Raw genomic sequence first — 144,179 nt, forward strand, 5'->3', positions numbered from 1 at the left:
GTGAGTGTTTAAAGATGGTGTATATATTGATAAAAGAGGATAAACAAATCTAATTATTAGGCACGCCAGCTGATATATTGTGCTATATATATATGTGTAGTGTTACCTTATGTTGAAGATATTGAGTCAATATGTCCAATATTCATAGAGGAATCTCATATGGAGATATGTACCTCCGATATATAGCCTTCAAATTCTACATAACTAAAATATTAACGATTATCGTTTATCTGCGATCTTCCCATTAGTATGAGCTGTTAACATGCATATTGTTCCTATCCTCTGTCAAAAACCCTTTATGTATTTTTGAAATTTCTACCGCTCACCTAGTTCCTATTCAGTGATGGGGTTATATATTAACACCATATTAATTCTCGTTATAAGAGCTACGTGGGTCATATATGTATATTCCACTGCTATCTTGTGGCTAACAATGCCCTCATATGCTCCCTATTTAAACACTCCAAAGCGTTTAGGCACAAACGTACAAAAGATGACTAAACTTAAACTTAAAAAATAAACTTAAAAAATAATAAATAAAAGCAATTGATGTGACGGTCTTTCCATTAATTTAAACACTATCCCATTCGGGATGGATTTAGCTCTAATAGTCCTTGATTTTCGTATATGCAGAATAAAGGACGTTGAGTCATTCACTTCTGTATTTATGTATAATGTGATCCACTCTGTGTTTATTTCTGTGCGTTCTTCGTTGTCTTCTATTGCCCCCTGGACCTCTAGGTTAATATTGCCTTTAGGATTGAGTGCTTAGTATGCATCATATTCTCCTGGTTATTGTGCCATCAAATTATTTTCCATGTTGTTGTTTTCTTCTTCCTGGGATGCTTAAGGATCTAGTGTCCAGTTTTGGCTATGTGTACTGCTATGTGTGAAAAAACTGGTAACTCCAAGGCACCACTATCCGACTTCCACGCAGGTATTAGAAATACCAAAGACTCCTACCCCTGGTGCTGTGTGCCAATATGGTTTAGGAGCACCCCTAGAACGAGGCACGCCGACCATACGGCGCACAGAGTCATAATAGTCTAGGTGCCGTACCCTGCGCTTGTATCACATTATATAGCTGTATTACACCAAAGCCTTGAAGTCAGGGGTGGTGTTGAGCCCCCCTGGATAAATGGTACCCAGTCGGTACATCCATTGTGCCTCCCGTTGCAGAAGTATTTTACCTCTGTCTCCCCCTCTATCTAATGGGGGTACATGATCAATGAGTGTGTATCTTATTGATGCCACCGAGTGTCTGTACTCTGCACAGTGTCTCGCTACCGGTTGTTCTGATTCCCCGGATTTGTGAGCCGACCTTATGGCATGCCGATGATTGGCCATCCTTTCTCTCAGGGTACCTGTCGTTTTACCGACATAGTGCCAAGAGCATGGGCATACCAATAAGTAGATGACAAACGTGGTCGTACAGGTAATCGAATGTCGTATGTGGAACTGCTTGTTGGTATGGGGATGGTTAAATATTCTGGTACTTATAAGTCCATTACAGGTAGTGCATCCTAAGCATCGATAAGATCCTCTGATGTTGGTATGTGTCCTGGGATTATAGCTTGCCTTTGAGTCAGTTTTGACTAATAAGTCTCGCAGATTTGTGCCCCTCCTATAACCGACCATAGGCGTAAGATGTTTGCTAAATTGTAATTTTGGATCAGTGGAAATGATAGGCCAATGTGTCCTTAAAGAGAGTCCAGCATTCCTGGTACTAGGAGAAAATGTAGTTGCCAGTATAATTCTGTCGTCCCTGGTTTGTCTAGGTTCTTGGGCCAATAGTTGTGCTTGTGTTATTTGTGACACTTCTTTCATCATCTGGCTGATTTGTTGGGTCTTATATCCCCTCTCTTCAAATTTTGCACCCATTTCAGACAACTGGGTGGCTCCTAATATAGGATCCGAATTGTTTCTAACTGTTCTGATAAGCTGCGATTTCAATATACCCTTTAGTAATGCTGGGGGGTGACAGCTATCTGACCTCAATAGGGAGTTCCTATCCGTAGGTTTACTGAATAGTGTGCATCCTAGTCCCTGTGTGGTTTTATATACTTTGAGGTCAAGAAAGTTAATAGACTCTGTGTCACTCAACATTTTGAATCTAACAGTGGTCTGTGTATTGTTGATCGTTTCAAACCACTCATGGAGGTCATCCATGCCCCCTCTCCAAATCAAAAAGATATCGTCAATATACCTACGGTAGAAAATGATGGATGAATCACATTTTCCCCATAGGTATATGTTCTCAAAATGTGACATGAAGATGTTAGCATAGGAGGGGGCCATGGATGACCCCATGGCCGTACCCGCTATCTGAAGAAAGAATTTGTTTTCGAATCTGAAATAATTCTTGTGTAAACAAAATTCAATGAGAGATAGTAAGTATTCAATGGGGGGTCCCTCATAGAGGGGATTGTTTGTGAGGTGTGCCCTAACTGCTTCTAATCCCTCCCCGTGGGGAATGATAGTGTACAGGCTGTTCACGTCCATGGTGACCAAAATGTCACCAGTCTGGACGTGAACAGCCCCCAACAGTCTAATAAATTCGCTGGTATCCAGCAAAAAGGATCGTGTTCCTCTGACAACCGGCTGTAGCAGCAGGTCAATGTACTGTGACACCGGTTGGCATAAGGAATCTACTGCCGACACGATAGGACGACCCGGAGGTGCCTTTGCATCCTTATGCACCTTTGGTATTGTGTATAATATGGGTATCCTTGGATGTGGTGTGATGCAATATTTTTTGATGTGTTCAGAGATGAAACCCTGTTCGCAACCCATCTGAATTAAATCATCCAATTGTTTTTTGTATGTATCTGTTGGATCACCCTTCAGAGCCATGTATGTAGATGTATCTGAGAGTTGATGTACGATATCACTTTTGTAGTAATCATAGTTCAAAAGGACTATGGCCCCTCCCTTATCCGCTGGTCTAATGGTAAGGGAGGTGTCATCCTGGAGTGTTTTAATAGCTTCTCTTTCTATTTGTGTTAAATTATGTTTCCATATAGAATGCTCTCTGTCCTTATCTAGGTCTTGAGAGACCATACGAATAAAGGTCTTGGTGCTGGCGCTATAATTGGTAGGCTCAAATGAGCTTGGTATATGACATTGGCGTTCAATTGCGGTTTTGGTGTTATCTGATATAGTGTTCTGGAAAAACTCCTTAAGCTTTAAGGTTCTGCAAAATTTGTGAATATCAACTTTCTGTTCATACTCATTGATTGTTGTGCTGGGAACAAATGATAGTCCCTTATTCAGAAGTTGTATTTCACCATTTGTCAGAACATGAGAGCTTAAATTAATTATTGCATCCCTCGCCTCCCCCTTCTTGGTGGTCTGTGTCTTGGTGCCCGCCCGCCTAATGTGGGGTCTCGTATGTCTGCTCTCTGTGAGCATGTTGTAACCCCTAAAAAATGTCTTGGTGTTGACAGTCAACACCAAGACATTTTTTAGGGGTTACAACACGCTCACAGAGAGCAGACATACGAGACCCCACATTAGGCGGGCGGGCACCAAGACACAGACCACCAAGAAGGGGGAGGCGAGGGATGCAATAATTAATTTAAGCTCTCATGTTCTGACAAATGGTGAAATACAACTTCTGAATAAGGGACTATCATTTGTTCCCAGCACAACAATCAATGAGTATGAACAGAAAGTTGATATTCACAAATTTTGCAGAACCTTAAAGCTTAAGGAGTTTTTCCAGAACACTATATCAGATAACACCAAAACCGCAATTGAACGCCAATGTCATATACCAAGCTCATTTGAGCCTACCAATTATAGCGCCAGCACCAAGACCTTTATTCGTATGGTCTCTCAAGACCTAGATAAGGACAGAGAGCATTCTATATGGAAACATAATTTAACACAAATAGAAAGAGAAGCTATTAAAACACTCCAGGATGACACCTCCCTTACCATTAGACCAGCGGATAAGGGAGGGGCCATAGTCCTTTTGAACTATGATTACTACAAAAGTGATATCGTACATCAACTCTCAGATACATCTACATACATGGCTCTGAAGGGTGATCCAACAGATACATACAAAAAACAATTGGATGATTTAATTCAGATGGGTTGCGAACAGGGTTTCATCTCTGAACACATCAAAAAATATTGCATCACACCACATCCAAGGATACCCATATTATACACAATACCAAAGGTGCATAAGGATGCAAAGGCACCTCCGGGTCGTCCTATCGTGTCGGCAGTAGATTCCTTATGCCAACCGGTGTCACAGTACATTGACCTGCTGCTACAGCCGGTTGTCAGAGGAACACAATCCTTTTTGCTGGATACCAGCGAATTTATTAGACTGTTGGGGGCTGTTCACGTCCAGACTGGTGACATTTTGGTCACCATGGACGTGAACAGCCTGTACACTATCATTCCCCACGGGGAGGGATTAGAAGCAGTTAGGGCACACCTCACGAACAATCCCCTCTATGAGGGACCCCCCATTGAATACTTACTATCTCTCATTGAATTTTGTTTACACAAGAATTATTTCAGATTCGAAAACAAATTCTTTCTTCAGATAGCGGGTACGGCCATGGGGTCATCCATGGCCCCCTCCTATGCTAACATCTTCATGTCACATTTTGAGAACATATACCTATGGGGAAAATGTGATTCATCCATCATTTTCTACCGTAGGTATATTGACGATATCTTTTTGATTTGGAGAGGGGGCATGGATGACCTCCATGAGTGGTTTGAAACGATCAACAATACACAGACCACTGTTAGATTCAAAATGTTGAGTGACACAGAGTCTATTAACTTTCTTGACCTCAAAGTATATAAAACCACACAGGGACTAGGATGCACACTATTCAGTAAACCTACGGATAGGAACTCCCTATTGAGGTCAGATAGCTGTCACCCCCCAGCATTACTAAAGGGTATATTGAAATCGCAGCTTATCAGAACAGTTAGAAACAATTCGGATCCTATATTAGGAGCCACCCAGTTGTCTGAAATGGGTGCAAAATTTGAAGAGAGGGGATATAAGACCCAACAAATCAGCCAGGTGATGAAGGAAGTGTCACAAATAACACAAGCACAACTATTGGCCCAAGAACCTAGACAAACCAGGGATGACAGAATTATACTGGCAACTACATTTTCTCCTAGTACCAGGAATGCTGGACTCTCTTTAAGGACACATTGGCCTATCATTTCCACTGATCCAAAATTACAATTTAGCAAACATCTTACGCCTATGGTCGGTTATAGGAGGGGCACAAATCTGCGAGACTTATTAGTCAAAACTGACTCAAAGGCAAGCTATAATCCCAGGACACATACCAACATCAGAGGATCTTATCGATGCTTAGGATGCACTACCTGTAATGGACTTATAAGTACCAGAATATTTAACCATCCCCATACCAACAAGCAGTTCCACATACGACATTCGATTACCTGTACGACCACGTTTGTCATCTACTTATTGGTATGCCCATGCTCTTGGCACTATGTCGGTAAAACGACAGGTACCCTGAGAGAAAGGATGGCCAATCATCGGCATGCCATAAGGTCAGCTCACAAATCCGGGGAATCAGAACAACCGGTAGCGAGACACTGTGCAGAGTACAGACACTCGGTGGCATCAATAAGATACACACTCATTGATCATGTACCCCCATTAGATAGAGGGGGAGACAGAGGTAAAATACTTCTGCAACGGGAGGCACAATGGATGTACCGACTGGGTACCATTTATCCAGGGGGGCTCAACACCACCCCTGACTTCAAGGCTTTGGTGTAATACAGCTATATAATGTGATACAAGCGCAGGGTACGGCACCTAGACTATTATGACTCTGTGCGCCGTATGGTCGGCGTGCCTCGTTCTAGGGGTGCTCCTAAACCATATTGGCACACAGCACCAGGGGTAGGAGTCTTTGGTATTTCTAATACCTGCGTGGAAGTCGGATAGTGGTGCCTTGGAGTTACCAGTTTTTTCACACATAGCAGTACACATAGCCAAAACTGGACACTAGATCCTTAAGCATCCCAGGAAGAAGAAAACAACAACATGGAAAATAATTTGATGGCACAATAACCAGGAGAATATGATGCATACTAAGCACTCAATCCTAAAGGCAATATTAACCTAGAGGTCCAGGGGGCAATAGAAGACAACGAAGAACGCACAGAAATAAACACAGAGTGGATCACATTATACATAAATACAGAAGTGAATGACTCAACGTCCTTTATTCTGCATATACGAAAATCAAGGACTATTAGAGCTAAATCCATCCCGAATGGGATAGTGTTTAAATTAATGGAAAGACCGTCACATCAATTGCTTTTATTTATTATTTTTTAAGTTTATTTTTTAAGTTTAAGTTTATTCATCTTTTGTACGTTTGTGCCTAAACGCTTTGGAGTGTTTAAATAGGGAGCATATGAGGGCATTGTTAGCCACAAGATAGCAGTGGAATATACATATATGACCCACGTAGCTCTTATAACGAGAATTAATATGGTGTTAATATATAACCCCATCACTGAATAGGAACTAGGTGAGCGGTAGAAATTTCAAAAATACATAAAGGGTTTTTGACAGAGGATAGGAACAATATGCATGTTAACAGCTCATACTAATGGGAAGATCGCAGATAAACGATAATCGTTAATATTTTAGTTATGTAGAATTTGAAGGCTATATATCGGAGGTACATATCTCCATATGAGATTCCTCTATGAATATTGGACATATTGACTCAATATCTTCAACATAAGGTAACACTACACATATATATATAGCACAATATATCAGCTGGCGTGCCTAATAATTAGATTTGTTTATCCTCTTTTATCAATATATACACCATCTTTAAACACTCACATTGTAGCCAAACATCATGCCTGTTTTAACACACTTTGGTGTATTCAGAAACATAGTTACTGTTAGTCTGTCCCTGTACAGGATTACACTCCAGCATTGTTTAAGTTGTCATGGCAACAAGCGGCTGTCACATTTACTATCACTAGTCAAAGTATCAGCACAATCGTTTGCACGCTAAGAGTTTGCTTTATGCGTTTAGATAATATGCCACAATGGTTTTATAATTATGGCATTCACATAGAGAAAGCCGATTATTTACGGCTATAGAATTTTGACAACCGGAAGTAGTTTGGCGCACTACTTCCGCCACTTAGCACATTTGGAACGCATTATGCGTTCCAACACCGGTAATTTTGGCGCCAGCACAGGTAGTGGTTTGAAATGATTTTGAGTGAGTATGTCACTATTTAAGAGTTTGTTTGTTTTCACTTTATTTATGCTGATGAAGGAGGCAAGACCTCCGAAAACGTTACAGAAATAAAAGTAACCTGTTTATGAAAGTCCTGAGAGTGCATTTTCTTTTGGCTGCATATATATATATATATATATATATATATATATATATATATATATATATACTATATAAATATACTAGCTAAGCGGCTAAGCTCACCTGGATTTTTTGCTTTGTAAAAAATAGCGAAAAACCCGACCACTCGCAACGACATGTGCCCTCACGTGTGTGCCCATTCAGGTTGCACACTCGCTGACACGAACTTCTTGAGTTTTTGTTAATTCTCATAATCTAAATACCAATTTTCACGTCTGTAATATCTTTGGTTTTTGAGATATAGGTATCCTCATAAATCACCCTCCCCTTTTGACTCCCCGTAAGCGGATGTTTGGGAAATGTTAAAACACGTATTTCTTTATTTTAAAAAGAAGAATCTAAATACCAATTTTCACGTCTGTAACATTGTCGGTTTTTAAGATATAGGTATCCTCATATAAAGTTCACCCCCCCTTTTTCACCCCCTTAGAGATGAAATTTCCAAAAACTCTTTCTTAGTGGGTGCCTATGTCATAAAAACAAAGAAACTTCAAAATATCACTATCCTAGGTTAAACGGTTTGAGCTGGGCGTTGATGAGTCAGTCAGAACTTCTTTTTTAATATATATAGATAGAAAGATATATACAGTATATATACAATGAAAATTGGTTATCTAATCCAATCACCTTTAAAACTGTATTTAACATTGAGCAATTAAGAAAATACAAACTATAGTGGAATTTTTTAATCTACATTAATTGTGTTAGCAATTGTGTTACCTGCTAATGCTTGTTATGATGTTTCTATTTAAATACCTGGGGCCAAATTCTATAAATCTCTCTGGTCTATAAAATAATGCATTAGTATTTATTGTGAGGCCCCTCAGGAATTGTTTTAACCCTTTAAGGACACAGCTTTCAGTTTGCTCAATTGTTTTATGACGGAAAATTTCCGTCATATGTCCTTAAGAGGTTAAAAGCAATTTTTAACTTGGGACTGTGTATCTCATAAAGTGGAGTTTGCTATTATACTAATAAGCAATTCTTATGTTACAGTATAGGGATCAATTACGATCCTTTATTAAAACGTATCTCATGATTTAGCTATAAAAATCCTCATAGACAATAATAGTGATTTTCTGTTGAAAACCATAAGATACATTTGCCTTAAAGGGACACTGAACCCAATTTTTTTCTTTTGTGATTCAGATAGAGCATGTAATTTTAAGCAACATTCTAATTTACTCCTATTATCGATTTTTCTTCGTTCTCTTGCTATCTTTAATTGAAAAATAAGCCATCTAAGCTTTTTTTAGGTTTAGAACTATGGACAGCACTTTTTTATTGGTGGATGAATGTATCCACCAATCAGCAAGGACAACCCAGGTTGTTCACCAAAAATTACCCGGCATCTAAACTTACATTGTTGCATTTCAAATAAAGATACCAAAGAGAATGAAAAAAAAATGATAATAGGAGTAAATTAGAAAGATGCTAAAATGTCATGCTCTATCTGAATCCCGAAAGAAAAAAATTGGGTTCAGTGTCCCTTTAATGATTGTGATAGATCCCATAATGATCAGTAGAATAACCTGATGATTTTTCTCCATGCTGGAAAGTTTTTGAGAATAAGGTCCAAATGATTCTTTATTAATGTATTTATTTTGTGTGTGTTTTTCTTAGCTCCAACTACAACATTTACAACAATCTCTTTACCAACCACTGCAAGTAAGTTTCTCTAAACCTTCGGCAGAGAAATTTACAAGAAAACAAGATTACGTTGACTGATGAGCAATTAAAAAAACAAAAAACATTGCCAACAATAAAAGACTAAACTAAAAAGGAACAAACTTAAATGATTTTGCAGAAATAACATTTTTATTACATGTATAGGAAAGTTTAATTAGGTTAGGTGTATGTTTGTATAAATAAACCCATTGTTATCAATCACTGATATAGAAGCCAACTTGCATTTAATGTCCCACCATGGCATTGCTGTTTAAATACTTGGTAACGTAACTAATGGTTTCCTCACTCTTTACCCTAGCTCAGACTGCAACCTTAGCAGCAACTACTTTACCAACTACTACAAGTAAGTATCAAAGAGAAAACAAAGCTTTGTTAGAAAGAAAAGTACAAGAAATTCTAAGGTCTTTCTCTCTCTCTCTCTCTCTCTCTCTCTCTCTTTCTCTCTCTCTCTCTCTCTCTCTCTCTTTCTTTCTCTCTCTCTATCTCTCTCTCTTTCTTTATCTCTTTCTTTTTTTTCTTTCTTTCTCTCTTTCTTTCTTTTTCTTTCTCTCTTTCTCTCTCTCTCTATTTTTTTATTCTTTATTTTTCTTTCTCTCTTTTTCTGCCTCTCTCTCTCTCTCTCTCTCTCTCTCTCTCTCGCTCTCTCTCTTTCTCTCTATTTCTCTCTCTCTCTCGTTCTCTCTCTTTCTCTCTTTTCTCTTTCTCTCTCATTCTTTCTTTCTTTCTTTTTGTCTTTCTTTATTTTGTCTTTCTTTCTTTCTTTCTCTCTTTCTCTCTCTCTTACTAGAGAATGTATAGTCTTTTTTTTTTTTTTAAGTTTCATATCAGCTTTATTCATAAAATAAAGGTTGAACAGCATAGAATAGAAAATACATCGCATAACAGGTATTACATTCTATGTGTTGTACTTTTCGGGGTAAAACGCTGATACAATGATTGATAAAAACAAAAAATGCATAACAACAATAATCTACAATAATTAGGTGTGGCAATCAACTAAGGTAATCATAAAGTCATGGCAATCAACTAAGGTAATCATAAAGTCATGGCAATCAACTAAGGTAATCATAAAGTCATGGCAATCAACTAAGGTAATCATAAAGTCATGGATATATTAAGCTCAAGACACAGCTCTCCGTGTGGGGTGAGAATGAGTACAATTACTGATCAGCGATACTCCTCGTGTATGAATGTGTCCCATGTCGTTGTCAACTGAATGTAAAGGGCCTCCTGTCCATGTAGAATGTAGGAGTATTCCTCTAATTTTAGGATTTGGTGAAATTTATCATACCATTGGGCCTGGGTCGGGATTTATTTGCTTCTCCAGTTTTGGGCAATAAGTGTTTTCAGGCTATTACTAGCTATGTATATAATTTTTTTCTTATAGGTCGGGATTTTTCGAGGGGTGTTATTGAGTAACCAGAGGAGTGGGTCAAGGGGTAATACTGTATTTAACATTTTAGATATGGTTTGAGCTACCCTGTCCCATCGGTCATATATGAGAGGGCATGTCCACCATATGTGTCCCATATTCCCTATAGAGGCATCTCATCTCCAGCATTTGTTGCTAGTTGATGGGAATAGTTTGTGTATCCTGCTAGGAGTGAGGTACCAGCGTTGTATGATTTTTAGGTTGGTTTCGATGAGCCTACTAGAAGAAGATATTTTATTTATGTTGTTGAATATGTGGGTCATGACAGGATGTGGGATGTCAATATTTAATTCCTCTGCCCATCTGTCTATGTAATAAGGTGTATGCCCGAGAGTGTAAAGTCTTCGATTGATCGACTCGATAATGCTCAGTATAATAAGCTAAATATTTCTCTCCATGCTGGAGAGTTTTTGAAAATTAAGCCCTTAGCACCTAATGATTGTTCATTCTTTTTTTTTGTTTATTGTTTTTTTCCTAGCTCCAACTACAATATTAACAGCAACCACTTTACCACTGACTACGAGTAAGTTTCTAAAAAATAACAAAGCTTTGGTAGAAAAATGTACAAAAAAAAACAACAATAGGATTTTCTCTATACAGCTTGTCATTCAGATTATTTTATATATTTATTATCAATGAATTAATCCTCTTCTTAAAATGGTCACCAGTCTTTCCTTCTTTCTCTCTTTCTTTCTTTCTTTCTTTCTTTCGTTCTTTCTTTCTTTCTTTCTCTCTCTTTCTCTCTCTCTCTCTCTCTCTCTCTCTTTCTTTCTCTCTCTTTCTTTCTTTCCTTCTTTCATGCTTTCTTTCTTTCTCTTTCTTTCTTTTTTCTTTCTTTCTTTCTCTCTCTCTCTTTTCTTTCTTTCTTTCTCTCTCTCTTTCTTTCTTTCTTTCTTTCTTTCTTTCTTTCTTTCTTTCACATTTTAGTGATCACCGAGTGATCGATAACCATTGAGTGATCATTGATCTCTGAATAACCACTGAATGACCCATAGTCAATGATTGACTGCTGCGTGACCAATAGCCACTGAGTGACCACATACCACTTGGGTTTTTTACTTTCAAAATATGTTTTTTTATTATCATATTTGAAAACTCAGGCAGTAATGTTATACCAAATTGGCCTTTGAACTATAGTCACAACTACTTATGTAAAAATATTAATATATTTATAATCTAAATAATATATATATACAGGGAGTGCAGAATTATTAGGCAAATGAGTATTTTGACCACATCATCCTCTTTATGCATGTTGTCTTACTCCAAGCTGTATAGGCTCGAAAGCCTACTACCAATTAAGCATATGAGGTGATGTGCATCTCTGTAATGAGAAGGGGTGTGGTCTAATGACATCAACACCCTATATCAGGTGTGCATAATTATTAGGCAACTTCCTTTCCTTTGGCAAAATGGGTCAAAAGAAGGACTTGACAGGCTCAGAAAAGTAAAAAATAGTGAGATATCTTGCAGAGGGATGCAGCACTCTTAAAATTGCAAAGCTTCTGAAGCGTGATCATCGAACAATCAAGCGTTTCATTCAAAATAGTCAACAGGGTCGCAAGAAGCATGTGGAAAAACCAAGGCGCAAAATAACTGCCCATGAACTGAGAAAAGTCAAGCGTGCAGCTGCCAAGATGCCACTTGCCACCAGTTTGGCCATATTTCGGAGCTGCAACATCACTGGAGTGCCCAAAAGCACAAGGTGTGCAATACTCAGAGACATGGCCAAGGTAAGAAAGGCTGAAAGACGACCACTACTGAACAAGACACACAAGCTGAAACGTCAAGACTGGGCCAAGAAATATCTCAAGACTGATTTTTCTAAGGTTTTATGGACTGATGAAATGAGAGTGAGTCTTGATGGGCCAGACGGATGGGCCCGTGGCTGGATTGGTAAAGGGCAGAGAGCTCCAGTCCGACTCAGACGCCAGCAAGGTGGAGGTGGAGTACTGGTTTGGGCTGGTATCATCAAAGATGAGCTTGTGGGGCCTTTTCCGGTTGAGGATGGAGTCAAGCTCAACTCCCAGTCCTACTGCCAGTTTCTGGAAGACACCTTCTTCAAGCAGTGGTACAGGAAGAAGTCTGCATCCTTCAAGAAAAACATGATTTTCATGCAGGACAATGCTCCATCACACGCGTCCAAGTACTCCACAGCGTGGCTGGCAAGAAAGGGTATAAAAGAAGAAAATCTAATGACATGGCCTCCTTGTTCACCTGATCTGAACCCCATTGAGAACCTGTGGTCCATCATCAAATGTGAGATTTACAAGGAGGGAAAACAGTACACCTCTCTGAACAGTGTCTGGGAGGCTGTGGTTGCTGCTGCACGCAATGTTGATGGTGAACAGATCAAAACACTGACAGAATCCATGGATGGCAGGCTTTTGAGTGTCCTTGCAAAGAAAGGTGGCTATATTGGTCACTGATTTGTTTTTGTTTTGTTTTTGAATGTCAGAAATGTATATTTGTGAATGTTGAGATGTTATATTGGTTTCACTGGTAAAAATAAATAATTGAAATGGGTATATATTTGTTTTTTGTTAAGTTGCCTAATAATTATGCACAGTAATAGTCACCTGCACACACAGATATCCCCCTAAAATAGCTATAACTAAAAACAAACTAAAAACTACTTCCAAAACTATTCAGCTTTGATATTAATGAGTTTTTTGGGTTCATTGAGAACATGGTTGTTGTTCAATAATAAAATTAATCCTCAAAAATACAACTTGCCTAATAATTCTGCACTCCCTGTATATATATATATATATATATATATATATATATATATATATATATATATGGGGTTAATAGTGATGATATGATCTTAATAATTTGCTTTTGAAGAGGACCTCTTTCTTTCTCTCTCTTTCTTTCTTTCAGCAGTCCACTATATTAGATCTTTAGAAGGCCTTGCTATGTATATAAATTGATTTAATTATGGTTAAATAACTTTAGAAATTATATTAAACATATTGCCTGCTACCCATTATTCATTTAACTATTTTGGATGTAGCTATTATTACTATTATACTTTTTTTACATGTGATGTTTAACCCTAGCACTTTTCAATTTCCTTATCGTTTGGGACCAGGGCTATTTTTACATATCTTTGGTGATTGTGTTTAGCTGTAATTTCCCTCTTACTCATTTACTGTACCCACACATATTGTATACCGTTTTTCTCGCCATTAAATAGACTTTCTAAAGATACCATTATTTTCATCATATCTTATAATTTACTATAAAACAATTATAAAATATAATGAAAATATAGAAAAAACCACACTTTTTCTAACGTTGACCCCAAAATCTGTTACACATCTACAACCACCAATAAACACCCATGCTAAATAGTTTCTAAATTGTGTCTTGAGTTTAGAAATACTAAATATTTACTTCTTTGCTTCTTTTTGATAGGTTTAGGGCAATAAGTACAAGTATTGATCTAGGCCTATTTTGGTATATTTCATGCCACCATTTCACCACCAAATGCGATTAAATAAAAAAAATAGTTAACTTTTTCACAAACTTTAGGTTTCTTACTGAAAATATTTACAAACAGCTTGTGCAATTATGATACAAATGGTTGTAAATGCTTCTCTGGGATCCGTTTGTTCAGAAATGGCAGACATTTATGGCTTTGGCATTACTTTTTGGTAATTAAAAGGCCGCTAAATGCTACTGCTCACCACACTCATATTATGCCCAGCAGTTAAGGGGTTAAATAGGTAGCTTGTAGGGTTAATTTTAGCTTTAGGTTAGAGATCAGCCCCCCACCTGACATATCCCACCCCGTGATCCCTCCTTGACCCTCCTCAAACAGCTCTCTTCCCTCCCCCACCTCACAATTGTCACCGTCATCTTAAGTACTGGCAGAAAGTCTGCCAGTACTAAAATAATAGTTTTTTTTTTATAAGGGGTTAATTAGGTAGCTTGTAGGGTTAATTTTAGCTTTAGTGTATTGTAGTAGACAACCAAAAGTATTGATCTAGGCCAATTTTGGTATATTTCATGCCACCATTTCACCGCCAAATGCATCAAATCAAAAAAATGGTAAATTTTTTCACTAACTTTAGGTTTCTCACTGAAATTATTTACAAACACCTTGTGGAATTATGGCACAGATGGTTGTAAATGCTTCTTTGGGGTCCCCTTTGTTGATAAATTGCAGACATATATGGCTTTGGGATTGGTTTTTGGTAATTAGAAGGCTGCTAAATGCCGCTGCGCACCAAACTTGTATAATGCCCAGCAGTTAAGGGGTTAATTAGGTAGCTTGTAGGGTTAATTTTAGCTTTAGTGTAGAGATCAGCCTCCCACCTGACATATCCCACCCCCTGATCCTTCCTTGACCCCCCTCAAACAGCTCTCTTCCCACCCCCACCTCACCCCCACCTCACAATTGTCACCTCCATCTTAAGTACTGGCAGAAACTACTAAAATACTAAAAATACTAAAATAAAAGCCATTTAAAAAAAAAAAAAAAAAAAAAAAATATATATATATATATATATATATTATTTTTTTACATTTATTCTGCAGTGTTGGATCCCCCCTTAGCCCCCAACCTCTCTGATCCCCCCCAAACAGCTCTCTAACCCTTCCCCCTCTACCTATTTGCCACCATCTTGGGTACCCAGTTTGCTAACAAAAAAGTGTTTATTTTTTATTTTTTTTTGCCATAAAAGTCAATTTTCTGTAGTGTAGCTGCTCCCCCCTCAATAGTCTACCCCCTCCCATATCCCTTTATTTATATTTAATTACCCCCCTCTCCCTCATCCCATCACTTTCAATGCATTAGTACCAGCACACGCACACTTCTGCCACCCCTGCGCACTCCCAACCACTTGCACGCACTATGGCTCCCACCCACCAACGATCTGCACCATCGCTGGTCGATGCAGAGAGAGCCACAGCGTGGCTCTTTCGGCATCAATAGGTAAAAAAAGGTATTGCAGTGATGCCTCAATATCGAGGCATCACTGCAATACCTTGAAAGTCGCTGGAAGTGATCACAATCGCTTCCACCGATTGAAACCCCTGAGGATTAATCTGTGTTATATCAGTAAATTATATAAGTTTCTAGATCCTTTGTGTAAAAGACTATCCACAAGGTATACTTACATGTAAGGGTTTGAGAATTTATCTAGATGAGTTCACTATAAATAAACCACCTATAAAAGCTTATATACATTTAGTGGAGCATGTTATGGATCTGAATTTCTTGAACTACATGTGTATAGACTTTAATGGGTATTTTCTGTTGAAAACTATTAGATACATTTTTCTAAAAGATTGTGATCGACTCGATAATGCTCAGTATAATAAGCTAAATATTTCTCTCCATGCTGGAGGGTTTTAGAAAATTAAGCCCTTTGCACCTAATGATTGTTCATTCTTTTTGTTTGTTTGTTGTTTTTTTCCTAGCTCCAACTACAATATTAACAGCAACCACTTTACCACTGACTACGAGTAAGTTTCTATAAAAAAAAAAAGCTTTGGTAAAATAAAAAGTAGGATTTTCTCTATACAACTTGTCATTCGGATTGTTTTATTTATTTATTATCAATGAATTAATCCTCTTCTTTAAATGGTCACCAGTCTTTCTTTCTTTCTTTCTTTCTTTATTTCTCTCTTTCTCATTTTAGTGATCACTCAGTGACCGATATCCATTGAGTGATCATTGACCTATGACCACTGAATGACCCATAGTCAATGATTGACTGCTGCGTGAGCAATAACCACTGAGTAACCTCATACCACTTGGGGTTTTTTTACTTTCAAAATATTTTTTATCAAATTTGACAATTCAGGCAGTCATGTTATACCAAATGGGCCTTTGAACCATAGCCACAACTTATGTAAAAATATTAATATATTTATAATCTTAATAATGATATATATATATATATATATATATATATGTTGTATATGTATGTATATATATATATATATATATATATATATATATATATATATATATATATATATATATATATATATATATATATATATATATATATATATATATAAAGTAGAAAGCTGAGATTCAGCACTCACTTCCTAAGCACAACTGCCAGGCTGCACTTCAAAAGCAATACACATATTAATTCCAGTTCATAAAGTGACAATTTAAGAAAATGGAGAGTGCCTTCCTGACTGGAATTATATTAGTGCGTATGTGACCAGACTTGTTTTCCTAACTAACTGCTAGATTACGAGTCTTGCTGCTTTTTAATGCCCGCTGGTATTACGAGACTGGCAGGTACAGGTGTACCGCTCACTTTTCTTCCGCGACTGGAGCATACCGCAAATCCCCTTATGTCAATTGCAAATCCTATCTTTTCAATGGGATTTTCCTAACGCCGGTATTATGAGTCTTGGAAGAAGTGAGCGGTACAGCCAGCCTGTCCTGTGAAGACTGATACCGCATTTAAAAGTCAGTAGTTAAGAGTTTTATGGACTAACGGCGTAACATAAAACTCTTAACTAAAGTGATAAAAAGTACACTAACACCCATAAACTACCTATTAACCCCTAAACCGAGCCCCCCCCCCCCCACATCGCAAACATTTAAATACATTTTTTAACCCCTAATCTGCCGACCGGACATCACCGCCACTATAATAAACATATTAACCTCTAAACCATCGCACTCCCGCCTCGCAAACGCTAGTTAAATTTTATTAACCCCTAATCTGCAGTCCCTAACATCGCCGACACCTACCTACATTTATTAACCCCTAATCTGCCGCCCCCAACGTCGCCGCCACTATATTAAATGTATTAACCCCTAAACCTAAGTCTAACCCTAACACCCCCCTAACTTAAATATAATTTAAATAAAACGAAATAAAATTTCTACAATTAAATAAATAATTCCTATTTAAAACTAAATACTTACCTATAAAATAAACCCTAAGATAGCTACAATATAACTAATAGTTACATTGTATCTATCGTAGGATTTATTTTTATTTTACAGGCAACTTTGTATTTATTTTAACTACGTACCATAGTTATTAAATAGTTATTAACTATTGAATAACTTCCTAGTTAAAATAAATACAAATATACCTGTAAAATAAACCCTAACCTAAGTTACAATTACACCTAACACTACACTATAATTAAATAAATTACCTAAACTTTTTTTTTTTTTTACAGGTAATAGAGCTGATTACTTTGGGGCAATGCCCGGCAAAAAGCCCTTTTAAGGGCTATTTGAAATTTAGTATAGGGTAGGGATTTTTTTTATTTTGGGGGGCTTTTTTATTTTATTAGGGGGATTAGATTAGGTGTAATTAGTTTAAAAATCTTGTAATTATTTTATTATTTTCTGTAATTTAGTGGGGTTTTTTTTTCATACTTTATTTAATTTAATTTAAATTAATTGTAGTTATTTTAGATAATTTATTTAATTATAGTGCAGTGTTAGGTGTAATTGTAACTTAGGTTAGGGTTTATTTTACAGGTATATTTGTATTTATTTTAACTAGGAAGTTATTAAATAGTTAATAACTATTTAAAAACTATTGTACGTAGTTAAAAAAAAAATACAAACTTGCCTGTAAAATAAAAGTAAATCCTAAGAAAGCTACAATGTAACTATTAGTAGTATTGTAGCTATCTTAGGGTATATTTTATAGGTAAGTATTTAGTTTTAAATAGGAATTATTTATTTAATTGTAGCAATTTTATTTAGATGTATTTAAATTATATTTAAGTTAGGGGGGTTAGGGTTAGGTTTAGACTTAGATTTAGTGGTTAATAACTTTAATATAGTGGTGGCGACGTTGGCAGCGGCAGATTTGGGGTTAATAAATGTAGTTAGGTGGCGGCGACATTGGGGGCGGCAGAATAGGGGTTAATAAATAAAAAGTAGGTGTTGGCGATGTTGGGGGCAGCAGATTAGGGGTTCATAGGGATAATATAGGTGGCGGCGGTGTCTGGAGCAGCAGATTAGGGGTTAATAATATAATGCAGGTGTCAGCGATGTCAGGGCGGCAGATTAGGGTTTAATAAGTGTAAGATTAGGGGTGTTTAGACTCGGGGTTCATGTTAGGGTGTTAGGTATAGACATAAAATGTATTTCCCCATAGGAATCAATGGGGCTGCTTGAGAAGCTGAACGCTGCTTTTTTGCAGGTGTTTGGTTTTCTTTCAGCCAAAACTGCCCCATTGATTCCTATGGGGAAATTGTGCATGAGCATGTTCAGCCAGCTCACCGCTGACTGAAGCAGCGCTGGTATTGAGGTGAGATGTGGAGCTAAATTTTGCTCTCCGCTCATTTTTTAGAGGCTAATGCCGGGTTGAAAAAAACCCGTAATACCAGTGTTGTCTGTAGGTGAGCGGTGAGCTGCAACTGAGCGTTAGCACCTCACCCCTGTTACCTCAAAACTCCTAATCTCGCTGTAAGAATGTCTTCACCAGGCAAATAAGTGTTTGATTCAGCAACACCTACAGCTAGTGCACAAGCAAATCACTAACTATTGACCTCACACAGGTCAAGGGAGTGATCATTAGGTGTAACAACAGAAAAGGAAGTAAAATAATATCAATGGACACTGCAGCACCGCTCATGTAATAGATAACTACAAACACAATCAAATTGCTACAGCTGGCACAAGTATGCACTTTGAATCAGATTACAGTTGGAGAGCTATTTAACACTCTCGCTTGAAGTAATCTTTTTGCGTGCAAAAATCTGAACCTAAATCTGAACTTACAATATTGTACGTGCGATAAACTATTCCACAATAGAAGTCAATGGAGGGAAAAAAAGAACACAAAGGGGTGGATTTATCAAATCAAATGCTGTAGCGGATCATGTCTGCCCGACATTGATAAATGCTGACAGCATACACTGTTGGCATTTACCAGTGCACAAGCATTTCTGGTGAAATGCTTGGGCAATAACGCCCCCTGCACATTCACGGCCAATTGGTCGCTAGCAGGGGGTGTCAATCATTCTGATCGTATCCGATTGGGATGATTACTGTCCGCCACCTTAGAGGCGGACCTAAAACTTTGAGAGTAGATTGCAGCATCCGTTGCTTGATAAATCTACCCCATATTCTCAAGTGCACTAATCCGACATAAAAATATGAATATTTCACATTCCAATTTTCTTGGAATATACTGTATATACATATATATATATATATATATATATATATATATATATATATATATATATATATATATGTTTACACAATTATATATAGGTATAGATAAATACATATATGTATAGGAATATCTATTTAAAAATACATAGAACATATTCTACTATGTTCAGACCATTTGGATGTGAAATATTTACAGTAAACGCACGGTATAATACTTTCTTAAAACTGAATATGTATAGACATATACAGTATATATATAAGAAGCAAGAAACCCAAAGGAGGGCAACATAGAGGCCGAAGCTACATCCAAGGTCAGTTCAAAACCAGTTTATTGGCAGAGTGCAGGTACAGAGGTGAAGCCAGAACATTAACACCTGACGCGTTTCGCACATGCGCACATGCGCTTCATCAGAGGTGATGTGTTCAAGGTGTGCATAGACTTATATACAGCAAAGCAACCAATCCAGGTATCATTAGATGAATAGGATAATGGTTACACCTGTAGTATGAGATAGGATTGTTTGCTGTAAACAAGCCAGCCACTCATTCTTTTTCTTATAGATATATACATGTGTAAAAAATTCTAAGACTTCATATATAGAAGTCTGCAATAGTAATAGTGCATATAAACTATGTCGTGAAATATTCAAAAACAATTTTTTCAATAGTAGAGAAAATACAATTCATAAATACAACCATAACTTATCATATAAAGATAGAAATCTAAATGTGAATAATGCTTATAGGTCAAGATAGGACATAAAGTACTGGTTAAGAACCTTAAAAATAATAGAAATATAAATATATATTTTGTTTCCAAGTATCAGGTATGTGGAAATTAGGTTGCTGAATATAAATATATATATATATATATATATATATATATATATATATATATATATATATATATATATATATATACATATTTAGACATGTGTATGTATATATGTCTCTAACGGCATCATAAGGAGGCTCTCATTGGCGCCTATTGAAGCGCACTCTCATAAGTGCATAGCTTCCCAAATCCCAGCCTTGCTGACAACTTGTAATACCAGTGCACATTAGGGAGTACGCTGGCATTAGACAGTGGAGCACAAATATCACTTTCATGAAAGGAATATTTAGCGCTCCACTTGTAATTTAGCCCTAAGTGTCTCCAACATAAATGTAGTAATACATATAAATATGCAATGAATTTAAAATGAACATTTTTAAGGCTGAAGAACAAAAGGGACCATTTATCTGGAAAGACAATGTTCATGAAACTACATAGGATGCTTACATTTAATATCAGACAAACAATTGCTTGTGCTCTCCTACTCCTATGCAACCAAATGCGTTAGAGTAATTATTTTCAATCTGACCAGAATGATTTAACTTTTCAACCCTCAAGGTAGTGTTGAGCTTAAGTAGCAGGATTCTTGAGACCTCTACTACTCAATTAGAATAATTACAGACTCACTTGCGCAAACCTGCACAGCTGGGGCTCCTAAACTGGATCCACAGCTTCAGAAATGGAGCCTATAATCTCAAGTCAAGGGGTCATGATCTCAAAATGAAGAGTAGTGGGATCAGGAGCAATTTGTGGAATCATTGCTTAACAGAAAAAGTAGTTTATTTATAGAATAAGTACCCTTTAGAGGTGGTAATGACAAACACTGTGAGGAATGCTAAGAATGCCTAGGATAAGCATAAGGTTATCCTATGAACTAATTAAAGGGATATAAAAGTGTTAAAGCATTTTATTACTATAAATAAGTGTTTAACCTCTGCTATGTCAGCTCCAGAGCAGCAATGCATTACTGGGAGCTATTTGAACAATTAAAGGGACACTCAATCAAAATTAAACTTTCATTATTCAGATAGAGCATGCAATTTTAAACAACTTTCTAATTTACTTCCATTAACTAAATGTGCACAGTCTTTTTATATTTAAACTTTTTGAGTCACCAGCTCCTACTGAGCATGTGCAAGAATAAGTGTGTATGCATTTGTGAATGGCTGATGGCTGTCACATGGTACGTGTATGCATTTGTGATTGGCTGATGGCTGTCACATGGTACAGGGGGAGTGGAAAAAGACAACTTTTAAAATTGTCAGAAAAAAATCTACTACTCATTTGAAGTTCAGACTATGTGCTATTGCATTGTCTTGTTATCTTGCATTTGTCGATTATGCAAATCTACTAAGTTGACTGGTCCTTTAACTACTGGTGAGCCAATAATTGGAGGCATGCATGTTGGGCGGACTTGTTTGGTCTATCGCTTTATCTGCTATCAAAATCTATGTTTCTATGTTTTTATACATTTTAAAATGAAAATATTTCCCAATTATTTTGCCTGGTACCAAGGTCTATACTAAATAAATAAATGTGATCATGTGATGGTTATATGAGAAGTACTTTAGATACTGCAATTTATTGCTATATTCTGCTAGCACAGACAATTGTTAATGATAGTGTTACTTAAATAATTGTATACAACTTAATAAATAAAATTCTCTATTTGATACAGCCACTGCCACATGCCCATGCATTGATTGCCCATACATTGTAAACCTTGTAAATCTTTGTCCTTTACAGTGCCCTTGTCCAAGTAAGTTAAATATTTATATATTTTATATACAATATAAATATTCAAAGAAATGTGTTAATCGTATACAAAGTTACAAGTACCTGAACATTTAAAAATATAGCAGAATTTCTTGAAATACAGGTAGAGTGGTAGTTTGCACTCCCACTCGTGCCTTAACTCCGCTTGACTTCAGCTTTTTGCGGGCATCGGGTACCACACGTATTACAAGTTGAAAGTAAAACGTTTATGCTTCCAGAAAGCTGAAGTTAAAATATTACGGCCGCGCCAACGTAGAGCAGGAAAAGTTAAAAAAAACACCCAAGTCGCACAAACACCATCACATTTTCTCAAGTGTGCAAACCCAACATGAAATATGAATATGTCACATTCCAATGTCCTTCACATAGAAGAATAAGTTCTATTTATTCATAATAAATATTTCAATACATACCTGATGATATTTTGGTACAATATATATCTATACCTATTTATATTTATATTAATAAATCATGGCCATTTCTAGAGAATCTGGCTCCCAGGGCAAAATTCAAAAATGCGCCCCCCTCACAGATTCTAAAGTCCCCCTCCTAGACCTTGCATGTTACTCTGTCATTTAGAGATCAGCTCCAAAACAGCAGTGCACTACTGGGACCTAGCTGAACACATCTGGGGAGCAAATGACAAGAGACCAGTTAGCTCCTAGTAGTGCATTGCTGCTGCTAAGGATATGTACATATTCATTTCAACAATGGATACCAAGAGAACAAGAATAATAGAATTGTCAACATTTTTTAGTGTATCCTGAATTTTGACTTTCCTATACCTTTAAATATGTCATTTTTCCACCTACAATGTTTTTTCCAATTATATTAATATTATCTTAAAATATCTTTATATATTTTACTAATTACCATTATATTTATACTTTTCTTATAGCTTTGCATATTTATTTATTAGTTTAATGCATATCAATCCCTTTAAATTCTTATCCAAAATGTATCTACAAAACTTCCAATAGACTTTAAAGTTGAACTTTGCAAAAAAAGGAAATTTATGCTTACCTGATAAATGTGTTTCTTTTACGATATGACGAGTCCATGGATGTCATCCTTACTTATGGGATTACGCCTCCTGGTCAGCAGGAGGAGGCAAAAAGCACCACAGCAGAGCTGTATATATAACTCCTCCCTTCCCTCCCACTCCAGTCATTCGACCGAAGTTAGGAAGATAAAGGAAAAGCCAAGGTGCAGAGGTGACTGAAGTTTAACAAATATAAAAACCTGTCTGAAAAATTGACAGGGTGGGCCGTGGACTCGTCATATCGTAAAAGAAATACATTTATCAGGTAAGCATAAATTTCCTTTTCTTTTACAAGATATGACGAGTCCACAGATTTCATCCTTACTTATGGGATACAATACCAAAGCTATAGGACACGGATGAAAGGGAGGGACAAGACAGGAACCTAAACGGAAGGCACCACTGCTTGAAGAACCTTTCTCCCAAAAACAGCCTCTAATGAGGCAAAAGTATCAAATTTGGAAAATTTGGAAAAAGTGTGAAGAGACAACGAAGTTGCAGCCTTGCAAATCTGTTCAACAGAAGCATCATTCTTAAATGCCCATGAGGAAGCCACAGCCCTAGTAGAATGAGCCGTAATTCTTTCAGAAGGCTGCTGTCCAGCAGTCTCATATGCAAGACGGATGATACTCTTCAGCCAAAAAGAAAGAGAGGTAGCCATAGCTTTCTGGCCCCTACGTTTTACAGAAAAAACAACAAATAATGAAGATGATTGACGAAAATCTTTAGTCGCCTGCAAGTAAAACTTCAGGGCACGAACCAAGTCCAGGTTATGTAACAGTCGCTCCTTCTTAGAAGAAGGATTAGGACACAAGGAAGGAACAACAATTTCCTGATTAATATTCTTATTAGAAACAACCTTAGGAAGGAAGCCAAGTTTGGTACAAAAGACCACCTTATCAGAATGGAAAATAAGGAGAATCACATTGTAAAGCTGAAAGCTCAGAAACTCTGCGAGCAGAAGAAATAGCAACCAAAAATAAAACTTTCCAAGATAACAACTTAATATCTATGGAATGCATAGGTTCAAAAGGAACCCCTTGAAGAACATTAAGAACTAAATTCAAACTCCAAGGAGGAACAATTGGTCTAAACACAGGCCTGATTCTAGTCAGAGCCTGACAAAAAGATTGAACGTCTGGAACATCTGACAGATGTTTGTGTAACAGAATAGACAAAGCAGAAATCTGTCCCTTTAAGGAACTTGCTGACAACCCTTTCTCCAATCCTTCTTGGAGAAAAGATAAAATCCTGTGAATCCTAACCCTACTCCATGAGTAGCCCTTGGATTCACACTAATAAAGATATTTACACCATATCTTACGTTAAATTTTTCTAGTAACAGGCTTACGTACCTGAATCAAGGTATAAATGACCAAATCAGAGAACCCTCGCTTAGATAAAATCAAACGTTCAATCTCCAAGCAGTTAGCTGCAGAGAAACTAGATTCGGGTGATGGAAGGGTCCCTGAATGAGAAGGTCCTGCCTCAATGGAAGTTTCCACAGTGGCAGAGAGGACATGTCCACCAGATCAGTATACCAAGTCCTGCGCAGCCACACAGGAGCGATTCGAATTACTGAAGCCCTCTCCTGTTTGATCCGTGCAATCACCCGGGGAAGGAGAGCAAATGGTGGAAACACATAAGCTAGGTTGAACAACCAAGGCACTGCCAAGGCATCTATCAGTTCGGCCTGAGGAAGGATCCCTTGATCTGGATCCGTATCTTGGGAGCCTAGCATTCTGATGAGATGCCATCAGATCCAATTCCGGATTTCCCCACCTGAGAATCAGGGCGGCAAAGACATCCGGATGGAGTTCCCATTCCCTCGGATGAAACGTCTGTCTGCTCAAAAAGTCCGCTTCCCAGTTGTCCACTCCTGGGATGCAGATTGCTGACAGATAACAAGAGTGAGCCTCCACCCACCGAATTATCTTGGATACTTCTGTCATCGCCAAGGAACTCCTTGTTCCTCCCTGATGATTGATGTAAGCCACAGTCGTGATGTTGTCCGACTGAAACCAGATGAATTTGGCTGAAGCCAACTGAGGCCAAGCCTGAAGCGCATTGAATATCACTCTCAATTCCAGTATATTGATTGGAAGTAGAGACTCTGACTGAGTCCATACGCCCTGAGCCTTCAGGGAATTCCAGACTGCACCCCAACCTAGGAGGCTGGCATCTGTTGTCACTATCACCCACGAGGGCCTGCGGAAACATATCCCCTGGGACAGATGATCCTGCGACAACCACCAAAGAAGAGAGTCTCTTGTCTCTTGATCCAGATCTATCTGAGGAGATAAATTTGCATAATCTCCATTCCACTGTCTGAGCATGCTCAATTGTAGAGGTCTGAGATGAAAACGAGCAAACGGAATGAAGTCCATTGCCGCCACCATCAATCCAATTACCTCCATGCACTGAGCCACTGAAGGTCGAGGATTGGACTGAAGGGCTCAGCATGTATTCAGAATCTTTAACTTTCTGACCTCCGTCAAGAAGATTTTCATGGATACAGAATCTATTAGAGTTCCCAGGAAAGGAACCCTTGTCTGTGGAATTAGTGAACTCTTTTATAGATTCACCTTCCACCCGTGAGTCCTTAGAAAGGACATAACCATGTCGGTATGAGACTTTGTCAGTTAATAAGACGACGCCTGGATCAGAATATCATCCAGATAAGGCGCCACTGCAATGCCCTGCGGTCAGAGAACCGCCAGCAGAGACCCTAGAACCTTCATGAAAATCCTGGGTGCCATGGCCAGCCCGAAGGGTAGAGCAATGAACTGAAAATGTTTGTCCAGAAAGGCAAATCTTAGGAATTGGTGATGATCTTTGTGGATAGCAATGTGAAGGTATGCATCCTTTAAATCCCTCCTGGATCAATGGAAGAATTGTCCGAATAGTCTCTATCTTGAAGGAGGGGACTCTGAGAAACTTGTTTAGACTAAAAAGTTAACAGCTCTTTTACCTTTAACATTACAACCCACCACCCACATACCCCTAATCTAACCCAAACACCCCTTAAAAAAAACCTTAGAACCCTATCAGCCAATCGGAATTCGAGGGACGCCATCTTGGATGACGTCCCTTAAAGGAACCTTCATTCGGACTTAGGACGTCGTTAGAAGAGGATGGATCCGCGTCAGCTGCTTCAAGATGGTCCTGCTCTGCGCCAGATGGAAGAAGATAGAAGATGCCGCCTGGATGAAGATGTCTACCGGTCTGGATGCAGTCTTCTTGCCGGATAGGATGAAGACTTCGGACCCTCTTCTGGACCTCTTCTTGCCGGAGAGGATGAAGACTTAGGACCCTCTTCTGGACGGATCGGTGATACCCGGCGTGGTGAAGATAAGGTAGAAAGATCTTCAGGGGCTTAGTGTTAGGTTTTTTAAGGGGGGTTTGGGTTAGATTAGGGGTATGTGGGTGGTGGGTTGTAATGTTGGGGGGGGGGATATTGTATGTTTATTTAAATGCAAAAGAGCTGTTTTCTTTGGGGCATGCCCCGCAAAAGGCCCTTTTAAGGGCTGGTAAGGTAAAAGAGCTGTTAACTTTTTATTTTAGAATAGGGTAGGGCATTTTTGGGGGCTTTGTTATTTTTTTAGGGGCTTAGAGTAGGTGTATTTAGTTTAAAATTCTTGTAATCTATTTTTATTTTTTGTAATTTAGTGTTTGTTTTTTTGTATTTTAGTTTAGTTGATTTCATTGTAGATTATTGTAGGTAGTTTATTTAATTAATTTATTGATAGTGTAGTGTTAGGTTTAATTGTAACTTAGGTTAGGATTTATTTTACAGGTAATTGTGTAATTATTTTAACTAAGTAGCTATTAAATAGTTATTAACTATTTAATAGCTATTGTACCTGGTAAAATAAATACAAAGTTGCCTGTAAATAAATATAAATCCTAAAATAGCTACAATATAATTATTTTTTATATTGTAGCTATATCAGGGTTTATTTTACAGGTAAGTATTTAGCTTTAAATAGGAATAATTTATTTAATAAGAATTATTTTATTTTGTTAGATTTAAATTAAATTTAGGGGGGTGTTAGGGTTAGGGTTAGACTTAGCTTTAGGGGTTAATACATTTATTAGCGTAGCGGCGAGGTCCGGTCGGCAGATTAGGGGTTAATACTTGAAGTTAGGTGTCGGCGATGTTAGGGAGGGCAGATTAGGAGTTAATACTATTTATTATAGGGTTTTTGAGGCGGGAGTGAGGCGGATTAGGGGTTAATACATTTATTATAGTAGCAGTGAGGTCCGGTCGGCAGATTAGGGGTTAATATTTGTAGGTAGGTAGCGGCAACGTTGGGGGGGGGCAGATTAGGGGGTAATAGACAGAGACATGCACTCACAGACAGTAATAGACAGAGATGTGCACACACAGACAGTTATAGACAGAGATATGCACGCACAGGCAGTATTAGACAGAGACATGCACACACAGACAGTAATAGACAGATGTATGCACTCACAGACAGTAATAGACAGAGACATGCACACACACTCAGCAATAGACAGAGACATGCACACACAGACAGTAATAGACAGAGACATGCACACACAGACAGTAATAGACAGAGACATGCACACACACTCAGTAATAGACAGAGACATGCACACACAGACAGTAATAGACAGAGATATGCACTCACAGGCAGTAAAAGACAGAGACATGCACTCACAGGCAGTATAAGACAGAGACATGCACACACAGGCAGTAACAGACAGAGACATGCAGTCACAGGCAGTAATAGACAGAGACATGCACTCACAGGCATTAATAGACAGAGACATGCACACACAGACAGTAATAGACAGAGATATGCACACACAGGCAGTATTAGACAGAGACATGCACACACAGACAGTAATAGACAGAGATATGCACTCACAGACAGTAATAGACAGAGACATGCACTCACAGGCAGTAATAGACAGAGACATGCACACACAGACAATAATAGGCAGATACATGCATACACCAGCAGTAATAGACAGAGATATGCACACACACAGGAAGTAATAGACAGAGATATGCACTCACAGGCAGTAATAGACAGAGACATGCACACGCAGACAATAATAGGCAGATACATGCATACACAGGCAGTAATAGACAGAGATATGCACACACACAGGCAGTAATAGACAGCGATATGCACTCACAGGTAGTAATAGACAGAGATATGCACTCACAGACAGTAATAGACAGAGACATTCACACACAGACAGTAATAGACAGAGACATCCACTCACAGGCAGTAATAGACAGAGACCTGCACACACAGGCAATAATAGGCAGATGCATGCATACACAGGCAGTAACAGACAGAGACATGCACACACAGGTAGTAATAGACAGAGATATGCACACACAGACAGTAATAGACAGAGACATGCACTCACAGAAAGTAATAGGCAGATTAGGGGTTAATAAGTGTAAGATTAGGGGTGTTTAGACTCGAGGTTCATGTTAGGGTGTAATAGACAGAGACGTGCACACACAGACAGTAATAGACAGAGATATGCACACACAGGCAGTATTAGACAGAGACATGCACACACAGACAGTAATATACAGAGATATGCACTCACAGAAAGTAATAGACAGAAACATGCACACACACTCAGTAATAGACAGAGACATGCACACACAGACAGTAATAGACAGAGATATGCACTCACAGGCAGTAATAGACAGAGACATGTACTCACAGGCAGTAATAGACAGAGACATGCACACACAAGCAGTAACAGATAGACATGCAGGCACAGACAGTAATAGAGAGAGACATGCACTCACAGGCATTAATAGACAGAGACATGAACACACAGGCAATAATAGGCAGATACATGTACACACAGGTAGTATTAGACAGAGACATGCACACACAGGCAGTAATAGACAGATACATGTACAAACAGGTAGTACTAGACAGATACATGCACAAACAGGTAGTACTATACAGAGACATGCACACACAGGCAGTAATAGACAGAGACATGCACACACAGTTAGTAATAGACAGAGACATTCACACATAGGCAGTAATAGACAGAGACATGCACAAACAGGTAGTAATAGACAGAGACATGCACAGACAGGCAGTAATTGACAGAAACATGCACACACAGGTAGTAAAAGACAGAGACAAGCACACACAGGTAGTAATAGACAGAGATATGCACACACAGACAGTAATAGACAGAGACATGCACTCACAGACAGTAATAGGCAGATTAGGGGTTAATAAGTGTAAGATTAGGGGTGTTTAGACTCGGGGTTCATGTTGGGGTGTAATAGTCAGAGATGTGCACACACAGACAGTAATAGACAGAGATATGCACACACAGGCAGTAACAGACAGACATGCAGGCACATACAGTAATAGACAGAGACATGCACTCACAGGCATTAATAGACAGAGACATGCACACACAGGCAATAATAGGCAGATACATGTACACACAGGTAGTATTAGACAGAGACATGCACACATAGGCAGTAATAGATAGATACATGCACAAACAGGTAGTACTAGACAGAGACATGCACAAACAGGTAGTAATAGACAGAGACATGCACTCACAGGCAGTAACATACAGAGACATGCACACACAGGCAGTAATAGACAGAGACATGCACACACAGTTAGTAATAGACAGAGACATTCACACACAGGCAGTAATAGACAGAGACATGCACAAACAGGTAGTAATAGACAGAGACATGCACACACAAGCAGTAACAGACAGACATGCAGGCTCAGACAGTAATAGATAGAGACATGCACTCACAGGCATTAATAGACAGAGACATGCACACACAGGCAATAATAGGCAGATACATGTACACACAGGTAGTATTAGACAGATACATGCACACACAGGCAGTAATAGACAGATACATGTACAAACAGGTAGTACTAGACATACATGCACAAACAGGTAGTACTATACAGAGACATGCACACACAGGCAGTAATAGACAGAGACATGCACACACAGTTAGTAATAGACAGAGACATTCACACATAGGCAGTAATAGACAGAGACATGCACAAACAGGTAGTAATAGACAGACATGCACAGACAGGCAGTAATAGACAGAAACATGCACACACAGGTAGTAAAAGACAGAGACAAGCACACACAGGTAGTAATAGACAGAGATATGCACACACAGACAGTAATAGACAGAGACATGCACTCACAGACAGTAATAGGCAGATTAGGGGTTAATAAGTGTAAGATTAGGGGTGTTTAGACTCGGGGTTCATGTTGGGGTGTAATAGTCAGAGATGTGCACACACAGACAGTAATAGACAGAGATATGCACACACAGGCAGTAACAGACAGACATGCACACACAGACAGTAATATACAGAGATATGCACTCACAGACAGTAATAGACAGAAACATGCACACACACTCAGTAATAGACAGAGACATGCACACACAGACAGTAATAGACAGAGATATGCACTCACAGGCAGTAATAGACAGAGACATGTACTCACAGGCAGTAATAGACAGAGACATGCACACACAAGCAGTAACAGACAGACATGCAGGCACAGACAGTAATAGAGAGAGACATGCACTCACAGGCATTAATAGACAGAGACATGAACACACAGGCAATAATAGGCAGATACATGTACACACAGGTAGTATTAGACAGATACATGCACACACAGGCAGTAATAGACAGATACATGTACAAACAGGTAGTACTAGACATACATGCACAAACAGGTAGTACTATACAGAGACATGCACACACAGGCAGTAATAGACAGAGACATGCACACACAGTTAGTAATAGACAGAGACATTCACACATAGGCAGTAATAGACAGAGACATGCACAAACAGGTAGTAATAGACAGACATGCACAGACAGGCAGTAATAGACAGAAACATGCACACACAGGTAGTAAAAGACAGAGACAAGCACACACAGGTAGTAATAGACAGAGATATGCACACACAGACAGTAATAGACAGAGACATGCACTCACAGACAGTAATAGGCAGATTAGGGGTTAATAAGTGTAAGATTAGGGGTGTTTAGACTCGGGGTTCATGTTGGGGTGTAATAGTCAGAGATGTGCACACACAGACAGTAATAGACAGAGATATGCACACACAGGCAGTAACAGACAGACATGCAGGCACATACAGTAATAGACAGAGACATGCACTCACAGGCATTAATAGACAGAGACATGCACACACAGGCAATAATAGGCAGATACATGTACACACAGGTAGTATTAGACAGAGACATGCACACATAGGCAGTAATAGATAGATACATGCACAAACAGGTAGTACTAGACAGAGACATGCACAAACAGGTAGTAATAGACAGAGACATGCACTCACAGGCAGTAACATACAGAGACATGCACACACAGGCAGTAATAGACAGAGACATGCACACACAGTTAGTAATAGACAGAGATATGCACTCACAGACAGTAATAGACAGAGACATGCACTCACAGGCAGTAATAGACAGAGACATGCACACACAGACAATAATAGGCAGATACATGCATACACCGGCAGTAATAGACAGAGATATGCACACACACAGGAAGTAATAGACAGAGATATGCACTCACAGGCAGTAATAGACAGAGACATGCACACGCAGACAATAATAGGCAGATACATGCATACACAGGCAGTAATAGACAGAGATATGCACACACACAGGCAGTAATAGACAGCGATATGCACTCACAGGTAGTAATAGACAGAGATATGCACTCACAGACAGTAATAGACAGAGACATTCACACACAGACAGTAATAGACAGAGACATCCACTCACAGGCAGTAATAGACAGAGACCTGCACACACAGGCAATAATAGGCAGATGCATGCATACACAGGCAGTTACAGACAGAGACATGCACACACAGGTAGTAATAGACAGAAATATGCACACACAGACAGTAATAGACAGAGACATGCACTCACAGAAAGTAATAGGCAGATTAGGGGTTAATAAGTGTAAGATTAGGGGTGTTTAGACTCGAGGTTCATGTTAGGGTGTAATAGACAGAGACGTGCACACACAGACAGTAATAGACAGAGATATGCACACACAGGCAGTATTAGACAGAGACATGCACACACAGACAGTAATATACAGAGATATGCACTCACAGACAGTAATAGACAGAAACATGCACACACACTCAGTAATAGACAGAGACATGCACACACAGACAGTAATAGACAGAGATATGCACTCACAGGCAGTAATAGACAGAGACATGTACTCACAGGCAGTAATAGACAGAGACATGCACACACAAGCAGTAACAGACAGACATGCAGGCACAGACAGTAATAGAGAGAGACATGCACTCACAGGCATTAATAGACAGAGACATGAACACACAGGCAATAATAGGCAGATACATGTACACACAGGTAGTATTAGACAGAGACATGCACACACAGGCAGTAATAGACAGATACATGTACAAACAGGTAGTACTAGACAGATACATGCACAAACAGGTAGTACTATACAGAGACATGCACACACAGGCAGTAATAGACAGAGACATGCACACACAGTTAGTAATAGACAGAGACATTCACACATAGGCAGTAATAGACAGAGACATGCACAAACAGGTAGTAATAGACAGAGACATGCACAGACAGGCAGTAATAGACAGAAACATGCACACACAGGTAGTAAAAGACAGAGACAAGCACACACAGGTAGTAATAGACAGAGATATGCACACACAGACAGTAATAGACAGAGACATGCACTCACAGACAGTAATAGGCAGATTAGGGGTTAATAAGTGTAAGATTAGGGGTGTTTAGACTCGGGGTTCATGTTGGGGTGTAATAGTCAGAGATGTGCACACACAGACAGTAATAGACAGAGATATGCACACACAGGCAGTAACAGACAGGCATGCAGGCACATACAGTAATAGACAGAGACATGCACTCACAGGCATTAATAGACAGAGACATGCACACACAGGCAATAATAGGCAGATACATGTACACACAGGTAGTATTAGACAGAGACATGCACACATAGGCAGTAATAGATAGATACATGCGCAAACAGGTAGTACTAGACAGAGACATGCACAAACAGGTAGTAATAGACAGAGACATGCACTCACAGGCAGTAACATACAGAGACATGCACACACAGGCAGTAATAGACAGAGACATGCACACACAGTTAGTAATAGACAGAGACATTCACACACAGGCAGTAATAGACAGAGACATGCACAAACAGGTAGTAATAGACAGAGACATGCACACACAAGCAGTAACAGACAGACATGCAGGCACAGACAGTAATAGAGAGAGACATGCACTCACAGGCATTAATAGACAGAGACATGCACACACAGGCAATAATAGGCAGATACATGTACACACAGGTAGTATTAGACAGATACATGCACACACAGGCAGTAATAGACAGATACATGTACAAACAGGTAGTACTAGACAGATACATGCACAAACAGGTAGTACTATACAGAGACATGCACACACAGGCAGTAATAGACAGAGACATGCACACACAGTTAGTAATAGACAGAGACATTCACACATAGGCAGTAATAGACAGAGACATGCACAAACAGGTAGTAATAGACAGAGACATGCACAGACAGGCAGTAATAGACAGAAACATGCGCACACAGGTAGTAAAAGACAGAGACAAGCACACACAGGTAGTAATAGACAGAGATATGCACACACAGACAGTAATAGACAGAGACATGCACTCACAGACAGTAATAGGCAGATTAGGGGTTAATAAGTGTAAGATTAGGGGTGTTTAGACTCGGGGTTCATGTTGGGGTGTAATAGTCAGAGATGTGCACACACAGACAGTAATAGACAGAGATATGCACACACAGGCAGTAACAGACAGACATGCAGGCACATACAGTAATAGACAGAGACATGCACTCACAGGCATTAATAGACAGAGACATGCACACACAGGCAATAATAGGCAGATACATGTACACACAGGTAGTATTAGACAGAGACATGCACACATAGGCAGTAATAGATAGATACATGCACAAACAGGTAGTACTAGACAGAGACATGCACAAACAGGTAGTAATAGACAGAGACATGCACTCACAGGCAGTAACATACAGAGACATGCACACACAGGCAGTAATAGACAGAGACATGCACACACAGTTAGTAATAGACAGAGACATTCACACACAGGCAGTAATAGACAGAGACATGCACAAACAGGTAGTAATAGACAGAGACATGCACACACAAGCAGTAACAGACAGACATGCAGGCACAGACAGTAATAGAGAGAGACATGCACTCACAGGCATTAATAGACAGAGACATGCACACACAGGCAATAATAGGCAGATACATGTACACACAGGTAGTATTAGACAGATACATGCACACACAGGCAGTAATAGACAGATACATGTACAAACAGGTAGTACTAGACATACATGCACAAACAGGTAGTACTATACAGAGACATGCACACACAGGCAGTAATAGACAGAGACATGCACACACAGTTAGTAATAGACAGAGACATTCACACATAGGCAGTAATAGACAGAGACATGCACAAACAGGTAGTAATAGACAGAGACATGCACAGACAGGCAGTAATAGACAGAAACATGCACACACAGGTAGTAAAAGACAGAGACAAGCACACACAGGTAGTAATAGACAGAGATATGCACACACAGACAGTAATAGACAGAGACATGCACTCACAGACAGTAATAGGCAGATTAGGGGTTAATAAGTGTAAGATTAGGGGTGTTTAGACTCGGGGTTCATGTTGGGGTGTAATAGTCAGAGATGTGCACACACAGACAGTAATAGACAGAGATATGCACACACAGGCAGTAACAGACAGACATGCAGGCACATACAGTAATAGACAGAGACATGCACTCACAGGCATTAATAGACAGAGACATGCACACACAGGCAATAATAGGCAGATACATGTACACACAGGTAGTATTAGACAGAGACATGCACACATAGGCAGTAATAGATAGATACATGCACAAACAGGTAGTACTAGACAGAGACATGCACAAACAGGTAGTAATAGACAGAGACATGCACTCACAGGCAGTAACATACAGAGACATGCACACACAGGCAGTAATAGACAGAGACATGCACACACAGTTAGTAATAGACATAGACATTCACACACAGGCAGTAATAGACAGAGACATGCACAAACAGGTAGTAATAGACAGAGACATGCACACACAGGCAGTAATAGACAGAAACATGCAGGCACAGGTAGTAAAAGACAGAGACATGCACACACAGGTAGTAATAGACAGAGATATGCACACACAGACAGTAATAGACAGAGACATGCACTCACAGACAGTAATAGGCAGATTAGGGGTTAATAAGTGTAAGATATGGGGTGTTTAGACTCGGGGTTCATGTTAGGGTGTAATAGACAGAGACGTGCACACACAGACAGTAATAGACAGAGATATGCACACACAGGCAGTATTAGACAGAGACATGCACACACAGACAGTAATATACAGATATATGCACTCACAGACAGTAATAGACAGAGACATGCACACACACTCAGTAATAGACAGAGACATGCACACACAGACAGTAATAGACAGAGATATGCACTCACAGGCAGTAATAGACAGAGACATGCACACACAAGCAGTAACAGAAAGACATGCAGGCACAGACAGTAATAGACAGACATGCACTCACAGGCATTTATAGACAGAGACATGCACACACAGGCAATAATAGGCAGATACATGTACACACAGGTAGTATTGGACAGAGACATGCACACACAGGCAGTAATAGACAGATACATGCACAAACAGGTAGTACTAGACAGAGACATGCTCAAACAGGTAGTAATAGACAGAGACATGCACTCACAGGCAGTAACATACAGAGACATGCACACACAGGCAGTAATAGACAGAGACATGCACACACAGTTAGTAATAGACAGAGACATTCACACACAGGCAGTAATAGACAGAGACATGCACAAACAGGTAGTAATAGACAGAGACATGCACACACAGGCAGTAATAGACAGAAACATGCACACACAGGTAGTAAAAGACAGAGACAAGCACACACAGGCAGCAATAGGCAGATACATGCACACAGACAATAATAGGCAGATACATGCACACACGGGCAGTAATAGACAGAAACATGCACCAACAGGTAGAAATAGACAGAGACATGCACACACAGGCAGGGATAGATAGGCATACACACACAGGCAGTAATAGGCAGATACATACAACTTGCCCCGGGATTCACTTGAAGCGGCGGCGCTGCTCCTCCCACCATTACAGGCTCCTCTCTTTGCGGGAAATAGTGCCTGCATTACTCGCTTACTTTCTTCCGTGTGCAAACACCCGCAATAAACCCCTTTTCGCTTGTTCGCTGTTTCATTAGGCTGTAGTTAATACAATTTAAATCAACATTTAAATACCCACATAAGTACAACAATAACGTTCATATATTTATATATGAAAGTTGTATAAAATTACATGTTCTTTCTTAATCAAGAAAGTTTTTATTTTGACTTTATTGACTCATTATAATTTTAGATATTTTTATTTTCAATGGATCAATCTTGTATGACTTAAAATATTCTTCTGTTTTACCTAAAAAACTAAAATTACAAAAACAACATTACCAACCACAGCTAGTAGAAAATGTATTTTGCCACAATGTTTTGAATGCTCATGCAAACCTTCTCAAAAAGCCATTTTGGTTCAATAATTGTTGTATTAATCATCATTGTTTTCTTAGATATTTTATGTTTGTTTATATTTATTTTGGTATTTTTAATGCCTTTATTATCTAGGTTTTTTGCATTTTTAACATTTTTGTTATTTATTATTATTTAGCTACCTGCCATTCATAGCCTCTAAACGTTTCTTCTTTTTAATATTTCTATTAAATTACATTTACTAAGACTAATTTATTAAATTAATGTAAAAATTTCCAATCCACTTTTTCTAAGATTATATAGTAATTAATTGTGATTTACGAAAAATTATATGTGAAATGGCATATTCGGGTTCTCCATCCTTAGATTTTTTTTTTAAACTTATTCAAATATAGTCAATAATTAATTAATTAATTAATTAATTAATTAAATAGATAATAAAGAGTGACAACCTCAGAGCTTAGCACTAGTAGTAATAGGTTTATATGATTAAGCACTTTGCATGTATTTACCTGTCATTCACTGTGCAAGTGGAAAATGTGCTGATTTCATATTTAAAAAAATGCATTTATAAAGATAATTACTAATATAGGGTTTCTTCTTTTTTAATCTTAGCTCCATCTACAACATTAACAACAACAACTGTACCACCCACTACTAGTAAGTGTATAGAAGAAAACAAAATTTGGTGAAATAAATAAATAATAACAATAGTAAACTCTGATTTTAACTATTGGCTAGATTACAAGCTTTGCATTATGAGGGGTGAGGTGCTAACTTGCATGTTATTGTCACCGCTCACTTCCCTACAGTGCTGGTATTACAGGTTTATAAAAACCCGGCGTTAACAGGCAAGAAGTGAGCATAGAGCAAAATTGAGCTCCATACCGCACTCCAATACCAGCGCTGCTGAAAGCCGCGGTTAGCTGGTTTTACGTGCTCATGCACGATTTCCCCTTAGACATCAATGGGGAGAGCCGGCTGAAAAAAGTCTAACACCTGCAAAAAAGCAGTGTAAAGCTCCGTAATGCAGCCCTATTGATTCCTATGGGGAAACTAAATTTATGTTTACAACTAACACCCTAACATGAACCCTGAGTCTAAACACCACCCCTAATCTGACACTTATTAACCACTAATCTGCCGCCCCCGACATTGCCGCCACTATAATAAACATATTAACCCCTAAACCGCTGCGCTCCCGCATCGCAAACACTAGTTAAATATTATTAACCCCTAATCTGCCACCCCTAATATCGCCGCTACCTACATTTATTAACCCCTAATCTGCAGCCCCCAACATCGCTGCCACTATACTAAAGTTATAAACCCCTAAACCTAAGTCTAACCCCAACACCCCCTAACTTAAATATAATTAAAATAAATCTAAATAAAAAATACTATCATTACCTAAATAATTCCTATTTAAAACTAAATACTTACCTGTAAAATAAACCCTAAGCTAGCTACAATATAACTAATAGTTACATTGTAGCTATCTTAGGTTTTATTTTTATTTTACAGGTAAGTTTGTATTTATTTTAACTAGGTAGAATAGTTAGTAAATAGTTATTAACTATTTACTAACTACCTAGCTAAAATAAATACAAATTTACCTGTAAAATAAAACCTAACCTGTCTTACACTAACACCTAACCTTACACTACAATTAAATCAATTACCTAAATTAAATACAATTACCTAAATTACAAAAAAACAAACAAACAAACACTAAATTACACAAAATAAAAAGAAATGATCAGATATTTAAACTAAGTACACCTAATCTAATAGCCTTATCAAAATAAAAAAAAATAAAAAATAAAAATCCTAGCCTACAATAAACTACCAATAGCCCTTAAATGGGCCTTTTGCGGTGGAATTGCCCCAAAGAAATCAGCTCTTTTACATGTAAAAAAAATACAAACATCCCCCAACAGTAAAACCCACTACCCACACAACCAAACCCCCAAATAAAATCCTAACTAAAAAACCTAAGCTCCCTATTGCCCTGAAAGGGCATTTGGACGGACATTGCTCTTAAAAGGGCATTTAGCTCTTTTTCTATTGCCCAGACCCTAATCTAAAACTGAAACCCACACAATAAACCCTTAAAAAAAAACTAACACTAACCCCCGAAGATCCACTTACAGTTTTGAAGACCGGACATCCATCCTAAGCGAAGCCGGGAGAAGTCTTCAGTGAAGCGGCAAGAAGTCCTCAACGAACCCGGGAGAAGTCTTCATCTAAGCTGGCAGAAGTGGTCCTCCAGATGGGCAGAAGTCTTCATCCAGACGGCATCTTCTATCTTCATCGATCCGGCGCGGAGCGGGTTCATCTTCAAGACATCCGGCGCGGAGCATCCTCTTCAATCAAAGTCTTCTTCCCGAATGAAGGTTCCTTTAAGTGACGTCATCCAAGATGGCGTCCCTTGAATTCCGATTGGCTGATGCAATCAGCCAATAGGATTGAGCTTCAATCCTATTGGCTGATCCAATCAGCCAATAGGATTGAGCTTGCATTCTATTGGCTGTTCCAATCAGCCAATAGAAAGCGAGCTCAATCCTATTGGCTAAATTCTATCAGCCTATCAGAATTCAAGGGACGCCATCTTGGATGGCGTCACTTAAAGGAACCTTCATTCGGGAAGAAAACTTCGATTGAAGAGGATGCTCCATGCCGGATGTCTTGAAGATGGACCCGCTCCGTGACGGATGGATGAAGATAGAAGATGCCATCTGGATGAAGACTTCTGCCCGTCTGGAGGACCACTTCTGCCGGCTTGGATGAAGACTTCTCCTGGCTTTGTTGAGGACTTCTTGCCACTTCGCTTGAGGACTTCTCCCGGCTTCATTTAGGATGGATGTCCGGTCTTCAAAACTGTAAGTGGATCTTTGGGGGTTAGTGATAGTTTTATTTTAAGGGTTTATTGGGGGGGGGGGTTCGTTTTAGATTAGGGTTTGGGCAATAGAAAAAGAGCTAAATGCCCTTTTAAGGGCAATGCCCATCCAAGTGCCCTTTTCAGGGCAATGGGGAGCTTAGGTTTTTTTAGTTAGGATTTTATTTTGGGGGTTGGTTGTGTGGTTGGTGGGTTTTACTGTTGGGGGGTGTTTGTATTTTTTTACAGGTAAAAGAGCTGATTTCTTTGGGGCAATACCCCACAAAAGGCCCATTTAAGGGCTATTGGTAGTTTATTGTAAGCTAGGTGTTTTTTTATTTTGGGGGGGATTTTTATTTTGATAGGGCTATTAGGTTACTTGTAATTAGTTTAAATATCTGATAATTTCTTTTATTATTTTGTGTAATTTAGTGTTTCTTTGTTTTTTGTAGGTAATTCTATTTAATTTAGGTAATTGATTTAATTGTAGTGTAAGGTTAGGTGTTAGTGTAAGACAGGTTAGGTTTTCTTTTACAGGTACATTTGTATTTATTTTAGCTAGGTAGTTAGTAAATAATTAATAACTATTTAGTAACTATTCTACCTAGTTCTACAAACTTGCCTGTAAAATAAAAATAAAACCTAAGCTAGATACAATGTAACTCTTAGTTATATTGTAGCTAGCTTAGGGTTTATTTATAGGTAAGTATTTAGTTTTAAATAGTAATTATTTAGGTAATGATAGTAATTTTTATTTAGATTTATTTTAATTATATTTAAGTTAGGGGGTGTTAGGGTTAGACTTAGGTTTAGGGGTTAATAACTTTAGTATAGTGGCGGCGACGTTGGGGGCGGCACCTTAGGGGTTAATAACTGTAATGTAGGTTGTGGCGATGTTAGGGACAGCAGATTAGGGGTCAATAATATTTAACTAATGTTTGTGAGGCGGGAGTGCGGCGGTTTAGGGGTTAATATGTTTATTATAGTGGCGGCGATGTCGGGAGCGGCAGATTTGGGGTTAATAATATTATTTTAGTGTTTTTGATGCGGGAGGGCCTCGGTTTAGGGGTTACTAGGTAGTTTATGGGTGTTAGTGTACATTTTAACACTTTAGTTATGAATTTTATGCTACAGCTTTGTAGCGTAAAACTCATAACTACTGACTTTAGATTGCGTTACGAATCTTGCGGGATAGGCTGTACCGCTCACTTTTTGGCCTCACAGAAAAATCTTGTAATATCGGCTCTATGGAAGTCCCATCGAAAAAAGACTTTACGCAAATTGCGTAAGTTAATTTGAGTTAAGGCCAAAGAAGTGTGCGGTGCCACTAAAGCTGCAAGACTCGTAATTCCAGCGGTAGTGAAAAAGCAGCGTTATGAGCCTTAACGCTGCTTTTTCACTCATACTCGTAATCTAGCCGTAAAAAAATGATAATTTGAGTCAATAATTAATTTATTAATTAATTAAAGGAACATTATATACTAGATTTTTCTTAGCATAAATGTTTTGTAGATGATCCATTTATATAGCACATATAGCTTTTTTTTTATTTAATTTTTTTATAGTTTTGCATATTTTTAAATAACATTGCGCTGATTTTCAGACTCCTAACCAAGCCTCAAAGTTATAGGAGAATACCGACGTATACCTACTCCAGCTTGCTCCTGTTTGTGTAAAGGGTCTTTTCATATGCAAAGGAAGGGGGAGGGGGGAGTGTCTGCTATTTCCCACTTGCAGTGGGCTTTCCGACTACCTTTTTAACGGAGCTAAACTATGAGCTTCTAAGTACATTTTTAAATGGTTTTATACTGGATTTTTATATCAGTATCTGTGCATATTCTTCTTTATAGTAGTGTCTATTACATGCAGTTATATGAAAATTGGTGTATACTGTCCCTTTAAATAGATAATAAACAGTGCAACCTCAGAGCTTAGCAAACCAGTGATAGGGTAATTTGATTAAGCACTTTGCACGTGTAAAATGTGCTGATTTTGAAAGAAAAAAAAAAGCATTTATAAAGATAATTACTTGTATTTGGCTTCTGCTTTTTAATCTTAGCTCCATCTAGAACATTAACGGCATCCACTGTACCACCCACTACTAGTAAGTGTCTAGAAGAACACAAAATTGGGTTAAATAAATAAATAAATAAATAAATAATAAGAATAGCAAACTGTGAAATTATTGAAGAAAATGGTAGTTTGATTCAGTTAAACAAATTAGATGGTTCAGGAATTTATAATTTCTTTTTAGCTGTTTTTTTAGTGTTGTTTTGAGTAACTATTACTGTTTCTTCCTTCAGCTAAATCTTATTCTTATTTTCTGCTTGTCCTAATATTTTCAATAGGTCAATCATATATGACTTAAACTTTTCTTCTTTTTGATCTAGCTTCAACTAAAACCACATTACCAACTACCACTAGTAAGTATCATTGAAAAATATGTCAGAAAATGTTCTGTATTTTGCCCCACAGTTTTAAATGCTGTGGCAAACCTTTTAAAGGGGACATTCAAGTCAAAATAAAATTTTATGGGGGTGGAGCCTGGCTCTGCTAAGATGGCAGCATAACTTCATAGCTCCATAAACTAGTTTGCAATATATAACAAAATGGAGCATATAGCAGTAAAATATGCGGATTTGGGACTGATGACCTAACACCAGATTGCCCAGAGAGTCATTTTAAGCTGATAGAGCACTATACAAGGCGCAGGCTGACAGCTAACAAGCTCATTGAGAGAACAGACGGCGGACGCCATTATGAAAACAGCGTAACACATACATTGGGCACCGAGCTTCCAGGAGAATGGTACGGCATAGAAGCTAACAACATATGGTCTGGATAAGTTTGCTGACCAAGTGCAGGATCCCATACATCGTCGGACCAAAAACTACCTTAGAGGGAAGAGACATAGCAAGCATAGAGGCCCCAGATCTACCCACGTGGCTCTACAGGTCAGCCTCGCAAGTAACAGCATAGAAGAAAGTAAGGATCCTATAACAACACCTATGCAGGGTAATCAGCACCAGTAACGAATAAGCCCTCACATTATGGAGCTGGAGATCTCTCTCTGGAGAGCACTATGTGCTCAGCTTGACGGCTACCAGGCGGACTTAGTGGACACGCTACATACCATAGTTACATCCTCCTCCATTACAGGTCCCATCGCGGTCCTCCATGCTAACAGCTCCGACGCCCTACCCGATGCTCTGGATGAGTACTGCTATGGACCATCTGCTGCGAGCTGTAAAACTCCTGCTAAGTCCGCTCTACAAAGAGAGCAGGAACCTTATGAAACTCTGCAGCACATGGTTCCAGTAATCATAGAAGGCCTGCAGCCCGAACACCGTGCAGATTTACCCATAGGCTGTGAGATGCAGCAACAGGATGTGGGAACTTGCGGCTCTCAAACACCTCTTGCAGATAGTAACAGAAGCCCGCGGTCTGAGAGGGGGAGAGCTAATTGGAAGACTACATGGGAAAACCTACATCAAAGATCACAGCCACTATCCCATTATAACTGGGCCCTTTGGAACCCGACAATTACAGAACTGATACCACATCACCTTAGGTCTCATAGAGGGTCACCTCAAATGCTGGGAAGCATTGACCACAAGCTTAATCAAGACTCAGTGAAAATAGGAGTTGGGAAAATCACCCCTGACCCCCAGACAGTGATTGTTCAACTATGGGTTAGGTTTATTTATATTGTTCAACCACATTGCCATCACTGTTGGACTTTACTAGATTTCCATCTTGCAATAGATAGCTCTCCAAATGATGAGTCACTATTCTGAGAATTGGGGAATTATACTCTGTTTCATGAGCCTAACTAATACTCTCCTGTTTTGCTTATTACACCTAACATTAGCCTAATATTACCTGTTATCTTAGCATGCTTAAATATGTTTTGCCGCTCTCTCTATCTGAGTACAAAGGTTTAGTTAAATGTGCTTATTTCCATTTGAAGGCATAGCCATTTTGTCCTAACTAAACTAACCACTAGTGACACTCTGCTAACTGAGTATCACTTGTTAACATTTGGTATTTATTTTAATGCAGTTTCTATAGTGTTTAATTACTCATTTATCCTAATATTTTGCAGAACAGTTCCTTCTACATATATACAATTTTTTAAGTACTTTATATGATTACTGTTTGATGTGTGCACAATGCTATTTAGTTTTATTTCTATTTTCTCTGTTCCCATATACCAGGACTTTAGATCAAGTCCTGGGCCTATTTGCACATATATGCCCCTATACCCTTACAGACACTGGGATTATACATCTTGTAGTTTCGGAAGTGATTTGAGATATCTAGTACAATTACCCTGGCCTGTTTGCTACCCTGAATATCTCTTACCCAGCTCACTAGCATGTCACGGTAATGCAAACAGAGTATTATTATTGTATGTTACTACTTACTAACCCTGTAATGTGCACAATTCTTTTAGATTATAGGGTATATATTATATGCATTCTTACACTTATATTAGGGGACTGGAATGAACCACAGGTTACTTCTAAAGTTTCATGCAATCCTGGGCTCCGACAAGTTTGTGCACTTGCTGAAGTAGTCGGACAGGGATCACAGAGGTTCATTAATCCTATCGACAGCCGCTTAAACCCACCTACACAGAGGCGTTCCTCTACACTCATAGCCAAATCTGAAGTAGGGTAAAGAAACATGGTGTTTTGGAGAACTTTCTCAGCCTGACTTAATCCTTTACTTGGGTCTTCATGATAAAAATACTGTTTGATGTCTCAGACTCTGACCTGTCCATGGTATATGGTTTGTCTATTTTAACCCTATATCAAGATATTTTATTAGTTTCACTTCTGCCATCAGCTACACTGTTAATTTGTTTATAGGTATGTTTACAGGTTTGTTGACCACTGAGAAAGCCAATTGGTCTATAGTTTTATGTCTTTAGTAATATTCCTCTATACACTTAGACTAATATGAGTGCAACACACAGGTAGAAGCTGGAGTGGGGTAATTCACCTATAATCTCAACTGGGGAGTGGAGTTATTACCAACTTGCTTATATGTGCATGCTCTACACCTTAATTCTATAATGGGAACAGTGAACAAAGTATACCAGACTTGAGCCTGGACCCCTTTTGAAGATTGACAGCACCCTTGATGATTACTTTAAAGTCTGAGGACTGGGAAATAGTGAAACATTCTACACTTAGAGCTATGTTATTAGATCATCCATACTTCTCCCTATGTAATCCAGCACTAGCCTATTCCTCCCTATCAGTTTGCTCTAATCAGCTGTACTTTATTTTCCCCGCCCAACTATATAGTCGATAGTCTACAAATAATGCCTCATTTCTATTCACACACAGACCCACATCAGGACATAGAGGTCATTCAGTGTACAAAGGATCAGTTAATCTGGCTGAGTTTAGTATCTATATTTACTTAGGTAGATATTCATCTGGTTACTTGGTTTATAATTATTATTTTAGTGTTTTCATCCTTACCAGCATACAATACAATTCTCGTACGAGGACCCCCTATAACTTGAACCCTATTCCTACATACTAGACACCCACAACAACTGTTTCTAGGACTTCCATACTCCTAATCCGAGAAAGACAACAATTCAGCAGCAGTCATGGCTAAACCTGCACCTGACTGTATCCCAACATTATCTCATTTTCTCATTTGTTGTAATATCATATTTAAGATCCTCATGGTGGAAATCCATAAACTATAGGGGAGTTAGGCATCATGTAGCAGGCCTCTCTGGGATGTAATGTAAGCATGGGTCTCCTGCATTTAGGCACTTTCAGCTATGTCAACTCATCTTTAAGTTCCCTTACTGAGTGCCAACATCTTAGCAATGATGACCTGTCTATACTATGTGTAATTTATCCTGCTGGTCTTAAGTTATACTATGCCCAACATATCTTCTTAACCAGAGGATGCACATTTTGGGTAGACTAATGTCTAGACACCCAGTCAATATAGCCTTAGAAGAGTATATTACATTCTCTAACACTTATTGTCTTTCAAAACAAGAGAGCTTTATATATACTACTCATAATATAATGCAATTGAATCTATATGCTACTCCCCTTATGGGGAGATGTAGCCTCCTACCATAGCGGTATATCTTCTCAAACACCCACTTTGCTGACGGGTTAAGATAGTCTGATATCTACATATCTATATTTAGGACATCTCACATAGGGGTGTCCAAAGTTCCTTGAAGGAAGTTGGTAAATTGGGTCTATGTTGCTTAGAGCTCTTAGTGTTACATTTATGGGTTTGCGGCCGGGACCCCAGAGAATAATAATCTCTCTTGCTACACTTACTACTAGATCCTTATTACATTGCAACAGCCCAGATACTACATATTAAGGAGAGCATTACTTAATACATATTACTGATACCAGATAACTATTGCTCTCCCTTAAACCCTTCATGTTCGTCCCCTTTAACGGAATACTCCTATTATACTGATCATGTTATCTTGCTGACTATGTCCTTCTCCCTTTGGTGATGTAGCTATAGCATTTTGAGTTACTCTCGCTTTCATAATATATCCCCACCATACTGGCCCGTCCCCCCACTAAATTACAAGTGGCTCTTGTCCACTGACTTTCCCATCCCCCCCAAACCATACCACTACCCATTTTTGCATATAGGTACATTTGTTATATACTTAACCCTTGGGTTCTCATTCATCAGAGGCGACTAATCTTCCTTAACCTCTGAACCATTTACACTCTATATACTTCAACAATAGGTTTTCCGAATCTATATACCTATTTCATAATATGATTTGCTATACCTGGAAGTGTTTGGTTTACAGAAAAAGAGGTCTCTCACACCTTTGCACAGGTTATTCTTCATCGCTATAAAAAAATCATTTTAAAAAAAAATAAATTATGATTTGAATAGAGCATGGAGTTTTAAGACAATTTGCTCCAATTATCAAATTTTGCACAGTCTTTTAAAATTCACACTTTCTGGGGAACAAGATCCTACTGAGCATGTGCAAAAGCTCACAGGGTGTTAATGATACTAGTTTGTGATTGGCTGATGTCTATCACATGATACAGGGGGCTGGAAAATGGGAGAAATAATACATTTCTCAGAAAAAATATACTGCTTACTTGAAATTCAGAGTAAGTGCTATTGCATTGTCTTTTTATTATGCACCTGTTAATTATATAATTCTACTGCATTGAGTGGTCCTTTAAAAAGCCTTCTTGGGTCAAGCATTATAGTATTAATCATTGTTTGTTTGTTTTCGTAAATTATTTATGTTTTTCTATAATTATTTTGGTCATTTTAATTCCTTTATTACCTAAGTTTTCTTGATTTTTTTTTTATCATTTTTATTATTTATTGGTATTTATTTAACACCTTATTTATAGCCTCTTAACTTCTTTCCTTTTTATTCATTTTATTAAAATATATTTACCTAGCATAATTTTATATTTTAAATTAACTATTAACTGCCATCAAATTTTCATAAGTTTATAGAGTAAATAATTGTTAATTATGCAAAAATAGATTTGAAATGGCATTCTCAGTTTCACTCTTCTAAGATATTTTGTTAAAACCTTTTCATATATGGTCAATAATTAATTAATTAATTAATTAAATAAATATATAAAAAAAAGTATGACAACCTCAGAGCATAGCAAACCAATGACTTGGTGATATGATTAAGCACTATACATGTCTGTCAATCACCATGAGAGTGTAAAATGTGCTGATATAATATTTAAAAAAATGCATTTCTAAAGATACTTACTTATATATATGGTTCTTCTTTTTTAATCCTAGCTCCCTCAACAACATTAAAAGGACACTAAACCCATTTTTTTTCTTTCATGATTCAGATGGAGCATGCAATTTTAAGCAACTGTCTAATTTACTCCTATTATCAAGTTTTCTTCGTTCTCTAGCTATCTTTATTTAAAAAGCAGGAATGTGATGCATAGGTGCTGGCCCATTTTTGGTGTAGAACCTGGGTTATGCTTGCTTATTGGTGGTTAAAAGTAATCCTTTCAATAAGCAAGCACTATCCATGGTGCTGAACCTAAAATGGGCTGGCTGCTAAGATTTACATTCCTGCTTTTAAAGTAAAGATAGCAAGAGAACAAAGAAAAATTGATAATAGGAGTAAATTAGAAAGTTAATTAAAATGTCATGCTCTATCTGAATCATGAAAGAAATAAATTGGGTTCAGTGTCCCTTTAACAACAACCACTTTACCACCCATCACTAGTAAGTGTCTATAAGGAATCAAATTTTGTTAAAAAAAAGTACAAAATAATAACAATATTAAACTTTAAAATGAATGAACAAAATGGTAATTTGAGTCAGATAAACAATTAGGTAAGTACTGAAACTTATAATTTCTTTGTTTGTTTTTTTAGTGTTGTTTCTTGGGTATTTTGAGTTAATATTACTGTTGTTGTTTTTTTCTTCCTTGAACAAAATCAAATTCTTTTTTTTCCTTTGTTCTTTTTGAATTTTTAGTTGAATTTAAAAATCACGTTCCATGCCTTTTTAAAATAAATTCAGAGAGTTTTTTTTATTAATATTCAATTCTTTCACACACAAATGTATTTATTGATGCAAATCCTTAAAATTATCTCATAGCAAAGAAAAGAAACAACATATATATTTATATGTAAAAGATGTTTAAAATTACATGCTCTGTCTAAACCATTAAAGTTTTAATTTGGAATTTACTGCCTCTTTAACATTTAAAGATGTATCATGCAATTTTTAAAATAATTTCAATAGATCAATATGAATGATTTTAAAATTTCCTCTTTTTAACCTAGCTTCAACTAAAATTACACAAACGACATTACCAACTACCACTAGTAAGTATGTTTTTAAAACTATAATGGGGCAAATTATAAGTAGAGCACTAAATATTGCTTTCACAACAGTGATATTAGCTCTCCACTGAGTAATACCAGTGCGCGCTAATGTCTGCCGGTATTAAAAGTTGACAGCAATGCGGATGCAATTTTGCATTTGCATTGCTGGAAAGCATTGCACTCACGAGATCGCATTTACTTAGGCTCCAATGGGAGCCTCATTCTGATGCCGTCATACACGGCACAGAACCAAAGCACAGCGAAGGGGTACGTAGCGCAACAATGGCAGCATATTGTAAATATATGTATTAGACTATATACATATATATTTATGTATTAATATGTGTATATACATATATATTTACTGGGAACACACAGTTATCAATGTAAAGGCAATTTTAAGTGCTTTTTTTTCTAACACCTTGCACATGCCAACTTTAGCCCCCAAAAACTGCCAAGTGCAGTTTTCTTTTTTAAATGCTAAATTAAAAAAAGGAAACTAATATTTAATTTTGGGGGCATTTGGGGCACATTTATAAAAATAACCAGAGATCTGGTACATTTTATAAGGGGGTAAGTAGCACAGTGATGAAAGCATATTGTAAATATATATGTATATAACTTAAGTTTTCTTTTTTTAAAATGCTAAATTAAATTAAAAAAAAGTAAACTAACACTTGATTTTGGGGGCATTTGTAATGGCTGGTTATTTATAATGTGCCTGCACATTTGCGGGTGTGCAATAAATGAGTGCTCCACTTTTAATCTGGCCCAATGTCAGAAAATTTATTTTGCCCGACAGTTTTGAATGCTGATGTAAACTTTCTAAAAAAAGCTTTCTTTGGTCAAGCATTGTTGTGTTAATCATTGTTGATTTGTTTTAATACATCATTTATGTTTGTCTATAATTGTTGTGGTAGTTTTAATTCCTTTATTATATAAGTTTCTTGAATTTTTACCATTATTGTTAAATATAGTTATTTATCTAGCATTATTTTTTTATTTATTATTATTTTTTTTATTATTTTTCAAAAGATTATACACTAAATATTTGTTATTTATGCAAAAATAGATGTTAAATATAAATAGTACAACCTCTGAGCGTAGCATATCAGTGACTGGTTGATCTGATTATGCACTGCATGTGTTTGCCTGTTAATCACTGTGAAAGTATAAAATGTGCTGATCTCATATGTTAAAAATGTATAGTTATAAAGATACTTACTTTTATATGATTTATTCTTTTTTAATCCCAGATCAATCTTCAACATTAATGACACCCTCTTTACCACCCACTACAACTAGTATAATATGTTATTATTAATAACAAAAATAAATAAAAAATTAATTAACAGAATGGTAATTTGAGTTAGTTAGCAAAGAGAAGAAACAACATATATTTTGATATCTAAAAGTTGTGTAAAATTGAATGCTCTATCTGAAAGTTTGAATTTTGACTTTACATTTTAACATTTAGCCATGTGTCATGCATTTTTTATATTTTTAAAAAAATATATAATTTAAAAAATACATCTACATAATATTTTCAGTCTAATCTTTGCTTTAAAAGCTTTTTTATGTATAGAATTGATCTACTGTTTAATGTCCCTTTACGTTATATAAATATTTTTCTCTTTTTTTACAGCTACAAACACATGTCCATGCAATGATTGTCCATACATTGCACATATTATAAATCTCTGTCCACCTTGTGATTGCTCAAGTAAGTTTATATTTTAAGGAAGTTTATAAAAAGGATTATTTATAACATACATCTAAAATAAAAGATCTTAATGAAGATGTTTGTGACAATAACAAAATAAACTGTGCTCATGACCTGCTTCTCTCCTCTCCTCTCGTTACCTCCTCACATTACTGTCTATAGGACTTCTCCAGAATTGACCCTATTTTGTGGAACTCTGCCTCACTCAACAAGACTCTCTCCTAGTTTTTAAAGTTTTAAGCACTCATTGGTTTCCTCTTGATACATTTCCAATAACTTACAGCTACAGATTTTAAAATGTATAGTAAATTGATTATTTAGGTATATTTTTCTATATTAAATAGCTGTTTATGCTAACTATTTTCTAATATAACTGTAATATTTATATTGTAATTTAGAGGTGAATATCTTTATCAGCTTTACTTTGGGGTGTAAACTGTATACTGCTAATAGATGAACAAGGCATCAAGGTTTATAGTTACCCAGTCATTGGAAGGTCTTTTTGCATTGTTTGTATGGAATGGTTTATTCTGGTACTGTGTAAACATGTTATTGAGGGTTATAATCATTTGTTGAAGTAATTTGAAAAACAGTTATAAAAACTTGTGTTGCTTATAGATTGAGTTGGCTTCAAAGTTGATAATAAATTATCACAGAGGCCTTAATATTCAAAACCTCGCCGGCAAAGAAATCACTCAAAATCTTTATGATTTTTTTAGGCCTTGCATTGTAATGTAGGAGACTCTGTTTCACATAAAGAAAACTACATAGCAAAAATATTTCTAAATATATTTTATTTTTACTAAATTATTTTTATGGGCCTAGCTGTACCGATGAGACTTCTTAGAATATCTCGCTTGAGCAGTGAGGTTTTGAATATCAGGACCAAAGTGTTAACCCATTCAAAAATCTTAACTCAGATTATAATATTTCCCATAATATATCTCATTTTTTTTTCTGTTTGCTTATTTCTTCTATATTTTAGAATTTTCCTTTACCTACGCTAACATACATTTTGTTGGATTTATTTATTTATTTATTCATAGTTTTACTATTTTCTTTTCAATAACGTGTATGGATGCACTTTTTTTAAAACAGTTATCTTCTTTTGTGTTTCAGTCAATTTATCTGCTAATGTTTAATGCTTACATAATTATTTGTATGTGTTTTGTTTTTTTTTAATGCTAGATCCATCAACTTTTGCAACAACCACTTTATCACCCAATACTAGTAAGTGTCTAGAAGAAAACAAAATTTAGTAACACATATATAAATAAATAATAATAACAATAATCATATTTAGAATGAACAAACAAAATTGTTATATAAGCCAATTAAACAATTAGGTTGCACTGTAATTTATACATTATTTTTTAGTTGTTCTTAGTGTTGTTTCTTGTGTGTTTTCATTTAAAGGGACATTAAACACTTTGAGATGGTAATATAAAATGATAAATTGTATATAATAAAACAACTCTGCAATATACTTTCATTATTTATTTTGTCCTATTTGCCTGTAATTCCATTCTGAAATTTTGAGCTTTTCAGTTCCTGTTAGAAATGGAAGTGCAGAACACTGTTAAATCCAGCACAACCATTGGCTGCACACTCTAGTGACCTATTTATAATAACTGACCCTAATTGGCCAGAGCAGAGAAGGTAACACAAGTTACAACATGGCAGCTCCCAGTGTTTTATAGACACTAAAACTTTACACTTATTTTGTCACTTTTTAAACAACTAATGAAATTTTAAAAAATGCATCTACATGTTAGTCATGGACTAATCTTTTCTTTGAATGCATCATTCTATCTAGCATGTATTTGGTGTTTAATGTCCCTTAAATATTACTTTTTTTTTCTTCCTTGAACTAAATCCATTGTTCTTTTTTCTTTGTTTTTTGTTTTTTTAGAATTATTAGCATAATGTTAATTTCATATACCACATATTTTTAAAATAAATTGGGAGAAATGTTTTATTAGAATTAAATTCTTAAATACACAATTGTATTTATTGATACAGATCCTGAAAATTATATAATAGCAAAGAGAAGAAGCAATATCCTATATAATAAAAAGCAAAATGTGTTTGTCCGAAGCTGTCTTGCGAAGTAGAGACTGCCCACGAGGACAAACACACCTGGCCTTCTGTCTTCCTCCTGGCGTCGCGTGTGGTGGAGTGGGCATGGCCGGTGGTGCGGGTGGGTGGGACCCGGGCGTGGCATGGGCGTGACTGGGCGGGGTATGGGTGGGCTCAACCGCAACATGGGCGGGACTGGGCGGGGCTGAACGTGACTCGGGCGGGGCTGGGCGGGGACAGATGCTGGGCGAGTGCACAGTGAGTGATTGAGACAGAGAGCTATAAAATGAAGGGGATATAGAGAGCAGAAAAGGGGGGATAAAGAGAGGGGGAGAGAGACAGCAAAAGAGAGGGGGGAGAGTGAGCAAAAGAGACGGGAAAGAGTGAGCAAAAGAGAGGGGGGAGAGAGAGCACAAAAGAGAGGGGGGAGAGAGTGCAAAAGAGAGGGGGGAGAGAGCGCAAAAGAGAGGGGGAGAGAGCGCAAAAGAGTGGGGGGAGAGAGCGCAAAAGAGTGGGGGGAGAGAGCGCAAAAGAGAGGTGGGAGAGAGCGCAAAAGAGAGGGGGGAGAGAGAGCAGAAGAGAGGGGGAGAGAGGGCAAAAGAGAGGGGGAGAGAGCGCAAAAGAGAGGGGGAGAGAGCACAAAAGAGAGGGGGGGGAGAGACAGCAAAAGAGAGGGAGAGAGAGCAAAAGAGAGGGGGAGAGAGACAGCAAAAGAGAGGGAGAGAGACAGCAAAAGAGAGGGAGAGAGAGAGCAAAAGAGAGGAGAGGGAGAGAGAGAGCAAATGAGAGGAGAAAGAGAGAGCAAACAAGAGGGGGGAAGAGAGCGAGCAAAAGAGAGGGAGAGAGACAGCAAAAGAGGGAGAGAGACAGCAAAAGAGGGAGAGAGACAGCAAAAGAGGGAGAGAGACAGCAAAAGAGGGAGAGAGACAGCAAAATAGAGGGGGGAGAGAGAGCAAAATAGAGGGGGGAGAGAGAGAGCAAAAGAGAGAGGAGAAAGAGAGAGCAAAAGTGGGGGGAGAGAGAGAGAAAAAGAGAGGGGGGAGAGAGAGAGCAAAAGAGAGGGAGAGAGAGAGCAAAAGAGAGGGAGAGAGACAGCAAAAGAGGGAGAGAGACAACAAAAGAGGGAGAGAGACAGCAAAAGAGGGAGAGAGACAGCAAAAGAGAGGGGGGAGAGAGAGAGCAAAAGAGAGGGGAGAAATAGAGAGCAAAAGAGGGGAGAGAGAGAGCAAAAGAGAGGGGGAGAGAGAGCAAAAGAGAGGGGAGAAAGAGAGGGGAGAAAGAGAGAGCAAAAGAGAGGGGATATAGAGAGAGAGCAAGGGGTGGGACCGCTGTACTGCAAAAAAATGGCCCGTTTACACTGGCTTTAGGACTAGTATATATATATATATATATATATATATATATATATATATATATATATTATATATATATATATATATTATATATGTTCTTTAAAATTGCACATACTATGTGAATCATGACAGTTATCACTTTAAACAACTTTTATATATAATTATATAGGGCCAAATTACAAGTGGAGCACTAAAGCTTGTCTTAGCAATAACCAGCTACTTATAATGGCTGTTTAATTATCGCATGCCAGCAAACAGGCACATTTGCCCCGTTTGCGGGCCCACAATAATTTAGCGGTCCACTTGTAATCTAGCCGATATTGTTTTAAATTACATGTTCTATTCAAATCATGTAAAATTTAATTTTGGCTTTACTGTCTCTTCACATTTGTCATGCATTTTTTATATTTCTTATTGGTTTATGGCTTCATGTTTTTATTTTATTTTTTACTTAGCTTCAACTAAAATTACAAAAACGACATTACCAGCTACCACTAGTAAGTATCTTTGAAACATTTCAGAAAATGTATTTTACCACACAATATTGAATAGTGATTCAAACCTCCTCGCAAAGCTTTCTTGGGTAAAGTATTATTGTATTAATCATTGTTGATTTTTTTTTCCAAAGATTATTTATGTTTGTCCACAATTATTTTGGTAATTTTAATTGCTTTATTACCTAGATTTTCTTGATTTTTTTTACACTTTTGTTATTTATTATTTATATAGCATACCAGCCATAGACTCTAAATGTCTCTCCTTTTTATTGATTGTATTACATTACATTTACTAAGAATAATTCCATATCATGTACCACCATTTGTTTTAAATAAATTGGAAACTATGTTCTATTAGTATTATATTCTGAAAACACAATTGTATTTATTGTTACAGATCCTTAAAATATCTTATAGCAAAAAGAAGAAACAACATATATGTTTGTATATAAAAGGTGTTTAATTTTGAATTTACTGTACTAAATGCTAACATTTAGACACATATCATGCATTTTTAATATTTTCAATAGATTAATTATCTATGACTAAAACATGTCTTAAATTACATTTACTAGAAATCATTTAATATATTAATTTATCTATTGACTACCATACAGTTTTCATGAGATTATAAAGTAAGTACAAGTTATTTATGTAAAAATAGATGTGAATTGGTATGCGTTCTAACATTTATTTTAAAACCCTTTCAAATTAAGTCAATACATAAATAAATAATTAATTAAATAAATAAATACATAAACAATAAAGAGTGACAACCTCTAAGTTTGGGTTAGATGATTAAGCGTTTTGCAAAGTATTTGCCTGTCAATCACTGTGAAAGTGTAATATGGGATAATCTCCTATTTTAAAAAAATCATTTAGAAAGATAATTACTTGTATATGGTTTCTTCTTTTTAATCCTAGCTCCATCAACAACATTCACGACAGCCACTTTACCACCGACTACTAGTAAGTGTCTAGAAGAAATCAAAGTTTGGTAAAACATAAATAAATAACAATAATAATTATAATAATAATAAACTCTGAAATTAATGAATAAACTGGTTATTTGATTTAGTTTAACAATTAGGTGGTACTGTAATTTATCATTACCTTTTTGTTCTTTTAGTGTTGTTTCTTGGATGTTTTAAATTGATTTTTCTGTTACTGTTTTTTTCTTCCTTGAACTAAATTCTACTCTTCTTTTTTCATTGTTGTTTTTTAAATTATAAGCAGAGTTTGAATATCATGTACCACTTATTTGTAAAATTCATTGGGAGAGATGTTTTATTAGTATTACATTTTTAAATATTCAATAGCATATTTTGCTGCAGATCCTAAAATGACAAAAACAACAACCACTAGTAAGTATTTTTGAAAAATATAATGTCAGAAAAGTTTTGAATGATGAGGCAAACTTTTTAAAAAGCCTTCTTGGCTCAAGCATTATTGTATTAGTTAGTTGTTATTTGTTTTTTATATAATTTATGTTTGTCTATAATTATTTTCGTAGTTTAATTCCTTTGTTACCTACTTTTCTTAATGTTTACATATTTGGTTATTTATTGTTATTTATCTAGCATGCAATTCTTTACTTTTAATTATTTTTCTTAACTTAAATTTTCTAAGAATAAATTAATAGATTGATTTAACTATTAACTGACATTCAATTTTATTAAGATTATAGATTAAATAGTTGTTATTTATGAGAAATAGATGTGGAATGACTTCTTTGGATTTACTGTTCTAAGATATATATATATTTAAAACCCCTTCAAATATATTCAATAAATAAGTAGTTAATTAAATATATAAATAAATAAAAAATAAAATAGTGACGACCTTGGAGTTTAGCAAACCAGTGACTAGTGGATATGATTAAGCACTTTGCATATTATTGCCTGTCAATCACAGTGAGAGTGTAAAATGTGCTCTTTTTAAATTTTAAATAATGCATTTAAAAAGATTTATATCATTATTATGAGAAAAGCCTGGTAGCTATTTTTTAAACTCTTTCCTTTCTAAATAGGATTAACTTTTGAAGTGTGTTCTACCTTTAGAAAAAAAATTATATTTTGAACAAACTAATCAACTACATTTTTTTCTTACACGTGCATCTTACTTCATTATGACTGAGGTCATTTGAAGCAAGCAGAGACCCTATCGGTTAACATAGTAAAATAGCAGATGGGGTTGAAAAATGAGGATGGTAGATGAGGATTGTACAAATCTTGCCTCACAAAAGTATGTTAAGGCTTTATTTTTCTACCCAGTAAAATAGTAGATGAATTCCCTGAATTCTGTTTCTAGCCAGAAATGTATCCAAACTATTTTTTAAATGTATCCAAGGTATTATCATTTACTACCTCCTTAGGTAATAAGTTACACAAGTCTATTGCTCTTACAGTGAAAAAAAGTTTATTTTGCAGGATTAAATCTACTTTCCTCCAGCCTTAAATTCTGAATTCTTCTTGTCACAATTTTCTTGGAGTAAACAGAGCTTCTACCATCTCTGTATATGGGCCTTGAATATATTTATATAAAGTAACCAAGTCACCTCTCAAGCAAATTTTTTTTCTAGAGAAAATTAACACAGTTTTGCTAACTTCTCATCATAGCTTAAATTCTCCATTTCCCTTATTATCTCTGTGGCCCTTCTCTGAGTGCAATGTCTTTTTTTGAGATCGGTCCCCAGAACTACACTCCATACTCAAGGTGAGGCCTTACCAGGGATTTATATAGTGACAGAATTATGCTTTCCTCCCTTGTATCAATGCCTCTTTTAATACAAGCTAGTATCTTATTAGCCTTAGAAGCTGCTGCCCTGCATTGTGTGCCCATCTTTAGCTTGTTATCTATTAATACTCCCAAATCCATTTTCTCCTCTTTTTGAGTATAGTCCCCTTTAAATATTAGATTACCTTCTTATTTTTACTTCCAAAATATAGAACCTTACATATTCCAGTATTAAATCTCATTTTCCATTTGATGCCCATTCTTCTAATTGTTGTAGATCTGCTTAAGCAAATTCATCCTGCTTTGACCTAATGACCTTACACAACTTTTTGTCATCTGAAAAAATATATATGTTTCTATTTAATCCTTGCTCCAAGTCATTAAAAAAAAATATATAAAAAATCAGGGCCCAGTATTGATGCCTGGGGGATTCCACTGATTACCTTTGTCCAATCTGAGTATGATCCGTCTACTACTACTCATTGCTACCTGTCTTTTATCTAGGCTCCCTCTATTGGATTTTTTGCACTTTCTTGAATACTTTTATTGAACGTATATTTTTGTTTTATTGTATGCATTTGTTTGTTGGGTTTTTTTTTTGTAAAGTGCTGCTTGTTTATTGTTTTTGGACAATTATGCAACATATTTCTCTTGTAAGGTGTATCCAGTCCACGGATCATCCATTACTTGTGGGATATTCTCATTCCCAACAGTAAGTTGCAAGAGGACACCCACAGCAGAGCTGTCTATATAGCTCCTCCCCTCACTACCATATCCAGTCATTCTCTTGCAACTCTCAACAAGCATGGAGGTAGTAAGAGATAAGTGGTGAAATGTAGCTGTTATTTTGCTTCAATCAAGAGTTTATTATTTTTAAATAGTACCGGAGTTGTGCTATTTTGTTCCAGGCAGGAAAAAAGAAGAATCTGCCTGGGATTTCTATGATCTTAGCAGGTTGTAAATAAGATCCTTGCTGTTCTCACACATGACTGAAGAGATAGATAACTTCAGCGGGGGAATGGCGTGCAGGTTATCCTGCTATGAGGTATGTGCAGTTAATATTTTTTCTAGAAGATGAAATGAAGGCTAGAAAATGCTGCTGATACCAAATTTATGTAATTTAAGCCTGAATACAGTGATTTAATAGCGACTGGTATCATGCTTACTTTCTGAGGAAAAACTCTTTTACAATATAAAACGTTTGCTGGCATGTTTAAATGTTTTTATATATACTTTGGTGATAAAACTTTATTGGGGCCTAGTTTTTTTCCACATGGCTGGTTTAAATTGGCCTAGAAACAGTTCCCTGAGGCTTTCCACTGTGTTACTATGAGTGGGAGGGGCCTAGTTTAGCGCTTTTTTGCGCATTAACTATTACAGACTGAGACATCCAGGAGTTCCCTGAATGCTACAGGACATCTCTAAAGGGCTTTTAGGCTTCCAAAATCGTTTGTTGGGGAAGGTAGGCCCACAGTAAGGCTGTGGCAGTTTGGTGTGACTGTTAAAAAACGTCTATATCGTTTTTTTGATCCGGTTTTTGAACTAAGGGGTTAATCATCCATTTGCAAGTGGGTGCAATGCTCTGTTAGCTTATTATACACACTGTAAAAATTTCGTTTGATTTACTGCCTTTTTTCACTGTTTTTCAAATTCTGACAAAATTTGTTTCTCTTAAAGGCACAGTACCGTTTTTTATATTTGCTTGTTAACTTGATTTAAAGCTTGCTAGTCTCATTGCTAATCTGTATAAACATGTCTGACATAGAGGAAACTCCTTGTTCATTATGTTTAAAAGCCATTGTGGAACCCCGTCTTAGAATGTGTACCAAATGTACTGATTTCACTTTAAGCAATAAAGATCACATTCTGGCTTTAAAAAATGTATCACCAGAGGAATCTGATGAGGGGGAAGTTAAGTCGACTAACTCTCCCCATGTGTCAGATCCTTTGACTCCCGCTCAAGGGACTCACGCTCAAATGGCGCCAAGTACATCCAGGGCGCCCATAGCGTTTACTTTACAAGACATGGCGGCAGTCATGGATAATACACTGTCAGCGGTATTAGTCAGACTACCTGTATTTAGAGGAAAGCGAGATAGCTCTGGAGTTAGATGAAATACAGAGCATACTGACGCTTTAAGAACTATGTCTGATACTGCCTCACAATATGCAGAAGCTGAAGAAGGAGAGCTTCTTTCTGTGGGTGATATTTCTGACTCAGGGAAGATGATGCAACCTGATTCTGATATTTCTACATTTAAATTTAAGCTTGAACACCTCCGCGTGTTACTCAGGGAGGTTTTAGCTGCTCTGAATGACTGTGATACAATTACAGTGCCAGAGAAATTGTGTAGACTGGATAAATACTATGCAGTGCCGGTATGTACTGATGTTTTTCCAATACCTAAAAGGAATGGGATAGACCAGGTGTGCCGTTCTCTCACCCTCCTGTTTTTAGAAAAATGTTTCCAATAGACGCCACCACACAGGACTTATGGCAGACAGTTCCTAAGGTGGAGGGAGCAGTTTCTACTCAAGCAAAGCGTACTACTATCCCTGTCGAGGACAGTTGTGCTTTCTTAGATCCAATGGATAAAAAGTTAGAGGGTTACCTTAAGAAGATGTTTATTCAACAAGGTTTTATCCTACAGCCCCTTGCATGCATTGTGCCTGTCACTGCTGCTGCGCCATTCTGGTTTGAGTCTCTGGAAGAGGCTTTACAGGTAGCGACTCCATTGGATGAAATACTTGACAAGCTTAGAGCACTTAAGCTAGCCAATTCTTTTGTTTCTGATGCCATTGTTCATTTGACTAAACTAACGGCTAAGAATTCTGGTTTGCTATCCAGGCGCGCAGAGCGCTATGGCTTAAATCATGGTCATCTGACGTTACTTCAAAATCGAAGCTGCTTAACATTCCCTTCAAGGGGCAGACCCTATTCGGGCCTGGTTTGAAGGAGATTATTGCTGATATCACTGGAGGAAAAGGTCATGCCCTTCCTCAGGATAGGTCCAAACCAAGGGCCAAACAGTCTAATTTTCGTGCCTTTCGAAACTTCAAGGCAAGTGTGGCATCAACTTCCTCTAATGCAAAACAAGAGGGAACTTTTGCTCAGTCCAAGACGGTCTGGAGACATAACCAGACCTGGAACAAGGGTAAGCAGGCCAAAAAACCTGCTGCTGCCTCTAAGACAGCATGAAGGAACGGCCCCCTTTCCGGTAACGGATCTAGTAGGGGGCAGACTTTCGCTCTTCAACCAGGCGTGGGCAAGAGATGTCCAGGATCCCTGGGCGTTGGAAATTATATCCCTGGGATATCTTCTGGACTTCAAGGCTTCCCCCCAAAAGGGAGATTTCACCTTTCACAATTATCTGCAAACCAGATAAAGAGAGAGGCATTCTTACACTGTGTACAAGACCTCCTAGTTATGGGAGTGATCCATCCAGTCCCAAAGGAGGAACAGGGACAGGGATTTTACTCAAATCTGTTTGTAGTTCCCAAAAAAGAGGGAACCTTCAGACCAATTTTGGATCTAAAGATCTTAAACAAATTCCTCAGAGTTCCATCATTCAAGATGGAGACTATTCGTACCATCCTACCTATGATCCAGGAGGGTCAATACATGACTACAGTGGATTTAAAGGATGCTTATCTGCACATTCCGATACACAAAGATCATCATCGGTTTCTCAGGTTTGCCTTCCTAGAAAGGCACTACCAGTTTGTAGCTCTTCCCTTTGGGTTAGCTACAGCCCCAAGAATTTTTAAGAAGGTTCTGGGGTCGCTTCTGGCAGTCCTAAGGCCACGGGGCATAGCAGTGGCCCCTTATTTAGATGACATCCTGATTCAGGCATCAAACTTCCAAATTGCCAAGTCTCATACGGATATAGTGTTGGCATTTCTGAGGTCGCATGGGTGGAAGGTGACCTCAGAAAAAACTTCCAAATTGCCAAGTCTCATACGGACATAGTGTTGGCATTTCTGAGGTCGCATGGGTGGAAGGTGAATGAGAAAAAGAGTTCTCTATCCCCCCTCACAAGAGTTTCCTTCCTAGGGACTCTGATAGATTCTGTAGAAATGAAAATTTACCTGATGGAGTCCAGGTTATCAAAACTTCTAAATTCCTGCCGTGTTCTTTATTCCATTCCTCGCACTTCGGTGGCTCAGTGCATGGAAGTAATCGGCTTAATGGTAGCGGCAATGGACATAGTGCCGTTTGCATGCCTACATCTCAGACCGCTGCAACTATGCATGCTCAGTCAGTGGAATGGGGATTACACAGATTTGTCCCCTTTACTGAATCTGGACCAAGAGACCAGGGATTCTCTTCTCTGGTGGCTATCTCGGGTCCATCTGTCCAAAGGTATGACCTTTCGGAGGCCAGATTGGACAATTGTAATGACAGATGCCATCCTTCTAGGTTGAGGTGCAGTCTGGAACTCCCTGAAGGCTCAGGGATCGTGGACTCAGGAGGAGTCACTCCTTCCAATAAACATTCTGGAACTAAGAGCATTATTCAATGCTCTTCAGACTTGGCCTCATCTAGCGACAATGAGGTTCATCAGATTTCAGTCGGACAACATCACGACTGTGGCTTACATCAACCATCAAGGGGGAACAAGGAGTTCCCTAGCGATGTTAGAAGTCTCAAAGATAATTCGCTGGGCAGAGATTCAGCTATCCATATCCCAGGTGTAGAGAACTGGGAAGCGGATTTTCTAAGTCGACAGACTTTTCATCCGGGGGAGTGGGAACTCCATCTGGAGGTGTTTGCACAATTGCTTCTTCGTTGGGGCGAACCAGAACTTGATCTCATGGTGTCTCGCCAGAACGCCAAGCTTCCTTGTTACGGATCCAGGTCCAGGGACCCCAAGGCAACGCTGATAGATGCTCTAGCAGCGCCTTGGTCCTTCAACCTGGCTTATGTGTTTCCACCGTTTCCTCTGCTCCCTCGTCTGATTGCCAAAATCAAGCAGGAGAGAGCATCAGTGATCTTGATAGCGCCTGCGTGGCCACGCAGGACTTGGTATGCAGATCTGGTGGACATGTCATCCTTTCCACCATGGACTCTGCTGCTGAGACAGGACCTTCTACTTCAAGGTCCTTTCAACCATCCAAATCTAATTTCTCTGAGGCTGACTGCCTGGAGATTGAACGCTTGATTTTATCAAAGCGTGGTTTCTCCGAGTCAGTCATTGATACCTTGATTCAGGCACGGAAGCCTGTCACCAGGAAAATCTATCATAAAATATCTTTATTGGTGTGAATCTAAGGGCTACTCATGGAGTAAAGTCAGGATTCCCAGGATATTATCTTTTTTCCAAGAAGGATTGGAGAAAGGATTGTCAGCTAGTTCCTTAAAGGGACAGATTTCTGCGCTATCTATTCTTTTAAACAAGCGTCTGGTGGATGCCCCAGACATTCAGGCATTTTGTCAGGCTTTAGTTAGAATCAAGCCTGTGTTTAAACCTGTTGCTCCACCTTGGAGCTTAAATTTGGTTCTTAAAGTTCTTCAGGGGAGTCCGTTTGAACCTCTTCATTCCATAGATATCAAACTTTTATCTTGGAAAGTTCTTTTTTTGGTAGCTATTTCCTCGGCTCATAGAGTTTCCAAGTTATCTGCCTTACAATGTGATTCTCCTTATCTGATCTTCCATGCAGATAAGGTAGTTCTGCGTACCAAACCTGGGTTTTTACCTAAGGTAGTATCTAATAAGAATATCAATCAAGAGATTGTTGTTCCGTCTTTGTGTCCTAATCCTTCTTCAAAGAAGGAGCGTCTATTACACAATCTGGACGTGGTTCGTGCTTTAAAGTTTTACTTACAAGCTACTAAAGATTTTCGTCAAACATCTGCTTTGTTTGTTGTCTACTCTGGGCAGAGGAGAGGTCAAAAGGCTTCGGCAACCTCTCTTTTTTTTTTGGCTAAGAAGCATAATCCGCTTAGCCTATGAGACTGCTGGCCAGCAGCCTCCAGAAAGGATTACAGCTCATTCTACTAGAGCTGTGGCTTCCACATGGGCCTTTAAAAATGAGGCTTCTGTTGAACAGATTTGCAAGGCTGCGACTTGGTCTTCGCTTCATACTTTTTCAAAATTCTACAAATTTGATACTTTTGCTTCTTCGGAGGCTATTTTTGGGAGAAAGGTTTTACAGGCAGTGGTACCTTCCATTTAAGTACCTGCCTTGTCCCTCCCTTCATCCGTGTACTTTAGCTTTGGTATTGGTATCCCACAAGTAATGGATGATCCATGGACTGGATACACCTTACAAGAGAAAACATAATTTATGCTTACCTGATAAATTTATTTCTCTTGTGGTGTATCCAGTCCACGGCCTGTCCTGTCATTTTCAGGCAGGTATTTTTTTTCATTTTAAACTACAGTCACCACTGCACCCTATGGTTTCTCCTTTCTCTGCTTGTTTTCGGTCGAATGACTGGATATGGTAGTGAGGGGAGGAGCTATATAGACAGCTCTGCTGTGAGTGTCCTCTTGCAACTTCCTGTTGGGAATGAGAATATCCCACAAGTAATGGATGATCCGTGGACTGGATACACCACAAGAGAAATAAATTTATCAGGTAAGCATAAATTGTGTTTTTTAAGTGGATGTAAAAAAAATATTCTCATGTGTCCATTTGTTGAGCTATAAACAATGCTACAGCCAAAACTACTACAATTATTCTGTTTTCACTTTAACATGGAGAATAATCTCATATAATAAAGCTTTCCAAGCTTTATTTGTGAAAAAGTGAGAACTGAAGTTCTGATTTTCTAATGTGCAGACCAGGCTGTGAGTATAATTTAAAAAAAAAAAATCTACAAAATATTGACAGGTTAATCTTTGCTTTAAATGCTTCCTTATGTCTGGCATTGATCTACTGTTTAATATCCATTTAAGTTATCTAAATATTTTACTATATATTTTTTTACAGCTACATCCATATGCCAATGCAGTTATTGTTCCTACATTGCATATATTTTAAATCTCTGTCTGATTTAGTTCTACTCTCTCATTACACCCTAACATTAATGTATACAGGAATTCTCCAATATGGAACTCTCTGACTTGCTCCACAAGACTTTCCCATAGTTTTAAAAATGTTCAAGCACTCCTTAAAGAGACAGTGTATTATGACATTGGTTTTAACCGTAATACATTTCCAATTTCTTGTTTAACAGCTGCAGAGTTTAAAATGGATTGAAAATTGTTTCTTTATGTATATTTTTGTATATGATGTAGCTGTTTCTGTTAACTGTTGGCTTATATAGCTTTAACTGTCATTTAAATGTGAATCTCTTTATCAACTTTTCTTTGGTAATATAATTAACACTGCTAATATGCCAACATTGTGTCAAGGTCTATAGTTAGCCAGTCATTTGTAGGTCTTTCTGCATTGATTGTATGGAATATTTTTTGTTTTGTTTTTTTCTTTCTGGTACTGTGTAAACATGTTGTTTAGGGTTATAATTATCTGATTAATCAATGCAATACAAAGTAATTTGAAAACAGTTATATATTTGTTTTTAGCTGATGGATTGAGTTGGCTTTAAATTTGATCATAAGTTATCACAATGTTAATCTATTTAAAAAATATACTCAGATAATGATTTATCCCATGATATATCCTTTATTTTATGCATTAGAATTTCACTTTACCTTAGCTAACATGCATTTTGTTAGCTTTGTTTATTTATACATTGTTTTTCTCTTTTCTTTTAAATAACATGACCTTTTTTAAAGCAATCACATTATTTTGTATTTCAGTCAATTTATCTGCTATTATTTAAACTTTGCATAATTACTTGTATATGGTTTCTTCTTTATCCTAGCTGCATCAACTTTTCCAACAACTACTTTACCACCCACTACTAGTAAGTTTCTAGAAGAAGAAAAATATTGGTAAAAAATAAATAAAATAAAAATAAATAATAATATGAATAATAATAAAAATAAACTTTAACCCTTTGATGACTGGGTTAATATGTCTAAATCAGAACAACGTTCCAATGTAAACAAATTTAAATCCTGCAATTGTGCCTGTGATCACAAGATTTCTAGGATGGGATTGAGTTAGGGGAGCGTCCCTATGATACTAGGCATGCCCTCCAGACCGCAATCCCATTCTGGAAGCGCTGTTGGCTTTAGAACAGCCAAACGGCTAGGATGTTCCATTCCGTCCTAACGGCGCTAAAGCCCAGCGCAGTTAGGATGGCAGGAAAAGTCTTAACGCCATTAAAATGAAAGATTAAAATGTTAATCTGAATCAGTTAAACAATTATGTAATACTGTAATTTATCAATTTTTTTTAGTTCTTTTTAGTATTGCTTTTTGTGTGTTTTGAGTTGCTATCACTGTTCTTTTTTTATTTAACTAAATAAATTCATCTCTTTTCTTTGTCTTTATACATTTTTTAGCAGAATTTGAAATGTTTTTAAAATAAATTTTGAGAGATGTTTTGTTAGTATTAAAGTCTTAAACACACAGTTGTAAATATTGATGCAGATCCTTAGAATTATTTTATAGCAAAGAGAAGAATTAACATATATATATATATATATATATATATATATATATATATATATATATATATATATATATATATATATATATATATATATTTATATAAAAATGATATGCTCTATCTGAATCATGAAAGTTTTAATTTTGAAATTACTGTAACTTTAATAATTAGATATGCATCATGCATTTTTATGTATGACTTTAAAAATTTCTTATTTTTGACCTAGCTCGAACTAAATTTACAAAACAGTCATTAACAACTACAAATAGTATTTTCAAGAAAAAAAAATATGTCAGAAAATATATTTTGCCATATAGTTTTTAATGCTGATGAAAAAAAACCTATTGGGTTAAGCATTTATGTATTAATTATTGCTAATTGGTTTTCTTGTTTGTTTACAATTCTTTTTTTAGTTTTAATTCCTTTATTATTGAAGTTTTCTTGTATTTAAACATTTTTGTTATTTATTGTTATTTATCTAGAATGCCATTCTTAGCCTATTAAAGTCTCTCAATTTTATTATTTTTATTACATTACATTTATTAAGAATAATTTCATACATTAATTTAATTTGATTGATGTCCAATGTATATAAGATCATTGAATACATATTTGTTATTTATGCAAAATTATATGTGCAATGGCAGGTTTGCATTCACTCTTCTAAGATATTGTTTAAAAACCTTTCAAATATGGTCAAAAAATAAATAATTAAATAAATAATGAAATACAAAAATAAATAATAAATAGTAACCAGAGAGCTTAGCACAAAGTTACTTCTATATATAATTAAGCAATTTGTGTTTATTTGCCTTTCAATCACTATGAAAGTCTAAAATGTGATGATGATCTCATATTTTAAAAAATGCATTTATAAATATTTTTGTCATTGTTATGAGAGTAATCTGGTAGCTATTAGAGATGCGCACATACAAAAAAGATTTTTTGGACTGAATCATTCTGTACAACTTTATTTCTGGCATTTTTTTCAAGTAATTTCTTATGGGTAGCATCTTCAGGACAGCCTCTTAAACTTAAATAAAGTTACAGTTACATCAGTAAGAAGCACAGAACAATTTTCTTTCATTTTTTTGTTTTGTTTGTTTTTAAAATATGAAAGTTAAATACTTATTGGATGACAATCAGCTGACGATAAATTTGAACTTTTAAAGTTTTTCCTTCCTAAATAGTGTATATTTGAACTTTTGAAGTGTTTCCCACCTTTAGAGAAACTATTCAATTTGCACTAACTAATCAATTAATGGCTCACAAGATCGCACTTCCATTGAGATGGCATTAGAACCTTGCTCAGCGAAGGGGTAAGTATTACAGTAATTTGTAAATATTTATTTTTATGGCTATATACATATATATTTATGTGTTCATATGTGTACTATATATACAAATATAAACAAATAAATATATATGTATATATTCATATACATATATATTTACTGGGAACACACAGTTACCATAGACCGCAATGTAAAGGCACTTTTCAGCGCCTTTTGTTTCTAACCCACTGCCACCAACTTTAGAGCCCAAAAACTGCCTAGTGCAGTTGTTTTTTAATTTAAAAAACAAACTACTTTTTATTAAATAAAAAACTACAATGCCCTCTATTTTGAGGGCATTTGGGGCACTTTTAGAAAAATAACCAGGGATCGGATCTCTGGTTAATTTTCTGAGTGCTAATTGCTACCGCGAGCTTGTGGTAGCAATAACCAGCCACATGTAATGACTGGTTAATTATCGTACACCAGCAAATGGGCAAATTTGCCCGTTTGAAGGCGTGCGATAATTTAGCACTCCACTTGTATTCTGGCCCTAAATGTTTTTCTTACATACGGATCTTTCCTCATTATAACTGAGGTCATTTGAATTTAAGTAGAAATGCTTATTTTGCACAATTAATAAAACGGATCATTTGCACTGTCTTCACTACTTTCGATGAAAAATCATTTTTTATTGTAAGCATTACTTTGTTTATTTTTTCCCATTAAATTGCTGCTTGATTATCATTTTTGGATGAATATGCAACTTATTTTTGTTTATAGGGAGTGTATATTATTGAATATAGATAGGGGGCGCCATATAGAAATTTTTTAAAGAATGGGTGCGTTACTACGTGCTGGGAAAAAACCTTGGAAAAAAGTGTGTGTCTATGTGACAAAATATTTGTTATGAATCACAAGAAATGTTTCAATGCTAAAGTGATATTTGTGATATATCTGGAACTAATAAAATGTATGCGAATAAATGAACAATTGCAAGAAAAAATCAAGTGAAGTTAATAATAGTAGTGCTTGTATAATCTGGTGATATGATACAATTTAAAAAATAAATGTAAATAATCAAGTGATAAAATACAATGGTTGATAGTTGAAAACTAATGCAAACCCAAAAAGTCCATTGGTGAAACAAAAAAAGAAGGGTCTTGTGAAAGTTCAATCAACAAGCGAAATCCGTGTGGCGAGGCTGCTTCTCTTGGTGCTGTCGGTGAATCAGAAATCTAAATGGTGAGAAGAAAAAGAGAGCGCCTCATAGGGCAGATATCTCTAAACAGGTAGAAAATTTTGTATTAACCAAAAAGCAGGTACTCACAAGTGGAGTGGCACTTTTCATTAAAATAGTGCATACGAGCAGGCTGACATTCTCAGCAGTCAGCACGCTGACCAAAGCAATATGGTGTCGGTCTATAGGTGTCTCACGGTCAAAAGACAACTTCCAATATCCCTCTGTTAGATGCCGTACTTAGCAAGGTGTTTCCTTGTTCCAATTGGGATCGAGACTTCTTGAGCAACAAACAGTGTAAACTGTTAAAAGGCTAAAATTCACGTCTCGTTGCACATAAAAACAAAACTCAGTCCAGGCTGAGTAACTGAGAAAAAGTTTTTTATTTTTGGAGCTGATAACGCGTTTCTCGGCCGTTAGCTCCTGGCCGTTTCATCAGATCAATTACATACATTGTTAACAGGTACATTTAAAAAGGTGTACATATCACCTGATTGGATAAAACAGAACCAATAGGCATATTGGTAACATTGTTGCAAAGAGACGATTTTGTTAGACATTCTTCTAAATGGCTGAGAGGCCAATAAGATACAATTTTTTAAAAGAATAAAAAACAATATAAACTAACTAATTAAGAATACATATCTGTATAAAATATCGAGTGAAAAGTATGGCTAAAAAGCCACATTTAAAATTGTTTAGATAAGTCTGTGACGGAAAAACATTTTTTCGTAATATAAGACAGATTAGTCCATTTGTAAGAGGATTTTTCTCTTTTTTTCTTGGTAAAAGATAAAAAGTCTGCGAGTAACCCAGATTCTTTTTATTCTTGTTTGTTGAAAAAGATGTTGACGCTATCAAAATATATACATGCTAAACGTGTTTGTCAATAGTCTGTGAATATTTGGGAAATGTTTAAAGTAAGAATTTTTCTCTTGCAGGTCGGTTCTTTTCTTTTGTTCTGGTTTTATAAGTGCTGGTTTTTGTGTTATCGTTTGTTGAAGAGTAGGATTGTATAAGACATCTATAGATGCCACTTGGCCATTGGATGAACCTATCAATAAGATAGGTTTGTTCTGGTTTTATAAGTGCTGGTTTTTGTGTTTTCGTTTCATTGAACCTAGGAGTAGATTGGGACGTGGTGTTTTGTCTTTTAAAAATAAGTTTTGTGAGTACTAGATACAAACAAGGCTTGAATACGCCTGAAAAGAATCTATTCTCTGTGCATTTACATCCTAGAAAAAAGTGTGGTCAGTAGGGAACAGATGTTTGTAATGATGTGATAGAGAATGAAAGTCACTAAGACTTCCAATATGTTTATGTGTATAGTGTTTATATTTTCAATGATAAAAATATATAATGGACGTCAAAATGCATATGAGACAGGTATACTATCAGTTAAAGGCAGCTAAATCTAAATTGGAGTTGAGGCCTGCTGGATACAAAGTTTTAAGTTTATGTATCCAGAAAGTCTCACGTTGTCTAAGTGAAATCATTCTGTTATAGTCTGTGGAGGGGGGAATAAAGTCTATCGGATAAAATTTAAAAATAGAAGGATTGCCACCATGTTTTCGGAAGCAATGTTCAGGTATACTATGTTTAATAGTGGTCTTTTTACAGTTCTTGCAGTTACGCCAATGCTCCCCCCAGCGTGTTCTGGCCTTTCTGGAGGTGCGACTCACGTATTGAACCCCACAAATGCACTCTAGAACATATATAACATAGCTGGAATTACAATTGAAAAATCTGGTTATTTCAAAACTTTCTCCTGTTGAGAATGATTTAAAAGTTTTCTTGCCTCAAGTGATATGTTTACATGTTTGACATCTCTTCATGCCACATTTATATATTCCCACCTGTTTTAGGAAAGAGTTTGCTTTTTTAAGTTTAGGATTGGAAACTTTATGTTTTACTTTTTTGCTGGGGGCCAATTTGCTTCTTAATGTGGGGGCTCTAGTGTACACAATTCGGGGATGTTCTGATAGTAACGGTTTTAAAATTGGATCTCTACAGACTATGTGCCAGTGTTTGTTCAGGATGTGGTAGATTTGTCGATAATTGTTATTGTATTGGGTTATGAAAAGAGGGTCCAACTGTAAAGTATTGTTAATATTGTTTTTCCCGGATTTCTTCTCTAAGAGAGTGTTTCTGTCTAGTGATCTAGCTTTGTTTAAACAGTTATCTAGGAGTTTTTTTAGGATATCCTTTGTCAATGAATCTCTCATATATAATGTTACTCTGTTGATCAAAGGTTTCTAGGTGTGAACAATTTCGTTTTATCCTTTCAAATTGGCTGTAAGGAATATTTGCTAGCCATTTTTTGTGGTGATTGCTAGTAAAGTTTAGATAGCTGTTACTGTCTACTTGTTTAAAACATGTTTTTGAGCAAAAGAAACCCTCATTATCCCAACTCAAAGATAGATCTAAGAAATCTATTGATCTTTCGTGTATGACTGATGTAAAATTAAGACCCATTTGGTTCTCGTTGAGCGATGCAACAAAAGCTGTAGCTGATGTTTGATCTCCTCTCCATAGAAAGATAAGATCATCTATATAGCGGCCATAGAACACCAGACTCGCCCCCATTGAGGAATTATAGATGTAATTTTCCTCAAACATGCCCATAAACAGATTGGCAAAACTGGGGGCGAATCTGGTGCCCATGGCCGTTCCCTTGATCTGTAAGAAAAAGGAGTCTTGATACATGAAATAGTTGTGATGAAGAATGTATTCAATACATTCCAAAGTGTATTCTTTTTGTGCATTAGGCATGTACTGATCTCTATTGAGAAAGAGTGAAATAGCTTTAAGACCTAAATGGTGTGTGATGTTGGAATATAGAGCTCCAACATCACAGGAGATCCAAAGAAGATCTCCTGTGTTGGTATGATGTTTCAATTTGTTCAAAAGATCTGTGCTGTCTTTAATATAGGACGGTAGACCAAGAACATATTTCTGTAACAAAAGATCAATATAGTAATAATAATTATAAGTGAGATTGTCAATACCTGCAATGATGGGGCGTCCTGGGGGATTTTCTAAATTTTTGTGTATTTTTGGAAGGTGATAGTAGTGTGCTATGCTTGGATTCGTAACTTTGAGAAAGAGTTTTTCGTCTTTATTGAGAATTTTTTGATCTATTCCTTTTTGTATTAATTTTTGGTAGGTTTTGAGAAATTGCTCAGTAGGATCTTGTTTAAGAATTCTATAATAATTGACATCCTTTAGAATTCTATCCGCTTCTTTTAGATAGTCAGTGAGATTTTGAATAATGATGCCTCCTCCCTTATCTGCATCACGTATAATGATATTAGAGTTGTTAGATAGGGAGTGGATAGCTTGTTTTTCTTGTAAGTTAATATAGAATTTACTTTTGGCGTTTTTTTGAGTCAACTTCTCAAAGTCCTCCAAAACCATACTTTGATAAATCTCTATATATTGATTCGATCCTAACACAGGTGAAAAAGATGATTTTGTTTTTACACTGGTATGTATAAAACCTTTGTATAAATGTGTGGCTAAATTATCTATTGAGCTGGTGATGATAGGTGTATTGTTCTTACATTCCATGTTATCTGTAAGTATACATAGTGCATCTGTGTTTTGCAGGTTTTGTTTTTTTAAAGTTTTTGATGTGAAATATTTTTGTAATGAAAGTTTTCTTGTAAATCGATTAAGATCAACGAAAAGGTTAAATAGTTTATGTGGATTTGGTGGGCAGAAAGATAGTCCTTTTTGTAATACTCTTTTTTTCATTGGTTGTAAGTGTGTGGGAAGATAAATTAAAAATCCCTTTCTCTAATTTTTGTAATTTCTTTTTCTTGGAGGTAAGGCCTCTGCCTCTTGAGCCTCGTGATCTATGTATAGGGGTCTTTTTTTGGAGTTTTGGTCTTCTAAAGGAATTCTGCAATGTTGTGGGGCATTCTCTAAAAAAGAGGTTGAAGATGTAGAGTTTGGCCTAGTGTTTCTTTCATGAAAAACATCTTCTTCAGTAACTGAGGTCAAAGGTGCAAAACGGTTTGGATGTTGAAAAGAAGATGCTTTTGGATGAAAATCGGTTTCCTTTTTGTGTTGTTGATTCCTATGTGTTTCTTTGGGGGTTTGTGGTCTGTAGTCGTAACTGGTAAAAGAGTTATGATCTCTATGTCTATAATAGGAATAGTCTTCATGTTCATAATGAGGATTGTGTTGGGAAGAATTATGGTGTCTGTTATTATAATGATTATAGGAAGAATGTGGGAATCTATTATATGATGTGTCATCATTTGTTCGGTTTCTCCTAGGATGTGTATTGTAATTATCATATGGTTGATTTCTCCTGGGGTATGTATTATAATCTGAGTTATGATATCTATTATAAAATGTATTGCTAGGAGGAGGGGGGTTGTTTTTTGTGTGATATTCAGAATGATAGTGTCGAGATGGTTGTTGTTCTTTATTGTAATAGTGATGTATAGGTTTACGACGGACAGTAGTCCATGTTTCTTTTCGTTCATCATTTTTGTTTTGTGATGAGAAGTTTTTACTGTTTGTATGATTTTTAGGGGTGTCGAAATTTATGGTCTGGTTATTAGAATCGTGGTCCAAAATAACAGTTTGTGTGGTATTTTTCTCTTGGCGATTATAATTCAGTGATGTGCGGTGACTTCAGAGGCTGGTGAGGCAGTGTCTAGGAATCGGATACGCCTTCATTCTTTAGATATCCTTTGTTGAAGAAATAGCAATTGCACATGGGCGAGCCAATATCTATATGCAGCCACCATTCAGTATCTACTGAGCATATTTAGATATGATTTTCAACAAAGGATATCTGATTTTCTTCATTCTTTTGATATCCTTTGTTGAAAAGCATATCTAAATATGCTTAGAAGCTATTGAGCATATTTAGATATGAATTTCAAAAAGGATATCTGATTTCCTTCATTCTTTTGATATCCTTTGTTGAAAAGCATATCTAAATATTCTCAGTAGCTAATGAGCATATTTAGATATGCTTTTCAACAAAGGATATCAAAAGAATGAAGAAAATCAGATATTCTTTGTTGAAATTCATATCTAAATATGCTCAGTAACTACAGAGCATATTTAGATATGCGTTTCATCAAAGGATATCAAAAGAATGAAAAAAATCAGATATTAGATGTAAATTGGAAAGTTATTTAAAATTGCATGCTCTTTCTAAATCATGAAAGAAAACATATGGGTTTCATCTCCCTTTCAATGGTGTCTTTGAAAACTGGTCAACTTAGTAAACATCTGTTTTTAGTCTAAAGGATTGTAACAGAAACTCTTGCCAGATAACAAAATGCTTGCTCTGATTATGAGATCTACAAATCCAGGCCCATTAAAATATGTTTCAAACATACTTTTTTACTTCAATGCTGCAAATTATGCTTATAGATTCCTTCATTATTCAGTAAATAAAAAAATGTTGTGAACCAGTGGCAGCTGGTGAACAGGTATAGGCACAGACAAAGGCTGTGGTGGACATTTTCAACTGTCTTCAACTCACGTTATCTAACTTCAACTTAGTGCCGCACTGCCGCCTAAAATAAAAGATTGGCCCAGGGCCCCAGCAGGCTCAGGAGTCACTATAAAAGGCTGAGGCCCGCCACCGCCACTGACAGTCTCTGACACCTACCTAAATCAATTCATACTATATACAAGGAGAACATGCAGTGCTAAAATTCAGGGAATCTTGGCTATAAAAGAATATTCATATACAAGATTCATATACTTATTAACTAATATATATCTCATTATTATCATCAATGTGCATTGTAGATATCTTCTTCATAGTAAAAAGAGCAACATCATAAAAATAATATCATGAATAAGCCATGTTAATATTTTTACATTACACCTGCAAAAGCCCTCTGTTACAAGCCTATCAAAATAGGATTTGATAAATTGATATTAAAGGGACATGAAACCCCCCAAAAAATTCATAATTCAGATAGAGAATACAATTTTAATCAACTTTCTAATTTATTTCTATTATCTAATCTGTTTTATTCTCTTGGTATCATTTGTTGAAGGAGAAACAATGTACTAATGGTTTCTAACTGAACACATGGGTGAGCCAATCAAAATCGATATATATATATATATGCAGCTACCAATCAACAGCTAGAACCTAGGTTCTCTGCTGCTCCTGAACTTGCCTAGATAAACCTTTCAGCAAAGGATAACAAGAAAAGAAAGCAAATTCAATAATCAAAGTAAATTGGAAAGCTGTTTGAAATTGTATTCTCTCTGAATTTTGAAAGAAAAGAATTTGGTGTTTCATGTCCCTTTAACATGTGATTTCTTTGAAAAGCGTGTAACTGTGAGAGCACAATACACAATGCATAGCACTAATCATAATATTAAGAAACACCTTTGGCTCAGTTTAATAAGTTACTGGGAAATCCTTTGCAAATTCCATGCAATGCACTGTATTTCACTTAGGGGGCATTTATCATTCTTACAGACAAAGTGGGACAAAACCAGGGTGCCAGCCTGCCAGGTTGCTACTGTAACATGAAAATTCCACATGGAACCGGGTTGTATTTTACTACTACCATACAGCATACCCTTTTATTAACAAGCTAGCCACTAAAAGCTTATTTAATGACCTCCCACTTTAATTTACTAATTATGCTTGGGAACTATAAAGCACAGCACAGCACAGCACAGCCTACAGTGTTTTCCTACCTTTTTCCATTGTTTAGAAGTTCAACGATAACTAGTAATACCAGTGTACATACTACATTTGTCATTAAAAGTTCTAAATTAGAACTATCCAAATGTAGAGCCAAATGGGTGTATAGAAGTGTCTAAAATTTGACATGCTAATAGCTATTGCATTGAGGCACATACATTGTTTTTAGCTGTTTTTAGTTATTTAGATATGATGTGAATGGAGCACATGCTCAATAAAGTCATCTCAAATAGATCTGTTGTGTTTGGTATAGAAAATACACTTGATAGTGTTTATTACAAACACCTATATGTATTACACAAACTCTACAAACACAGTAACTGGGATAGATCACTTTTTAGTGAAGGTTTTACATGACACATTAATTAACAGAAGGTTGTTCTGGATACTGTGCTATTATCATGGTTTAGAAGCTCAGACCCACTGTTTCTTCTGCTTCTCCATGATCCATCTGTGCAAAAGTCACAGTTTCAAAAGTGAAGCTAGGGAACAATGACAATCTAGCTCTGCCCAATACCCTACGCATAACACAACAAGACAACATCAATCTAATCACAATATCACATGATCAATTCGAACTTCGATTTACAACAACAGAACAGTGAGTCTGTCATGTCAACCCCGGTCCCCGCCACTGACCTACCTAAAAAGATGCGCCGCCGCCAACAACAACAAGTTGAAGTAGTCTTCTACGCTGCTCCGGTTGGAATCAATGCTGACTGAATAACGGTCGTTGTTGTTCAGTACCTCCACGTCGTCTGACTCTAACTGAGCTGCTCTGAGACACGTGACCGCACGCGGAAGGATCTATTTCATTCCCGCCCGGCACTCACTCAGAGACAGCCAGCTGCCAGCCCCAGTCAGATTCAGACGAGTTCTGAATCTGATTGGCTGAGAGTCAGACTAGTAGTGAGACGACTGAGAGGCGGCCAGGACGGAGGCTAGCCTCCTGTGGAAGCGTATGGGGCGCATTGGAGAGCACTGACTGCATTAGCACCTTTTCTCCTCTGGTGGCAGTCTCTCAGCGTCCCATACACTTCCACAGTAGTCAATGCATTCATATTGCGCAATGCAAGGACAGCCGGCTGTCCTTGTCTTGCACAATATGAATGTAATCATGTATTGTATAGATGTATAATTTAACAGTGAGCCGGTTTTAATAAAATTTACAGACACAGAATCATGATTTTGGTGGAGGGGTGGGGGGGTAGGGGGGGTCACCTTATTTTATAAAAAAAAAAAATATGAAAAAAAATAAAATAATTTTTTTATTTTTTTATTTTAAATAAATGCTGCCTGTAATTACATAGATTGGCCAGGGGAGGCGCTGCCTCACCTGCCTCCTGTGACTGCACGTCACTGTTATAATTATATACTTGATCTTTAATATAATCATTATTATCCCTCTCTAGTTTTTTCTTTTTAGACCATACCAATTCTTCTTGATATTTGTCTGTACGTTCATACATCTTTTTCAACAAACGGTCATAATCAGGGTTTTCAAGATGTTTAGAGAGTTCTTTTTGTATTTCTTCTATTTTATCCCCACATTGGTTAGATAAAACACGTCTATGTTCTATTAGTAGTTTAATAATCTCAAACGAGCAATTATTAAGAATATTGTACCATTTTGTCATAAGTTCTGTATTCTCCTTGAAGGAGCAATGTTTCAGGATATGTAAACCTCTGGGGATCTGTTTTGAGATCAGAATATTTCTCAAGTGTGGTTAAATCCCACCAGTGTCGGTGTTCTTTTAATATTTCCTCTTCTAGAATGTGAAAGAGATCTTTCATGGGTTTGTTTAGATCTGAGTCACATTCTGCAGAGATAGGGGCGGATTTGTCAGATAGACTGAATGTCGATCTCTTTTTCTCTCTTTCCTCTCTAGACAACATGTTGAGAGATCAAGGGAGAAAAAAGAAGAAAAACCTTTGATCAACAGAGTAACATTATATATGAGAGATTCATTGACAAAGGATATCCTAAAAAACTCCTAGATAACTGTTTAAACAAAGCTAGATCACTAGACAGAAACACTCTCTTAGAGAAGAAATCCGGGAAAAACAATATTAACAATACTTTACAGTTGGACCCTCTTTTCATAACCCAATACAATAACAATTATCGACAAATCTACCACATCCTGAACAAACACTGGCACATAGTCTGTAGAGATCCAATTTTAAAACCGTTACTATCAGAACATCCCCGAATTGTGTACACTAGAGCCCCCACATTAAGAAGCAAATTGGCCCCCAGCAAAAAAGTAAAACATAAAGTTTCCAATCCTAAACTTAAAAAAGCAAACTCTTTCCTAAAACAGGTGGGAATATATAAATGTGGCATGAAGAGATGTCAAACATGTAAACATATCACTTGAGGCAAGAAAACTTTTAAATCATTCTCAACAGGAGAAAGTTTTGAAATAACCAGATTTTTCAATTGTAATTCCAGCTATGTTATATATGTTCTAGAGTGCATTTATGGGGTGCAATACGTGGGTCGCACCTCCAGAAAGGCCAGAACACGCTGGGGGGGAGCATTGGCGTAACTGCAAGAACTGTAAAAAGACCACTATTAAACATAGTATACCTGAACATTGCCTCCGAAAACATGGTGGCAATCCTTCTATTTTTAAATTTTATCCGATAGACTTTATTCCCCCCTCCACAGACTATAACAGAATGATTTCACTTAGACAACGTGAGACTTTCTGGATACATAAACTTAAAACTTTGTATCCAGCAGGCCTCAACTCCAATTTAGATTTAGCTGCCTTTAACTGATAGTATACCTGTCTCATATGCATTTTGACGTCCATTATATATTTTTATCATTGAAAATATAAACACTATACACATAAACATATTGGAAGTCTTAGTGACTTTCATTCTCTATCACATCATTACAAACATCTGTTCCCTACTGACCACACTTTTTTCTAGGATGTAAATGCACAGAGAATAGATTCTTTTCAGGCGTATTCAAGCCTTGTTTGTATCTAGTACTCACAAAACTTATTTTTAAAAGACAAAACACCACGTCCCAATCTACTCCTAGGTTCAATGAAACGAAAACACAAAAACCAGCACTTATAAAACCAGAACAAACCTATCTTATTGATAGGTTCATCCAATGGCCAAGTGGCATCTATAGATGTCTTATACGATCCTACTCTTCAACAAACGATAACACAAAAACCAGCACTTATAAAACCAGAACAAAAGAAAAGAACCGACCTGCAAGAGAAAAATTATTACTTTAAACATTTCCCAAATATTCATAGACTATTGACAAACACGTTTAGCATGTATATATTTTGATAGCGTCAACATCTTTTTCAACAAACAAGAATAAAAAGAATCTGGGTTACTCGCAGACTTTTTATCTTTTACCAAGAAAAAAAGAGAAAAATCCTCTTACAAATGGACTAATCTGTCTTATATTACGAAAAAATGTTTTTCCGTCACAGACTTATCTAAACAATTTTAAATGTGGCTTTTTAGCAATACTTTTCACTCGATATTTTATACAGATATGTATTCTTAATTAGTTAGTTAGTTTATATTGTTTTTTATTCTTTTAAAAAATTGTATCTTATTGGCCTCTCAGCCATTTAGAAGAATGTCTAACAAAATCGTCTCTTTGCAACAATGTTACCAATATGCCTATTGGTTCTGTTTTATCCAATCAGGTGATATGTACACCTTTTTAAATGTACCTGTTAACAATGTATGTAATTGATCTGATGAAACGGCCAGGAGCTAACGGCCGAGAAACGCGTTATCAGCTCCAAAAATAAAAAACTTTTTCTCAGTTACTCAGCCTGGACTGAGTTTTGTTTTTATGTGCAAAGAGACGTGAATTTTAGCCTTTTAACAGTTTACACTGTTTGTTGCTCAAGAAGTCTCGATCCCAATTGGAACAAGGAAACACCTTGCTAAGTACGGCATCTAACAGAGGGAAATTGGAAGTTGTCTTTTGACCGTGAGACACCTATAGACCGACACCATATTGCTTTGGTCAGCATGCTGACTGCTGAGAATGTCAGCCTGCTCGTATGCACTTTCTTAACAAAAAGTGCCACTCCACTTGTGAGTACCTGCTTTTTGGTTAATACAAAATTTTCTACCTGTTTAGAGATATCTGCACTATGAGGCGCTCTCTTTTTCTTCTCACCATTTAGATTTCTGATTCACCGACAGCACCAATAGAAGCAGCCTCGCCACACGGATTTCGCTTGTTGATTGAACTTTCACAAGACCCTTCTTTTTTTGTTTCACCAATGGACTTTTTGGGTTTGCATTAGTTTTCAACTATCAACCATTGTATTTTATCACTTGATTATTTACATTTATTTTTTAAATTGTATCATATCACCAGATTATACAAGCACTACTATTATTAACTTCACTTGATTTTTTCTTGCAATTGTTCATTTATTCGCATACATTTTATTAGTTCCAGATATATCACAAATATCACTTTAGCATTGAAACATTTCTTGTGATTCATAACAAATATTTTGTCACATAGACACACACTTTTTTCCAAGGTTTTTTCCCAGCACGTAGTAACGCACCCATTCTTTAAAAATGTTCTATATGGCGCCCCCTATCTATATTCAATAATATACACTCCCTTTTCACTTTTTGTCTCGGTAGACACATAGGAGTGCAGCCTTAGATATTACAGTACTATCTAATTCAGATACCAAAAACCCCTTTCTCATCCACGCCTACTTTTTGCTTTTTATATTCAATAGGATAAAAACAACAAACACTGTATTAATATATTTTTTAACTATTAGATATTATTATTATTCCTTTCTCTTTCTTTTTTCTCCCTTGATCTCTCAACATGTTGTCTAGAGAGGAAAGAGAGAAAAAGAGATCGACATTCAGTCTATCTGACAAATCCGCCCCTATCTCTGCAGAATGTGACTCAGATCTAAACAAACCCATGAAAGATCTCTTTCACATTCTAGAAGAGGAAATATTAAAAGAACACCGACACTGGTGGGATTTAACCACACTTGAGAAATATTCTGATCTTAAACAGATCCCCAGAGGTTTACGTATCCTGAAACATTGCTCCTTCAAGGAGAATACAGAACTTATGACAAAATAGTACAATATTCTTAATAATTGCTCGTTTGAGATTATTAAACTACTAATAGAACATAGACATGTTTTATCTAACCAATGTGGGGATAAAATAGAAGAAATACAAAAAGAACTCTCTAAACATCTTGAAAACCCTGATTATGACCGTTTGTTGAAAAAGATGTATGAACGTACAGACAAATATCAAGAAGAATTGGTATGGTCTAAAAAGAAAAAACTAGAGAGGGATAATAATGATTATATTAAAGATCAAGTATATAATTATAATCGCCAAGAGAAAAATACCACACAAACTGTTATTTTGGACCACGATTCTAATAACCAGACCATAAATTTCGACACCCCTAAAAATCATACAAACAGTAAAAACTTCTCATCACAAAACAAAAATGATGAACGAAAAGAAAGATGGACTACTGTCCGTCGTAAACCTATACATCACTATTACAATAAAGAACAACAACCATCTCGACACTATCATTCTGAATATCACACAAAAAACAACCCCCCTCCTCCTAGCAATACATTTTATAATAGATATCATAACTCAGATTATAATACATACCCCAGGAGAAATCGACCATATGATAATTACAATACACATCCTAGGAGAAACCGAACAAATGATGACACATCATATAATAGATTCCCACATTCTTCCTATAATCATTACAATAACAGACACCATAATTCTTCCCAACACAATCCTCATTATGAACATGAAGACTATTCTAATTATAGACATAGAGATCATAACTCTTTTACCAGTTACGACTACAGACCACAAACCCCCAAAGAAACACATAGGAATCAACAACACAAAAAGGAACCCGATTTTCATCCAAAAGCATCTTCTTTTCAACATCCAAACCGTTTTGCACCTTTGACCTCAGTTACTGAAGAAGATGTTTTTCATGAAAGAAACACTAGGCCAAACTCTACATCTTCAACCTCTTTTTTAGAGAATGCTCCACAACATTGCAGAATTTCTTTAGAAGACCAAAACTCCAAAAAAAGACCCCTATACATAGATTACGAGGCTCAAGAGGCAGAGGCCTTACCTCCAAGAAAAAGAAATTACAAAAAATTAGAGAAAGGGATTTTTAATTTATCTTCCCACACACTTACAACCAATGAAAAAAGAGTATTACAAAAAGGACTATCTTTCTGCCCACCAAATCCACATAAACTATTTAACCTTTTCGTTGATCTTAATCGATTTACAAGAAAACTTTCATTACAAAAATATTTCACATCAAAAACTTTAAAAAAACAAAACCTGCAAAACACAGATGCACTATGTATACTTACAGATAACATGGAATGTAAGAACAATACACCTATCATCACCAGCTCAATAGATAATTTAGCCACACATTTATACAAAGGTTTTATACATACCAGTGTAAAAACAAAATCATCTTTTTCACCTGTGTTAGGATCGAATCAATATATAGAGATTTATCAAAGTATGGTTTTGGAGGACTTTGAGAAGTTGACTCAAAAAAACGCCAAAAGTAAATTCTATATTAACTTACAAGAAAAACAAGCTATCCACTCCCTATCTAACAACTCTAATATCATTATTCGTGATGCAGATAAGGGAGGAGGCATCATTATTCAAAATCTCACTGACTATCTAAAAGAAGCGGATAGAATTCTAAAGGATGTCAATTATTATAGAATTCTTAAACAAGATCCTACTGAGCAATTTCTCAAAACCTACCAAAAATTAATACAAAAAGGAATAGATCAAAAAATTCTCAATAAAGACGAAAAACTCTTTCTCAAAGTTACGAATCCAAGCATAGCACACTACTATCACCTTCCAAAAATACCCAAAAATTTAGAAAATCCCCCAGGACGCCCCATCATTGCAGGTATTGACAATCTCACTTATAATTTATCCTACTATATTGATCTTTTGTTACAGAAATATGTTCTTGGTCTACCGTCCTATATTAAAGACAGCACAGATCTTTTGAACAAATTGAAACATCATACCAACACAGGAGATCTTCTTTGGATCTCCTGTGATGTTGGAGCTCTATATTCCAACATCACACACCATTTAGGTCTTAAAGCTATTTCACTCTTTCTCAATAGAGATCAGTACATGCCTAATGCACAAAAAGAATACACTTTGGAATGTATTGAATACATTCTTCATCACAACTATTTCATGTATCAAGACTCCTTTTTCTTACAGATCAAGGGAACGGCCATGGGCACCAGATTCGCCCCCAGTTTTGCCAATCTGTTTATGGGCATGTTTGAGGAAAATTACATCTATAATTCCTCAATGGGGGCGAGTCTGGTGTTCTATGGCCGCTATATAGATGATCTTATCTTTCTATGGAGAGGAGATCAAACATCAGCTACAGCTTTTGTTGCATCGCTCAACGAGAACCAAATGGGTCTTAATTTTACATCAGTCATACACGAAAGATCAATAGATTTCTTAGATCTATCTTTGAGTTGGGATAATGAGGGTTTCTTTTGCTCAAAAACATGTTTTAAACAAGTAGACAGTAACAGCTATCTAAACTTTACTAGCAATCACCACAAAAAATGGCTAGCAAATATTCCTTACAGCCAATTTGAAAGGATAAAACGAAATTGTTCACACCTAGAAACCTTTGATCAACAGAGTAACATTATATATGAGAGATTCATTGACAAAGGATATCCTAAAAAACTCCTAGATAACTGTTTAAACAAAGCTAGATCACTAGACAGAAACACTCTCTTAGAGAAGAAATCCGGGAAAAACAATATTAACAATACTTTACAGTTGGATCCTCTTTTCATAACCCAATACAATAACAATTATCGACAAATCTACCACATCCTGAACAAACACTGGCACATAGTCTGTAGAGATCCAATTTTAAAACCGTTACTATCAGAACATCCCCGAATTGTGTACACTAGAGCCCCCACATTAAGAAGCAAATTGGCCCCCAGCAAAAAAGTAAAACATAAAGTTTCCAATCCTAAACTTAAAAAAGCAAACTCTTTCCTAAAACAGGTGGGAATATATAAATGTGGCATGAAGAGATGTCAAACATGTAAACATATCACTTCAGGCAAGAAAACTTTTAAATCATTCTCAACAGGAGAAAGTTTTGAAATAACCAGATTTTTCAATTGTAATTCCAGCTATGTTATATATGTTCTAGAGTGCATTTGTGGGGTGCAATACGTGGGTCGCACCTCCAGAAAGGCCAGAACATGCTGGGGGGAGCATTGGCGTAACTGCAAGAACTGTAAAAAGACCACTATTAAATATAGACCTGCAAGAGAAAAATTATTACTTTAAACATTTCCCAAATATTCACAGACTATTGACAAACACGTTTAGCATGTATATATTTTGATAGCGTCAACATCTTTTTCAACAAACAAGAATAAAAAGAATCTGGGTTACTCGCAGACTTTTTATCTTTTACCAAGAAAAAAAGAGAAAAATCCTCTTACAAATTGACTAATCTGTCTTATATTATGAAAAAATGTTTTTCCGTCACAGACTTATCTAAACAATTTTAAATGTGGCTTTTTAGCAATACTTTTCACTCAATATTTTATACAGATATGTATTCTTAATTAGTTAGTTAGTTTATATTGTTTTTTATTCTTTTAAAAAATTGTATCTTATTGGCCTCTCAGCCATTTAGAAGAATGTCTAACAAAATCGTCTCTTTGCAACAATGTTACCAATATGCCTATTGGTTCTGTTTTATCCAATCAGGTGATATGTACACCTTTTTAAATGTACCTGTTAACAATGTATGTAATTGATCTGATGAAACGGCCATGAGCTAACGGCCGAGAAACGCGTTATCAGCTCCAAAAATAAAAAACTTTTTCTCAGTTACTCAGCCTGGACTGAGTTTTGTTTTTATGTGCAAAGAGACGTGAATTTTAGCCTTTTAACAGTTTACACTGTTTGTTGCTCAAGAAGTCTCGATCCCAATTGGAACAAGGAAACACCTTGCTAAGTACTGCATCTAACAGAGGGAAATTGGAAGTTGTCTTTTGACCGTGAGACACCTATAGACCGACACCATATTGCTTTGGTCAGCGTGCTGACTGCTGAGAATGTCAGCCGGCTCGTATGCACTTTTTTAATGAAAAGTGCCACTCCACTTGTGAGTACCTGCTTTTTGGTTAATACAAAATTTTCTACCTGTTTAGAGATATCTGCACTATGAGGCGCTCTCTTTTTCTTCTCACCATTTATTTTTGTTTATGCATAGACAATGCATAACCTTGTTTGCACAGTCTTTTATTGCCAGTTTATATCTATCTCTAATTGTCCTCAGCAGAAGAGATAGATAAGGAGAAAACCTAGGTTACCACATGGAAGGGTCAATTTATTTCTAAAAAAAAGTATTTTACAGAAACTAAACCTCTACACCTATATCTTTAATATTTAAACAACTAATATAATTTAAACAAAATGTAAAATATATTTAAAAATCTTAATGCAGAATGTAATATGTCTCACTATAAATACCATTCGGCTAGTGTTTTGCGTTATGAGCGGCACGGTACTAGCTTGCAAGTTATTTCCACCACTCACCTCCCCATAGCGCTGCTATTACAGGTTTTCATAAACGCGGCATTAGCAGGCAATATAGCAGCATTGAGCTCCATTGAGATCCATACCGCACTCAAATACCAGCGCTGCTTTGAGCTGGTTTTACGTGCTCGTGCACGATTTCCCCATCGACATCAATGGGGAGAGCCGGATAAAAAAAGCCTAACACCTGCAATAAAGGAGCGTAAAGCTCTGTAACGCAGCCCCATTGATTCCTATGTTGAAACAAAATTTATGTTTACACCTAACACCCTAACATAAACCCGAGTCTAAACACCCCTAATCTGCCGCCCCCGACATCGCCGACACCTACATTACACTTATTAACCCCTAATCTGCCACCCCCGACATCGCCGACACCTACAGTACACTTATCAACCCCTAATCTGCCGCCCCTAACATCGCTGCCACCGACCTACATTTATTAACCCCTTATCTGCCGCCCCCAATGTCGTCACTACCTACACTTATTGACCCCTAATCTTCCGCCCCCAACATCGCTGCCACTATACTAAAGTTATTAACCCCTAACCCTTAGTCTAACCCTAGCCCTAACACCCACTAACTTGAACATAATTAAAATAAATCTAAATAAAAATTACAATTAATACCAAAATAATTCCTATTTAAAACTAAATACTTACCTATAAAATAAACCCTAAGCTAGCTGCAATATAAGTAATAGTTACATTGTATCTATTTTAGGTTTTATTTTTATTTCACAGGTAAGTTTGTATTTATTTTAACTAGATAGACTAGTTACTAAATAGTTATTAACTATTTACTAGCTACCTAGCTAAAATAAATACAAATTTACCTGTAAAATAAAACCTAACCTGAGTTACACTAACACCTAACCTTACACTACAATTAAATAAATTACATTAATTAAATATAATTAACTACATTACAAAAACAAACAAACACTAAATTACACAAAATAAAAAAGAAATGATCAAATATTTAAACTAATTACACCTAATCTAATAGCCCTATCAAAATAAAAAAGCCCCCCAAAATAAAAAAAAAACCTAGCCTAAACTAAACTGCCAATGGCCCTTAAAAGGACCTGTTGCGGGGCATCGCCCCAAAGAAATCAGGTCTTTTGCCTGTAAAAAAAAATACAAACAACCACCCAACAGTAAAACCCACCACCCACACAACCAACCCCCCAAATAAAATCCTATCTAAAAAAACCTAAGTTCCCCATTGCCCTGAAAAGGGCATTTGGATGGGCATTGCCCTTAAAATGGCATTTAGCTCTTTTTCAGCCCAAACCTTAAGCTAAAAATAAAACCCACCCAATAAACCCTTAAAAAACCCTAACACTAACCCTGAAGATCCACTTACAGTTTTTGAAGACCGGACATCCATCCTCAATGAATCCGGGAGAAGTCTTAATCCAAGCGGCAAGAAGTCCTCAACGAAGCCGGGAAAAGTCTTCATCCAGACGGCAAGAAGTGGTCCTCCAGGCGGGCAGAAGTCTTCATCTAGACGGCATCTTCTATCTTCATCCTTCCGATGCGGAGCGGCTCCATCTTCAAGACATCCGGCGCGGAGCATCCTCTTCTGACGACGGCTACTGAAGAATCAGCCAATAGGATTGAGCCAGTGGCGGCTGGTGAATTTTGAAAATGGGGGTGCACTAGACCCCACCCCTTTAAATTAAACTCCACCCACCAGATGACTCTGCCATATATATATATATATATATATATATACACACACACATATATATACACTACACACATACAAAGACATATATATATATATACATATATATATATATATATATTTTATTGTCATCATAATGTGAAAACACTATCTTTGCACATAGTGATCTTGAATACAAAATCAACTCCCAATCCACTAATCTTTATATACACATTTTCCTGTATAAAAAATACACAACAGGAGCCTCTCATACATGATTACTAGTATAGTAGTATAGTCCTGAATCTGATTAGTGATTACAATGAAATGTTACTTACAGTTTATCTGCAGAGATCTCCTGCATTATAATCTGACTGCAGCCACAGTCAGTTGTGCTGCATATCATTATGACAGGCAGTATTATTCAGCAATCTCACAGTGAACGGAGCATTTATTTTGCTTGCTTGCATACCAGGAATACCAGTCAAAGTTGGACTGGTATTCCTGGTATGCAGGCAAGCACAACAGAAGGTCCGTCCACTGTTCTGCTTATGCTAAACACTGCCTGTCATAATGAGCATATGCAAATTGTAACCCCTGGGAAAGGTCCTGATAACCCAGCCGTAGTGGCTCCTGTGTGTATCTATCAGCAGTGACCAGGAAGTGACCGAATGGGAAAAATAGACGTTCTGCAGCATGGTGCCTTGTAAATGATCACTGAGGGGGGAGGAGGGGAATGTCTGTGTATGTCACTAAACAAATTATTATTGCCTTAAAGCAAAACAGCCGTGTTAGCTTTAAAGTTGTCCACAGTAGAATGTATTTTTATTTATCTTCAATTGTATGGACATTCTTAAACGGATTAAAAGGAAATGGTGTGTGCAGCTCGTAAGAGAGGAAGGAGGGGGAGTGTTTTTAGTGTGATAATGAAATACATATATGTTTACATTTAAACATATATGTATTTCATTATCACACTAAAAACACTCCCCCTCCTTCCTCTCTTATGAGCTGCACACACCATTTCCTTTTAATCGGTTTAAGAATGTCCATACAATTGAAGATAAATAAAAATACAATCTACTGTGGACAACTTTAAAGCTAACACGGCTGTTTTGCTTCAAGGCAATAATAATTTGTTTATTGACATACACAGACATTCCCCTCCTCCCCCCTCAGTGATCATTTACAAGGCACCACACTGCACTTTTTTTGCAAGGTTAAAACAGTTATAAGTAGCCTGACATGCCGTAGGTAAACAGAGCCTACTCACTTAGTTCCTGATCCTTCATTGCAGGGATTCAGTCTGGGTTGCTACCGGCAACACCCCCCATACTGTAGACACACACACAGTGTTTGAGCTCCTCTCAGCTCAACGACTATCTCCACAATGAGATTTTGCGCCGTTGAGCTGGGAGGAGCTTGTCGAGCGTCATCACGTGACTGTGAGTGATGACGCTCTTCTCTGTCACTGGCTGCTGCTGGCCTGCTGCCTGTCTCTCTCTAACACCTCCCACCCCTCGCACAGGCTGAAGTGTGCGAACAGCTTAGTATGGGGATGGGGAGGCTGGGAGCTGCGCAGCAGGCGATTTTAGAATGCGCAAAGCACAGTGCCATAGCTTAGCCTATCGCACGTGCGGTTAGGGCTTAGATAGACAAATTTAGTACAGGGGCCAGGCAGGCTGAGGGGCTACACAGGCTAATACTATATTATTTATACTGTAAAACTTTTACAACATGATCAGATCATTAAATAAATGAAATAAAAAAAATAAAATAAGTTTATATTGTATTTTTTCTGGGGGTAAAAAAAATATATAATTATATATTTTTTTCTGTTTTTTTTTTTCTTTTCCCTCTGGGATGCTGAGGGGGGCACGTGCGAGTGTGCTCAAATGGAGGAGACTCCACTGGATTGAGCTCGCCTTCTATTGGCTGTTCCAATGTTTTTTTTTTTAATTACATTTACTAAGACTTATTTAATACATTATTTTAACTATTGACTGCCATCAATTTTTTATAATATTATAGAGTAAATAATGGTTATTTATACTAAAATAGATGAGAAATGCCTTGCCCGGGATCACTGTTCTAAGAATTTTGTTTTAAAACCCAGCAAAATACAGTATAGTCAATAAATAAGTATTAAATAATAAAGAATGACAAACTCTGAGCTTAGCAAGCCAGAGACTGGTTGATATTATTAAGCAACTTGCATATATTTGCCTATCAATCACTATGAGTGTGTAAAATGTATTATATATTATGCATTTATAAATATTTTTCTCATTATTATGCAAGTAACCTGGTAGCTATTAGAGATGTGCACATACAAAAATCTTTTTTGTATGAATCATTATTCACAATTTTTTTTATGTATTTTCATCTTATATTCACTGATGGGGTTGTTTACAATTCATGTTTTTCAAAGCAAATGATTATGACTGAGGTCATTTGAAGCAAGTAGAATGCCCTATGAGTATATTGGATGAACAATAATAAAATAGAATTATTTGCACTGTCTTGATAACTCTCATTGACCTTACATTTTTTCTAGCGTATGCATTTGTTCCAGGTTAAAACATTTAAGAGCCTATTAGTTTATAGAAAATAAACTAAACCTCTTAACCTATATGTTTAATATTTAAACAAATAATATTTAAAAAATACATCCACATAATATTTTAGATTTATAATATTATAATATTTTAAATATAAGTTAATATTTGCTTTGAATACTTCATTATGTCTGACATTGTTCTACTTTTTAATATACCTTTAAGTTATCTAAATATGTTTCTCTATTTTTTACAGCTACAACCACATGCCCATGCAATGATTGTCCCTTTATTGCATTTATTATAAATCTCTGTCCTCCGTGTGATTGCTCAAGTAAGTTCACAATAATAAATAAACTGACCGGTCAGTATTGAAACGTTGCATCATGGGAATAACAGATCTAAGACACATCTAAACATCGATCTTTGCCATCACATCGATCTTTGCCTTTATCATAGTGAACTACACACTAATCATATTGGAAGTGCTTTTGGAACTAACACATCATAAGGATATAGGTCCATAATACGGACGTGAAATTACATATCTTTGCCTTTTTCAAAAGTGAGTTGCAAACGTAAGATTAACACGTTTCTTAGTGCTGACATATAAACAGCTGTTTACTCATAACGGAACATTACTCATTATTGCACAAAAGAATTTCATCATTTTTTCTCATTAAATGTATTATACCATTATGCATTGTGTTTAATCACCTAATAATAGATTTTAAGTGACATACCTAGCATTAATTTTAAGTCTAATAGCTTACTCATGAAATTATATTAGAAGGTTTTTTAGAGATGTGGCCGCTTCCTGACTTTTAAATAATACGTTTCTAATAGGAGGTTTTTAGATGTTGATACTAGATATATTAATTTTATGACATATTTTATAAGACCTATAAATATTTACTTTGCTTATTCCAATGAGATAATCCTCTCCTCTCTCTTTGGTCTAATATATTACTGACTGTATTTATCAGAAATTTCCCTTGGGCTCCATGTACTAAGCCGTCAATTCATCCGTCATTTTAGACGCGGATGAACTCGCCGTTACTCGCCGCGGGTGAAATGGTGTCCGCTGTCACTATGTACTAATAATCCCCCAATAAATAGACAAGTCTAGCCCGCCGCGAGCAGTGGCGGATTATTGATAAATTTGACGCCTCGCTCGCCGCAACTAAGCTGATGTACTTAACTTTCAGTTGAATTGTCTGGCCAATTATTAACATGTGACATGCAAGGTGTCACAAACATCATAGTATTTGCGGGAATAGAATTTTGCTCCTATAAAAGTTCAACTTATCTAAACAACTTTATTATTGTTCAAAATTTTTTGAAGAGTGATAACAGAGCGTTATTTTTGTAATATTTATTTACAATTTGGATATGGCTTCATCTTGATCTGATAATATATAAATATTAATATAAAAATAATTATAAAGATTGACAACTATACAATACAAATTTAAAATATAGATTACGGGGGCGGAGCCTGGACGAGCAAGAGAATGGACATGTTTAACTAGAGCTCCTGAAATGAAAGCTGACTTTAAGGTTTTAAAATCACATTAAAGGCTGGATTTATAAATAATCTGAGCACAAGAATCAAGGGGAACACAAAAGCACCCAGATAGACTTTTATACCTAAACTGAGATACGATACTGCTGCCCGTTGTAGGCCGCGGCCCACCTAGCGTGGGAGATCGCCGGGCCGGATACGCTTACACTCAGTGAGATAACTAACCCCAAGACCGGCGCACAAGACTACTCCATACCAGGAGGACCTATCTTGCAGATGTGGCTGTACACTTGGCAACCCGCCTGACCAAAGGATCCCGTAGCTCCGTCCTACCGGTAATAGATGTTTGGCCTGAAACACCCGATGTCAGAGCCCGGTAAGTGCCCGCTGCTTACAAAATTGGGCAATCTCCTGAACGGGTGGGTCTTCAGTGGGCTCCAAAGGCGATCGACACATACAAAAAGTTTGGCAAAGAAAAAGTAACCGCTCACGGCCAAGAACATGACGGACCTCCTACTGATCTACCTAGAGGAATTTGAGTACATGATGAGTACTCGATTTGATCGCCTACAATCTCACCTGGAAGAATTACATGCGGAGGTGGGCTCCGGTGCAACTCCTCGAGCACAGTGCACCGACTTGCCAGTTATCAAGTCCCAACCTCCGGTTGTTTCAGACCCTAGGGCCAGTGCCTACCTACACATCCCAGCGGAGCCTCTGAGCCGATCTTACCCGAGGGTGCTGAAAGATCATAATCCTGCCTTGCTGGATGTGCTGACATATTTCTATGAGCTTGCAGATGGAGTACACTACCCTGCCAGGAGGACACCTTTTTTATACAGCCTGTGTTTGAATTGCAGCTGTTTTGCCAAGCATACTCCCGCCCAGTCTAATCTGAGCCCTGGAGACACTGACCGCACTACTATTAGAGTTGGAGTTGGGTGACTGATTTATTGTGGCAGTGCGTGCCCAATGCTTTAGCATCTAGCCAGATTCTTACATACTCCAATTCAAGAACGCCTGTACTGTAACTGTAGAAGTGTGGAGTATGTGATTTCTGGAGCACTCGCTGATTTCTGCCAGATGACTTTCCCCTGTAACTGCAGTATTACATGACGACTAGGTGGTCTGAATTTGCAGTCTCAGTGTCAAGACCGTCTTGCTGCATGAACTCAGCTATGTTAAAGTACTTTAATTCAATGGAAATGTGAGACTTTCTTATTCTAAGTACCTATTTGGCTACTCCTGCAAGTTATACCCTGCTTCCCTTTTTTCCTGGTTATGCACCATGTTTGCCCATTTTAATACTATTTGAAAAACTAAGTATTGCTCTCACATGCATAGTCTGTCTATTTGCTTAGTTTAGTTGCTACATCAAATATTCCACTCTAGGTTTGGTTGGTATATGTGAATTAGTTTTCCTTTGTACCTATATGTGTCCTCCCCTCCCCCCCTCTATACATAATAACAGTTTATATGATCTACTGTCCTCCATGTTTGTGATGTCTGTGCAGCCTGTATGCTAAATTTACTTGTTTCTCAAGGCTAGGTATTGTTCTATGCACATAAACCACAGGGAACAGCTATTTAGTATTGCTTAGGTGTGTAAATGGGGAATGATGTATTGTGCAGGGCTACTCATACATGATCTGATTATCTAGTTGCCATGGCGTGTAGGGTCTATGTTTAATTGCAACGCTGGAGACCAAGGTTCATGTTCTGCCAAGTAGACTAAGGGTCTGTATATTAACTTTTTGATACTACTATAAGAGATGAGATGTGAGGACGAAAACACATTTATATTTATGCCCTTTCTGCGACACCAGGGGCTTATGAATGTACTCTTTTTAAAGCTTGCTTATGAATGGTCCCCATTTAATAACGCCGCAGCTTGTCCCCCAGAAGACCTAACTTTTGATAGTTTGATAATTCTGTCCCTGTGGTTGAAAAATCTGTATTGAAAATTCCCTTTTGAATGTATTTTCTAATTGCAGGCTGTACTTTCATTTTGACAGTATTCTAGAGGATCACTACTTTACTTACGCTCATGAGTGTTCTTCAGAGACCCTTGATATTGTTATAGCTTAGTGCTTAAAGCAAGTTACCCGATTGCTTAAGCAGTGTAAAGAAAAGAAAACAAAAAATCTTGAGGTACTTGCAACGGGATCCAAGAGTGGTCCCTCTATTATATTATGCCTTCCCCTATCTTCAGTAATGCCTTTCCATGTAAGGTCCATGAGTGGTCTTTTGAGTATGATAGGGAGGGTTAACTTCTATATAGGCACTGTATATTAATATGTCATGGAATGTAATCACTTACTGTACTACATTATTTACTGTTTGTTTGCCTATCCCTAGTACCTCAATAAAAAACTATTTAAAATAAGATCCTTTTTATTGTTTTTAAAGATCTTCTTATGACTCCCAATTGTTTATCTCCCTAATTGTTGAGACTTCATAGGAACTTCATTCTCATTGTTATAATTGGCGATCATTTTTAACAATTTTTAACTGTTTACTGTTATATTTGACAACTGTTTGCAAATTGTTTTCACATTCGGATTGTTTTTATTGTTTCTATATGTATGTAGTATACATGGATCCATGTTATTTATAATTATGTTTTATGATTTGTAATAAATATTTGAACCTAAAAAAAATAAAAAAAAAAAAAATATAGATTACTCTTTAATTACAGTCGACAAATTTGGTGCAATTTATGTACATGGAAATGAGAGACAAATTAGACGCCAGTTATGCTGTACAATGCTGATATTACTGCTTTTTATATATGTCTAGACTGGCGTCTAGATTGACTTTCCTATTGTTTTGTACCTTGCCCGCCACCTAAAAGGTGGCGAGGCAAAAATAACGAGGTGGGAGCGGAAATTGTAGCGAGCGGACAAATAGATTTTTTAGTACATTCGTTTTTGGCGAGTTGGTGGTCAAATGTGTCTAATTACAGTGAAAAATGGAGAGGTAGCGAGGTTTGGCGGATAAGTACGCTCGCAATTTTAAAGATGCGAGTTTGAACATAGTTGACGACTTTGTACATATCAGTTTGCGAGTTTTGACGCGAGATTTGTTGCGGGTAGCTCGCTGACTGCTTAGTACATGGAGCCCCTTGAGTATATATTTCTAAATCTGTTTACACATACAATCTCCTTATAAATGCTACTGTTACATATTATACCTATGCTTATAGAGCTGTGGAATCTGTTGGTGCTCTACAAATAACTGATTATAATAATATCAGTACAAAATAGAGAGAAAAAGCTCATATACGGTGATATATTTAATCATATTAACCCATCAGTAGAATAGACTGGCTCAGCTTTGTTATCCCACTTATTTGTAACCCAGGTTGGTTAAACTGATTAAACTATCAGGATAACTAAAATACAAAGAATGCCTAGACAATTTGGTGATGTTGGGGCAGCTGTGGTTAGGCTTATTTGTGTTAAGGGGTTTATCAAAGCAGTAGTTAATGGTAGGAAATTGATCTTTTTATTTTCGTCCTCTACATTGAGTTTAATGCACATAAAACCAGTTCAATGACAACTAAAGTAGAATGCTAACTCTATAATGCTAAGTGGATTTAAAGAAGTAAAATGTTTTTGCAATGGGCACAATAGCCTGAAGACTACATGCATTTTATTTTATGTAATGTTTATATTTTTGGTAAATATATTTTATTTTTAACTAAAACCTAGGTTGTGTTAGGTGTGTGTGTGTGTGTGTGGGGGGGGGGGGGGACATTACAAATGAAGCAGGGAATCCATAAGTGAAGATCCGGTTGTTCATAAAGGGTAACATGTAGTTGCAGAGGTGGTCTGTAACGGGAGAGTTAGGGGTAAGGTTAATTTCAGTGGTGTCCCAGAGTCAGGGTAGATTGGTTTACCTTTAAAGGGTTTAGGTGTAATGCAGTGTTCAGAACAGCACTATAACATATATATGTGTGTATATATGATTCTCCCCCCCCCCAAAAAACATTTATATTTGTCCATTTTTATTTTTTTGTACATTATAGAATTTGTATTATTTCATTGTTCCTTATTTCCAGCCTGTTCTTCATAGGTCTGGGCTCCTCTTCTTTTACAAATTATTTTTATTTCAGTTCTATGTGTTACTTAGCACATTCTTAAACTGCTTAATGCCATTCTGGTCTCCTTAATATGGAATTTTGGCTGATACACTGTCAAAACAAACAATTTTTTTTTCCCTTTTTTATAATTTTCATACTCACATACATATTTTCAGTTAAAGGGATATGGAAGTCAAAGTTAAAGGGATACCAAACCCATTTTTTCTTTCATAATTCAGATAGAGCATGCAATGTTAAGCAACTTTCTAATTTGGTTCAGAACCTGGGTTACACTTGCATATTGGTGGCTAACTGTAGCCACTAATAAGCAAGCGCTATCCACACTGCTGAACTTAAAATGGGCTGGCTTCTAAGCTTTACATTCCTCCTTTTTAAATAAAGATAGCAAGAGAACAAAGAAAAAATGATAATAGGAGTAAATTAGAAAGGTGCATACAATTGCTGCTGTATCTGAATCATGAAAGAAAACAATTGGGTTTAGTATCCCTTTAAACTTTCATGATACAAAGCATGCAAAACAACTTCCAAATTTACTTCCATTATCCAGTAGTTCACTACTTGGATCTAGCTGGTGATTGGTGGCTACACACATAAGACTCTTGTCATTGGCTAACCAGATGTGTTCAACAGGGTATTAGAGCTCTGAAGCAAAATTTAAAGTGACAATAACATAAAGATTAAACTTTTCAGATTGAGCATTGATTTTAAAAAAGGAAAATCCAAATTTCTTCCATTGTCAAACTGTGCACAGTATTTATGTGCACACTTTCTGAGGCACAAAAGCTTGTGTAAGAATTCCCAGTATATACATTTACAAATCTGTGATTGGCTAATGGCTGACACATGATGCGTCGGACAGGAAAATATAAAAAACAAACTTTGAGATGTGTCAGAAAAAAAGCAACTGCATTTAAAATGGAAAGAAAGTGTTATTGTAATATTGTTTTACTATGTAGGTGTTTATTTTGCAATTCTTCTCTAGCTAATGGTCATTAACTATGGCCTAGATTTGGAGTTCGGCGGTAAAAGGGCTGTTAACGATCCGCGGGCTTTTTTCTGGCCGCACCATAAAATTAACTCTGGTATCGAGAGTTCAAACAAATGCTGCGTTAGGCTCCAAAAAAGGAGCGTAGAGCATTTTTACCGCAAATGCAACTCTCGATACCAGAGTTGCTTACGGACGCGGCCGGCCTCAAAAACGTGCTCGTGCACGATTCTCCCATAGGAAACAATGGGACTGTTTGAGCTGAAAAAAAACCTAACACCTGCAAAAAAGCAGCGTTCAGCTCCTAACGCAGCCCCATTGTTTCCTATGGGGAAACACTTCCTACGTCTGCACCTAACACCCTAACATGTACCCCGAGTCTAAACACCCCTACCCTTACACTTATTAACCCCTAATCTGCCGCCCCCGCTATCGCTGACCCCTGCATATTTTGTTTAACCCCTAATCTGCCGCTCCGTAAACCGCCGCAACCTACGTTCTCCCTATGTACCCCTAATCTGCTACCCCTAACACCGCCGACCCCTATATTATATTTATTAACCCCTAATCTGCCCCCCACAACGTCGCCGACACCTGCCTACACTTATTAACCCCTAATCTGCCGAGCGGACCTGAGCGCTACTATAATAAATGTATTAACCCCTAATCCGCCTCACTAACCCTATCATAAATAGTATTAACCCCTAATCTGCCCTCCCTAACATCGCCGACACCTACCTTCAATTATTAACCCCTAATCTTCCGATCGGAGCTCACCGCTATTCTAATAAATGGATTAACCCCTAAAGCTAAGTCTAACCCTAACACTAACACCCCCCTAAGTTAAATATAATATTTATCTAACGAAATAAATTAACTCTTATTAAATAAATTATTCCTATTTAAAGCTAAATACTTACCTGTAAAATAAACCCTAATATAGCTACAATATAAATTATAATTATATTATAGCTATTTTAGGATTAATATTTATTTTACAGGCAACTTTGTAATTATTTTAACCAGGTACAATAGCTATTAAATAGTTAAGAACTATTTAATAGTTACCTAGTTAAAATAATAACAAATTTACCTGTAAAATAAATCCTAACCTAAGATATAATTAAACCTAACACTACCCTATCAATAAAATAATTAAATAAACTACCTACAATTACCTACAATTAACCTAACACTACACTATCAATAAATTAATTAAACACAATTCCTACAAATAAATACAATTAAATAAACTAGCTAAAGTACAAAAAATAAAAAAGAACTAAGTTACAGAAAATAAAAAAATATTTACAAACATAAGAAAAATATTACAACAATTTTAAACTAATTACACCTACTCTAAGCCCCCTAATAAAATAACAAAGCCCCCCAAAATAAAAAATTCCCTACCCTATTCTAAATTAAAACAGTTACAAGCTCTTTTACCTTACCAGCCCTGAATAGGGCCCTTTGCGGGGCATGCCCCAAGAATTTCAGCTCTTTTGCCTGTAAAAAAAAACATACAATACCCCCCCCCCCAACATTACAACCCACCACCCACATACCCCTAATCTAACCCAAACCCCCCTTAAATAAACCTAACACTAAGCCCCTGAAGATCTTCCTACCTTGTCTTCACCATCCAGGTATCACCGATCCGTCCTGGCTCCAAGATCTTCATCCAACCCAAGCGGGGGTTGGCGATCCATAATCCGGTCCAGAAGAGGCTCCAAAGTCTTCCTCCTATCCGGCAAGAAGAGGACATCCGGACCGGCAAACATCTTCTCCAAGCGGCATCTTCGATCTTCTTCCATCCGGAGCGAAGCGGCAGGATCCTGAAGACATCCAGCGCGGAACATCCATCCGGACCGACGACTGAACGACGAATGACTGTTCCTTTAAGGGACGTCATCCAAGATGGCGTCCCTCGAATTCCGATTGGCTGATAGGATTCTATCAGCCAATCGGAATTAAGGTAGGAATTTTCTGATTGGCTGATGGAATCAGCCAATCAGAATCAAGTTCAATCCAATTGGCTGATCCAATCAGCCAATCAGATTGAGCTCGCATTCTATTGGCTGTTCCGATCAGCCAATAGAATGCGAGCTCAATCTGATTGGCTGATTGGATCGGCCAATCGGATTGAACTAGATTCTGATTGGCTGATTCCATCAGCCAATCAGAAAATTCCTACCTTAATTCCGATTGGCTGATAGAATCCTATCAGCCAATCGGAATTCGAGGGACGCCATCTTGGATGACGTCCCTTAAAGGAACAGTCATTCGTCGTTCAGTCGTCGGTCCGGATGGATGTTCCGCGCTGGATGTCTTCAGGATCCTGCCGCTTCGCTCCGGATGGAAGAAGATCGAAGATGCCGCTTGGAGAAGATGTTTGCCGGTCCGGATGTCCTCTTCTTGCCGGATAGGAGGAAGACTTTGGAGCCTCTTCTGGACCGGATTATGGATCGCCAACCCCCGCTTGGGTTGGATGAAGATCTTGGAGCCAGGACGGATCGGTGATACCTGGATGGTGAAGACAAGGTAGGAAGATCCTCAGGAACTTAGTGTTAGGTTTATTTAAGGGGGGTTTGGGTTAGATTAGGGGTATGTGGGTGGTGGGTTGTAATGTTGGGGGGGGGGTATTGTATGTTTTTTTTTACAGGCAAAAGAGCTGAAATTCTTGGGGCATGCCCCGCAAAGGGCCCTGTTCAGGGCTGGTAAGGTAAAAGAGCTTGTAACTTTTTTAATTTAGAATAGGGTAGGGAATTTTTTATTTTGGGGGGCTTTGTTATTTTATTAGGGGGCTTAGAGTAGGTGTAATTAGTTTAAAATTGTTGTAATATTTTTCTTATGTTTGTAAATATTTTTTTATTTTCTGTAACTTAGTTCTTTTTTATTTTTTGTACTTTAGCTAGTTTATTTAATTGTAGTTATTTGTAGGAATTGTGTTTAATTAATTTATTGATAGTGTAGTGTTAGGTTAATTGTAGGTAATTGTAGGTAGTTTATTTAATTATTTTATTGATAGGGTAGTGTTATGTTTAATTATATCTTAGGTTAGGATTTATTTTACAGGTAAATTTGTTATTATTTTAACTAGGTAACTATTAAATAGTTCTTAACTATTTAATAGTTATTGTACCTGGTTAAAATAATTACAAAGTTGCCTGTAAAATAAATATTAATCCTAAAATAGCTATAATATAATTATAATTTATATTGTAGCTATATTAGGATTTATTTTACAGGTAAGTATTTAGCTTTAAATAGGAATAAGTTATTTAATAAGAGTTAATTTATTTCGTTAGATGTAAATTATATTTAACTTAGGGGGGTGTTAGTGTTGGGGTTAGACTTAGCTTTAGGGGTTAATACATTTATTAGAATAGCGGTGAGCTCCGGTCGGCAGATTAGGGGTTAATAATTGAAGTTAGGTGTCGGCGATGTTAGGGAGGGCAGATTAGGGGTTAATACTATTTATGATAGGGTTAGTGAGGCGGATTAGGGGTTAATACATTTATTATAGTAGCGCTCAGGTCCGCTCGGCAGATTAGGGGTTAATAAGTGTAGGCAGGTGTCGGCGACGTTGAGGGGGGCAGATTAGGGGTTAATAAATATAAAATAGGGGTCGGCGATGTTAGGGCAGCAGATTAGGGGTACATAGGGATAACGTAGGTGGTGGCGATTTGCGGTCGGAAGATTAGGGGTTAATTATTTTAAGTAGCTGGCGGCGACGTTGTGGGGGGCAGGTTAGGGGTTAATAAATGTAATACAGGGGTCGGCGGGGTTAGGGGCAGCAGATTAGGGGTACATAAGTATAACGTAGGTGGCGGTCGGCAGATAAGGGGTTAAAAATTTTAATCGAGTGGCGGCGGTGTGGGGGGACCTCGGTTTAGGGGTACATAGGTAGTTTATGGGTGTTAGTGTACTTTAGGGTACAGTAGTTAAGAGCTTTATAAACCGGCGTTAGCCAGAAAGCTCTTAACTCCTGCTATTTTCAGGCGGCTGGAATCTTGTCGTTAGAGCTCTAACGCTCACTTCAGAAACGACTCAAAATACCGGCGTTAGAAAGATCGCATTGAAAATATAGGCTACGCAAATGGCGTAGGGGGATCTGCGGTATGGAAAAGTCGCGGCTGAAAAGTGAGCGTTAGACCCTTTAATCACTGACTCCAAATACCAGCGTGCGGCCAAAACCAGCGTTAGGGGCCTCTAACGCTGGTTTTGACGGCTACCGCCGAACTCCAAATCTAGGCCTATGTGTTTAACCAATGCTAAACAACACTTTCTTTTTGCTCTTTTATGTCCTTTAAATTTGATTTCTTCATTTTTGTTTTTAGCTCCTACTACAACTTTAACGACAACCACATTACCAACTGACACTAGTAAGTATACATCAGCAATAAAAATTGAGAAGAATAGCTAAGAAATCATATACTGTAAGGTCCCAATTAGAATTTTAGAAAGGCCAATTTTATCTTGAGAGATTTCTGTCTTAATCTACAGGGTTCATATGTGAAAGGAAAGGCTCTTGCATTGCAATATAATCCTAAAAAAAGAGAAATTTTACTCCATGCCAGTGATTTTATTAAAGATTTTTAAATATGCAAGGAGATTCTCTTTCCACCAATAAAGAAGTAGGTGTTCTACTTATCAGCCAGTCAGTCCTTAAGGCTCATTACACTTCATGTTTTTACACATAATATTTAACTTTTTTTTTTTAAAGTTCTCTTTGAGATAAACAAGTTTTCTGTCCTTTTAATTAACCTTTGTTTTAAGATAGAACAGATTTATTAACTGAAATCTAGCAGGTGATGCTGTAAGTTTAGGTCCTATGCAGGGGTGTAGCTAGACCTCACTGGGCCCCAGGGTGAAGACTTTGATAGGCACCCATTTCAACAGCGCCCATTCTGGCAAGTTCCAAAAGTAGATCCAACAGCAACATAGATTATATAGAAGCTGATTCTCTGTGATTGTTTACACCTGAGGATTTGTACTTGTGCAACCTTCATATACAAATATGTATTTTCTGTACATCAAAACTGTACTTGTGAGCCCTTTTTCTCAGGCATCATACAAAGGGCTGGACGGGCCCCCTAGAGGTGGCCCTGAGATAACTATAGTTATGCCCCTGGACCTAGCTAGGAAGAGGTCTTGACATGGCTACTGGGTCTATCACCATTTGGCCAATTTTAACTAACTATCCATGTTATGCTTTAATTTTTAATTTATTTTTTATTTAATTATTTGTTTTTATTCTATAGTTCTAGATTGTTATTCAATTGTGTTTATTTGAGTTAAATCATATTATTTTCATAGTTCTTTGATTTTATATGTTGAGAAGAATTTCTTGTATAAAATGGTTTACAATTTCTTTTCTTTTTTAACATAGTTTCAACTACAATGCTCACAACAACCATGTTACCAACTACTCCTAGTAAGTTTTTATTGATTAGAAATAGAGTTTCAGAAAATGTAAAATTTAACTTGTCAGTTTGTACTGCTCACATAAAGCATCTCAAAGGTCTCTTTAGATTATTTTATCATTACGTCAATTATTTTTAACCTTTTTCTAGAGCACTCATGTTTCTTACTTCCATTCAATGTGACTCTTTAATAATGAATGGCATAGAATATAAGTTAAAGTATAATCTTGGGCAGTTTATTGACTTTTAGTTTGAAGAACCCTGCCAAAGAGTCCAAAAAAACACAGATTAGAGCAGTGATATATGAAATAGGTCAAAGGGTAAGTACTGCACGTAGAATTAATGTGGGCTATTGTCAGTGGCTTTTTAATGCCATATTTTGACCCATGTAGAAAAAAGTGGTATGGTTAGTGGATAGCTGATAATCATTACTATATTATTATTATTATTAATAATAATAATAATAATACCAGTATGAGTTATGAGCTATTATGTTGTTTTCAGTATTTTGGGTGATATTCACATACCACTTCTAAAAAAAGGCAGTAGGGAAGGTGATAGTGCATTCTCCATTGGCAATGAAATTTAACATGTGTTTAAGGTATCATTTTTATATCACTTTAATGCTGTTTATTTATAATCATCACATAGCTGAAGATCATTAAAGCCCCACTAAACACAGAAGAATAGCATAATCAGTAAATACATAAGGAAAGGACAATGCAAAAGCAATTAGTTCTAATTTCAATTGAGAAGTAGAATTTTTTTCTGACAAATGTCAGTTAGTTACATTTTCCTTCCTAATGCATAATGTGAGAGCCATAAGCCAATCACAAAATGCATATATGTATTTCCTGTGAATCTTGCACATGCTCAGTAGGAGCTAATGCCTCAAAAAGTGTGCATACAAAAAGATTGTGCACATTAAGATATTAGAAGTGAATAGGAATGCTGTTTAAAATTGTGTGTTGTATCTGAATCATTAATGTTTTATTTTGACTTGACTGTCCCTTTAACATGCTGTCCATTTTTTTCTCCCCAGCTTACACAACTGCTCTGACCACAAGAATTAGTACTACCATGATTTCCTCTATGAGTCCTACTACTAACAGAACTACTTCAATCTCTACACCAATCTCAATAACAGTCAGTAATATCCCTACCACAAGAACCTTCACTACTAGTTCATATATTACCACTATAACCCCAAACATTAGTAACTTCACTACTGATCTAACCACTATTCTGACAGAAGGTATCTCTACTGATCCTACCACAAGCAAAACCACTTTAACCTCCACAGAAATATCAACAGCAAATTCTACCAATACTACCCCAAACATCAGCATCTCCAGTACAAATCCAACCACAACCAGCCAGATGACTTTACTTTCTAGCTCTTCCACCAACAGAACTACTTTAATCTCTACAACTATACCAACAACTACCAGTAATATTCCTACCACTAGCATCTCCACTAGTTCAAATATTACCAATAGTACCCAGAACATCAGTTTCACCACTACAAGTATCACTACCGCTAGCCTGACCTCAAGTACCTCCACTACTAGTACTAACATCAACAGAACCAATTTTGTGTCCACAACTATGCCAAAGACAAATACTACACCTAACATAAGTATCCTCAGCACTAATTCAGGCATTACCAAAACTAACCAAAACATCACTATCTTCACTACTAGTTTGACTCCCACTAATCTGACAACAGGTATCTCCACCACTAGTCTAGCAACGACTAGTCTGACTCAAGATATCTCTGCTAAAACTAATAGTACTTTTTCAAGCTCCACAACTATGCCAACAACAAGTATTACCTCTACCACAAGTATCTTTACTGCTAGCTAAAACATTACTAATGCCAGCCCATATATTTCTACTACTAGTTTGACCACCAATATATCCACTACTAGTCAGACCATGACTAGTGTAACCACAGGTATGTCTTTTTCTAGTCTAACCACCAACAGAACCACTTTGATTTCCACCACTATACCAACAACAAAGAGTGCTACCACTAACACAAGTAACTCCACCACTACCACCTATCCAAACATAAGTGTAATTTCTACTAGCACCATTCCAAATATAAGTACTCCCACTACCAGCATTACTTCAATCACAAGTATCTTCACAAAAACTAGTACTCCTTTAATAACAAATACTACCATCTCTAGTGTGACTTCAAACACAGTTTTCACCACAAACAGTAACATCCCTAACACAAATAAAACAATAACCCTTACTACCCAGAATGTAGATTCTACCATCAGTGCCACTTGGACTACTAGAACCAGAATAAGCACAAATACAGTCACAAATCCGAGTACCACCACGGTTACAATGACACCAACCAAAGGAAACACCTCCACTACTAAATCTACACTTGACACTAGTTCCACCTCTGCTAAAATAACACCACAAATAATAACCTCTACCACCAGTAACACCCCTAAAGCGGATTCTACACAAACTTTGAGTATAACCACCACTACTGAAAGCTCACCCATAAGTACCAGTAAAACAAAGACCTCCATTTCTATTATCAGTACTATCTTGGCCACAAGAATAACCTTAGGAAACACCACTTCTATGAGCACCATCATCACAGGTAAGACCTCTCTAACCTCTTTGTTATTTTTTATATAGATAGTGAAAACAATTATTTTTCATTTATTGGTCTGTAATGTTCCACTGATATAATGCGATTTTTAGTGTGTATACTTTTACTAAATTATTTTATATGATATGTGTCTCATGAATAATTTTTACTTGTAAAATTCATATATAAAACATGACTCCTTGTAATTTTATTTTTAGAACAGTGCATTTCAATAAATATCTAACTTAAACTAAACATATAAAAAAATGAAATACATTTTTGTCAAGAATACTTAAATAATGTGATTTCCACAACATTAAAGGGACATCATACCCCCAAAAAATATTTATGATTCAGATAGAGAAAAACATTTTTAAAAACTTTCCAATTTACTTCTATTATTAAATTTGCTTTGTTCTCTTACTATTGTGTTACTGTTACTATTTTATGAAGAACTTTCTAGATAGGTAGTGTACACGTCTTGAGAACTACATGAAGAGTGCTGCCATCTAGTGCTCTTGCTAATGTATAACATTAGTACTACATGACAGGAAATAGTGCTGCCCTCTAGTGCTCTTGCTAATGTATAACATTAGTAATACATAACAGGAAATAGTGCTGCCATCTAGTGCTCTTGCTAATGTATAACATTAGTACTACATGACAGGAAATAGTGCTGCCCTCTAGTGCTCTTGCTAATGTATAACATTAGTACTACATGACAGGAAATAGTGCTGCCATCTAGTGCTCTTGCTAATGTATAATATTAGCACTACATGACAGGAAATAGTGCTGCCTTCTAGTGCTCTTGTAAATGTATAAAATTAGTACTACATGACAGGAAATAGTGCTGCCATCTAGTGCTCTTGCTAATGTATAACATTAGTACTACATGACAGGAAATAGTGCTGCCCTCTAGTGCTCTTGCTAATGTATAACATTAGTACTACATGACAGGAAATAGTGCTGCCCTCTAGTGCTCTTGCTAATGTATAACATTAGCACCACATGACAGGAAACAGTGCTGCCATCTAGTTCTCTTGCTAATGTATAACATTAGTACTATATGACAGGAAATAGTGCTGCCATCTAGTGCTCTTCCTAATGTATAACATTAGTACTACATGACAGGAAATAGTGCTGCCCTCTAGTGCTCTTGTTAATGTATAACATTAGTACTACATGACAGGAAGTAGTGCTGCCATCTAGTGCTCTTGCTAATGTATAACATTAGTACTACATGACAGGAAATAGTGCTGCCATCTAGTGCTCTTGCTAATGTATAACATTAGTACTACATGACAGGAAATAGTGCTGTTATCTAGTGCTCTTGCTAATGTATAACATTAATACTACATGACAGGAAATAGTGCTGCCATCTAGTGCTCTTGCTAATGTATAACATTAGCACTACATGACAGGAAATAGTGCTGCCATCTAGTGCTCTTGCTAATGAATAACATTAGTACTACATGACAGGAAATAGTGCTGCCATCTAGTGATCTTGCTAATGTATAACATTAGTACTACATGACAGGAAATAGTGCTGCCATCTAGTGCTCTTGCTAATGTATAACATTAGTACTACATGACAGGAAATAGTGCTGCCCTCTAGTGCTCTTGCTAATGTATAACATTAGCACTACATGATAGGAAATAGTGCTGCCATCTAGTGCTCTTGCTAATGTATAACATTAGTACTACATGACAGGAAATAGTGCTGCCATCTAGTGCTCTTGCTAATGTATAACATTAGTACTACATGACAGGAAATAGTGCTGCCATCTAGTGCTCTTCCTAATGTATAACATTAGTACTACATGACAGGAAATAGTGCTGCCATCTAGTGCTCTTGCTAATGTATAACATTAGTACTACATGACAGGAAATAGTGCTGCCATCTAGTGCTCTTGCTAATGTATAACATTAGTACTACATGACAGGAAATAGTGCTGCCCTCTAGTGCTCTTGCTACTGTATAACATTAGCACTACATGACAGGTAATAGTGCTGCCATCTAGTGCTCTTGCTAATGTATAACATTAGTACTACATGACAGGAAATAGTGCTGCCATATAGTGCTCTTGCTAATGTATAACATTGTTGCAAAATTGCTGCCATATAGTACTGCAGACATGTGCACACTCCTGAACTTACCTTCCTGCTTTTCAACAAAGGATAAGAAAACAAAGAAAATGTAATTATAGAAGTAAATTGGAATGTTGTTTAAAATTGTATGCTCTATCTTAATCATTAAATAAAATGTTGGTGTTAAACTAGTACACTTTGCATCTTGTTTTAAGCTATGTAGTTTAATGAAATGCAAGTTTTGTACAGATACTATTATACTTGTCAGGATTTTAATTCTGTTTAAAAAAGGATTGTATGGACTTCCATTCTATTACATATCCCAATTAGGTGGTGCCATCTAATGGTCATTTTAAGAAATGCATTTGACATCTAAATCCACTAAGAACGTGAAATATCTTGCTGACACTTTTATTTAAATATTTTTAAAAAAAATGTATATACAATTTTTACATTACAATTATTATAAGCCCTAGTGTAATGTATGCATCTCCTCCACATACATAAATGCTTGTAACCAAGAAATATTTAGGGAATCAGCCCTCAAGACTTTGATTTTGAAGAGGTTTAAATTGGTGCTTTAATTTATATATAAGAATACAATTATTATTTTTTACATTAAAACATGTGAGGTAAACTTGGTTGAAATTTAACTTGAAAATAATACTTGTATATCCGTTTTGTTCACCTAAAAGTAAAAAGGTTAGCACTGCGGAATCTGTTGGTGCTCTACAAATAACCGATAATAATAATAATAAAGGTTTAAATTTTAGTTGTTAGCCAAATGAGCATTATCAGGAAATATCTATAAGTAAATGGACCTTAGCAGGATATACCTATCAGCTAATCGGCCTTTCTATCTGAAAATGTTACCAAGAATCTTGTGTTGGCTACAAAAGGACAAAAACAAAAACCATAACAGGAACCACAGACGGAAATACAGGGCCCATAGTAGGATCAACTGTTAGGCCTTACAATTACAAATAGCTTTAGTACCAGGGAACAAACAACCAGAAATATGAACAAACCAATCATAATGTAAATGTTATTTTTTTTTAAAAAGGATCAACTAATATCTCAGATTCAACAGTAACAACCACTCCAAAAGGAATTAGAAAATCTACAATAATGTCCACAACAGATGTTTATCTCCCAAAAAGTACCACAGAATTACTGCATATTATCTAAAGACCACCAAAGATGCCATCGCAATAATTAGCATAATATATGCAACAAACTGTAAAACTCCACTGTGTTGAGTGGTTTAACATAACCTACTTATATATGTCCCATAGCACACAGACAAGCAGAACATTAGCAAAGTAGTCCTGAGATCTTCACAGGGTCCATTATTCTACAAATCAGCAAAGGATCCATCAGTAACAGACCAGCAGATAATCACTCAGTACATATGTCAGCATAGGATTATCTAACATTCAAGTCAGCCCCACATACACTAGTTTATATATTAGCGCAAAATATACTAGTACAGCATTCAGAGGTGATTCCAATATATAAACCAGTACAGAGGTCCTCAAGGGGTTATTCACTACAAAGGTCAACACAAGTGCATATGGCAGCACAAATTACAAAAAGCTTACTAGCCCTACCTTTATGCAAGTCAGCACATGATCCACAAGTGTACAGGTCAGCACAGATTTCATAGCTGCACAAGTCAGCACAGGATTTACCAGTGTACAGGTCAGTACTAATTCCACAACTGTACAAGTCAGCACAGGATCTACCACTGTACAGGTCAGCACAGATTTCATAGCTGCACAAGTCAGCACAGGATCTACCAGCGTACAGGTCATTACAAATTCCACAGCTGTACAATCAGCACAGGATCTACCAGTGTACAGGTCAGCACAGATTTCATAGCTGCACAAGTCAGTACAGGATCTGCCAGCGTACAGGTCAGTACTAATTCCACAGCTGTACAAGTCAGCACAGGATCCACAAATGTACAGGTCAGCGCAGATTTCATAGCTGCACAAGTCAGCACAGGATTTACCAGTGTACAGGTCAGTACTAATTCCACAGCTGTACAAGTCAGCACAGGATCCACAAGTGTACAGGTCAGCGCAGATTTCATAGCTGCACAAGTCAGCACAGGATTTACCAGTGTACAGGTCAGTACTAATTCCACAGCTGTACAAGTCAGCACAGGATCTACGAGTGTACAGGTCAGCACAGATTTCATAGCTGCACAAGTCAGCACAGGATCTACCAGTGTACAGGTCAGTACAAATCCCACAGCTTTACAAGTTAGCACAGGATCTACCAGTGTACAGGTCAGCACAGATTTCATAGCTGCACAAGTCAGCACAGGATCTACCAGTGTACAGGTCAGTACAAATCCCACAGCTTTACAAGTCAGCACAGGATCTACCAGTGTACAGGTCAGCACAGATTTCATAGCTGCACAAGTCAGCACAGGATCTACCAGTGTACAGGTCAGTAAAAATCCCACAGCTGTACAAGTCAGCACAGGATCCACAAGTGTACAGGTCAGCGCAGATTTCATAGCTGCACAAGTCAGCATAGGATTTACCAGTGTACAGGTCAGTACAAATCCCACAGCTTTACAAGTTAGCACAGGATCTACCAGTGTACAGGTCAGCACAGATTTCATAGCTGCACAAGTCAGCACAGGATCTACCAGTGTACAGGTCAGTACAAATCCCACAGCTTTACAAGTTAGCACAGGATCTACCAGTGTACAGGTCAGCACAGATTTCATAGCTGCACAAGTCAGCACAGGATCTACCAGTGTACAGGTCAGTACAAATCCCACAGCTTTACAAGTCAGCACAGGATCTACGAGTGTACAGGTCAGCACAGATTTCATAGCTGCACAAGTCAGCACAGGATCTACCAGTGTACAGGTCAGTAAAAATCCCACAGCTGTACAAGTCAGCACAGGATCTACCAGTGTACAGGTCAGTAAAAATCCCACAGCTGTACAAGTCAGCACAGGATCTACCAGTGTACAGGTCAGTAAAAATCCCACAGCTGTACAAGTCAGCACAGGATCTACCAGTGTACAAGTCAGCACAGGATCTACCAGTGTACAAGTCAGCACAGATTTTACCTGTATATCTATACCTATACCTGTATAGTTATTCCTATGGATATATAGGTATAGATATCTATTTTACAGTAACATTATCATATATATATATTTAATTACAACAATTAAAAAAAAGATACGTAAAGAACATAGGGATGTAAAATATGCTTTGTGATCAAAGCTTTAGATCTAACACTGTGTCGGGTTAGCACAAATGTTAATTAAGGCATGTTATGAAGATATTAAATAAAAAATATTAATGATAATTATTAAAAACTATTAAAGATACTGTAATATATATATATATATGCTGTATATATTCTATGTATTATTTAGAATTTTTAACAGAATCTATAATACATTTTTATAAACTTTATGAGCAGCCATTAAACAGCAAATAACTCCCAGTAGTACATTGCTGATCCTGAGCCTATCTAAGTATGCTTTTCAATAAAAGATACAGAGAGAACTAAAGAAAGTTGATAATTGAAGTAAATTGGAAAGTTTTTTAAAATAGAATGTTCTACCTGAATCATGAAAGAAAAATTCTGATGCTACTGTCCCTTTAACTAGCTACTAACTTTTATGAAATAGCAAATACGTTGTTGATATCTTGTAATCCCGTCTGTGCAGCCACAAAGACATCTGAGAATCTTCCACCCTCTTCCATCATTGTGATCTCTGTGTCTTCCATTGTTGTCCTTTGTCTGCTGTTGGCTGGAATTAGCACAGTAAGTTCTTCCCAAATATAGGAGTTTTTGATCATGAAATGTAATACTATAATAATGTATGTGTGTGTGTGTGTGTACACTCATACACACACAAAAATATATTAGATATATTTACCAAAACAAACATTTATTCATGTATATATATATATATATGTGTGTGTTTCTGTGTTCACACTCATAGACAAACACACACACATACACACACAAACATATATTAAAGGGACATGAAACCCACATTTTTTCTTTCATGATTTAGAAAGATAACACATTTTTAAACATCTTTCTAATTTACTTCTATTAGCTAATTTGTTTTATTCTCTTGATATTCTTTGCTGGAAAGCATATCTAGATATGCTCAGTAGCTGCTGATTGGTTGCTGCACATAGAAGCCTCATGTGATTGGCTCACCCATGTGCATTGCTTTTTCTTCAAATAAGGATATCTAAAAAATGAAGCAAAATAAATAATAGAAGTAAATTGTAATGTTGTTTAAATTTGTATGTTCTATCTGAATCATGAAAGAAATATTTTGGGTTTAGTGGCCCTTTAATTGATATATATATATATATATATATATATATATTTATATATATATGTGTGTGTTTCTGTGTTCACACTCATAGACAAACACTCACACATACACACACAAACATATATTAGATAGTTTTACCAAAACAAACATCTATTTATTTATATATATACATATACTGTATATATATGTGTGTGTGTTTCTGTGTTCACACTCATAGACAAACACTCGCACATACATACACACACAACACAAACATGTATTAGATATTTTTACTAAATCTCATATAAGAAAAGATTAATGTTATTGGAAATATAGTAACTAAAATCATCTATCAGTATTGATTTATATATATATATATATATATATATATATATATATATATATATATATATATATATATATATATATAAAAATGTGTATATGCGTATTGCTTGTATCTAATATTCTTTAAGCAATATCTAATATATGTATAAATATCTAATTTCCAATTTATTGAAGACTATATTAGCAGATTTGAACAAAAATATTTAAAACTGAAAATCTCCCCATTAGATTCCAGAATATCTAACAAAAGAACAATGCTATTTAAAGCATTTTTCAGTGCCTAGCACACCTTCGGGTTTGCGTGTGAACAAAATCCAGTACATATCCAGAAGATAGCAAACCTGAGGCTTTCACTTGAGCGATAACTTTTAACTTTCAACTTGTAATATAAGCGCAAAAAAAGGGAACTATTGATTTTACTTGAGTTAACCCTAGTGCTAATAGTTTTGCACTCCACTTGTAATCTTGGCCAATATTGTTTTTGTATTCTTATTCATTATATATAAAGTATAATGGCAAGCTCATCTTCCAAAAATTGTCATCTTCCAAAAATCCAATTCACATTACCTTGGAAATCCCTTTCTGACAATAATTATTTTTGCTCCTTGAAATAAAACTCACAGAAAGGGCACTATAATTTGGGCGAAGTCCAGGACTAATTGCATACATAATATATAATTCTTTCATCTCATTACTGTTGTAGATAATGCATAAATAACCATCATTTTCTTTGTTTACTTCTAGATAATATGTTTGTTAAAGAGAAAATTTTCAGCCACTTTGGTAAAGTCACAAAACCCATATCGATTTTACAGAGGGAAGAACCCAAATGAAGGAAATACTCAATCCATGGATTTATAATTTCTACAAATGTCTAGTTTTAGCAATTATGTAGTAATTTCAAAACTTCAAGAATTAAATCAGTTTTTTTTTTAAATATTCAACTTAATGGTAATAATAAAGGACATCCTTGTGATGCCAGTTATCAATTATAAATTTGATCTACTGTTTATATATATATTTTGATGAAGAATCTTTTAGACAGCAAGGATCTTCTGGATAAATAAATATGTAATCTTGGTCAGATATGAAGACCAAACTGCAAACCAGAAGTATCTATTTTAATTACAATATTTTTGAAGAAAAATATTTAAATGAATGCAACTATACTTAAATGTTTAATGTAATATTAAATGGGTTAGGGAGAAATACAATTGTTAAATCCAGAAGGACTCAAAAAATGTCTAGTGAATATAAAGTACCCTTTATAGGGAATTTGTGTGCAGATCCTTAAACATTCATAGTTCAAAATTTCAAAAGTAAGAGAGAAAAAGTAGACACCTAATAAACTACTTACAAGACAGGGAGCACACCAATTTTATTCTTTAAGAAAAAAGGACAAACGTCATGGCTAATATAATTATGATGACTACAGTGCCCAGTTTCTCAAATGTATACATCAAGAGTATTGAATTACAAATTCATTTAAACCAATAGATGAACCGTGGTAACATCATTAAATTACACAATATGCGAGCGGTCAGTTGTACCTGTAAACACAAATGGTGAGATAAGACCCTATAAACAAAGCAACACCTCCACTAGAGGGTGGCTTTGCAATTAAAGCGAAAAATGGGCCACCAATAGTTATCCTTGAGGATCTATGCTTGTTTGGGAAAGAAACATTGATAACTTAGGTTCACCATTACATATAGGTAAATAAAGACATAAGTAAATATCAATATACGGTAATTAGTATAAACCACAGATTTAAAAGAGCAACACCTCCACCAGAGGGTAACCGCTTCTCTGGCAATAATCTGGTTACCATGGTGATCCGTGAGGATCTATGCTCATAAACTTATAACTGTGCACAAACTTTATACCTGCATGAAAATTTAAGTGGATGTACCCTGGCAAGGGGAGTGTACAACACCTAATTAAGTGGGCACCACTACTACCGGTGTCATGAAAATGAATGTATACGTAGGATCTATGTACATCCCCATTAAAGTCAGGGTACTATCATAACAAGGTTGCTACAGCTTTGAAAGCAATTACATATGTCTATTCCCATGCACACAATTATTACATGGGTTATAGTGTGTCATGACAGTCCAGCGTATGGAAAGTTAAGCAGTTCACATGTATCAGTATGTAAGTTCCACCTTAAACAGGTGACGATAGGTATTAGTAGTTACCACTTCCAACGCTTATCTTCTGTCTTACACACCCAGCTGGGAAAGAGACAAAATAAAAAGAGATGTTATCCAGTCGGCAAACGGAGAAACAATCCTCTGCAGATAAGACTTTTTTGGTTTTGCAAGTTCAAGAGGGGGCGCTTATAGAACCCCGCAAAGAACCAAGCACTTCATTTTTTTCTTTGTTTCCGTTGCACGCTGTGTCCGCTGTAAACCAAAACGTTTCCGGTGTTTATAGGGTCTTATCTCACCATTTGTGTTTACAGGTATAACTGACCTCTCGCATATTGTGTAATTTAATGATGTTACCACGGTTCATCTATTGGTTTAAATGAATTTGTAATGCAATACTCTTGATGTATACATTTGAGAAACTGGGCACTGTAGTCATCATAATTATATTAGCCATGACGTTTGTCCTTTTTTCTTAAAGAATAAAATTGGTGTGCTGAAATCCCTGTCTTGTAAGTAGTTACTAGGTGTCTACTTTTTTCTCTTACTTTTGAAATGTTAAATTAATGTAACTATACCTAGATCGCAGTTTTATGATTTTTTTAAATTAAGAATATATGCAAAAATATATTTTTATTTTGTATAAAAATACAATGCAAGTTTTAGTTTTTCCATGTAAATATGCAAAAGCAATACAATGAGTAATATATTTATCATAACTTATATGTTAAAGTAATTAATGTTAATTAGTACATTTACATAAACACATCTGTATAATTATGTAAATATATTGTAATAGTTTAAAGATTTTATAAACCATAAAAGTTTAGGCCTGCATTACAAGTGTAGCTGTATTTTGTGCTAGATTGCGCTAGTGTTATACTGCTACCACAAGTATACTGCATAGAAGATGCAATTGGCTCTTACATCTACCAGACATAATTGATTTACTGATCCACTACTAATGTACCATATACCTTTCATAATAGATTTTGTACACCCCTTCATCTGGTCCTAGATATGTAGTGGTGTATTTCTTACATAGCAGATTGATTAAGCAACTAAATCTAGTCAGATTTATGAAGTTAAATATATCTGGCATAGCAGATTCAGTGCACCCCTAAATGTTTAAGACGTTTGGCATACACCAAGTATAAAAGATTCTATTTGCCCCCACATCTGGTCAGAGGTCTGATGTGGCATATTCCAGGCATAGTAGATTTAGTAGGTACCTACATTTGGTCAGTGAACTAATATGGTATATTCCTGGCAGAATAGATTCTGTAGGTCCCTTCATCTGATCAGATATCTGATATGGTATATCCTTGGAATAGTTAATTCTGTAGATCCCTGCTTCTCGTCAAAGGTCTTATGTGGTATATAATTTGCATTGTAGATTCAGTTCCCCCCTACATCTGGACAGAGGTCTGATGTACCATACACCTTTTATAGTAGATTTTGTACATCCCTACATCTGGTCCGAGGAATGTGGTGGTGTATTTCTTGCATAGTATATTGCATAGTATATTGATTAAGCAACTAATCTAGTCAGATTTATGAAGTTAAATATATCTGGCACAGTTGATTCAGTGAACCCCAAAATGTTTATGAAGTGTGATGTGGCATATACCGAGAATAATAGATTCTATTTGCCCCCACATCTGGACAGAGCTCTTATGTGGCATGTACCTGGAAAAGTAAATACAGAAGGATCTGACATCCGTTCAAAAGTTTAATGAGGCATACTCTTGGCATGATGGATTAAGTAGGTCCCTGCATAGTTAGATGTTTAATGTGGCATATTCCTGAATAGTGGGTCCAGCTGGCTTCTACATCAGGTCAGTAGTTGGATGTGGTATATTCTAAGCTTCAAAGATTTGGAAGCACAAGGGTATTATAAGAGTTCTCAAATGGTATTTCCCTGGAATAGTAAATTCCTTAGTCATCTTCATTAGTTCAGTGTTCTGATGTGGCATATGCCTGGCATATCAGATTCCTTAGACACCTATAACTGTTCAGAGATCTGATGTGGCATATATTCAACATAATAGAAACTATATCTGGTCAGTGATGTGATGTAGCATAAACCTGGTGTAATGAGATTTAGACAAGCAGGACCAGCACTCACTTAATCCTCAATTTTTCCAGTGATTCGAGTTGGTGCACACCAGGGGGACTTCCCTAACCAAAGTCCAGTGACAAGTATAATAAAACAACACACCGGTGGCACTCAAAAAATGGCAACAGTGCCTTTATTACAGAGCAACGTTTCGGGGCTCCTGCCCCTTTATCAAGCTAACATATATGAAGAAAAATCACACATTTATGTACATAGGAGACCAATCACAAACTCAGAGGGAGGGGTCACACACCTGTTAAGGTCTCACCTGACCTAACAAATAAGTGAGTAATTCTCACATAGTCAACATTTTAACCCCTACAGAGCCTCATGTGAAAAAGACTCCATTTAAAAACAGATGCAGCAAGTTGCTATATAAACTATGCTATATGGCTAAATATTTGGCTACATGTAAAATATCCATAGTGTATTGATCAACTAGAACAAAAACAAAAACAAAATGAACAGAGGCCTTAAATAAAAGGAAGTAAATCAAATTCCCTATTTAATCCCTTGGGGTGCATAGTATCTAACTTCCAGATCCATCTGGCCTCCCTATATAGGAGGTCCTTAATCCTATCACCCCCTCTAATCTGTGTAGGGGCCTGGTCTATTACCATGTATCTGAGCTGGTTGATTTGGTGGCCTTTCTCAATGAAATGTGCAGGTACAGGGAGGTAGTTTTCTCATTTCTAATCGTGGATTTATGTTGGCATATGCGGTCCGACGCAAACAGGCTCAAGATGGATGACGTCACGGAATCGCCAACAGAAGGCGACGGATAGAGATACGAGTACCGACAGCTCCGGCGCAGCACATGCATCAGTTGCCGGTGAAGGCACATCAAGTTCTTTTTTATCGGGAACAATGGGGCCAAACGACAGTACAACACGAGAAGGGGCGGCAGATGGAGGAGGAGCAGGAATGGGGACCCGACTGAAAACGAAGTCCAAACTAAAGAGGTAAATGTAATTAACTTGTCCTCATATGCATTGTCTACAGATGAAGTAACAGTACTGAATATGGGCTTATCTTTTTGCCCCACCACCACTCCTGACTCATTTTCCATCATGACAGATCTGACACGTTTCTTTAGGGGACTACGTCTAAAGGCATTCTTTAACAATCCCAATAGGCAGTCCTTTACACAAAACATACGGGACATTCATAATGAAGGTGCTTTTGATTTAACTCCCTTGGGTCTGCACTCAAAAAGTTCCTTTAACCCTTCAGGGGACAATGTGGCTGTTGAGACTTTCATTAAACTAGTGGACACCGACTTTAAGAAATTAATCAGTAATCACAAAGATGACAATAGACACAATTTGAGCAAAATTCTATACCAAGCACTCACAACCCTACAAAATAACAAAACTCTCACCATTAAGCACACCGATAAGGGCGGTGCGATGGTTGTAATGGACACAGTGAGGTACTAAAAGGAAATTATGCGACAGCTTGATGATGAAACCACTTTGAAGAGAATGTTAGATATGGGTTTAACTAATGAATTGTTAACAAAGAAATTATTTTTTGCTTCCTGATCATCCTATTGTGCCTGTGTTTTACGTGGTGCCAAAAGTCCACAAGTGTTTGGTAGATCCCCCAGGGAGACCCATTGTGGCTGGGATAAACTCCCTGCTTAGTCCCACAGCCCAGTTTTTGGATAAGGTTTTATCCCCTATGGTTACTCAAGGAAAATCATATATTAGGGACACAGGTCACTTCATTGAATGTATCTCTAAGTTTAAATCACTGGGAGATGATATTATTCTTTCCACATGGGATGTAAATTCTTTATATACTGTCATACCTCATAGTATGGGGATTAATTGTATTAGCAATACACTAGCCAAGAATGGCCAACATAGTCGACAACAACAAGAATGGCTTATCCAGTTGTTGGATCTGGTATTGACCAATAACTTCTTTTTGCATGACAAGCAGTTTTACATGCAAAAGAATGGGACGGCTATGGGGTCCAATGTGGCCCCAGCCTATGCCTGTCATGGACCACACTGAAGAAAGAGTAGTTTACAATGACCCCTTGTTCAAGGAGCATTGTCAGGGGTGGTTCCGCTACATAGATGATCTGTTCATCGTGTGGCAGGGCCCCCCTGAAAAATTAAGGGATCTCCAGACCAACATTGAGAATGCTGTTCCTTTCCTAAAATTCAGCTGCAAACATGATTGCCACAAGGTGGAGTTTCTGGACACTACTGTCCTCAAACAGAATGGGTCCTTAACTACTGATTTATTTGTGAAGCCCACAGACCGCAATACCTTATTGCATCGTACCAGTTTTCACCCCCCTAAGGTGTTTGACAGTGTCCAAAAATCCCAATTAATGAGGGTGGACAGAATAGTCACAGACCCCCAAAAGAAAACAGCCAGATTTGCCGAGATGAAAAATAAATTTATCCAAAGGGGTTATGATAGTCAGCAATTAGATATAGTAGAACAATCTATTAAAAGTCCCCATAAGTCACATACTATATCTGCTAATAAAAGAATGAATTTTGTTACATCTTACAACACCATGAGCCAAAAAGTGTTCAATATTATCAAGAGGAATTGGCCTTTACTTAAGGAAGCTTGTCCAGAAATTGAAGAATTCCAGATTATCCCTAGAGCAGCTTATCGTAGGGGTAAGACCATAGGTAAAAGGCTGGTTAGAGCCATGTCTAGTTCTGATGCCACTAGAAGAGGAGATCAGAGATTCCTTGGTAAACCGAAGGAGGGCACATTTCCCTGCCTAGGTTGTGGCCAATGTGGAAATGTCATAAAGGGTGGTAGCATCTCTCATCCATACACAGGGGAAAAATTCTCAATGAAAGGGTATTACACATGTAATTCTACACATGTGGTGTATGTGTTAAAGTGCCCATGTGGGCTGTTATATGTATGCGAAACGACCCAACGGGTCAAGGACCGCATATGCCAACATAAATCCACGATTAGAAATGAGAAAACTGCTAACCTCCCTGTACCTGCACATTTCATTGAGAAAGGCCACCAAATCAACCAGCTCAGATACATGGTAATAGACCGGGCCCCTACACAGATTAGAGGGGGTGATAGGATTAAGGACCTCCTATATAGGGAGGCCAGATGGATCTGGAAGTTAGATACTATGCACCCCAAGGGATTAAATAGGGAATTTGATTTACTTCCTTTTATTTAAGGCCTCTGTTCATTTTGTTTTTGTTTTTGTTCTAGTTGATCAATACACTATGGATATTTTACATGTAGCCAAATATTTAGCCATATAGCATAGTTTATATAGCAACTTGCTGCATCTGTTTTTAAATGGAGTCTTTTTCACATGAGGCTCTGAAGGGGTTAACATTTTGACTATGTGAGAATTACTCACTTATTTGTTAGGTCAGGTGAGACCTTAACAGGTGTGTGACCCCTCCCTCTGAGTTTGTGATTGGTCTCCTATGTACATAAATGTGTGTTTTTTCTTCATATATGTTAGCTTGATAAAGGGGCAGGAGCCCCGAAACGTTGCTCTGTAATAAAGGCACTGTTGCCATTTTTTGAGTGCCACCGGTGTGTTGTTTTATTATACTGGTGTAATGAGAGTTAGTAGGCTATTATCTTGTGTATGGACTCATGTGGCATATACTCTGCATAAGGAGGGGCAGGAGGCTATATATCTAGTATAGGTGCTAATGCACCATTGGCACAAGGGAACAGGGGGGCATGCATCTACTATAGGTACTTATTTAGCATAGTCTGTAAATTGATGTGGCATATACTTGGCATAAGAAAACAGGGTCATGTATCTAGTGAAGGAGCTGATGTTGAATGTACTTGGCATTGGCATAATATTTTTTTTTCCAACAAATACTTGGAAACATTGAAGAAAAAAATACTTTTAAAAAAATGCAAGTGTTAATATAATCATTAAACATACATGTTAAGTATACCTATCATGACTGTATAAAAATAGCATTCATATTTTTTACCAGTGATCAGGATGGATTTAGATTACAATAGGTTAATCTTACACATGTAAATGAACATTTACCTTCAAAACTGTACAAAAAGGGGTTAATTCAAAAGAACTCTACTGTAACCTTAACCCTTTCACTATCGGGACTTCCAGACAAAAACTTGCCCAAAAAAACAGCATTTTAGCATTTTTGCTATCACTCCATTTAAACAGAAATAGAGCTTTGTTTTTTTATTTACCTATCAAATCTATATATATAAAAATCTATCGGCTAGATTTGGAGTTTGGCGGTAGATGGGCTGCTAACGCTACGCGTGGTTTATGTATAACGTACGGCATTGTTTGACTCCGGTATTTAGAGTTAAAAAAAGACCATCTAACGATGCTCCTAACGCGTGTATTTCACACGCGGAATCCTGCCCGCGTTAGACAGTCTCCCATAGAGATCAATGGAAAAGCAAAATAAATAGCTTTTTTCACCTAACACTCGATCTTGCGAGAAATACGCACAGCTCGGTCATATGACGCATACCACATCATGCACAACAATAACACGCCGCAAATGTCACAACAACAATCACTCAACAAAGCACAGAAGCATTACACATTCACAAGCGGGGGGATTTTTATTAAAATTTAATACAGGGAATACGCATATACTTTAAGATGCGGAAATACGCTAAATAACAACAAGGAAAAAAAATATATACATACACTAGCAAAATAATTGCATTCAATATCACTATATATTAGGACAAACATACATATACAACACTTCACTCATACCACACCATCGCAAATTCACATTTAAACAGAATACTATTGGACAATGTTATAGAAAACGAGCACTATGACATCATCGCATTCTACACATTCCACAAATACTAACTCCAAATGAGCATGCGCAAATTCACACAACTAATACACATTGCACTAATATTAATTGCTAATAAAGCACACCTGAACACAATTTACAACGGAAATTGGTACATCATTAAACATTTACACAGGGTATATAAGCACCACACAAGCATGGCTTCTTTGACTGTGTTGCTGGTGGGTCTTTGGAGATTGGAGGTTTAAGAATAGAGAGTTTGTGCATTATTGTGAGTGAGTTAGTGTTAGTGTGAGAGAGTCAGTTGTTAGTGTTATCGTGAGTGAGTTAGTGGGAGTGGGAGTTAGTGGGAGTGGGAGAGAGTCAGTTAGTGGGAGCGTGAGTGAGTTAGTGGTAGTGGGAGTTGTTAGTGAGAGTTAGTGGTAGTGTGAGAGAGTCAGTTAGTGGGAGCGTGAGTTAGTGCTAGTGTGAGTTATTGAGAGTTAGTGGGAGTGTGAGTTAGTGAGAATTAGTAGTAGTGTGAGTTAGTGAGAATTAGTAGTAGTGTGAGTTAGTGAGAATTAGTAGTAGTGTGAGTTAGTGAGAATTAGTAGTAGTGTGAGTTAGCGAGCGAGTGATTTTTCTGTACACTTAACATATTTACACGCAAACACATTCAATACATACATACACTTATCAATAACACTACATACACTCCATACCCCATACCCCCTCATACTACACTCCATACCCCATTCCCTGTAGTCCCATTCCCTTTCATCCCATTTACTCTTATCCCATACCCCATCCCCATCCCATACCCATCCCCTAGTTACATTTAGTTTACATATCCTCCTTTTAGTCTTCTTCTTCTTTTTGTTTATTTAAATACTCCTTACCCTCTTTGTTTTTTTAGATCCCTCTCACACTTTCAGCACTTATTTTGTCTTTTTAGTTCTTTATTTTGACCCCCTTTCATTTCATCACACTCACTTTTTGTTTGATTATTTGGGGTTTAGTTTAGGGAACAGATGGAGGGCAGGCAGGGGAGAGGTAGAGGGGGGAGGAGAGGGAGGGGGAGAGGAACAGGGCAGGAAGGGGGGCAGGAAGGGGGGCAGGAAGCGGGGGTGGAAGCGGTGGGTGGACCCAGCCACTTGGTTCAAGATGAACAAGTGGCTGGGCCCAGTGGCGGACAGAGTAGGGCTTCACAGTCCGGGAAACAGAGGGCATCGTCACAGGGGAAGGCCAAGGCGACTAGGGAGGCGAGGTTTTCGATGGAGGAGAAGGAGGCCCTCGTAGAGGCCTATATGGCCAGGTATAGGAGGCTGCAGCACCAGAAGACCACCCCGACTGAGAAGAGGAAGCTCTGGCATGAGATAAGGAATGCAGTCAATGCAGTGGGTGGCCGGAACAGAGATATGGACTCTATAAAACATCGCTACCGGGACTGTAAGATGGATCTCAAGAAAAAGTTAAGCCTGGAGGCCCGACATTCCGCAGGAACCGGTGGCGGCCCTGCCCTGGAAATCGAGTACTGCCGATGGGAGGAAATGTTGCGGCCCAGCATCTCCGAGGTGGATGTAGTCGGTATCGGAGGAATTGATACCGGGAACCTGCCATTCTCATCTGACGGTAAGCTCATTTAAGAATAAATTCACATACGAATGTATTTCAAGGGACACTATACGCAAACCTTTACTTTCATGATTAAGGTAGCGAATACAATTTGACAAAACATTCAAATGTACTTATATTACCTAATTTGAATCATTCTTGAGATATATTTTAATGAAGAAATAGCCATGCACACGGTGAACCAATCACAGGAGGTAGCTATATTCAGCTAACAATCAGCATCTTCTAAGCATATTTAGATATGCTTTTCAGCAAAGAATATCCAGAGAATGAAGCTAATTAGATAAGAAAAGTACATTAGAAAGTTGATTATAAATGTATGCTTCTAAATCATTAAAGATAAAACATTGGGTTTCATGTCCCTTTAAGAATCAGATTAATGCTATTACGCTGTTTACACGCATTCACAATTACTTTGCGGTTACATCAGTATCTAGGCTATAGGTTAGGTGTGCATTTAAACAGACTGAAAACAAACGCTAAAACATTCAGATTTAACAGAGATATCACAAACACGGTTTAGAAAATGCGGAAATCGTATTGATTGTTAGATTTCAAAGTGGATTAATGATTCTGCATTTGTAATTGTATCGTAAGCTAAGTCATTTAAAGCTTGATTTGGAAATATGCTAATATATACATTTTTAATTTTTTCAAATATACAGAGTCTGGGGAGGAGGCAGCACAACAAATACAGCCTCCTCCATCTCCCCGGGATGAGAGTGGTGGGGAGGAATTTCCACTTCGGAGGGAAGAGGCCCCCCGTGACGAAGAGGGCACGGATGCAGATGAAGAGGCCCCGGAAGCAGAGGAGGAGCCCGCGGAACCAGAGGCCCCTCAAGGACCCGCACCCCGCCGGGCACGGGCACCCCGCTGTGCACGGGTACCCCGCCAAGCACAACAACAGGAAATAGCGGAGGTGCGGGTTCTACTAGACTACATAGACCAGATGCGTAACTCCCGGATACAAAATATAGAAGGCCGAACTAGAATTCTTGAAGGCCAAAACCAAATAATTGAAGGCCAAAACCAAATAATAAACATACTTAATAGAATAGAAGAAGGGCAAAACAGAATCATTAATCTACACCAAGAGATGTTTAATTTTTTCCGGGAGGTGCATGCTGGTCTGCCTCCTGGTCCGCCTCCTGCTGCTGGGCCTCCTGCTGCTGGGCCTCCTGCTGCTGGGCCTCCTGCTGCTGGGCCATCTTCTCCTGCCGGGCCATCTTCTCCTGCCGGGACATCTCCTCCTGCCGAGCCATCTCCTCCTCAGCCATCTTCTCCTCCTCAGCCATCTTCTCCTCCTCAGCCATCTTCACCTCCTCAGCCATCTTCTCCTCCTCACCTTGGTCGTCCCAGTACTCTTCCTTCCACTCTTCCCACGACATCTCCAAGGAGATCTCGTCAGAGTCGGCAGTTGCCCCTCCCAGAGCCTCAGCCCCATGGGAAGAGGTGAAGGAAGAGGAAGTAAGTATTTGTTTTCATGTTTAATGTTTTTTTTTATTTAATGTGTAATGGATAGGTATGTGATGATGTGGTTTTCATACACTTGTGGACCACACTCTGTATATAATCTACTTTTATGGGACCGGGTCCATGGAGGCAGATTGTTTGCAGAGTGTGGGTTATAAGTGTGTGAAAACCACATCATCACATACCTATCCTTGTTCATGATATTGATTGGTTTCTGTGATGTGATGTCCAAACTGTTTCCCGAATCGCAAACAAAATTACCATTACAATTATCCATGATGGCATATTACTGTTTGAATGCCAATAACACAGCTTAAAGGGACAGTCAGAAAATGATTGATTACAAAGAAAACACTGTATTACGCATTATCAAGTTGGAAACAACAAAACATGGAGAAATACGTGTGACTTATGTGCTTACCCTTGTATCTATGACTATGAAAAATGACCACTTATTTGTTGTTCTGACATAACAACATTTTAGATATCAATGATCAATACATGGTAAATAATATGCTGTATGAGCACAAGGTTTAACATATACAAATGCTATCCAAATGCCCTCTAGTGGTCAAATTGTATAATGATTACATGCACTCTTCAAGCTCTAAGAAATGAGCACACGAACCTCATAGGTTTAGCTAGCAAATTAAAATAAACACAGACAAATGATTAATTGGTGAGAAACCTTTGATATCATTGATATTACAAAATTGACTTTTAGAATAATGCAAAACATTATTTGTTTTCTAAACTGTCCCTTTAACAAAATTACATATGCTAACATATATTTGAAGATTGTTGGTATATCTACATGTACTTGTTCAAACAATAAATATTGAAATCAGATTTATATTGACGTGTTAAATAAAGTCTATTTTCTTAAAGAGACATTATTGTGTTCATTTATTTTTAGAAAGACATTTGTTTTAACAATGAATATGGTTTAAAGTCCTTTTAGGTGTGGGGGGTGAAAATATGCTAACAATAATATATTTGGAGATTAACCAATGTGGAACTCATACATGATACAAAAATAAACATTTGCATTAAAGGGACAGTATACTATATTTTTAACAGAACTGTATGTAATAGACACTACTAGAAACAACAAGATTAACATATACTGATATCAATATTACAAAGCTTTAAACACTTTCAAAGAAAATAGGGTTATCTCTATTGAAAATATAGATGAACCCCCATTACAACCGTAAAACAAGACAATACCCCATCATTAACATATGAAAATACCCTTTACACAAACAGGAGAAAGCTGGAGATGGTACTCACATGAAACTCAGAGGCTTGGCGAGGAGTCTGAAAATTACTTACATTTTCTTTGAACAGAAGCAAAATGAAACGTGTATTTGTTAAACAATGGACTATCTAACTAGAGACAAAATAAAAAGTTTTGATTTATAATGTGAGTGTCTAATGAACCTTTAATAGAATATACGATGAAATTACATTTAGAAGAAGTCGGCATCATATATTTAGCATATGATAAAGATAAATGCATATTGATTACTTGATTCTAACACAATAGCGCATATTTATGAATTAGATATCTTTAACATTAAACACAACAGTCATTTTACATAAAAAGGAACATATTGTTGACAAACATATTAAACAACATGGACTATAGAGAATTGCACTTGCCTCGAAATATCTTATGCATGAAAACATTTTGCTTTCGTTCGTTTATTCAACCAGACATCCAGCAAAAGAGAATGTGGTGGTCTTTATCAGCTATGGTTCAACAATGTAACATGATGCAAACAATCCATATTCGCAATGTTTTTAAACTTGGCTTCATTCGCAAACGTGTTTAACGTGCACAAACAAATATTGCGGGACTACGTAATACAATCAGACGTTTTTTTACCTTTGCATGTGACGTCCTAATTAACATGGCGCTTCCTTGATCACGTAAGAACGCAATCCAATAAAAGGCACATTCCTGATCACGTAAGAACGCAAACAAAAAAAAAGGCACATCCTTGATCGCGTAAAAACGCCATCCAATAAAAGGTGCATCCTTGATCGCGTAAAAACGTCAGTCAATACAAGGAATCATTGGACAGCCTGGCAGGTGACGTCTTAAGCAACATGGCGCATCCGCGATCGCAGAAAAACCGCAGCCAATACAAGGACTCAGTTGACAGCTTGGCATATCACTAAGAAACATATTTATATTTTTGAAACTAGTATGTGTCTAGATTGATATCTAGGAATGTCACGAAATCATGATTCATCTTTTCGGACTTGACTCTCCCTTTAACTATAGCTATGGTGTATATCTTTAACATTTAAAAGATACACATGAGAAATACATATGCCATTGATGTTTTAAGATATGTTTAGATTGTTTGGGAATAACAATAATGACACATGTATTGATCAAACGGGTCATTTATTCAAGTTGAAATATGGTCAGACTACCTATAGCCATATATGGGAGGAGAAGTATTTTTTAACAATATTTTGAAAAACATATTCCTCATATAAAATATGCGCATTACACACAGAGATTGATTTGGTTACACTTTTACAATAAGATAGAATAGAAAATGAAATACATGTGCTGTCAACATTACAATAAGATTGTTTATTATTAAGATTATATGTCCTTGTTCATGTAAAAAGGACAAAAACGCTTTAGAAATGGAAATACATTCATTAACAATTGTGCTCACCATCACTTAAAGGGACATGATTTTTATTTATAAAAAGAGGATACACAGAGACAATACTATTTCAAGAAAATGAACACTTTACAGGGATTATATCATTGTATCAATCCTCAGATCATTTGTTAAAGGTGCATCAATTCATGCAGAGTTTATAAATACACACATGGATGTGAAATTTGAAATATACATATATAACAATCTTTAGATACATATATAAAACAATTACTATGCTAATCATAATCATGCAATGATAAAGATTTTAGATAACAATATAAAGACAAAAATAAAAATTACATTGGAGATGTTAATCTTAAAGTCATTTAGAATTGTATTACATATATGATTCAGGAAACAACATTATTTTGGGTATGTCCCTTTAAGGATCAACCAGATAAAATAGAGATTTCAATCAATGACATGAATAAGGAGGACAAAGAATCGTGCAATGACATGTCTTTTATTAGTATGTCAGAAAACAACAACGTTTATAAATAATATGGTAAAGATCTGGAAAATGGAGACATATGACAAGGTAACAGAGTGCATCACAGTCCATGAAGAGAGTTGCCAAGGGCCACCATAGCCCCATTGTAGATATATGACAAGGTAACAGAGTGCATCACAGTCCATGAAGAGAGTTGCCAAGGGCCACCATAGCCCCATTGTAGATATATGACAAGGTAACAGAGTGCATCACAGTCCATGAAGAGAGTTGCCAAGGGCCACCATAGCCCCATTGTAGATATATGACAAGGTAACAGAGTGCATCACAGTCCATGAAGAGAGTTACCAAGGGACACCATAGCCCCATTGTAGATATATGACAAGGTAACAGAGTGCATCACAGTCCATGAAGAGAGTTGCCAAGGGACACCATAGCCCCATTGTAGATATATGACAAGGTAACAGAGGGCATCACAGTCCATGAAGAGAGTTGCCAAGGGCCAGCATAGCCCCATTTGAGCCATATGATAAGGTAACAGAGTGCATCACAGTCCATGAAGAGAGTTGCCAAGGGCCAGCATAGCCCCATTTGAGCCATATGATAAGGTAACAGAGTGCATCACAGTCCATGAAGAGAGTTGCCAAGGGCCACTATAGCCCCATTTGAGCCATATGATAAGGTAACAGAGTGCATCACAGTCCATGAAGAGAGTTGCCAAGGGCCACCATAGCCCCATTGTAGATATATGACAAGGTAACAGAGTGCATCACAGTCCATGAAGAGAGTTGCCAAGGGACACCATAGCCCCATTTGAGCCATATGATAAGGTAACAGAGTGCATCACAGTCCATGAAGAGAGTTGCCAAGGGCCAGCATAGCCCCATTTGAGCCATATGACAAGGTAAAAGAGTGCAACAGGCACAACAATAAACTTAAAAAAAGGCCAAATGGCAACAATAACAAAAACATCAACATGTGGACGGAGGATTCTTATCTGCGACCTTGGAGCATCTCCAGATCCTCCACTTACTGGTCATCCACTTCATCGTCCTGTGCATGTCCAGCTCCAGATACAGGCCTTGAATTTAATAGCATGATTTGACGCAGAGTCAAATCCTGAACCCGGAGCTGGGCCTGCATGGTGTCGTTAATCCCTCTCAGGACAGCTGCGTTCCTCAACACGGCCTGCTCTACTCGTGCTATACCTTCTAGCATGAGCCATGCTGAGTCACAGCCTAAAATAAAGAATAAATCAAATATTAAGGATAATTACACAACAGAAGAAAAAATCAGCAAAGATACATTGGCATCATAAAGACAAATCATTCTTTACATCAGTTTGTTAAAATTGATTCTTTACACATTAAATATGTTATTCAGACAGACCGAAATCATTAAAGGGACAGTTTACTCAAACATGTTGTCCCCTTTAATTGGTTTTCGATGATCCACTTATTCAGCTTGAGTGTATAAAATCTTGTTAAAGGATTTACATTGTACTTACATTAGCAATTTAAATATTTTAATTATACTGTGGTAGGCACACCTATCCTTAAACATTTTGGCGTTGAGGACAAGCTGTGTAAACATATCAACCTGAAGAAATTACATTCCCACTGGGTTAGACAAGAGATAATGTATCAACATTTGTACATAAATTGTTGGATCCAAGTAGTGGTGAGTGGTATATGTAGTGATATCAAATTAAAGGGACACTGAATCTAAATATTTAATTGACTGATTCAGATAGAGCATGACATTACAAATATTAAAAAATTACACATATTCTTTAAATGTTTGAATTCTATAGCTAGATTTTGAATGCAAGAATGTAGGTTTATAGGGCAGGCCATATTTGTTTATCAACTTTGGTTGTCCCTGCTGGTTGATGGATACATTCATCCAACAATAAAGAAATGATGTCCACAATTATTTTCTATTTAAAATTAATTCTAGGCATTTCTTTGTTTCAATAAAGATAGCAAGAGAATGAAGAATAATTGATAAGAGTAGTAAATTATAAATTTGATTAACATTGCATGCTCTATTTGAATCACAATAGAAACAATTTGCCTTCAGTGTACCTTTAAGTATCTTATAATGTGGATTTTGAATGATACTTACAGCTGTGCCTGGGAAGCACAATCCGACACCCAGGACAATGAAGGTTGAGACAGGGGGGAGGGATGGGATTGGGTTGGGGAGGGATGAGCTGCTGCTCCGGGGTAGGCCGTACAGCTGGGGAGTGGTGAGTTGGGGTCTGGGCAGCTGTACGGCCCATAATACGGGGAGAGCGGCGAAGGGGGACGAAGGGCCGTTTTTTGGGAGGGACATGAAAGGACAAATGGGAAGGGCCGGCAGGGGTCTGGGCCTGGGCAGGGGTCTGGGCCTGGGCAGGAGTCTGGGCCTGGGCAGGAGTCTGGGCCTGGGCAGGGTTCTGGGCAGGGGTCTGGGCCTGGGCAGGGGTCTGGGCCTGGGCAGGGGTCTGGGCCTGGGCAGGGGTCTGGGCCTGGGCAGGGGCCTGTGATTGGCCAGGGGACTGGGCAGGGGCGAAAAACAGATGACCAGAGGTGGAGGATCCATCTGAAATAAATAATACAAATATATTAACATCTCATACATCATGAAATCAAATCAACGCATTTAAAATTGATTATGTTTTCAATATACTTAGAAGTGTGTTTGAATTTCTAAACAATTATGAAATGAGGATATGGTATGCATATAGGCACTCAGATAATATCAATGACTGTCTGTACAATTATAACATTATTATTGTGGTTTGGCCTGGAATATGCATGTGACATAATGATGGCATGAATTATAAATAAAATTAAAAAAAAACATACAAGCATATTTTCATGCTGCCTGATATAGAAAGGGGGAAGTAGTGTATTTGAACAGACAAATAATATTCCTTTTTAAAGTGCAAAAGCTGTAGACTTTGAATGTCTTCAATAAAATGATTTCCAATAAAGCAACATGTTGTAAACATGATAGATATATTTCACATACCATCAGACTTCAAGGCAGCCTCTTCCTCCTCCATCACACATGTTAAATCAATCTCTGTAAAACATAACATGTTGTGTACACGTTAAGATCAGATATTATAACATATGTTACTGTTGCTCAAAGACACACATCAATGTTGCATTAAAGATATACACACCCAAAGTTATGATTTACATCATTTTGATGGAGCATACAAATGACATAAGATTTGTTATTCTCAATGATTCAGATTTTCAATTTATTGTTTGTATTAATTTTAAAATCATAAAAGCATAGTACATAGAACATTTAAGATTTCTCATGTGTGTATCACTTGATGATTGTTGTCAAAAATGAACATGGAAACAAACATATGCTATGCATCTTCTGAATAACAAAGGTGTAGACTAAGAAAGTTTTAATTATTAATCTTTCAATATTCCAAGAAAATTAATATATAATCAGAGGAGTAAATTATATGTTTGTTTCAAATGTTATGCTTCATGAGAATCATGCTCATAATATTGATTACCAATACACCTTCAATGACATATAAATGAGTCAATGGACTTACCAGAAGACCGCAAATGCGGCTCTGTGTCAGTGCTGGATTCCTCTGGGCTCCCCACACCAACTCTCTCTATGAATGATATAGATATATATTAGTGAACACATTTGGGATAGCACTAAATCATATCTGTAGCGATTTTTAAGAATAATCAACTTGAAAATGTGAAGAATAGACCAGTCATTATCCAAAAAAATGCTTGATTGAATCAAGGGGATTCTGTTAAAAATGATGTATTGAACATATGTTTAATTTCTGACTATATTAGACATCAAACTCATCTCATACGATGCTATTGCATATCTAAATATACCCATTGATCAATGTTCTTAAAAGAATACACACAAACCACATTTTGAATAACAGCTGTTGACAAATATAAACAAAGACATGTGGCACATCGAGCCATTTGTGCAATGTACAGTAATCTTGTTTAGGACACAACACATATTTATTACAATACAAAACCAAATTGATTAGTAAAAATATGTAATCATGGTGCTGTTAGAGTATGCTGATATCTATAAAGTAACTCCAACAGTGAATATGTGAATTATATATCAATATTGTCTAATCCAAAGAATGTAAAGATGAATGAATCTATTGTTTATTAAAGGGACACTGACATGATTTATTTCAATCATTGATTTCACTGTTCAAACTGTTCCAAATGATTTTACATTGACTCCTATTATAATTGGAATGTTGCTACATTTTAATCTTAAATGCAGATAAGCAATATTGGATTCAATAAATATTGTTTGTTGAAAGTATCCACCAATCATCAATCAAAACCCAGGTTGGTCAACCAAAATTGAGCTGCAGATAAACGTACATTCTTGATTTTAAAATACATTTAGCAATAGAATATTTCACATATGATTATAGTATTATATTTAAATGTTGCTTAATATTGCATGCTCTATCTGAATGACAACATTAATAATTTTAGCTCAGTGTCCCTTTAATATAAAAATATATTGATTTGACAATGTTGGTGTTAATGAATTCTCTACTCCATATGTTGATGTAATGAATGGGATTGAGCATGCAATTCCAATCTAATATGTTATTTAAGGATATCCTAAGAATTATTTAATTTTCATCTATTAAAGGGACATGAAGCTCTAAATGTGTAATTGTATACTTTTTGAAACTATGTACTACTGTTATCTGAACACATGATTTTAACTTTTGTAAAAATGCCAATTTATGCATAAAAAACAGCCGGATAATACCAGTAATGCATTGTTTAACCTAAACCAAAATCCATTTTTTTTAAAAGAACTAAAACAATAGACTGAACCAATGTAGCTCATAAAATGTTTAAACAAAACAATAAAATCACATTTAAAAATCATTCTATGTAAAATTTAGTTGGCATGTCCCTTAAATGACGTGATCAATTTCAAAAATGGAATGTATATTTTTAAAATCTAAACATATGCAAAAGTGTGTGTATTTTTAAAAAATGTATACAAATAAGATTAAGCAATACACAAGGGAAGAATATAAATTGGACATTCAAAGAATCTTACATTAAAATTAAGACATCCAGAATAGATGGGATATCTTAAATTCCAAACAAAATCAGAGTAGTCTTACAATGTAATCCTATGTTTTTGTTTTATTTATTCTTATTTGCAAAAAGTTTTAAAATCCATTTTGCAGATACATATAAATATTGAACAATGTGGATTTAGTATGTAATGTTCTGTCCATGTTTCTAAGACAAATGTCAATTAAAATGAGACATACCATACTGTGACAAGCCCTGCCTTGAGGATCAAGCACCAACATCCAGATCTGTAATATATTAAATGAGGATTGGATATCATTAATACAAATCATGCCATGTTTAAAATCTTTACATTATTAGCAAATCAATTAAAAACTATTAATCCTTTGGTAGTCCCATGAGTTAATTGTTTCCTCAATTAAATTCATGATAAATATATCCTGTACTCTTATTTTCAATCAGTTGTGTTGTTTACTGTAGCTTAAATTATTTTTTTGTGTTATTTCATTCTCATCAATTGATGGGCATATGTTATAATTTTTTTGGATTCTGCTTTTTTCTTTTTTTATTATGTCTAATATTGAAAATAAGAATACTGTATTCTTCACATATATAATAATTCACATTTCATTTTGACCAACATGTGTAAAGCAATGCCACTTACAGCAAACCCATGTTAACGTGTATGCGCAATTCCATTTTCGCGATCATTGCGCAATGATTCCAAGCGGAATTACGCATCCGTCATTTGACCAACATGTGTAAAGCAATGCCACTTACAGCAAACCCATGTTAACGTGTATGCGCAATTCCATTTTCGCGATCATTGCGCAATGATTCCAAGCGGAATTACGCATCCGTCATTTGACCAACATGTGTAAAGCAATGCCACTTACAGCAAACCCATGTTAACGTGTATGCGCAATTCCATTTTCGCGATCATTGCGCAATGATTCCAAGCGGAATTACACATCTGTCATTTGACAAACATGTGTAAAGCAATGCCACTTACAGCAAACCCATGTTAACGTGTATGCGCAATTCCATTTTCGCTCTGTGACGCATATTCTGTAGAGCGCAAGAAACATCATTCCTATTTCATGTGTCACTAATCTAAAATCAGATATCTAAACATCATATGTAGTGTATGTTGTGAGATCTGTATAGGTTTAGTATCTGACTATATACACATTTTTAAAAAAAATTAAAATATTAAGATATTATATGAAGTTGGATAGTTACCTGGTTCAGATTCTCCATCATCTCCTCCCAGGCCACCGGACGGAGAAGCAGCTGCCCTGGCCCCCGCGTCAGGACTTTCAGATCCCGCAGCTGGGAGGGAAGAAGAGGAGGCCGAGGATGGCGAGGATCTAAATCTTTTGGGGACCCGGAGATTGAGGAGCTCGCATAAAGTCACCTCATAAGGGAGTAGGTATAGTTTCCGCGGGGCCTTTCTTTGGCCCCCTCTTTTACGGGCTTGTACCCAGTCCCTTATGAGGTTGACTTTTTTTGTTAAGCGCAACCTCATATCTCCGAATCTCCTCATGATTTGATCCTGGCTCCTCTGGACGTCACACACCAATCTAACCGCATTGGTGATAGACTCCCAGAGGGCCTTCTTAACAGGCGCATCTGTCAACCTCCTCTTGTTCCCAAACAGCTGGGGATAAAAGTCCTTGACGGCGTGGACCAGTGCAGCGCTCTCCTGCTTGGTGAACCTGGGAGGTTTCATGCCTGCTGGGTTGTAGAATAATCTAATAATTATAATAATAATAATAATATATATATACGCCTGCAGGCATTAGAGAACTGACAAAGATGGCAACGTGTAATGGACTTTTATATGGTGAAGTAAACATGAGATGCACCATGGGACAAGTTATCTGTACATCCGATTGGATAAAAGTTTGAAATATTGTTAGAATGTCTGTGAGACCATCCTGACTCAAGTTGTGTTTGTGTGATGATCTCTGATTGGCCGTTCCTTAATGTTTCATATCTTAGTAACTTCCTTACACATACCTCCTGGTGGTGCTGTAACTTCATTTTTCATGTAGACTTATTTGTAACTCATGGGCCTGTCATGCGGATATGTGTGACGCAGATTTAATATCCGTGATCCGTGAAATATTAATGTTTAAATTATCTTTAAAATCTAATACTGTCACATTATTAAATGTTGTATACATTTTTCGGTTTAATAACGGTCTGTTTCTTTAATACAAATACACATTTAATATTGTATGTCTTTATTGTTCATAAAATCCATTTCTTTACTTATTGTGAAGTATTGATATTGCTCTATTAAATGTATTTCATAATGCACATTGATTGTGTGCTATTGCGTGACATTATACTCTAATGTTTAAAGATGCTAATCTGGTGTTTCAAGATGCGTTTCCCACGCAATATTTCTTAATGTTCAAATTCAGGTTATAATGTCAGTAACTTGGATAATCTGTTTATAAATGTTAAACTACAGGTTTGTTTGTTATTAGTAAATAAACCTTGAGCTTGTATTTGTCTGAACTGCTCATATATGTTATTGTGCAATGGCGTCTTTACTTTTAACTAGACATTACAAACAAACAATTGTATCAAATGATCTGTAGAGATAGAAAATTGTTTAGACTTTAAAATGTAACTCAATTTATCTTAGTATTTAGATATCCTCAACAGAAGAAATTTAAATGCACATGGTTGAGCCAATCACATAAGGCATCTCTGTGCATCCACCAATCTTCATCTACTGAGCCTATCTCGATATGCTTTTCAAGCAAAGTATGTCAAGATAAGAAGAGAAGTAAATACACACTTTAAATCTCTTAAAGGGACACTGTCCAAACAAATTTAGCGTTCGTGATTCAGATTGAGCATGAAATGTTAAGAAACTTTATAATTTAATCCGATTCTCAAATGTTAAGAATTATCTTGTTATCTTTCTTTGCAAATCAATAATGATATTTTAGATTACTGACAATTGTTGCAAAAAACCTGGGTTGTCCTTGATGATTGTTGGATAAATTAATCCAACCAAAAAAACCAAGTTCTGTCCAGAGTACTGAAGCAAATAAATTATCTATTTAATGCCTTATATTTGAATTAATGATAGCAACATCACAAGGAACATTGATAATATGAGACAATTTTTAAAGTTGCTTAAAATAGAATACTCATTCAGAATGCATAAATCATTAATTTTTTAACTGTCTCCCTTTAAGTATATTTTGAGTTCATGTCCCTTTAAAGAGACATTTCACAATAATGCTTGAAAAATCAGAAACCTAGGCACCTTCCTTTTGCTAAATTAGTATAACATATGAGTAAAGCATATTTAGATTAACTTCTGGATTGTTTTACACACTGACTGAAATATAAATTGTAAAGGATGTATTTCGGAGTCTTCAGCTTAGAGGGACATTAAGCTATATGTTATGTATGCATTTTGGATAAGATTATAATATTTGAACAACTTAATATGTTTTGGTATTCAATCATTAGATTGTAATTATATATATTCTTGGATTAAATACATATCTACATAGGCTATTTTGATGCTGATTGTTGGTTGCACATAGATGCCTTATGTAATTGACTAAGATATGTGCATTGATGTGTCTTTTTCTAAGTATATTTAAAGACTGAATGTAATTCTATAGTACTTTCTAAATATGTTTAAATTCTTTTATGATTTTTAAAAAATAAATACACAATATACTTTGTGAATGTCCCTTTAAGGACAAAAACATTCGGAATGTTGATTTAACATTGTCAAAAGAAACTAAAGGGGAATGAAAATTATATATAGATATGTGATGTCTAACCCAAAAGGTAAGATTGTAAAAACTACATAATATTAATAACTATAGTTAAATGACTCCACTAGAAAATTAAATCTATTAACCTGGCATCCAATAACTAGCTTTGGAAAAATATGAAGTTAAATGACCTACCATTTATAAATGTAAAAATTAAAAAAGTTTAGAAAATAATGTTTTGAGATACCTAAGGAAGATACAAGATCTTATAAAATTAATTTTACATTCAACAACACTGTCACTTTAATGTAATTGAACCACTTCCCCTTCTTAAAAGTGAAACAAAATAATTTATGTCAAATTTTGACTACATATCCGAAAATTTTTTAACATCTAAGAATTTCAAAAGAAAAGCATCGATGGATCTCACTCCCCAATTAATTTAAAAAAGATAGTTTAATTTAATATTATCTGAATCAGTGGATTTTCTAAAATTAATGCATTATTTGATCTTATGCATGTGCTTGTCAAATAGCCAACTACCAGTCATGGGAGTCAAATTGTTTTTTATTGACAGATTATATGGATATTTATTATAATCTGTTCAAAAGAGTGTATTTAATAATAAAATGTTTATTATTACCATTTAAAAAATTAAAAGTTTCTGAAACAAAAACAAAAAATATATTCCTGGAAGTCATCAGATGACAATCTGAAATTAAAAAAGAAAATTTTAACAAAGTTAATACACACGTAGTCAAAGATTCATCAAATACATTTACAATCATCTTGTGTCTATGCTCTAACTTTGTTCAACATTTTATCAAGATATTTATTAATTAAATTTAAAAATAAAGAAAATAAACATACACCATTATATTGTGTAATAAAAATTACATTTAAATATCTGAATTTCTAATTATACATAATAATGTATATCACATTTCAATAATATATATGTATGCTGAACATAAATGTAATATTTCATGTCCATTCAAATACCTCGATATCAACTATAATATGTATTCCTTTTTCTGATTGTGATCCCTAAATATCTAATTATGAAATAAGTATGACTAATGTATGTAAGCTACTAATATTCAACATTCTTCCTGTGATTCTTAACTAGCATGCATTGGTACACCAACCTGGATAATGCATGGTCTTTGAAAGTCAATTCAGGGGTAAACAGTTGATCTTCAATAGGTGTCTTATTCATCAGTTCATAAAATAGAGGACTGTGAAATACCATCTAAAAAAGGAAAATCATCTAAGTGTCTGATTGTGATCCCTAAATATCTAATTAAGAACTAAATATGACTAATGTATGTAAGCTACTAATATTCAACATTCTTCCTGTGATTCTTAACTAGCATGCATTGGTACACCAACCTGGATAATGCATGGTCTTTGAAAGTCAATTCAGGGGTAAACAGTTGATCTTCAATAGGTGTCTTATTCATCAGTTCATAAAATAGAGGACTGTGAAATACCATCTAAAAAAGGAAAATCATCTAAGTGTCTGATTGTGATCCCTAAATATCTAATTATGAACTAAATATGACTAATGTATGTAAGCTACTAATATTCAACATTCTTCCTGTGATTCTTAACTAGCATGCATTGGTACAACAACCTGGATAATGCATGGTCTTTGAAAGTCAATTCAGGGGTAAACAGTTGATCTTCAATAGGTGTCTTATTCATCAGTTCATAAAATAGAGGACTGTGAAATACCATCTAAAAAAGGAAAATCATCTAAGTGTCTGATTGTGATCCCTAAATATCTAATTATGAACTAAATATGACTAATGTATGTAAGCTACTAATATTCAACATTCTTCCTGTGATTCTTAACTAGCATGCATTGGTACACCAACCTGGATAATGCATGGTCTTTGAAAGTCAATTCAGGGGTAAACAGTTGATCTTCAATAGGTGTCTTATTCATCAGTTCATAAAATAGAGGACTGTGAAATACCATCTAAAAAAGGAAAATCATCTAAGTGCCTGATTGTGATCCCTAAATATCTAATTATGAACTAAATATGACTAATGTATGTAAGCTACTAATATTCAACATTCTTCCTGTGATTCTTAACTAGCATGCATTGGTACACCAACCTGGATAATGCATGGTCTTTGAAAGTCAATTCAGGGGTAAACAGTTGATCTTCAATAGGTGTCTTATTCATCAGTTCATAAAATAGAGGACTGTGAAATACCATCTAAAAAAGGAAAATCATCTAAGTGTCTGATTGTGATCCCTAAATATCTAATTATGAACTAAATATGACTAATGTATGTAAGCTACTAATATTCAACATTCTTCCTGTGATTCTTAACTAGCATGCATTGGTACACCAACCTGGATAATGCATGGTCTTTGAAAGTCAATTCAGGGGTAAACAGTTTATCTTCAATAGGTGTCTTATTCATCAGTTCATAAAATAGAGGACTGTGAAATATCATCTAAAAAAGGAAAATCATCTACATGTCTGATTGTGATCCCTAAATATCTAATTATGAACTAAATATGACTAATGTATGTAAGCTACTAATATTCAACATTCTTCCTGTGATTCTTAACTAGCACGCATTGGTACACCAACCTGGATAATGCATGGTCTTTGAAAATCAATTCAGGGGTAAACAGTTGATCTTCAATAGGTGTCTTATTCATCAGTTCATAAAATAGAGGACTGTGAAATACCATCTAAAAAAGGAAAATCATCTAAGTGTCTGATTGTGATCCCTAAATATCTAATTATGAACTAAATATGACTAATGTATGTAAGCTACTAATATTCAACATTCTTCCTGTGATTCTTAACTAGCATTCATTGGTACACCAACCTGGATAATGCATGGTCTTTGAAAGTCAATTCAGGGGTAAACAGTTGATCTTCAATAGGTGTCTTATTCATCATTTCAAAAATAGAGGACTGTGAAATACCATCTAAAAATTAAAAAATAATCTAAGTGTCTCCAATAGGATGCCTCCACAGCCTTATTCTATCAAATAGTTTGCACTTACCATGTGAACATGTCTTTGTATGGTTTTCAAGGTCAGCAGATTGGAAAGATAATGCCAGACATGATCCCATTGGTATACTTCAATTTCAATCTTGGCTTTTTCCACTGTCAGTCTGGGCAATCTTCACTGTCAGGCTTCTAATTCTTCCCTTTCAGTCTTTAGATTAAGTCAGCTCCCTAATGGCAGAAAAAGTTTAATAAAAATTACTACAAGTGTGTGAATCAGTTCTGTACCCCTCTCCCACCCCCCATTTCAGAATAAATTTCTGTCACTAGCTTACTAAGCGTGTGTAGCATCTTGTGTTATGTTCTATCAAGTGTGAAGATGATTCATATTGAGCATAACAAACCTCTAATGTGTAACATTGAACCATAGTCATGATAGAGGATAGTTATGCTAGAGGATCCCTTTCTGAGTATTTACATTTTAAGTAATGTGTAAACTAAATACTAGTTTACAAAATGTATGCCATATGATGTATTTGTGTACAATTCATGCCAGCAACAGTCCATACATTTATACTTACCAGCTGAAGTCTTCTTTAAAAACCAGGTGGCAAAGACTCGCTACAGGACCCAATGCCCAGAGCATCACCTATATTAATAAATGAAACACATTTTTAGCATTTGATGAACAATCCTAACATGTTTGCACAATTCTCTACTTGTCATTTCCCTAGAGTTCACATCTATTGACAATACTCCAGTCTAACTTCTATTATTTACCGTCTAAAGTGGCGGTTGATGATGTTTGCTCTGACATTGAGCCCCTCGTCCCGGAATGGCCCCTCTAGAACAGGATCATCCTCCTCATCTCTGAGAATGTTTCGGTGTGCCGGGACGCCCTGCAGCATCCCAGCCCGCTGTGCAATATTATGCAGGACACTACAGGCTACAACAATCTTAGCCACCTTCTTTGGGTTGTACTGGAGGGCTCCTCCCGACCTGTCCAGGCACCTGAACCTCATCTTCAGGAGCCCGAACATCCGTTCAACCACCGCCCTGGTTCTCTTATGAGCCCTATTGTAGCGCTCCTCAGACACATCAGTCGGGCTACGCAAGGGGGTAATGAGCCAAGGCCGGCTCATGTACCCAGAATCACCTATAAATTATGAACAGAACATAATTCAAACAGAATCCTCAAAATAGTATTTGGAGTCCAATAAAAATTTTTGTACACGATAATCCACTAACAAATGTTTATTTTGTAAAAGAATAATCTAGTTCAATATTATTCTCTATCTTCCCATTTCAGCTAAGACATGCTACATATGCGTATTTCTCCTAAACCAGACCTTGTGTAAAATGGCAACAAAATGGTTACATTGCATTCTCTATCTGAGCATTTAAGGTAATACATGCTACATATCTGCATTGAACTAAAAGTAGACATTAGCGGAAAGAGACAATGACATGGTTAAATTGCATTAGCTAATATCTTCCCATTTCAGCTAAGACATGCTACATATGCGTATTTCTCCTAAACCAGACCTTGTGTAAAATGGCAACAAAATGGTTACATTGCATTCTCTATCTGAGCATTTAAGGTAAGACATGCTACATATCTGCATTGAACTAAAAGTAGACATTAGCGGAAAGAGACAATGACATGGTTAAATTGCATTAGCTAATATCTTCCCATTTCAGCTAAGACATGCTACATATGCGTATTTCTCCTAAACCAGACCATGTGTAAAATGGCAACAAAATGGTTACATTGCATTCTCTATCTGAGCATTTAAGGTAAGACATGCTACATATCTGCATTGAACTAAAAGTAGACATTAGCGGAAAGAGACAATGACATGGTTAAATTGCATTAGCTAATATCTTCCCATTTCAGCTAAGACATGCTACATATGCGTATTTCTCCTAAACCAGACCTTGTGTAAAATGGCAACAAAATGGTTACATTGCATTCTCTATCTGAGCATTTAAGGTAAGACATGCTACATATCTGCATTGAACTAAAACTAGACATTAGCGGAGACAATGACATGGTTAAATTGCATTAGCTAATATCTTCCCATTTCAGCTAAGACATGCTACATATGCGTATTTCTCCTAAACCAAACCTTGTGTAAAATGCTAACTAAATGGTTACATTGCATTCTGTATCTGAGCATTTAAGGTAAGACATGCTACATATCTGCATTGAACTAAAACTAGACATTAGCGGGAAAATAAAATTAATGGTTAAATTGCATCCTATAGCTGAACATTACGCTAACATTTTAAAACTACAGTGGCAATTGTCAAACTAATTAACCATGTTGTGCACAAATACTCACCAACGAGATAACCAGGGGGCATTTGTCTTTCCTCAAACGGTCTCCACAGGGACGACAGAGAGAGGATGCGGGCATCATGACTAGCCCCTCCAAAATTCGCACACACATGCATAATCCTCATCTGTGCGTCACAAACATACTGCACGTTGAGGCTATGAAAATGTTTGCGATTTCTGAAGGGCAAGTCATCAATTGGAGCACGCAGCGCAATGTGGGTACAATCTATGGCTCCCAAGACATTGGGCAATTGAGCAATATCAAAGAATTCCCGCTTCAGACGCCTCCAATCACCATCATTCTGTGGGAGTCCTATGTATTGCTTACTGATACGTACCATGGCGTCCAGAAAGTTATCAAACACCACAGAGAATGTACCTTGAGCCAGGCCATGCATGTACATTTCTCCGGATTGAAAACTCCCGGAGGCCAGGACGTATAGACAGCTTAGCATCTTATGGCGGGAACAGCAGTCCTTATTCTTATACGTGGCTCCAAATGAGGTTTAAGAAGATCGTAAAGGCCAATGAGCTGTTCGCGATTGAGCCGATACTTATCATAAACCTCAAAGTCGCTAATGTTTTCCAAGGTGGGTCTCACCCTGTAGACATGAGGACCGCGAACCAGATGACCCCTTCGTCTGATTCGATCAACAGCTAGTTCGCCAATAGCAGCACCAGCAGTGTCTACCATGTCATCGTCATCCATCTTTCAAAACAGCGTAACAAGGTATGCACTTGATCTGATGTGGATCACAAGTGATGCTTTGGCCATGTTGTTTGGGGGATTTATAGTACAATTAGTCCAATGGTAGTGAGTTTGTAATGATTGCTGATTGTAATCACTTGTTTGTATGTGAGCGGCGCGAATGCTTTCACAGTGGGCGTTTTTTAGTTGTTTAGTGAAATATTGTTTTCCCCCAATGAATCTCAATGTGAAAGTGTCAAATATCACACATACAGTGCATGTTTGTAATGTTTGATCATATGCGTAATCAATATTTCTTAAACGCGATCTTATAGTAACAAGCACACGTCCAGGCTAACATGAATGAAAGTGCATAGTTGTGTATAATGTGCATCGAATGTGATCGATCAATGTTGCTGCAATATTGTTTGTAAACGATAAAGTAACATCTGCCATCTGTAGTATTGTATATATAAGTGATTGCCGAGCTGTCAATATTGTACGCGTCCCTTTAAAATCGCAATAATAATTCAGAACTTGCCGTCTGCCATCTGTAGTATTGTATATATAAGTGATTGCTGAGCTGTCAATATTGTATGCGTCCCTTTAAAATCGCAATAATAATTCCGAACTTCCCGTCTGCCATCTGTAGTATTGGATATATAAGTGATTGCCGAGATGTCAATATTGTATGCGTCCCTTTAAAATCGCAATAATAATTCCGAACTTCCCGTCTGCCATCTGTAGTATTGGATATATAAGTGATTGCCGAGATGTCAATATTGTATGCGTCCCTTTTAAATCGCAATAATAATTCCGAACTTCCCGTCTGTCATCTGTAGTATTGTATATATAAGTGATTGCCGAGCTGTCAATATTGTATGCGTCCCATTAAAATGGCACTAATACTGAATAACTTCCGGCTGTCATCTGTAGTATTGTATATATAAGTGATTGCCAAGCTGTCAATATTGTATGCGTCCCTTTCAAATCGCAATAATAATTCCGAACTTCCCATCTGCCATCTGTAGTATTGTATCTATAAGTGATTGCCGAGCTGTCAATATTGTATGCGTCCCTTTAAAATCGCACTAATACTGAATAACTTCCGGCTGTCATCTGTAGTATTGTATATATAAGTGATTGCCGAGCTGTCAATATTGTATGCGTCCCTTTAAAATCGCGCTAATACTGAATAACTTCCGTCTGCCATCTGTAGTATTGTATATATAAGTGATTGCCGAGCTGTCAATATTGTATGCGTCCCATTCAAATGGCACTAATACTGAATAACTTCCGGCTGTCATCTGTAGTATTATATATATAAGTGATTTGCGATCTGACAATATTTATTAATTGTCCCATTCAAATCTCCCTAATAATGCTGTTCCAAACTGTTATTTACGTATATGTTGTATTGTAGTATTGAGTGTTAAAGTTCAGAAAGGGGCGGTACAGTCGTGAATCTGTGATGTGTATGGTTGAATCTTCTAATGACGTCATGATATTATTAACCTGCCTATGTAGTTCTAAAATCCTCATTGTGTTGTTGTATTGTGCTACATTGTTATTGTGTGCTGAATAAAATAAAAATGTGTGCTTTGTGGTTGCGTGATGGGTGATTATGGGTGTTATGTACATCTACGTATATATTGTGATTGTGTCCCACATATGCTGACTTCTATATAGCGGTCTGGCATTGTTGTTCCTTCCCATAAAGTGACATCTGTAATCTGGTGTAATGATGTTCTTGCTGTACGTAATTCCTAATGGTTTATTGTGAGTGAATCATGATGTTAAAAGTACATTAAAATCCATATATTCTGTTTTGTGATTCCTATAGAGAATGTAATGTGTTTTTCCCCCATCATTTGAATGCACATGTATGAGTGAATGTTAAAAGTAATGTATGTGCATCCATGACTGATCATGTGTTAAGCCTATGTAGATATGCTGTTGCTGCAAGCATATGAGTTGAATAAATGAAATGCAATAATAAAGGTAAATGAGAATTGTTTCCCATTGTGTACTGTTTGTGAATCCTGAAAAGTTTAAATTATTTTTGTGTACGTTTAAATGTAATATTTAGAATAAAAATTTTTGTTACTAGTGATGTTGATTTGTAGTTGATGTAATATAAAAGTCTGAAACAATTTAATGGTGTTGTGAATATTCAATAAGTACAATCCATAAGTCTACCATAGGGAAATAGTCATTTCTTGATCTTTTTATCATAGCTGTGTCTAACGCATTAAAGCATGTATTTTCTAGCGCTGGTATTTGGAGTTTTTCGGTCTACGCTATTTGCGTGCGTTAGGGAAATGTGTGTTTCGCGTGCACGAGCACGTCTTCCCCATAGAAGTCAATGGAGGCTCTAAAATTTGGTCAATTTTTTTTTCTAAGACTGGTTTTCCTCGTAAAGTGAGTGACGTCATGAGCTTGTGTGAAAAAGTAACTAAATCGTGTTCTTTTTGTAATAAATAAAAATTTTGGGTATGTCATGTGGTGTATATTGTTTGTATGCATCGATGAGTGTATGTTTGTGATAATCTTATTAGTTAGATGTAGCTATATGAGGGTCTTTTCCCGTGTGTCAATGTAAGTCAATGGGAAAATGGATTTGTGTTGTTTTTTTTCTAACACCCGAGATCTCGCAACTTTGATCCTTTGTATTTTTAAGAAAAATTATTAAATCTGAAAAATAAATATAGTGTAGTGTTTGTATGAGTGTAAGTGTAGTTTGTGTAATATTTGTTTTGTGATTCGTGAATGTTTATTTTGTCGGTATATGTTTACTACTGGGTCTGAGCTGTCGGTAGAAATTTGAGCGTTGGGTGATTTTTGAGTGTCGGTAAATGAACTCTAAATACCGGAGTCCCTAAGAAACCCGCGTTAGGAGCCTCTAACGCTGGTTTTCACGGCTAACGCCAAACTCCAAATCTAGGCCTTAATATATAAAATAGTAGCTTAGTAGCTATACCTTATAAAGCAATATAGAGGGATCAATCATAATCTTTCTGGTATCGGCTCATGAAAACTTTATTTCAGACAATATATTTTTCCAGTGATCACAATCTAAAATTGCTACCAAAAACACCAAATGGTTATTTACTGAAAACATATTTTTGGTTGTTAAATGCCTGTTATCGGGATCAAAACTGGGAACCCAACTGAAAGTAATATAAATATATATATATATATATATATATATATATATATATAGATACAATGGCCCTTTCACACCTCTTAAAGGGACATAAAACCCAAACATTTTCTTTCATGATTCAGACAGAGAATACAATTTTAAACCACATTCTAATTTACTTATTTTATCTAATGTGCTTCATTCTTTAGATATCCTTTGTTAAAGAAATAGGTAAACCAATCACACAAGGCATCTTCGTGCAGCCTCCAATCAGCAGCTACTGAGCCTATTTAGATATACTTTTTAACAAAGGATATCAAGAGAATGAAGCAAATTAGATAATAGAAGTAAATTGGAAAGTTGTTAAAAACTGCATTCTCTTTCTAAATCACGAAAGAAAAAAAAAATTGGGTTTCATATCTCTTTAACCCTTTCACTACCGGGACTTCTAGACAAAAAACTTGCCCAAAATACCAGAGCATTTTTAGTATTATTGCTATCACTCCAT

General features: G+C 36.6%; 1 protein-coding gene across 1 annotated transcript; it reads left to right on the plus strand.

Moving 5' to 3' along the window:
• Window positions 1-42,578: 42,578 nt before the first annotated feature.
• On the plus strand, window positions 42,579-111,483 carry LOC128667142 (uncharacterized). The gene is made up of 13 exons (XM_053722062.1): window positions 42,579-43,722; window positions 48,856-48,897; window positions 50,543-50,620; window positions 51,809-51,850; window positions 54,507-54,548; window positions 55,473-55,517; window positions 65,119-65,160; window positions 89,225-89,302; window positions 99,924-99,968; window positions 100,976-101,020; window positions 102,052-103,638; window positions 109,424-109,521; window positions 111,122-111,483. Exons 1-11 carry the CDS (start codon window positions 43,719-43,721, stop codon window positions 102,873-102,875), a joined length of 1,287 nt encoding a protein of 428 aa, XP_053578037.1. The 5' UTR covers window positions 42,579-43,718; the 3' UTR covers window positions 102,876-103,638; window positions 109,424-109,521; window positions 111,122-111,483.
• The last annotated feature ends 32,696 nt before the right edge of the window (window positions 111,484-144,179 follow it).

Source organism: Bombina bombina, chromosome 7 (genome assembly GCF_027579735.1).
Source record: "Bombina bombina isolate aBomBom1 chromosome 7, aBomBom1.pri, whole genome shotgun sequence".
NCBI lineage: Eukaryota > Metazoa > Chordata > Amphibia > Anura > Bombinatoridae > Bombina > Bombina bombina.

Bases quoted from the DNA above. Each gene is read 5' to 3' on its own strand.
- LOC128667142 (XM_053722062.1), top strand. The intron at 55,518-65,118 runs GTAAGTGTCTAG...TCTTTATCCTAG, and splicing joins CACTTTACCACCGACTACTA to CTGCATCAACTTTTCCAACA. The intron at 65,161-89,224 runs GTAAGTTTCTAG...TATTTTTTACAG, and splicing joins TACTTTACCACCCACTACTA to CTACAACCACATGCCCATGC.